Source organism: Vicugna pacos, chromosome 19 (assembly GCF_048564905.1).
Source record: "Vicugna pacos chromosome 19, VicPac4, whole genome shotgun sequence".
Lineage (NCBI taxonomy): Eukaryota > Metazoa > Chordata > Mammalia > Artiodactyla > Camelidae > Vicugna > Vicugna pacos.
The window spans coordinates 320132-442027 of NC_133005.1; the positions used below are offsets into that span (position 1 = coordinate 320132).

A 121896-nucleotide genomic window follows, 5' to 3' on the forward strand; every position below is an offset into this window, starting at 1 on the left:
CTTGACTGAATTCATTTATTACTCCTAACAGTTTTTTGGTGGTTTGATGTGGAAAACTGGAATTGGAAATACCACTGTTTCTCCCACATCCAGGTCCCAAATAGCACCCGAGACACTGGCTGCTGATGCCGTCTCCCCACAGGGCCCCTGGAAACCCTGCAGGCCCTCCGAGGGCGATGAGCAGTCTGGGGGGGCAGGGCCTCCACCTCTGAGTGTGAGGTCTTTCCTACGTTTCTGTCCTTTTACTGTCACGACTGTTTTGAAAATGAATTTATTTTCCAGTAATTTCAAATGTATAGACAATTTCCAGTAGCAGTACACAGTATTCACGTTTGCCACTTCATACAAAATACTCCAGTGTGTTTTACCCCAAAGAGGGACACTCTCCCAGGGAACCAGCACGTAACCCCATGTGAAGATTCTTTGAGTTTCTTGTAATAATCCAACCCCCAGGTCTACTTCTACCGTCACCAGCTCCCCCAGCTCTACGGAAATGTCTGTTTCTGTTCTGATCCAGTGTTGTTGTTGTTTTTCTCTTAGAACCCAGACTGAGACTTTTCCTCATATTCAAACTCTTGAGATGGATTTAAAGCACAAGAGGAGCATATGATCTTGGTGACCATTCCTGTACAGCTTCCTTCCCTTAGGATGTTGTCAGTGTTCATCCGGGTTGTAACAGACACCACGATTTCACTTTTCCCATTGTGATTATAACACGTAACACTTACACTTCAAAGGTTTTATATATCCAGTTCTGTGACATTAACTACATCTACAGAGTTATAAAAAGTATCCTCACTGCCCACCTCCCAAGTGTTTTTCATTTTCCCCAAGTGGAAATGCATCCGTTTAGCACTGACTCTTCTTAGTGCCTCACAACCACATTCTTTCTGTCTCTGAATCTGACACATCTGGATCCTTACATAAGTAGAATCATAGAACTTGTCCCTCTGTGTCTGACTGCGATCACTTAGCGTAGTAACTTCAAGGTTCATGCATATTGTAGCACGTGTCAGCACCCCCTTAGTTTTCAGGGCTGAATGATGTTCCTTTGTGTGTATAGCCCATCCAGTTTGTTCACTTTTTCATCGGTGGACACTTGGGCTGCTTCCACCTCTGTCATTGTGACTGATGTGGGGACAAGCATCGGCTCCAGCCCCTCCTTTCCAGTATTTTGAGTGAGCACCCTGAGTGGGACTGACAGCTCCCATGTGAGCTCTGGGGGAAACTTTTTGAGGTGCTGCCATATTGCTGACCCCGGTGTCTACAGTATTTTACTTTATTTGCTCCTATTGCAGAATCATGTGGCAGTCTGCGGGGGCCCTGCATTGTGCTTATTTATTTACCCACCGACGGACATTTTAATTGTTTCCACCTGTGGGCTGTTGTGAGCAGTGCTGCTGTGAATACATATGTACAAGTTTTTGCTTGAACATCTGTTTCCATTTCTGTGTTGTGTATCACTAGACGTGGAGTTGCTGAACCACGTTGTACTTGCACATTTAGCTTTTTGAGGGAATGTCAAAAAAGTGTTGTACCCATAAGCCGCACAATTTTACATTTCCACAAGCAGTGTTTAAAAATTCCATTTGCTCTATATTATTGCAAACATTCATTCTTTTTAAATTATTCTTCACTATAACAATTGTAGTGTGTTTGAAGGGGTACTGCATTATGGTGCTAATTTGCATCTCCATGACTACTGATGTTTGACATCTTTACATGTCCTTGTTGACCATTTGTGTGTCCTGTCTTGAGAAGAGTCTGCTCAAGTCCTTTGTGCATCTTAAAAATTACGTTTTCTGTGTTTTTGTTGATGAGTTTCTTGATACATTCTGGATGACGGACTCATTAGATACATAACGTCAAATGTTTTCTTCCAGTCTGCAGGCCGTCTTTCCACCTTCTGGATAGCATTTTTGACGCAATAACGTTTTTAACTTTGAGAAAATCCAGTGTATCTGTTTTCTTCTTTCTTGGCTTGTGCTTTGATGTCAGACTGAAGAAACCACATCTAAATGCAAGGACATGAAGATTCATTTCCTTAGCTTATTTTAGAGGCTGTGGAGTCGTCCCTCAGTAACCAGTTTGCTACGGTTTAGGTCTGAGATCCTAGTCAGTGGCCTGGTTTAGGGGTCAGTGTTTAGGGTTATGGTCAGGGTTGGTGGGTCAGGGTAGAGGGTGATGGTTAAAGGGTCAGGGTCATGGATTAGGGTTTAGGTGTCAGAGTTGAGGGTACAGTTGTTAGGTTTAGGTGGTTAGGGTTACAGGTTGTGGGGCTGGGGTTAGAGTTAGGGTAAGGTCTAAGCATAACCCACCCTCATTCCCTGGCTCCCTGTCCACCTCTCTGAGGCCTCCAGGATGGACAGGACTCTCCCAGGGTCACACACGAGTCAGGCAGGTGAGCTGTGTCGTCGTTTTTCTCCCCCAGTCCTCGAAGTCCTGGTCTCTGAGAGAAAGGTGGAATGTCTGTCCTTCTGACTGTTTCAAACCCAACTCAGCCTCAGTCAAGGGTTGTGAAGGGCACCAGAAGTCGTGCAGGGTTTTCCCTATGCTCCCTCCCACCTGGAAAGGGTGGTGCTGGCCCCATTCTGCTCGGAGAGGCCCAGTTTCCAGCACAGCTCTGGCACAGGGCACTCAGAAGACACGTGCGGATGCACACAGGGCTGTGTGCAGGGGCCACCTGGCCTGCAGGGAGGGGCTGACTTCTTGGGGACTCATCGGACCCTTTTGGGACTGACGAGTCGTTTGTCCCGTCTGAGTGGGCATCAGAAAATCAAGTCTCATGCAGGACAGCCCTTGACCTCTGACCATCCAGGCAGTCATCTGTGGTTCCCCAGCTCAGGCCAGCACGGGCCCTGTCAAACCCCCATGGCCAATTACTGAGCTGACCATGCTGCTGAGCAATTGAACAGTGACCTGAGCAGTACAGACAGTCCCTTGGCATGTTTACATGACCAACATCCATGTGGTTGGGAAAGGGGTCTCCTCCCCAACAGCCTCTTAGTCTGCCAAGAAGGGTACTAACCCTCCAGATGTTGAGGGTGACCTTGGCCATAACAACCATACAGCAGACCATAACCCTGCACATTTGGGGCCTTCCAGTTGTTACAAACTTTTCATACTCATTATGAACCAAAGGTATGTGAGCTACAGGCCTCACAGGGGAGGTTTCACAGGGGCTGCATGCTCTTGGAGAGACACGTGCACCCATGTGGCCTTTGGGAAGCCTGCTGCTGATGAACTCCATGGTCCTGAATAATCCTTGAGCCTCCCAGTACTTCATTCAGCAAGAATTTCCTTACCACCCTGCATTTTGTAAAGGAGAAAGGGTGGGAACATGAGCGATTTTGTTCTTTGGGACTGGGTGATTAATGTGGCCAGGTGCAGGCATGAATCCTGGGCTATCACCTTCCAGGAACAAGAATGAGGGATATGTGCTTTCCAAGGGCCCGTGGGCTACTCCGGGCCAGTCTTTGAGATGCAAGGACCTGCTGTCCGAGGCAGGAGCCTTGAGTTTGCCACCATCATTAACCTGGCTCTTTAGCAAATGGAGGAACTTCTTGCTGTCATGGGGAGACAAGAGCATTGGCTGGGCGGCTGCAGCCCTGACCCTGAGTGAACCCCTTCCTACCTAGTGCCAGGGTCTGCATGTGCAGCGGGCTGTCGGTGCTGTGCTCTGCTGCTCTCACCGAGCCGGTGTCCATCCTCCTGCCCAAGTGCGGCACCTCAGCTTTCACTAGGGAACGTCGCACCTGCTTCCAGTCCAGTTCCCGAAGGCTGACCCCACGTTCCACCCACCTCGGGGATGGGCCTGATATGATCCACGTCTAGGCAGCCCCGTTCTTCATCTTCTGCTTGCTGTGTTCCTTTCAAGCGTGAGGGTGTTACCCAAGCCAGGAAAGAAGCATTCAAAGCCGTGAGTTTTCATGGAACCCTAGGGAAGGCGATGCCATTCCCAGTGGAGCGGGCATCGTGTGGGTGTCATCCCAGAGTTGCTGGATGCCCTGGGAGGTGAGAGGCTGTGCCTGTAAATGTGGTCAGCCAAAGGCACTTAGCAGCACTGACCGTTGGAGAGGGACCAGGTCACAGTGTGAGACTGTGATCCCCTGGACCTGAAACCTCCAACCCCTCTTAAGCTTGTCTCTTGTAAGTATTAATATGTTTCTACCACTTACAATAATACGAATTTACTTGACTTGAGTAAGTGTGTCTAGTCCCTTGTCATCAGAAAAGTCCTGACACATCTCCTCAGTCACTCCTGAGACTCCCTCCGGCAGGTAGGGCGCGACTGGGGACGATGGAGACACTAGGTGGGGTCAGATCTAAGGGGGCTGCCAGACAAGTCCTTCCCTGCTTCTTCTGTGTTTCAGGAGAGGGAAACCCCAGACGGAAGCCCAGGCAAACAAGGGGAGAACTAGCAGGAAGGAAGGGTCACAGGACGTTCAGTTGGCCTGCTTGTATTTTCCACATGTTACAGAGTTCACTTTGCCTGTGTTATTAGGAAATCACCTTTTTATTCTGTATTTAGTTTGACGCAATAGCATGTTCTTATTCGACTTCCACTGTCACTTCTCATTCTAGCTTTCTACAGAATTGTCACAATTAATGGACCAATGTGGTACCTGACTATTCACTGAAATCCATATTCTACTCGGGCTCCCTTCGTTTACCTCCTTCTGTCCTAGGATCCCATCCAGGAGGCCCCAGGGCAGTGATCATCATGTCACTTTAGGGTCTCTGGGGCTTTGACACGTTCTCCCATCGTCCTTCTCTCCGCGACCTAGACGATGTGGAGGAGGAACAGTCAGGTGTTTTGCAGACTGTGCCCACATTGGGGATTACTTGGTGCTGTTCCTGTGATTGGAATGGGGCTATGGGTTTTAAGGAAGCAGGTCACAGAGATCAAGTGCTTCTCATTGCTTTATATCATGGAGACACAAATCAAGGCAACGTACCACTGCTCGCTTAACTTTGCCCTCCTGGCTGACGTAGTGATTGTCAGAGTCCTTCCACTGTGAAGTTACTTTTTCCTTCAAGTCTGTACTCTGTGAGATCACTACGTGGCACCCACACTTCAGGAGAGGGGAGTTAGCACCACCTCCTTAACGAACGGCCGAGTGTCTACATCAACTATTTGGAATTCTTCTACAGAGAAGATTTCTATTCAGCATGAAGAAGAAGGAGGAGGAGGAGGAAGAAAGAAAGAAAAGCCAAAAAAGTATGTACTTACTTATTTTGCAGTGCGGACCCCCCGCTGAGGTGGCTGCTTTGAGCCTCTGGTCACAGCCCGGCGCCGCAGTATCTGGGCGCTGAACTCGCTCCTGCCCTGGCTGTTGGGAGTTCTCTCCAGTGGCTCCTGCCTTCTTTGACAGAATTCCTTCTTGTGGGTTTTCTTTTCTTTTTCTTGGCACACATCCTGCTAAGTGCTTGTTGACCATGCATGTTTCTCGCCTGCACAAGGGCCTGTCCTAGTCCCTTCCCACTTCAAAGGCTGGGCTGTCTTCTCGTTGATGGTTTGTGAACGTCCTTGATGTATCTGTTTATATAAAACACTCCTGGCAGGTGTATCATGTGCAAATAGTCTCTGCCATCCTGAGCTGTTTTCCCTTTCTGGATAACACATTTTGACACACAAAGGTTTTTAAAATTTAGGAAGTATAATTTATCCGTTATTACATGAGTAGCACACCCTTCTCCCATCGCTTGTCTGTACCTCTCCCATCCAACGGTAGGAAACCTGGCATCCACCACCTAGCATTTACTGAATTCTTGGCTTGCTCCATTCCTGATTCCAGATGTAGCAGCTTCAGCATTGTCAGCTACCCCCACCGTGGGCAGAACTTGCGAGCCCAGCAGTTACGCGCGGTGCGTTTGCGTTTGTTCTGCAGATTCCGTCCTTTCCCGTAGCTGATTAGGTCAGGTGCCTTCTGCCCCGCCACCAAGAGTGAGTTTTTTTCATACATTTCTTCTTTTTGTACTTCCTGAATGAATTAGATTGTCACATTCTCTAGTCCATCCTGTGACACTCCAATGTCATGAAGAACTAGAGCTGAATATATGATTTACTTGTTGGGGGAAAATGCATTTAGACTAATGCTTAGTGGCAGATGTCCATGACTAAAGCATCATACAGAACATTTCCAACCCCCACCCCGTGAGCTATGCACCATCTCTATTTCACCTGTCCTGGAATGTCTCACAAATTGAGTCATGCAGAGTGCAGCCCCTGCAGACTGAACCCTGTCACGCAGCAGCACACGTGGAATGCTCACTCACAACTGTCGCATTGAGTCTTGGTTTATTCCTTTCTATTTCTGAATAGGATGCCATTGCATGTGTTGGGGAGGAAAAGTAATATTCCCCTACCCTTCCAGGTTCTTCATTGTGGATTCCCCACTTCCCCCTGAAATAGATGGCGTACATAGTCATACAGACAAATGCAAATCCGTGTAACAGCTTTCTCTCTAAACCTCAGCCATGAGTGAGTGGTACTGAGTAATACGAAATCATCTGTTTATATGAAATAGTAGGCTCTGGATTGTGCCTCTGGCACATGGAATAAGAAATACTACTTGCTTAGTGAGAGCTACAGATTTGTACTTTTTAAAGAAGAGATTCTGGGTCATATTTCCTACTGTCAGAGGTGTAGGGCTGTCACTGTTTACACTGTTTCTTCTTCCTTGAGTGTAGGACAGTTCTTTCTCCAGTGCCCTGACCGGAGACGCACGGGAGACATCTGTAAGGAGGGTGGGAGGGCGTTGAGCACTCCTAGAGCCACGCTGTTTTCCTGCAGACGAGGTTAGTGAGGCCAGAGTGGCTGTTCGAATTCTTGAGAGATTTGCGTATCCTCCTTAGTGGGAGCGCCAAGAGGCCGACCTGTGCACCCAACCTGACGATCTTGAAATCGCTTCTTTATATCAAGGAGGAGATTTCCAGTGAAGATGCTAATCAAAAATTCCTATGTCCGTACGGAGCCCTGTGTGTGCCTTTGGGATGTTCTCAAAGGCCCTTCCTGAGGCTCTGCGTGCCTTCTCTCGCCTTCAGAGCACACAGTTCCCTTTCAGCCTGGTTGTTCTTAGCAGAGAAAGCCTCACAAATACGTTGTCTCAAGCCTGGATACCAGCCATCACCTGGGCCAAGTTCTGAAAATCAGCATGAGGTCCTGAAAAAAGTCTGGCCATTTGCGCTCTTGGTGAGGATTTTCTCCAGGGGCCCATCTGGCTGATTGCATGAGGACAGAATACATGTGTGGGAGGCTTGATGGTGCAAATGGATTTTAATTTTTGCTCAGAATCTGATTTCTGTCCTTGTGTCTGTTAAGGAGGTGTTCTTTGGCTAGCTGTGCTTCTCCTTTGGTTTTCAATTTGATTATCTGAGAGGCAGCTAGGAACAAAAATAACAGCAACCAGTGTACACAGTTTCCCACAGACCATTGCACCCGCCCTCCCAGAGATGACACACAGGCCTCACCAGCCAGTGAAGATCTCGGCAGGTAACTTGACTCTGCAAGATTGGGAGAAGGTGCCACCCTGAGACTGCCCCTTCAGAAGGGAGGGACAGGAGTGGGTTCAAACCCACTGTCTTGGCATCTTACTGCATTGCTGTATGGAAAGGAGCAGGTGACTCTTGGCACTCGACACAGCTCTGTAGAGTAGGGAGAAGGCACAAAATCCGAAGATGCGCCCTTCAGAAGGGAGGGAGGGAAGGGGTGCTTGCACATAATGCCCTGGCCTGGGAGGGCACTGCCCCAGGGAGGAGGAGTAGGCAGCTCTCGGCACCTTGCACAGCTCCGCACGACTAGGAGAAGGCACGCAGCCCTAGGACTAGTTCCCCGAGGAGGGGGTGGGGGGAGCAGAGGGCTCATGTCTGTAGAGAAAATTCTATAGATCCCCAGAATGTCTAGCCAGGTTGTCTGGTGAAGGGCGTTCCCTTCCAAAGGCAGTACGTAAAGACTGGAAGGGGTGATTATTCTCCAAGTCTGCAGACAACAGCACAGGCTGAAAAGGATCACACAGAAGCAGGGAAACATGGTAACACCAAAGAAACAAAACAAAGTTTCAGTATCTGACCCCAAAGAAATCGAGATCTATGAATTTCCTGACAAAGACTTCAAAATAATCACCTTACATAAGCTCATTGAGCTATAAAAGAATGCAGATAGGCAACTAGACAAAACCATAAAAGTAATACGTGATCACAATGTGAAGTTCAACAAAGAGACAGAAATCATAAAAAATAACCAAAACGTAAATTCTGGAGCAAAGAATACAACGACTGCACCAAAAAATTCAGCAGAGAGCTTCAACAGCAGACTTGACCAAGCAGAAGAATCAGGAGACTTGAAGACTGCTTGTTTGAACTGCTCTATTCACTGCAGCAAAAGTAAAAAGGATGAATAAATCCTGCAGGACTTATAGGACACAGTCAAGAAAAACAACAGGTAACGGGGCTTCCAGAAGAAGAGAAAGAAGAAAGCTTATTTAAGGAAATAATGGCTAAATTTTCCCCAAATCAGGGGAAGGAAAATTGCTTCTAGATTTATAGATCCCAAAAGACCCCAAATAGTTTGAGTGTAATAGAGGTCTACACTGAGGCACATTAAAATTAAATTGTCAAATGTTAAAAAGAGAATTTTTAGAACAGCAGAAGCGAAATAACTCATCAAATGCAACGAAACTCCATTAAGATCATCAGCAGAATTTTTAGCAGAAACTTTGAAGGCCAGGAGAGAGTGGGATGATATATTCCAAATCCTGAAAGAAAAAAAATCTGCCAACCAAGTTTACTAGAGCTGGCAAGATTGTCCTGTGAAATGATGAGAGATACACGTTTCCAGACAAACAAAAATTGTGGGAGTTTGTTACCACTAGTCCTGCTGTGCAAGAAGTGCTAAGAGAGTTTGTCAAGACGAAACAAAAGGACTAAGCACAACACAGAAGCGTAACAAAGTATACACTTTACTGGAAGAGGTAAATAGATCAAGAAATACAGAACAGTCAAGACTGTGATGGCAGAGCACTTAGAAGTTTTAACCTAGCTGACAACTGAAAAGACGAAAGTATTAAGAAAAACTATACCTGCAATAATCAATTGATGATTACTTTAAATTTAAATGGATTAAACTCACAAGTTAAAAGAAAATGAGTTACTAAGTGAACCAAACAAGGGCTGCAACTGTACACTGTGTATGAAACTCATCTTAGCTTTAAGAATACCCAAAGTTTGAAAGTCAAGGGACAGAAAAAGATATTCATGCAAATGGTAACCACAAGAGAGCAAGGGTGGCTATACTTTTGGAGAAAAAACAGACCTTAAAAAATGCTACAGGAGATGAAAAGGATAATTGTATAAAAATAAAAGGGTTTATCTAACAGGAAGATATAATGATAATAAATATACGTGCACACATTCCATTCCTGGGTATATATCAAAAAAACTCACTAATTTGAAAAGACACATGCACCCCAATGTTTACAGCAACATTATTTACAATAGCCAAGATATGGAAGCAACCCAAGTGTCCATCAACAGATGAATAGGTTAAGGAGATGTCATATATATATATAATAAAACACTACTCAGCCGTAAAATACACAGGGATTCTGCCACGTGCAGCAGCATGGATGGACCTGGAGGGCATCGTGCTAAGCGACGTAAGTCAGACAGAGACAAGTGCTGTATGATGTCACTTATACATGAAATCTAAAAAACAAAACAAGCCAGTGAATGTAACAAAAAAGAATTAGACTCACGAATAGAGAACCAATGAGTGGTCACCAGTGGGAGGGAGGGGAAATCTGGGGGTAGGAGAGCTGGGGGAACACACTGCTGGTGGTAATACAGGCTCAAGGACGTGGTAAACAACATGGGGAACATAGTCAGAAATGTTTAGTAAATGCAAATGGAAAATATCCTTTAAAATTATATAAAATATTTTAATATAAAAGAAAGCACCCAACACCAGACCTCCCAAATACATAGCACAGACATCTGCAGACCTGACGGGGTAAACAGACAGCCATGCAGTAACAGCAGGAGGCTTGAGCGCTCCACTTCCGATAACGGATGGGGCATCCAGACAGATATCAGTAAGGAAACAGCAGAGTTGAACAGCACCATGAGCCAATGGACCAAGCAGATTACATCAAACATGCAACAGCAGCAGGACGCACTTGCTCAAGGACACGTGGATTCTCCAGGATAAATCACATTACAGACCACAAAAGAGGTCTTAACAAATTGAAGATTGAACTGTTTCCAAATGTCTTTTCTGACTGACAATTTTTTTTTACTTGAAGTAGCATTTTTTTATTTGAAAGGGAAATTCGGATGGATTGAAGATGAGATGTACAAAATGAGGCTGTTTTACTAACCATGTGCATAATCTCGGGGTAGGCACTGCTGTTCTACATGTGAAACCAGAGCCAGAAGACAGAAGGGAGATGCTTAGCTCTTCCTCTGGCAAAACAAAACCAAACAAAAACAGAAAATAAACAAAGGCCAAGAAAGGCAGCTGGAAAGACAAACCACACTGGAAAAAGGATTCCTCACGACTCAAGGTCAGAGAAAGGTTTCACACCCCTGTGGTCCAAAAACCTCTTGAAACCCAGTGTTCTACACAGAAACAGAACACACACAGGCAGTTCCAGTGAGAGGCAGTGCAGGCGGCCAGTGTGTGTTAGAGATGCTCGGCCTCTCAGGTGAGGACACTGGCAGACACACACACTGCAGGACAGCACTGGTCACCAGCACATGGGCAGCTCTTCAGCCTGGTGACAACCAGCTCTGGTGGCAATGTGAGGAGGCAAGGGTCCCAGAGGACCCCCTGGAGGGAAGGCATGAACGGACACTCCTCTCTGGGAGAGCAGGGCACAGGACGCATTCAAGTGCCACAGGTGCATCCCTTCCCCAGCTGCTGGTCCTTGGGGCTGACCCCACCAGCTCCTGCACAGCTCTCAGTGTTTTTTCTTCAGTAACATGAATTCAAAATAATCAATATGTCATTACGGGATCTTTAGAAGTGACCTGCCCTGTGCCCTAACAATCCACACACATAAATACATATACACACACACACACACACATATATATATACACACACACATTTATATACATACAAACACATACATACAGGAAAGAGACAGGCAGACTGAAACACAGAGAGGCAGAGGGAGAGAGAGAAACAGAGAGAGGCAAGACAGACAGAGAGAGAGGCACTGAGAGAGAGAGAGAGAGAATGAACACTGGAGCTGGAATGAATGGAAGTCACGCACATTTTCACAAGTCAGTCTACATGTCAGAACCCGGGCCCAATGTCCATCCACCCTGCAGAGGAGGCTGTGGGGGTCACACAAGGACGTGTGACCAGAAGGCCAACAAGCAGGGAGCCACTGTGGGGCAGCCCACCCCAGAGGCTGAGATGGGGTACTGGGCCTGGATCTGACAGGACAGAATGACCTAGGAGGTTGCATGCCCAAGCAGACGATGTCAGAGTTGTGTTTAATTTCAACCCCCGCAACAGGGAGCTGGGAAGCAGGCGGCAAGGAGAGTGACTTTCCCCAGACCCCAGGGCGGACCCCGGCCTGTATGGGGTGTGCTCTGTGCTCCGCCAGCCCTCTGTGGGGCCCTTCCTTTGCTGAGTCTGTGCGTGAGCTCCCTGTGATGCCAGCCCGTGGGGGTGACAGGTGCAGGAGGCGTTTACAGGTCTAGAGACATGATGGCTTCCCTAGGAAGCACAGACTAGAATGACCCCCATAGTGCCGATGGGGGACTGGGGAGACCCTGGGAGGCAGGTGGCTTGTCCAGGGTGACAGCACTGCTGAGTGGGGGGAGCCGAGTCTGAACCCAGCTGTGTCCTCAGAGCTGCGGCCCTGGCTGCACCCAGGCTTCCCCAGCTGTGGGGTGGGCTGGCTTGGTGTCACTGTGTGTGGACATGGCACGGGGTGGGAGGTGAGCAGTCAGCCGCCCAGAAAGGCCCTTGGGGAGCTCTGTGTAAGGAGGAAGCTTGGGTAAGGGGACCCCAGGAAGTGACCTCACTCCCTGGACAACAGAGCTCAACAGAACTTGGAACCTAGTCACCAGGCACCCCCTTTCTAGAGAAGCCCCCTCCCCAGCTCACTTGGTTGGAGACACTCAGACATGCTCTGTTGTGTCCCAATATCCTGAGGCCATGGTCTCAGGAAAGCCTGCACCGAGGGCCTTTCCAATGCTGCAGATGTTGGGGTCAGGTCTCACCCCAGACACCTTTGGCTGTTTGCCCAGAGGGACCCAAAAGTAACACAGGGAGGCCCAGGGCAGGCCTGCCCAGGCCAGGCCACCACTCGGATCCCACCCGGGTGGCCCTACGTCCCCTTCCTGGATGGTGGAGGTGGGGTGGTCATGAGGGGAGATCTGCCTCAAGCATGAGAAGGCTGAAGAGGGGTCAGAGGCCTGAGGGGCTGCTCATGTCCACAACCTAGGTCAAAGCTGGCTGGCTGGGACATGGAGAGCTGGGGCAGGGCCCTTCTGCCCGAGGTGGAGCCCAAGCCCTCTGGCTGTGTCCCTTCCCTCCTGGGTGACTACCTGGGCAGATCGAGGTCTGAGCCTGATCTGGCAGCAGAGGGTCGAGTGGGCAGAAGCAGCAGTGAAGCTGGCCAGGCAGGGTTCTGAGACCTCCAGGCCGGGCCGGATGCCGGTCACTGTCATTGCAGAGCCCCACGCCGCAGATCAGACAGGAGCTGGTGGTGGATGGGGACACCCACTCCACCCCACCGAGTGAGGGGCTGGAGCACCACACTGCCAAGGGCCAGTGCAGGATCCGAGTGAGTGTGGACACATAGGGGTGCCCAGAACCATGGCCCAGAGATGAACAGGGCAGGCCTCCTGCCCAGACACCACCCAGGCCACTCCCGGGGTCCTGCCCAGGGCTGACAGGCAGCTCAGCACACCTGGCTCCAACCTGGAGCACCATGCCCACCTCCCGGTAAGTCAGCTGGAGGACCTGGAGCCCACTGCAGCAGAACCCGAAGGTGAGAAGGGCGGGGCTGGGTGCATGTGTGTAGGTGAGGGAGGGGCGAGGGCTGGGCCACACAGGGAGTCCCCAGAGGCTGCTGTTGGGAGCAGAGCAAAGACAGGCCTCAGACCACCCATCTGGTGGAGCGCGGTCACAGAACACATCCTGTGGGCAGTTCCTGGGTGGGACTCGTCTGGAAAGTTCTGGGAAGATTTCTGTCCTTGAAAAGGCACATGGAAAGGGAAGCATGTGGGTAAATTTTTCCTCTCTCACAGCTTTAGCACTTCCACTAGACTTAAAGTTCTCTCCACTTCCAACAGATACAGATCCAGAGGAGGTAGGGGCAGGGGAAAATGCCAGAGACCCAAAATAGGAAGATTTTGATCCAGCAGGAGACCCAGAGCGAGATGAGGAAACACCACGCCAGCAAGGAGGGGCTGCGCCTGCTCCTGCAGGAGACCCAGAGCTGGGCCATATTCCACCAGCCCTGCAGGGAGACCCTGTGCCCGCACCTGCACCTCCACCTCTAGGCAACCCAGAGCCAATTCGGGCATCACCATCCCCACAGGCTGAGTTGCCCCTGCAGCCACCAGCACCGTCATCTCTGAATTCTCACCATTATCCCACACCCACACCTGAACTTTACTTCCCTTCCCCTGGCATTATTTTTGTTTGGGTTCTCTGTAATTTCCTCTTTTTCTTTTATGTTATTTATGGTGTCATCTATTTTTTATGTTTTAAGTTTACAATAAAAATTTACTTTTTCCCTTTTAAATTGTGCAATTCAGGAGCAATAAGTGCATTCACAATGCTGTGCGAGCATCACCACTGTCTAGTTTCAGACTACTTCATTCCTCCAAGTAAAACCCTGAATCTAAAGCGCACACTCCCCTTCCTCCCTCCCCGGCCCCCGACAACCCCCCAATCCCCTTTCTCTCTCTGTGTCTTTACCTCTCCTGGACGTTCCCTATCAATGAAATCATACAAAAGGCAGCTATCTGTGTCTGCCCACGTATTTTAAGTGGGGGCTGGTGCATTTGTTCCAATGTCCCTGGGGCTGTGGGCTAATCACCAAGTAACAGTGTAACTGCACAGGACCCTGTGGGGCCTTCTGGGGGCAGACCCCTCTCTCATGCCCTCTGCTGTAGCTCCTCTCTGAAGGACCCAGATGATAGTATCTCATGCTAAAACCCACCATCAAATGGAAGAAATCAACTACTGGACGATCATGGGCACACAGCCCCCAGACCTTCTGGCACCTAAGGCCATGCAGAGAATTGTGCACAGCTGGTCACCCAAGGACGCTCCCCTCTCAGCCCGCCTTTAAAATTGCTCAGCTGGAACCCTTCAGGGAGTTTGGAGTTCTGGGGGCATGAGCCACCAGATCTCCTTGCTCAGCCCAGCAATAAACCTTTCTCTGCTCCAAACGCCGACGTTTCGGTATTTTTTGGCCTCACTGTGCATCAGGCATAAAAACGGGTTCAGTAACAACAGCTTTGATATTTTATGGAACAATCATAAACAGAACCCAGATGTATCCCATGAATCCATCAAGCAGTTGTAACACATTCCCTTGCAACTAATCTGGTTTGACCCAAGTCCCCAACCTGTACACACACACTGAGAATTGTCACAGCCACGCCTACTGGTTAAGAGCGTGCCCTCCACAGCGAGACTGCAGACCTGGGTGCCATCACTTTGGGAAAGGTATTTAAACTGTGCCTGGTTTCCTCACCTGAAAAAGATGGGTGAAAAATAACTCCTTCATAGGGTCCTTGTGTGGACTGAATAAGGAAATCTTGTATAACACCGGGAACCATCTGAGGTGTACACTTAATGTTCCGTACGTGTTGGATATTACTGAAAGTGAAATCTCATTATTCCAGAGGCACAAAGAGAATGAACTTTCTGCTCCGTGTCAGTATGACGTCAGGACAGGCTGATCTTACACATACACTCTGGGTCTATTCTTAGGAAGCTGCCCATGGTTCTTTTCTTCTCTGGCAGGACTAATACTTGAAAAAAGAAAAAAGAGGAGGCCATTTCCCAGGCTTGGGAATTTCCAAGGACATTCTGAGGGTCACACCCTTTCTTAGCCCCTGGCTCTACCTCCTCCAGTCCCTTGCCCGCCCAGGAGAGGACTCTGCTTGGGAAAGGGAGGACAGCCCGGCTCCGGTGGGTGCTCCTTAGCTACTGCCTTCCTACAAGGCCTTCTCTGCTCCAGACAATGGTGGGTGTCCTTCGCTTGCGTCTGACATCTTGTGACCTGCACTGTCCCCTCTGGGGCTCAAAGCCTCAGCTCGTTCGCAGATAACCAAGCGTCTTTGTGAGGAATATTCCCGACCTTGTGCCCTCATTTAGGACATCTCCATCATTGTCCCAACATTCCTTCTCTCAGCACTTTACTCAGGCTGATGCATTCCTGGTGTAGACCAGGTCTTGTAGGGAAAAAAAAAAAGATTCAATTAGCATTTACGGAACAACTGTTCTGTCCTAGGTCCTGGCTTTACAATTATTGCCATATTTTATCCTCTTAACCAACTTGTAAGTTAGGATTGGAATCTCCATTTTGCAGAGGAAGACATAGTGTGTTAGTAAGTTGAAATAATTTTTACTTTCTGAGAAAAATACCATGCGATGTCCACATAGGAATCTATAAAAAGGTCACAAATGAACTTACTAACAAAACAGAAATAGACTCACAGACATAGAGAACAAGCTTATGGTTACCACGGGGTACAGGGGGTGGGAAGGGATAAACTGGGAATTCAAAATTTGCAACTCTTGATTGGAGTGATAGAAACGTTAGCTACCTTGATTGTGGTAGTAGTTTCATGGGCATATACATCTATCAAAATTCATCAAATTGTACATAGAAAATATGTGTAGTTTACTGTACAGGAATTGTACTATAATAAAGGTGTTAAATATTGTTTTTACTTTATGTAACATACCTGGGATCAGATGGACCAGGTTGTAGAGAAGCTGTTTTTGTGTTTTGTTTTGTTTTTATAATCAGCTTTATTGATGTATAACTTAGACATTTAACTTTTGGTTATCCTATATATAAAAATGACATCTTACTGTAGTTTGGATTTGCATTTCTTAAAATACAGGTGTGACTGACCGCCTCTAAAATGGTCAATGGCTTTATTTATTTTCCTATTCTCTGCCAAGATGATTCCTAAGGGATCAGGGGAGATAGCATTTTATGAGTCATCAGCATATACATAAATGATATTTGGGGGGATATTGGGGGGTGGTAGGTTTATTTGTTTTGTAATGGAAGCACTGAGGATTGAACCCAGGACCTCACGCGTGCTAAGCACATGCTCTACCACTGAGCTCTACCCACCCCCTTATAAATGGTAATTAAAGTCATGAAAGTGAATGGAGATTCTCTGAGGGAGTGAGTGTACTGAGGCAGCCCTGGGGCCCTCTAACACCAGAAAGTCAGGGAGATGAGGCATCAGCAAAGGAGACTATGAAGAGTAGTCAGGAGCAAAAAAAGAAAATTAAGGAAGTGTGGTGTCCTGAAAGCGAAGGAACAAAGCATATGTACAAGAAAGGGGCCAGCTAGATGGGAAGATGCTGACAGGACAAGAAGGCGAGCCCAGGGAATGGCTACTGGATTTAGCAAGCGAAGGCCCCCGGCGACTTGCCAGAGGAGTTTCAGCACAGCGCTGTGAGTGAGAGGAGTGGGTCCAACGGTGGGAGGGCGCTGCTGATGCAGAGAGAGGAGGGAAGAACTGCTGAAAAGATGTCCCTAAGTAGGAGCGGGGCATCTAGCAAACAGCTGAAGGCTCAGCCACACAGGCAGCAGGGGCGGCTCACGTAAGGCCGTCCGGCAGGGGAGGGGACAGCTGGTGACAGCTGGGCAGGTGGAGTGGGGCCTGCGAGACTCTCTCCAGGTGGTTTCTGTTTTGTCCTGTCAGCTAAGCAATGGCCCATCCTGGGAAAACCTTGAGCCCACGGGGCAAACCTCTGCCAGGACAGCTAGTGCCTGCCGAGGCCGCACGGCCCCGACTTCCAGCCCTGGCGTGTCTGCCTGCCCCTCTGTGGAAGACAAGCTCCTGACAGGGGTTTGCCTCAGCAGAACTGACCACCCTGGAAATGGAAATGACTCGTCTCTGCCCACGTCTCCTCCTTCTCGGAGTCATAAATCCCACTCCCCTGCTGGTGTCAGCCAACGTCTCCACCTTCCTGGAGCCGTAAGGCCACTATCCTCCCATGTACCAGAGCGCCTCATCTCGTTTACAGCCAGCCAGAAGGCTGTTCCCCCCGCCCTTTGCGTCCCCAGCCCCTTCGCTGATAAAAGGTCCTGCACGTTCACACTCGATGGGCATGCAGGAACCTATGCGGCCCGCTGTTGCCTACAGCAGCTCAACTATTAACCTTTTCCTTTGTTCTTAAACTTCTTGCTCTTGGTAAATTCTTTTTACCACCTGTGGCACTGGCCCCTCCGTGTGTCCCCCAGCACTCTCTTCTGAAGTCATGCAGTTGCGATGAACTTGTACATGAGGTGGGTGGGAAGGGTCTGAAAAAGACTTTCCCTAGGGCAGGGCGGAAAAGGCAGGGTGCATGCAGGGTGGAAGCAGCTGCACAGCAGCGGTGCCGTTCTGCAGAATGTGGGACAAGCAAGTGCTGTAGTTTAGTTTTCACTTGTGTGCCTTCATCAAGTCTCACAATTATTAATCTTTTATTTTGACCTTGCTTCCTGCAAGTGTGAAAACATCCTCTAGTGTCAACTCCGTCAAGCTGACCGCTTAATAACCTGAGGCCCATCTATAAGCTTGTGCATCTCACTGCCTTAAAGTGCACGGGAAAATTCACTGGTTCACAAATGTTAACTGCAACGTCCGAAAACCTGGAGACATCTCACTAGAAGAAACAACGGTCATCGGCACACTGTATCTGGCCGTCACCCCCCTGCAAGCAGCAGAGGTGGACTAGAGTACTTGTCACGCAGGGAACCCTGTCAAACACCCCAACCCCTCAAACCAGGACTGATTACACACGCAATTGCTGTGGATCCTGACTTTGGATTTGCGCCCAGGTCAATAAACTCTATGTGCACATCAAAAAAAGAGAAAGGAGGAAAATCGCTCCAATCCTATGAACTTCATGTGTCCATAAACAGTTTTATGCAATACTCATTCTGACAATTCAGGCAATTAAAAAAGTAACTCCAACCAATGCGCTCAGACTTTCGTCTAACTGCTAATCTAAACGACCAATATTGATAGACGAGCTCTGCACGTCAACAGGGTAACCAGAGAGTCCTGCTTCTGAGGAATGGACATTCGCCTATTTCCCACAGCAGCAAAGAGGTCGACTGTGATTCTGCCCCAAAACGCGGACACTGCAGTCCGCGCGGCCGGAGGCGGCCTGGTACCGCAGACACAGCTGATCCAGACCCGCCGGACGTCAGCAGCCCGGCAGTCGGCGTGCGCCGCAGGGCCGGGCAGACCTTTTCCACCAAGTTCCAGACAGCCGCTGCTTTCGGCCCTGCAGGCCCCGTGGCCTCAGTGCCGACTCTGTCACTGTGGGGCAAAGGCAGCAAGACAATCTGTCAATGAAGTGGGCCCGGGCCCCTGCAAAACTACCCGTGGACCTAAGACCTGGATCTCATTTAGTTTCCACGTGTCACGAATACGCTCCCTTTGATTTTTTCCATTACTTTAAAAGAAGTAAAAAGCCACTCAGCTCACTGACCCAACAAAACCAGGGAGCAGGCCAGGTTCGGCCTGTGCCCTCCTACACCGGGCGGGCAACCCCTGGTCCCTGGGGACGGCCGCAGCGCCACACGTCAGGGGTCGCTGGCACAGACGGTGCGGACAGGACACAAGGCCCGGCCCAGGAACCAGATTCCGCCAACGGCAGAAGGCACAGGGTCACCGGCCTCTCCAGGTGCCTCGGCCTCTGGCTGCAACCGAGTCCCCCGGGAACCGAGGCTTCAGGAAGGGCCGCCGAGGCGGACACACGTTGGTCTTCAGGCGCCGCCGCCAAACGAGGGCCTCCAGACCCGGGCTGCCCGCCTCCGGCGCCGACGCGGCTCCACACCCCGGCCGCGCGAGCTCGGCGGGCCGGGCCGCACGTTCCGAGCTCGGAACGCAACCCTCCCACGGAGGCGCGGCCTCGGGCGGACGCTCCCGCGCCGCCGGCCGCTCCGCGGGCGAGGACACCCCCACCGGGCCGGGAGGCCGCTTCTTCCGTCTCCTCCCGGGCGTCCCGGGCCCAGGAACTCGCTCTCCAGCAGCCTGGCGCCCTCCTCCCCCACGGAGGGCACAAGGAGGAAAGAGACGAGCGGGGACAGGCGCGAAGGCAGAGACCGCACTTCCGAGCACCGGCCGCACACGAGCGGCTGAGAAAACCGCTTGCACCGCGACGACGGGACGCCCCCGCGCGCCCGGAGACCGCGATGCCGGAGTCTCGCGGGAACTCGCGGCTCGCCGGCGCTCAGGTAGGGAGACGTCTCGCGGGAGTTCCCCGAAACAGCGCGGAAGGGTCGAGCGGCCTCGAGGCTCCGCCCGCGTCTCCCACGCCGGTGGGCCCGCATCGCGCCTGCGCGGGCGGCGGCCGGCGGCATGGGGCTGAGCCGGGTGCGGGCGGTCTTCTTCGACCTGGACAACACGCTCATCGACACGGCCGGGGCGAGTCGGAAGGGCATGTTGGAGGTAACGTCCCGGCTCCCGCGCCCCCTCCGGCGTACCAGGCGCCCTCGACCCCTCAGGCCCCGGCCCACTGCCCTGTTGGCTTGCTTGGCGCCGGGGCTCCTGGTTCCCGAAGGCCCTTGGTCCCGGAGGCCCTGGTTCCCCCCGGGGTGGGGGCTCTCGTCCCGGAGGCCCTGGCTCCCCCCGGGGTGGGGGCTCCCGTCCCGGAGGCCCTGGCTCCCCCCGGGGTGGGGGCTCCCGTCCCGGAGGCCCTGGTTCCCCCCGCGCGGGCGGAGCGGGGGCGGGGGCTGACGGCGCGCCCGGCGCTCGGGCGGCCGGAAGGATGTCGCTGAGCTGCCACGAGGGCAGAGTCGCCCCCGCGCACGGAGGGCGGCCGCTCCGCGAGGCCTGGCGTTCTGCCGGGACTGACCGTGGGAGGGTGGTCTTCGCTGGACCCGGGAGGCAGGCCTTTCTTCTGGTGACTCGAGTTTCCTCCGCGGGAAGCCCCCCGCTGTCCCTGCCGGGGGCGTGGCCCTCTGGAGGTTGCTGAGGGGACGCTCAGCTCCGGTCCGAGCTTCGCGGGGCTTGCTCAGCAGCGGCCTCTCCTCTGCGCCCACTGGTGCTCTTTCAGACCTCCTGTGCTCTTCGAGCCGCTAAGCCAGCCCTGCTTTCTTTCCTCTGCCTTCAGCTTCAAGGAGAAAACTGAGGGTTATCAGATCGGAAAAACCCACTCTCAGCAACTAATCCTTCCAACCCTGAGGTTTTTATCTCCCTAACCCTCAGCGTCTTCACCCTTCCTTGGTGCATTCCGCCCCTGCTGCGCGTTCAGACCTGTCCAATACTTTAAAAAGAACGCCCCCCTTGGCCCCTTCTGCTACAAGATTTTACCTCTCTTGACAGCCATGTGTTTGAAGACAAATCTGTACCCATTATCTCCATGTTTCTACTTCCTGCTTATTCACAAATCCTTTACAATGTATCTTTTGTTTTTGCCTCTGGAACGAAGTAGACTCACCGTCCTTAGGCACTTACCAAATTGCCAGAATCACTGGACGTTAGTCTGTCTGACTGGCTTCACTGAAGCATTAAACACTGTTGACCATCCCTTCCATCCCCATGCCTTTGGTGCTGACCCCAGGGGCGTCACCCTGTGCTGTCTTGCCTCCAGTATCTCTAACTGCAGACAGTACACGTTTACCTACATGTACTTGGCAGGCCGCATCCAGTGTTTTGTGATTAAATGCTTGTTTTAGTCGAATTCTTGATATAGACCAAGAGTTTAGGCATTAAAATCAGACGTTTTAGTTTGAATCACAGCTCTCATTACCTAGCTCAAAGCACCTGAACAAGTTAACCATCAAAGTCTCAAATCTTCATTATAAAATTTGAATTGTGATATTAGTCCTCAGTAACCCTGTCAACTAGGTTTAATATAATGTGTGGGAAGTACATAGTATCCAGTGTTTCAGATTTGTGCTGCCATCCGCCTTGTCACCCAGTCTGCCCCTAACCCTGACCTTGTCTTAGTTAAAACTGGGCGTGTCTGTCATTGAGACTGTTGCTGCCTTGATTCCAGGCTTATCACATCCAGTTTTTCCTCTACATTCCTACCACAGTGAAATTTCCAAAACAAAAATCAGATGGTATTCCTCCCTGGTCTTTACACCCTCCCTTATACCAGCTCTGTATTTTGTTCAGATATCTTTTAATGCACTTGTCAAAGGATGTTGCAGTTATTTTTTGCAACTGAGATGCCTACAACTAAATAGTGAGGGAAAAACTCTTAAGAGGGAAAAATTGTCTTATTCATCATGTTTGAAACATGGTAAATGTTGAATGAATGCTGGGTGGATGGTTCTCCATTTCTCCAGACTTGGTTCTGTTACCATTTCCTTTATGAATATCCTATGAAATGTGCAGAATTAACTATACGAGGATCACTTTATCACATAAGAACACAACACCCATAAATGTTGGCCTGTTCAAAAGTAACATGTCAGCTTTCCTAAATCTGAATGATTTATGAAGCAGGAAGGGGGAAAGGTCCAGCCATTGCCTGCGGCTTGGGGAGGAGTCATACAGATTGTTTATATCCGTTCTAACTTTTTAAAAAATTTTTATTTTATTGGGTTATAGTTGGTTTACAATGTGTCAAATTCCAGTGTAGGGCACAATTTTTCAGTCATACATGAACATACACATATACATTGTTGCATTCTTTTTCACTGTGAGCTACGACATCTTGTATATATTTCCCTGTGCTGTACAGTATAATCTTGTTTATCTATTCTATATATACCTGTCAGTATCTACAAATTTCAAACTCCCAGTCTGTCCCTTCCCACCTCCCTCCCCCCGGCAACCAGAAGTTTGTATTCTATGTCTATGAGTCTATTCCTGTTTTGTATTTATGTTCATTACTTTTTCTTTTCTTTTCTTTTTTTTTTTTGTTTTTTTAGATTCCACATATGAGAAATCTCATATAGTATTTTTCTTTCTCTTTTGGCTTACTTCACGTAGAATGACATTCTCCAGGGACATCCATGTTGCTGCAAATGATGTTATGTTGTCGTTTTTATGGCTGAGTAGTATTCCATTATGTAAATATACCACAACTTCTTTATCCAGTCAGCTGTTGAGGGACATTTAGTTCATTTCCATGTCTTGGCTATTGTAAATAGTGCTGCTATGATCATTGGGGCACAGGTGTCTTTTTGAATTAAGGTTCCTCTGGATATATGCCCAGGAGTGGGATTGCTGGATCAAATGATAAGTCTATTTTTAGTCTTTTGAGGAATCTCTGTACTGTTTTCCACCAACAGTGTAGGAAGGTTCTCTTTTCTCCACACCCTCTCCAGCATTTGTCATTTGTGGACTTTTGAATGATGGCCATTCTGACTGGTGTGAGGTGATACCTCATTGTAGTTTTCATTTGCTTTTCTCTGATAGTTAGCAACATTGAACATTTTTCATGTGCCCGTTGGCCGTTTGTATGTCTTCATTGGAGAATTGCTTGTTTATGTCTTCTGCCCATTTTTGGATTGGGTTGTTTGTTTTTTTTTCTAATTAAGTCATATGAGCTGTTTATATATTTTGGAGATCAAGCCCTTGTCAGTCTCATCTTTTGCAAATATTTTCTTCTATTCCATAGGTAGTTGTTTTGCTTATGGTTTCCTTTGCTGTGCAAAAGCTTGTAAGTTTAATTAGGTCCCATTTGTTTATTTTTGCTCCTATTTCTATTGCTTGAGTAGACTACCCTAGGACAGCATTGCTGAGATGTATGTGAGATAATGTTTTGTCTATGTTTTCTTCTAGGAGGTTTATTGTGTCTTGTCTTATGGTTAAGTCTTTAAGCCATTTTGAGTTTATTTTTGTGTATGGTGTGAGGGAGTATTCTAACTTCATTGATTTACATGCAGCTGTCCAATTTTCCCAACACTGTTTGCTGAAGAGACTGTCTTTATTCCATTGTATTATGTTCTTGCCTCCTTTGTCAAAGATTAATTGACCAGAAATTTGTGGGTTTGTTTCTGGGCTCTATTCTGTTCCACTGATCCATGTGCCTGTTTTTGTACCAATACCATGGATGACTGTAGCTCTGTAGTATTGTCTGAAGTCTAGGGGGGGTTATTCCTCCAGCTTCATTCTTTTTTCTTCAGTAATGCTTTGGCAGTTCTAACTTTTTTTTTTTTTTTTGATCATCTGGGAAAGTTATTTCTTTCTACCCTCTTCAGGTCTGTCTTTCAATGTCACTATTCAAGAGGAAGCCTTCTATAGAAAATTAGGAAGCCTTTTACAGAAAAGCAAAAAAGATTTCTGTGTTTTTGAGTTTACTATCTAGTGGGGATGACAGTGAACATAATAAACGTGCTTATATTTATAAGTGTATTAGAAAAAATGGAGGGGAGAAAATTAAAATTTTAAAATAGGTTGGTCAGATCAGGCCTCACTGAGTAGATGATTTTTAAATAAAGACTTGAACTAAAAATAACAAACGTCACTTGAATTGTTAGTCTGTATGCAGCCGTCATGCTTTGTGAGCATGTCTTTTTAAATTAGTGTCATTTGGAATTCAGCCACTTCATATGATAATCATATGCTATAAAATGTTACATGGTTCCCACACTAGCCCTCAAAAAGTCTTCTTAAATCACAGCTAAGCATTAGTACTGATAGGATTAACTTTAATTCTGGGTCCAGAGAGCCAGAGGTAGAAGAGTTTCCTTTTTTTGTGTTTCTACCCTTAAGTAGAGTTTTGAAGTAGAAAATGTCATCATACCTCTAACTTCGAGATCTTTTTCCTCCAGCCCCAGTTCAGATACAACCCCGTTCTCCCAGTGCAGACGTTGGGGAGTTCTCACTGTCATGTATATACTCTTGCACCTTAGGCTTTAGTTCTGTTTGAACTAATAGTAATATGTGAATGACTGATACACAATGCTCCCCCCACCAAAGATGTCACTGATACTAAAATGCTGCTTGTTATTCTAAAAGAATATGTAACTAGTCGCTGTGTGACAAAACGGCAAAGTTGGGAAACAGGTTTGAAACTTGGGGGGGGCAATATGCCATGCCTATACAAAGAGTCTCCCCTTTGAGGTGAGCCAGTCTGCTCTTTCAGAGCCCCAAGAATGTGCTTAACGAATCACCAGTTGCGGTGTACAGGCAGTGGGATCTCTGTTGGGAGTCTCATTTACTAACTAACTGAGCCAGGCCCTGTTTCAGCAAGAGTCCTGTGGAGTCCTAGAGGCCTGTGTCCTTTTATTGTGTGGCAGTAGTGTTGCTAAGGACTTTAGAGTGACCTGCAGTCATACCTCAAGAGTAGTTCAGTTGACATTGCTAGAAAAGACGGTGACATCACTATGAAGATGGAATAAGCTGAATTTGTTCATTGAAATTTAACTTTAAAAAGCAACAAGTGTCAGTGTTTTACCTTTGTCTAGAACTCCTAGGGCTGATACATTTTTCTCGGACCAGCAGGACCTTTTTTAACTCTTACATTTGCCGAGCAGCACACATAGCCTGAGAACTGTTCCTTTTACCTGTGACGTGCTTCTCATACTCTGAAGGAAGAATGTGTCTGTTCAGCTGTTCCTCTGTTCAGGAGGTGAATAGAGTGTCTGCCGTGACTAGCAGCTCATTTATTCCCTGTAGAGTTTAGGGCAACACAGTTGAACTTATTTCACTGCTTTCCTTCAGCAACAGACAATTTTTAGTCCCAGTTAAGTGTACTGCACTCATCTGCAAAGATCCAAAATCTGCTTGGCATGGTTGCCTTTCTCCAGATGTCCCCAAGACAGGGACTTCAAGTGCAGGTAGTTCCCGGAGGGTAGGATCCCAGGAAGGGGAGTGACGGAGTAAGACTGGGAAGGGAGGGAATCTCAGACAGGTTGTATTAATGAGCAGGGAACGGTATGAACAGTGGGGGACGCTGGGAGTCAGCACGCAGACATGCTTTGTGCTTTGCGTGACCCTCCCAAGAGGCATGTCCATTTCATTTTCTTTTTTTTCGAAATTTGATCCTGAAAGCTTGGAAGAAGTATTTTTTTAACATGTTTATTGTGGTATCATTCCTGTACAATAGACTACACATATTTAAAATGTACAATTTGGTGAATTTTGGTAGATGCGGTGTACACCCGCAAAACCACCACCACAATCAAGATAGCTAACATTTCCATCACTCCCCAAGAGATGCAATTTTCAAACTCCCAGTTTATCCCTTCCCACTCCCTTTACCCCTGGTAACCATAAGTTTGTTCTCTGTGACTGGAGGTACACCAGTTTCTGCCTCTAACTGGTTGAGGCCTGCTTCTAGGGCTATACTCTGGCTCCAGCCTATATGCATGGGTGCCCCTTGGCCAGATGAAGTTCTCAGGCAGAGAAGCCCAAGTCCATGCGGTATGAAGCCATGGGCACGTGTAGGGTAGCGCGTGCCAGGGAATCGGGGCAGCATCCGCTGCAGCCTCTCCAGCCTCACCTCTTAGCGTCTCCTTCACATGCCTTCCATTGTGCCTGAACTCAGCTGCCTTTCCCAGTTCACAAAATTCCAGGTTCTGTCGTTGTGCTGTTGTTATGTCTGGAATGATTCAAACCTCCTCCCATCTCCACCTTCAAGGCTCGGTAACTCCTTGGTTTAAAGGTGCCTTCTCTGCCTTCCATGCCCGACGACCCTAGGATTGCTCCTTATTTCCGCAGTTTTTCGTGTGCCTGTCAAGGCACTCAGCCCAGCATTTGCGGTGGTGATTTTCCCCACCAGATGGGGTCATGATGTCCAGTCTCCAGTGCCTGGTCCAGTAGTGCAAAGGCAAGCGTACGGCCTTGGAGGTAGGCAAGTATGTGGTTAAACCTCAGCTGGGGCCAGTTATTAACAGTCCTGACCTTCCAGTCCCTCATCTCAAAAAGGGATCTCCCTTGCAGAGTGTAGACAAGATCAGAAACAATGTATTTGAGCCTTGGGCATCCTGCTGCCAAGTTAGGGTCTTGGTAAATGCTAGGAGACAGGCCAAGGGGATAAGAACCTGCTAACAAACAACCAGGAAGGAGCTGTGCGAGCACAAAAGGGGCTGTGATAAGGGGTCCAGAGCCCGTGTGGCCAAGAGAGGGACTCAGAACTACTTGAGGTTTTTTACTCTCGAAAGCTAAGTTTGGGAGAAGCACTGGCATTAAACTGCTGAAATCACTGAACATGCTTGATTCCATTAGAGGTACACACACATGTTTTTACAAGTATAGCGTTGGGTCCCCTTTTGTATGGTGTTAACTTAGGCCTCCAAAACATAAGGAGAGGAAAGGTTAGGTGAACTAGTGGTATTTCTGGGAAGCGTCTAAGTATTAGTTGTTAAACATTTTAAAAGGGGAAAGGGTGTAGCTCAGTGGTAGAGTGTGTGCTTAGTACGCACAAGGTCGTGGGTTCAATCGTCAGTACCTGCATTAAAAAATAAATTTAAAAAAGCTACTTACCTCCTCCCAAAATAAATTTTAAAAATAAATAAAAAGAGGAGAAGGGTGGAACCTTTAGAAAAAAAAAAGGAAGTTTGAATGTTTTACTAAATATAAGTCGTTTTATTTTTATATGTTCATGACCAGAATGAAAGACAGTAGACTTAAGACAAAGACTAGAGAGGCTGAGAGATCTTCACTCTGGTAGTCTTTAAAAATAAGACCAGTTTAGGGGGAGGATGTCGCTCCTTGGTAGAGCGAGCTTAGCAGGCACGAGATCCTGGGTTCAAACCCCAATGCCTCCATTAATAAATACATACGTACCTACATACATACACAAACCTAATTACCTTCCCCCCAAAAAACAAACAAACAAAGAATTGGGGGAAAATTAAGACGAATTCCCACCAGAAATGGTATGGTAATAGAGCTTCTTTAAGACAGAGGAGTGGAGTTAAAATCTGTCTCTGCTCTGGGTTTGTAGCCTCACAGCTTCTCAGGGCATGAGTGTTAAAACATGGAGTATGCTGATGGAGTTATTTTCCCTTATTTAGGTGATAAAGCTCTTACAATCAAAATACCAGTACAAAGAAGAGGCCGAAATCATCTGTGACAAAGTTCAGGTTAAACTCAGCAAGGAGTGTTTCCATCCTTCCAATACTTGCATTACTGACCTAAGGACTTCACACTGGGAGGAAGCGATCCAGGAAACAAAAGGTGGTGCAGCCAATAGGAAATTGGCCGAAGAATGTTATTTCCTGTGGAAATCTACACGTTTACAGCATATGACACTAGCGGAAGATGTCAAAGCCATGCTCACTGAACTTCGGAAGGAAGTCCGCCTGCTTTTATTAACAAATGGAGAAAGACAGACACAGAGGGAGAAGATCGAGGCTTGTGCCTGTCAGTCCTATTTCGATGCTATTGTTGTAGGTGGAGAACAGGAAGAGGAGAAACCAGCCCCTTCCATATTTTATTACTCGTGTGATCTTCTGGGAGTCCAGCCTGGGGACTGCGTGATGGTTGGGGACACCCTAGAAACCGATATTCAAGGAGGCCTCAATGCCGGGCTGAAAGCAACGGTCTGGATAAACAGAAATGGAACAGTGCCATTGAAGTCATCCCCCATGCCGCATTATATAGTTTCTTCTGTGCTGGAATTACCTGCTCTCTTACAGAGTATAGACTGCAGAGTCAGTGTGTCAGCTTAGAGCACAGAAAGGGGCGTGCTTAGGAATTTTAGGGTCAAATTACAGAGCTTCACCTAAGAAAAGTTAAGGCATTCTATATACTATGACCCAGTTCTGGAATAATTATACTTGTCATTTAATGGCCAGCCAACCATTGACTGGTATTTATACCTGAAAATTCAGAGTGCATTAATACAAGTTACTTTTAGTGGTGTCATCCAAAAAACTTGAGGAAGTCTATTTGTTAATCTGTGGCTTGAGATTTTTTAAAAAATTATTTTATTAATCTCTTAGCATCTTGGATCCAGGAAGATACCAGGGAGGATAACTTATACATGGACACACAAATACAGATTTTATGTTTTGGCTTGAAAATGTATTTTTTTAAAAAATAGGTATTCTAAAACATATATGATAGAGATTTATTAGAGCAGTTGGATCTGGTTAATATGAAATAAATACCAAGTCACATGCAAATCCAGACATTTCATAGTGAAATGATTTTCATATTTTCTGTTTTTATAACATGCACCATATTTTTCCCTACTCTGAATGTATACCCCTCCTATGAATCTAATTTTTCTGCATTTCCTTTGCAGGGGGGTAATTTCCTATGCTGTAGACATGACCAACAAATTCCTCCGGTAAAAAAGCTGTTAAAATCAGCAGCATGGTGCTCCTTTTCCATGATACTTTCACGTCTTTCCTGAGTGAGCTTTGAGGTTCCTGTTAGTCTTTGCCTCTCATGGAACTACTGTTGCTGTCTCTCCCAGGCACGCAGTGGGATTGAGGGACTGGCCTGCTTTGCTAAGGATGAGAGCCAGCACTTGGCACCAGAAGTCTTTTCCCTTCTGTGGCTACATCGGAGGGGAATTGTTTGGTGCTGCTAATCCTGCTGCCCTACCCGTCGTCTGCTAACTGAAGAGCTCAACCACGTGATGAGAACTAGTAGAAAACTAGGTTTTGCTGCGAACCAGTTCCAGGGTGCCATTTTAACACCTCCTGGGCTTTGTTTGGTGTTAACATCCGCCTTCAATCTCCTGTTTTTCAAATTTGGGGAAATACATCATTGTTTCACAAATTCATCCAATTCAGGGTTTGCTTTGAGCCTACTAATTAATGACTCCATAGTGAGGCATCTTGCAACTAGAAAATTTTCTCAAGACCATTAGGCTAGCAAGTCTCATGATTTTACCAGCCAAACTTGGAGTAAAACTGTTAATTAAGGAAAAAAATTATGTGGGTTTTTTTTTTTTTTTTTTTTTTACTTTTGTGTAAGGAACTACCAGTGTAAAATGTTAGATTGCTAGGATACATACAGCCGTGGCTCCTTCAAGCATCCTGCCAAGAGCAGGATTCTCTGCCACTGGTGCTTACGCCTGTTGACTTCTCACTCTTCCTTTTTTAAAATGTGACTGTGCCCTTGCCTGTCCAGGGTGCTGTCACTCTGAAGCTGGATGTTTGTGAACAGGGAGTGGTTCCCATGTAGCTCTTCCTGGCGCGGTGCCTATGTGACCTCAGTTCTACCTTAGCTGGTTTAAAATTGTTAGGTAGGAGGATCGTGACAGAAGAATAGTTGTGTGCGTGATTTCTGTGGTGGATCGGAGTGTGATGCGGAGGACGCCTGCCACAGGACAAGTGTAAGCACGGCGCATCCTTAATGCTGACTGAGGAGGATCACCGGGATCACTGATCCAAGGTCACAGCTGTGGGCCGCGTTCAGAGCACCCAGGATGTCGAGCTGCCGTTCTTCCGCAGAAGTGAGCTGGGGGGAATGATATAACTGAGTTTCCTCGTCTTCAGTTTGTATTCTAGACAATGTGGTAATGCAGTATTACATTCCATTTGCACCCTTCCTTAGGGAAGAACTTTGTGATTTTCTGCCTTCTGAGTGGAATGTTACAGAAGATATTAAGAAATCTTGGAATGACCTATTATTTTCTTAATGATGTTTTTGTTTTAGAGTAATATTTCTTAAGATTAAAAAAGTGATTTAACAATGATGTTTTGTCTGTTTTTTATCTGTAGATTCCTCATAGTGGTATACTCAGAAAGCCATAAATTCTCAGTTGTCCACAGGCTCCCCCAAACACTGTACAGAGGAAGGCCTAGAGTGCACTGTACCTGGAATACTGATGGAGGTGGACGGTTTCTGATCTCATACATGTATGTACCATCTAAGATGCACAAGCATCTTAGATACAGTGGTGCCCAGGACCCAGTGGGTGTAAGTATTGTAGGAAAGACAGTTTCTTCAGGTACAGGGGTATTTGGTTTAGCTATACTCTCCCCGCCCAGGGGCAGGGATTTTTTTTTGCCAACTCCCTATGCTCATTGTCACTGCTCTGTTCTCAGCCTCTAGGACAATGCCTGGCATTAGTAGGTGCTCAGTAAATATTTATTGATTGAATACATGATGGAAGGCAATAACCTAAAGTGTCTCAACTGCGAATTGGGGTATGGCCTGACCAACCTCCCGGGGTTGTTACCGGAGGAAGATGCCAGGCCAAGACCTGTGAAGGGAGCATCACTCACACAGATCAGCGAGGTCAGCCCCAGGGTTCACTCCCTGGGGCTCTAAACTTTTCCCGAGACCCACCCCGGTCTGCGGGGACCCTGTCGGCTCTCGAGTAGCCACCCCGCACTCTTCCCACGCGGCCCCACCGGCCCCGTGCGCCCCACGGGCCCCAGGTCCCCGCCCGGCCCCGCCCATTCCGCCCCGGCCACGCCCCGACTCCCGCACGGTGGCCCCGGGTACGGCCCACCTACGCCGATTCCGCTCCGGCCCCGCCCCTGCCTTGGCCCTGCGGCCTCTGGCCCCGCCCGCCAGCCCCACCCACCACCCGGCCCCGCCCCGCAGCCCGCGCCCCAAGCAGCGCGGCGCCTGCGGACCGGGAGGAGCGCGGCGCCAGGGCCTCCAGACACAAAGAGCGGCGGCGGGACGCGGCCGGGAGGCGAGCGCCCGCCCGGCGATCTCGTCCTGTCCGCGTGCGGGCGGAACCGGAGGCGCCCCGGCCCCCAGGTGAGCGGGCGCCGAGGGTGGGCTAGTGCGGACCTGGTGCCAGGGCCCCGCGCCTCGCTCCGCCTCGGGTCTGGGGCCCGCACCCCCGAGACCCTGGGGGGCGGGGTGGGCGCGGCGGGGCCGGCGCTCCGGAGCCTCGGCTCAGCGGCCGGCGGGCGGGCGCGGGGCGCGGCCGGGCGGGCTCTGCGAGCGGCCGCTGGCGTCGTTCCTGCAGGGGACGCGCTCTGAAGGAGATTCCCACGGCGCAGGAGCTCCGGGACCTGCCGGCGTCCGTTCGCTGCGTTACGAGTTCGCTCTTGGGAAACCCGTTAGGAGCGGGGACCCGCGCTCCGAGACGGAAGGCGCGTTGCCGGCTTTGCCTGCTGTGAATAGTTTTGCAGAAGGTCCCTTCCTCCCGCCGGTGCCTCAGTCGCCGGTCCCACAAGCCCTGCCCTGGGGTTAGTGCTGGTTCCTGGGAGCGCCGCTCGCAGGATGGAAGTGAAGAAGGTCGCTCGGCTCCCTCTGCTCCCGGAGCCGTAGGCCAAGCTGTGAACAGGAGGGGGTCCGGGCGAGAGCTGCGGAGCTGGAGGGCCTGGAGGGGCGAGTGGTGCCCACGGCCCCACTGTGGGCCCTGTGGACCCGCGGCCCTGCGCTGGCACTGTCCACAGGGCGGGGCGGCTGCGAGCGACGGGGAGCTGCTCCTCAGAGGCCGCTGTGGAGACTTCCAGGTTTTCCTCATTGGACTTAAAATGCTTTTTAAAGCAGAAAATTTAAAAAGAAATAATGATGCGGGAAGGGTATAGCTCAGTGGTAGAGCACGTGCTCGGAGTCCTGGGTTCAATCCCCACTACCTCCCTTAAATACATAAATGAATAAATCTAGTTGCCTTCCCCCCCAAAATAATAAAAACTAAAAAATAATGATAGATAAAACTGCCTGTTAAACAGAAGACTGAGTCAACAGCCTCTCGGTTTTATGAACCATGTGAAAGACTTAAGTGTATATTAAAAAAAAAAAGCGAAGACAGGATAGTGGGTACCACCATGCTGTGCTGTCCCTTTTCTGTGGTTTACACGTCATCTGAGGTGGTTTAAACTATTACAAATCAAACTGGTCTATACTGGCGAATAACAGTGGGCCGTGTGTTTACCTGTAGCTCAGATTCGGTAGAAACTAGAGCACAGTCGTTTTTTGCAGAATGGTGAAATAGCAAGCCTTCTCCGAAGAACCTGAGCTTTAGATTCATTTAACATCATCCAACTACAAAGAGAACGTTTTATAGGCAGAAAGTTCTGGTTTTAACTTTTTTTCAGTTGAGGAGTTTGTGTAAACCTTGGTGGAAAACTTTTTCTCCAGCTCATATTTATTCCAGACACTGTGCTTTGCAGGGCTACTCGCAGGTGGGTGAGCTGACGTCATTGCTGGCAGCTGATGGCATGCTGTAACTGTGTCGCTGTGTCTTCTGTTCTGTGTCCTTGGTCCTTATGAACATTTGATGGTGCAAAATAGAGTAACAGAACAGTTGCACGTGTACTGTGTGTCTTCAGGGCTCAGATCCTGCCCTTCTCTGGTGTGTGGCTTTCGGTGCGGGTTAGTGGATGGTTCTGTATTTTGTTTTGGAAGATGGCACATGTGGTGTATGGGACTGGGACTGGGACATGGGAGAGAGCCCTTGGACGCGTACTTTGGATCTTGCCATGAACAGATGGTTGCTAAATATCTCTCTCCTTCCCTGGCTCAAGAGGGTCTAAAAGGAGACAAAAACTCTGGAAGTTTCAGAGGTGGAGTCAGGGGCGTGGTGTGGCTCCTGACTGGAAAGAACAGTGCCTCTAGCCTGGAAGGGTGTTTCCAGTGCCCTGGCCACTTTGCTCTGTGGTTCTGTGGTCATTTCCTAAAAGGCTAATCGGCAGTAACCCAAACTTTTTTTGTTTGTTTTTTGTTTTTTGGGGGGGTGGGTGATTGTGTGTGTTTATTTATTTTGATGGAGGGACTGGGGGTTGAACCCAGGACCTCGTGCGTGCTGGGCAGTTACTCCACCACTGAGCTATGCCCTTCCCTCTCTGACTGGACTTTCCATCTAGGCTTAGCTTAGTCCTTGGCTCCAAGTACAAATTAGGAATTCAGGCTCAAGGCCAGCAGTTTGGTTAATCACAAGCAGGAAGCTAAAACTGTGGGTCAGACTCTACCTGGAGCTGTTTGGAGGGTGGTGGTCGTGGAAGGCTTTCCTTCCCCCATCCTTGGGGACCTTGAGAGCCCAGTGAGACCTCTCCCCCAAAAGGTTCTGCTGTTGTTGTTTTTGAACCGAAGGACAAAAGAGGCTCCTGGAGCATTCTGTGTTTTTAGCCTCTTGAGGTTGGAGCTTGGATCTGGTGCTGCTGGCTGCCCCTGTCTGTGTCTCTCAACCCTGGACTGTCTGTCCTTCCTTAGACTTCGAGGGCTGATGCCTTCTTGTTTCTCAGGACTGGTGCATGGTCTCAAGTGAACCGAGCCCTGCAGTGATTCTGGGAAGCTCTGGTACGTACCAGCTTTTGTGTGTTGACAGTTATTTTGTCTTCCATGAGAGGAAACGGCACATCCATTTGTGCTGTGACACGTGCTCTTGTAACCCAGTTACCTTACTTCGTCCTGGGTTCAATCCCCAGCACCTCCATTAAAAATAAAGAAATCAATCAACAAACATAAAAACAAATCATTAAGGGAAAAATATATATATAAAAGAAGAAAAATTAAGATTTTCCATGTTGATTCAGAGGTGTGACTTACGTGGTCTATCCAGACACCCGCGGAGAGGTGCAGTGGGGATCTGGCAACCCGAATTCCATGTGAGCCATAGTGTGAATGGCTTAAGAAATTGGACTTTGCCAATATCAAGTAATGTAATGGAGCATTGCTGATGTGGAGTTTAGTTTCAGGGCACAGGAATTTCATAAATCGAAGTTGGAAATTCTTTAAAAATCAACAAGGCAGTCTGCCCAGAATCTGACGAGCAGGCTCTGATACCCCAGGGAGAGCTCACTGTATCTAGAACATCTCACCCACCTGCACTCAGGTGGCCCAAGGAGGGAGGCGCTGGGACTGTCCGTCCACGTGGCCTCCTGGCTTTCAGCTGCGTTGACAGAGGTAGACAGAACCGGACAGCAGTGGGCAGCATCACCGGTTCCCTGCTGAGGACGATGACAGGGCCTTAGACAGAGAGACTCTCCTCACGCTCTGGGGCTGCGTGTCCTGTGTGGGCGGGGAGTCAAACTGAGGACTCAGTGTCCCTGAGAGAGCAGGGAGGGCAGTGCCTTCTGCCCCAGGGGAGCAATACCTCTGTGCTGAGGGCAGCCCCAGCCTTCTAGCTCCCTGGGTGCAAGTGCCTGATTCTGTGGTCTGGCTTTGATGAGGTCACTGCTCTCTGAGGATCTGGACAAGGGTGGATGAGTTTGCCCTCTGACTGGGCCAGAAACATGGATGCCCAGTTTCTGAACCCCATAATCTACATGGAAGACCTGTTCTCACCACTGGTAGCACTCCTCAGAAAACTGCTTCAAACAGGACGCTTGCAGCGTCCTGTGTAATTCATACTTAGTCTGTCCTGCTCTCTGGCAAAAGCATAAAAGTAGGTGATGGTTCCTGCAGCGATGTGGCTTGGAAGTTAGGCAGTTCTTGATACATTTTAAATTCTTTTTGAATTTTCATTATTTCAGATTGTACACATAAAATCAGACTTTGATGTTTGTCGATTTTACTACCTAGAATTCTCCTAATTCAAATTCTCATAAAAAGTAACTGCCCTGCTGTGGACACCTCTTAACTGAGTGGTCAAAGTTCATATCCCATGGATGACTTCCTGATAAGAGGGACCACCTTGCCTGGGGTATGCCCACCAAAACCTGAACCTCACTGTGCAAAGACATGAGGCAAACTGCATTTGAACCACATTCCACAAAGTAACTGGCCTCCGTACTCTTCAGAAATTTCAGGGTCAAGATACACAAAGACAGACTGGTTGAAAGAGGACTGAAGGAACCTGACAGCTGTATACAGTGCTCGACTGTGGACTGGATTCTGCTGGTGGTGGGGTGGAGGGGTGGCTATAAAGAACATTATTGAGACTGTGGACAGAATTTGAGTGTGACTGGTGAATCGGCCCAACAGTATGGTAGCAGTGTCTCATTTCTCAAGTTTGGTCACTGTCCTGTGACTATGTCCTCGAGTGTAAATACATATGGAAGTTTTTAGGGAGAAGAGGGCACAACGTCTGAGTCTCAGTCTGAAATGGGGAAGGGGAGAGAGAATGGTAACATGGACATGCTAAATGGGGCAAAGGGGAGACAGAGTATTCGAGAATTCTTTGTGCTGCTCTTGCAGCTTCTCTATACATTTGAAATGATCTCAGAGTAAAAAGTTACAGAAACAGAGGTTCACTCTGGATTCCCTGCAGTCTGAATCCCTCCCACCAGTAAACGCTTACTGTCCTTCGTCTTTTCTGAGATGCGCTGCTTTCATTTCACAGCCACTCTGAACTGGGGTGCATCTGATCATCACTGCTGTCTTAATGTTCGTTGTTGTCAGGTTTTGACATCGGTTTTGCTTTCTGGGTAGTTTGTCTGGGAATCAGTGGCATTGTGGATTTGATGAAATAAGGTATTTTCTCTGGCTTTGTTGTCTGCAAAGAAGACAGTGCTCAAGTATCTTTGTGTGTAAGTCTTTTTAAGTCCCTCAGTTCACATCTTGCTCCAGGCCAGGTATCCAGCCGCCTTCGCTCAGTTCCACCTCCATGCCTCCCAGATATTTCAGACTCAACACATTCCAGACTGGATTTCTGTCTTCACTTCCATCCACCACCCCAAATGGCTCTTCCTGGGTTTCCTGTCTCAGGAGTGGAAACCTGCTGTTCAGCTCCAAAATATCCCCTGGGAGCCACGCAGGGAACTGCCTGTGTGTTTAACCCGTTGATCGCCACAGCACCAAATCTGGGTGAGAGCTGTTCCCTCAGGGTCGCCCCATCCACAGTGGGTGAGCGGCGCGTCCGAGGAGGTAGAGCGGGCATGTCCCAGGCTCGTCTCAGAGGGAGGCTGGCTCAAGTCTTCCTTGAAGTGTCTTTGCACTTGGAACGTGTGTGCCTCGTTTCCTCCATTTGTCAGGTGGGGGCACGTATCCCAGGCCCGTCGAGGTAACGGACAAGGCGAGTTCAGGTACTGGAAGGCTCTGAAATTCTGTGACTTGGAATAGGACAGCACTTCAAGAAGGCATTTATCCTAGAATCGCTCGAACGGCCGGTTTCCGCCAAGGGGACCCCTCTCTGAGCACACGTGGCTGCTCCGCTTCCTGAGGCCCAGCCCTTCCTCCTAGGTTTCTGTCTTGTACGGGGTGCCGTTCTGGGTGAGTGGCGGGGTGCCGTTACGCTGGATGCTGGCAGGCACCCCCAGGAGAAGGTGTCTGTAGAGCTTTCCGTGCCTGGTGTGTCTGGGCTCCTCCCCGCCCTGGGGCCGCTGGGCAGTGCTGAGTGGACACTTCTGGCCGAGTCTCAGTAGCTCTTGAACGCATGTGTGTCAGGCTGGGGCTGGCTCCGCCCAGAGCCCTGGAGTCCTCTTCAGTGCCTTTGACTCAAGGAAACTGCATCAGCACAGGAGGGTAACATTTTACTTTATTTTGTCTGGCATGGACTTCAAGCAACTGCGATAGCAAAATACTGTGATATCCCCATGGCCTGGTTTCTCCACTGGCGCGTTGTTTCGTTTCGTTTTGTTTTGTTTTATGTTGTTTTGTGTTTTAATTGATGTATAGTCTGTTACAGTGTGTCAGTTTCTGGTGTACAGCACACTGTCCCAGTCCTGCTTATACAGACATATATTCATTTTCATATTCTTTTTCATTGAAGGTTATTACAAGATACTGAATATAGTTTCCTGTGCGTTACAGAAGAAATTTGTTTTTTATCTATTTTTATATGTAGTAATTGATATTTGCAAACCTTGAACTCCCACATTTGTCCCTTCCCACCCCTCCTCTCCCGCTCCATCTGCATCTTAGGTGATCACTTTGTGGCGACTCCGAATCCACTTTTGTGGCCACTGAGCTGTTGGTGTTGAACTGACCTTCACAGCAGGCTCGTTCTTTGGGAGAAACCGAAGATAATCAGTCCGCGTTGGATTCTCTGGACTTCTAAGCATGTGTAGAGAACAGAGAAGATCAAAGCTGCGTGTGATGTGCCCTTAGGGTCTCAGCTGTGTGCCTGTAATTTAAGATAAGAAAGTTGGGACAATAATGAGCGGGAGGCTTGTTCTCAGGGTTGTCTAAATAGATTCGTAGGCTGTGTTATTTTCTCTGACTCTCTTCACTGTTGACACCAAAAAAGAACTGTTACACCCTGGTTTTGGCAGAGAAGGTTTCCTGACAGAAGGATACAAATGGGCTGGGATGCTGAGTGTTGGGCTGAAGAACTGCTTTTTGATTTGAGGGACTATTCGAGTTAATGTTCTTTCCTTATGGTTAGGTTTACTCACATGAAATTCTTGCGTAACATGGGACCTTCTGGTTTGGTTTAGAGCTAGGAGAGGCAGTTTCCCATGTATTCTGGATTTCAGATTCTTGCACTTATTCATGGGAAAATCTTTTTTTAACTGTTCAAAACTGTTTTGTGGGTTTACATGTAATTAGTAGCCATGAGGCAGGATGTAAAGGCTGGTAGTTCTAACTGTGCGGTTAGACCTCAGTATGCGTTCACTTACCAGCTCTGTGACTTTGGGCAAATTACCTAACCTCTCTGTGCCTCAGTTTCCTTGCTTGTCATGTGGGGACAATAATGGTGCCTCCCTTACAAGGCTGAATTCCGCAGTGTTCAGGAGTGTGCCCATTACAGGATGCATGCTTGAGATACTAGTTTTATATCAAATGATTATTTAGCAAAAGCAAGTGTCCTCCTGAGGGGTCAGAGGTTGAGACATCTCTCCAGCGGCTTGATTGTCCACAGAGAGTAGACCCAGGGCCTGCACAGCTGGGAGGGTGTGTTAAGAAAATCCCCTAGGGCTGTTTTTATTTTTTCCCTCAACCTTGAAGGTCACTTGACTGAAAAATAAATTGCAACAGTTGTCCCACAAAAAGAAACTATTCAGAATGGCAACGTGTGCAAACACTTCAAAAAATGATAAATGCAGGGATCTTAAAGGAAAACAGTATGTTCACAGAGGCGATATCGTTGCTGTTGAAAACGTGCAGTTCGTGTGCTGAGCTGTTCCCGCTTCTGACTCTTTACGGAGCAGTTGGGGCTTTCGGGTAAGTGCTCTGTGAAACACCACTTCAGCCTTCCTGTTTTCTTTCTTTCTGGATGTAAAACTTACCCCCTGGCTTCTTTCCTCTAGCCTGGCCACAGCCCTTTCATGTTGCTGGTGGGATGAGTGTGCGGTGGCATCTCTGGGCAGAACATCCTTCCCGCTCCGTGCGGGGGGAGTGGGAGGGTCAGCCCCGACCCCAGAGTGCCAGGCAGGTGGAAGCAGCTCACGTACAGCCTGCTGTGTTGTGGCTCTTGCCTAAGTTGTTTTAATTCAGTTTCTTTAGTGACTAGCAAGATGGTGCCTATTAACTGTTTGCTTGTTTCTGATAAGGAAAAGCTAGCTCATGCCCTTAGCTCTGCCTGCCTCCCTGGGTATCTTGCCAGCACTGTTCCTGCCATGCAGGTGTGGGGCCTGGAGCAATACCAGGGCCCCTCGGGCTGACCCTGTCTGTTCTTGGACAACTGTGGGAACAAGGAGCCCTCAGTGTAACATCCCCTTGCCTCAACACTGGGATCACAGACATTTGGGGAAAGAAAACAAGAGCATTTATATGCATTCTCTTCTGGAATTTCTGGCTTTGATAGAGAATCAAATGCTCCAGTTAGCTCACCAATGAAGTTATAGTGGCTCTGTGACCAGTGATGACATTTCCCTAACGATGTCACCCAGCAGGACCCTGTGGGGCCTTCCCAGGTCAGACCCCTCCCCCAGATCCTCTGCTGCAGCTCCTCTCTGACCGACCCAAATCATACTATCTCATGCAGATTTCCAGAGTTTTTCAGGTGCTTAAAACCACCACCAAAGGGAAGAAATTAACCGCTTGATGATGACTTGGCCCCCAGACCTTCTGGCGCCTGGCGGTTGGCTCTGTTGATGCCCTGCTCCTTCTATGTCAACCCATCAGAGAACTGTGCACAAGCTGATCACGTACCCTGCGTTCACCTTCCTCACCTGCCTGGCTTTGCTGAATCCCTTCGGGGAGTTCGGGGTTTTCTTGGGCACGAGCTACCCCATCCTCCTTGCTCGGCCTTGCCTTCAGCCTTTCTCTGCTCCAAACCCTGAATTTTCCATTTATTTGGCATCATGGTGTGGCGGCTCACGAACTTGCCTTCCGTAAAATGACAAGGTGCTGGGGCTCACACCATCAGCCTCAGGGAGGCCTCTGCTCCGCCTGCCTCCCTCTGGGCTCCAGCACCAGCTTGGCCTCTCATTTCAAACAGAGAAATGTGGGTTACTCAGCTGTTGCTCGGAATGTGTCTGCACCCACATCTTGCCTCCAGGGTGGCCTCTGGGAAGGAGGGGACCCGCCCACCTCCGTGTCCCGGGGCTGGTCCCGCCCAGGTCCCCCAGGTTCTGAGACTGAGTGCCGGGTGGGAGGGGTTGCAGTGTGCTGCTCGGAGGGCGTGAGGCCCAGCCCCGTGGGAAGGTAGTGGCGACCCTCGGAGTCAAGCTGCAGCGGGCAGTACACACCCTAGTGTTTGTGAGCCTGCAGCAGGGGATCATTTACTGAAATTCATTGTGTTTTTTCTGTTCTTCCCATTCCAACATGTACTAGACCTTAGGTGTTCCCTTGCCTCCAGGGGTCGAAGGCAGAGGTTTCAGGAAAGTGACTTCCATCCCTTTAAAAGAAAATTGCTCACACTGAACTGGGCTTACATGTGCAGGCTCGTGTACAGCTCCAGGGGCTTTAAGTCGTGCAGGTTTGTGTAACTGTCACCACTATATGTGAACATAGTTCTGTCACCAGAAACACGTGCTGCCCCCGTTTGCAGACCCCGCTTTTGCCTTTTCCGGAACGTCCCGTAAGAGAACCTCGCGGCAGGGCCTTCCCGGGCTGGCTCTTTCAGCATCGGTGTGGCGCAGAGCAGCCTTGGGAGGGTGCGCCTCCGCGGGCCCGCCCACTCACCTGTTAGGGTTGGCTCCACTTTTCTTTTTAGGAAAACATTGTTTGTTTTTTTCAATTTTCATTTAAAAATTTTTTTTAATTGAAGTATAGTCAGTTTACAATGTGTCAATTTCTGGTGTGCAGCACAACGCTTCAGTCATACTTGAACATACATACGTTCATTTTCATTTTTTTATTATAGGTTATTACAAGATACTGAATATAATTCCCTGTGCTGTACAGTAGAAACTTACTTGTCTATTTTGTATATAGTAGTGTGTACCTGCAAATCTCAGACTTCCAGTTTATCCCTTCCCACCCCCGTCCCCCGTAACCATAAGACTGTTCTCTGTGTCTGTGAGTCTGCTTCTGTTCTGTAATGAGTTCGTTGTCAGTCTCTGGGTTCCACACGTGAGTGACGTTGTCTGGTACGCGGCTTTCTCTCTCTGGCTGACTCCACTCAGAATGACGGTCTCCAGGTCCATCCACGTTGCTGCAGATGCTCCTCACAGCTTTTTGCTGAAAGCTGGACTTGACGTCCTGGGCTGTCGGAGCTGAAGTACGAAGACCTGGGGTGCGGGGCCTCGTGTTTTCTGGCCGGGGGTCAGGCTGTGTCTGCTGCTGGCTGCGGTGGCAGACGCCAGAGGCTCCGGATTCCTCAAGCGTCCTTGTGATGAGAACTGTTAGGATTTACTCTCCTAACAATCTTCACGTGTAACATGCAGCAGTTTTTGTTAATTATATTTATCATGTTGCACCAGCAATTATTTTTCCTGTGGCTGGAAGTTTGCACCTTTTGACCACGTTCATCCAGTTCCTCCTCCCTACTCCTCTGATAACCACAGCTCTGACCTCTTTCTCTGTGAACTTGCTTGTTTGTTTGGCTTGAAGTATAGCTGACCTCCCACACTGTTAGTTCCTGGTGTGCAACACAGTGATTTGATGTTTTTATACATTTCAGAATGGTCGCCTGATCAGTCCAGCTACCATCTGCCACCGTGAAGGACACTGCGTGTTACTGGCTGGATTCTCCCAGCTTGTTGCTGACCGTAGTCTCAGTATTCTACTTTAATCACTCGATTTTTGACCATGTGTCTCTGGGTGGCTGTTTTAGTGGCTACCCTAGAGGTTACAGGATTCATGCTTTATTTTTCTCTGTCTGCCTGGAAATAAGATTGTGCCACTTCAAGTCCTCGTGGAAACGACACCACCACGTCAGTTCCTTTACTTACGTGTCTTCATACATCCAGAGCTGCTCCAGGCGGTGTCACAGGTCTTACTTCCTGCCATAATACATACTGCTCGAAAGAACTCCGAAGGAGAAGAGCGGGCTCTTGTGTTTGCGTGGTTATTTGTCATTTCTGCTGCTCCTCCTCTAGCCCTGAAATTTCAGCTTTCCCTCTGGTACTGTTTCCTTAAATTTCAGAAGAATTTCTTTAGCGTTTTTTTAGGGCAGGTGCGCTGGAGAGCATCCCTGCCCGCTCAGCGTGGACGGTGCGAGGGTAAGGCTCAGCTCCGTGCCGCCTCACTGGGGAGTCCCTGAGGTGTCTGTCGTTAAATTGTCTCGTGTAAATGTCCCGGTGTACCGCAGGTGCCTGGTTTCAGCCACAGGACCTAAGACCAGGCGGCAGACCACCAGGCGCAGGCCACCGAGCCTGGACAAGTGCCATCTGATAACCACCTATGCGCCCAGGAACTCGTGCCCACCGTCAGCCGTGTGCTTCCAGGATGGCCAGGAGACAGGGAGCACTGCGTGCCAGCTTTCCCCAAACCATCAGATACTTCTCTTTCATAGCATGGAATTAAATAGGTTTCTGGGTTTTTTCACCCTCATTAAAAGAATGTCAGGCTTTAGAAGCAGGCAGGGGTCTACTCGGGAGTTCAGGCCGGCCTGTGTGCAGCCCAGCGGCGGTACCTGCAGACATGAGGAACAGCCACGTTCTCAGGGAGGCCTCGCCAGGCCACCCCGTTGAAAGCTGTGAGCCTCCCCCCGCCCCTCCTGCTCCGTTTCTCCTCGCAGCGCTTTCGCCATCCAGTGAGATGTGCTGATCTTCCAGACTGAGCGAGTTGGTCCGCTTTGCTGGTTGCAGTGTCCCATGTGCCGTGAGTGAGTGAGGCGTGGTCAGTGAAGCCGTACTGCTTTGTGGCTTGCTTTTCTTTCTTCCCTTTCACAGAGGAGCTGTGCCTGACCCCTTCTTGTGGTCTATGCAGCGGCTCCAGGCACCTCCTCCCTTGTACTGTTCCCTCTGCCGCCCCTGCCTGCTCCTGATCATCCTTCTGCTCCCGGGGTGCAGAGAGCACTGTGTTGCCTGCAGGCGGCTGGAGGGACGGGGCTGTGTCCCTCGATCCTCAGGGTGTGGCAGCACGAGCCCCCGACGTGGCTTCGTGCAGGCAAGGAGGCTTTCCGGTACGCGGCCGCCCCGCCGACTTGGTCCCAGGCCCGCTGGGGGCCACTGTATGATGGTCACTGACGTTGCCCGCAGCCGTGCAGGTCTCTGGGAGGGAACTGCTGAAAAGCTGCAGTGTTGCCAGGCCTGAGCCCCGGAGGACGGCCGAGGCTTCGGCAGCCAGCGGCCTCCCGGGGAGAGTCGGGGGCCCGGCTCGCGCCTTCGCCTCTGCTGCTGCTCGGTGCTGAGCGACAGGTGCCTTGCAGGCGTCCACGGCTATGAGGCCACGTGGGGACACGGACGAGTCCGATTTTGCTGCGTTGTGCTTGGAACACTCAAACCCCGCTTGCGTGGATCCGCCCTGCCTCGGCTGGCCGCCGGTGACTGGCCCTCGGCGCGTCTCGGAAGGGCTCCCCGTCAGTAACTGCCTGGGGTCTGGGGGACAGAGGCTTCGAGTCTAGGAGGCAGGAGTAAGGTGACTGTGCTTTGGAGAAGTGGAATGGTTTTGAATGACTCTTTGTGTTTGGAAAGGGATGTTAAGAAGGGAAAGGGCATCGGTGCAGACTGCCTTGGTCAGCTTCTCCAAGAAGACTTAAAGGAGGGTTTCAGACCTCCGGGAGAGCCGTACAGGCTCCAAGGAGACAGACAGTTAAGATGAAATGAGAGCTCAAGCGCGGCTCACCGTGCTTTGCTAGACACTGCTCGTCTGCACATCTTCCGGCAAGGCGGTCCCTGGTGCTGTTGAGCACTTCTGTTTCTTTATATCAGTTTTTATTTTTTGGATCTGATTCTGCCACCTGCCGCGAAACTGCTGTTAAAATTTCCAACTGTGATTTTTTTTGGAGAGGGGAGGTAATTATTATTTATTCATTTATTTATTTTTGGAGGAGGCACTGGGGTTGAACCCAGGACCTTATGCGTGCTAAGCGTGGGCTCCACCCCTGAGCTCCACCCTCCCCAGGACTGTTTGTGGAATCGTCTGTTTCTTTCGTTCTGTCAGTTTTTCCTTTGTGTATTTTGAGGCTCTGTTGTTAGGCAGGTGGTTGTTTATGGTACGTCTTCCTGCTGAATTATCTCTATGAAGAGTCTGCCTTTGGTCATACGCTACCTCCAGAAGTCTATCAATACGACCTCTTCAGCATTCTGGTGTTTGAAGTATGCGTGGCATGGGCTTAACCAGTTACTTTTAAAAACTAGCAGCTTTACTTTAAAAAAAAAAAAGCTTTACTTTAAAAAAATAACAGCTTTATTGAGATACTCACATACCATCAGTTCACCCATTTAACATGTACAATTCAGTGGGTTTTAGTATATTCACAGAGCTGTGCAACCAGTACCACAACAAATTTTAGAACAGTTTTATCATCTCAAAAGAATCCCACATTAGCTGTCACTCCCCAGGTCTTTCCAACACCCCACTCCCATCAGCCCTGGGCAACCACTAATTTGTTTTATGTCTCTATAGATTTGCCTGTTCTGGACATTTCATACAGATGAAATCATCATATACGTGGTCTTTTATTACCGGCTTCTTTCACTTGGCATAATGTTCTCAAGGATCATAAATGTTGTAGCATACATTAGTATTTTATCCAACAATTTTTCTAGTTTTTTTCATTTTTTGTTTGTTTTCTTAAAAAAAAGGCTTTATTTCTTTTTATAGCAGTTGTAGGTTCACAGCAAAATTGAATAGACAATACAGAGAATTCTCATATATTTTTCAACCGACACCCTCCCCCACCATCAACATCCCTCTCCACTGTGGTTAAGTTGGTGAACCTACATTGACATCATTATCACCCAGAGCCCCTAATTTACGGCGGGGTTCACTCTCTGGGTCTTACACTCTGTGGGTTTTGAAAACGTGTGGTGTCGTGTTCCTACCGTTAAGTATCATACAGAGTAGTCGCGTTGCTTTCAATCTCCTGCTCTGTTCATCTCACCCCCCCACCCCTGGCAACCACCCATCTTTTCACTGTCTCTGCAGGTTTACCTCCTCCAGAGTGTCGCGGAGTTAGAATTGCATAGCATGGGGTCTTTTTAGATTGTCTTCTTTCACTTAGTAATGTGCATTTAAAGTTCTTCCATGTCTTTTCATGGTTTGATACATCTTTTCGTGACTTTTTTCAAGGCTGACTAGTATTTCACCCCTTGGATGTACCACAGTTTATCTGTCCACCCGCTGAGGAGCATCTTGGTTCAACAGGTGTTGGCAGTTACGTCCACAGCTGCTGCAAAGATTTGTGTGCAGGTTTCTTGTGGACCGAACTTTTCCTAGTGTCTTCGGAGTTAATATTCTAGCAGCTTCACGTGTAATCCAGAGATCCTGCGAATCCTGCGAATGTATGTGTCCATCCCAGGAACTCTCCGTGGGTCCTACTATGATTACATATACTTATGTTGCACATCCAGTGAGACAGTGTTTCGATTTTTTTACTTCAGCTGTTTGTATCTTTTTCTAAGTTTAAAACTCTTTTCTCTCCTTTTACTGAGGTTCACTCTTTGGGGTGCTGTTTATTTCATCCTGGGATGTAAGCTTCCGTCTGGTGTCATTTCTCTTCAGTTAAAGATCTTCCTTTTAGCATTTGGCATTTCTCTTAGAACTGCCCTGCTGGTATTTCTCTTAGTTTGGGATTTTTTAATCCAAAATGTGTTGATTTTATCTTTGCTCATGAAGGATATTTTTGGTGTGTAAAATTATAGCTGGGCAGGGTTTTTGGTTGTTGTTTTCAACCATTTAGAGGCAAAGACCTCTAGATCCCATTGTTTCTGATGCAAAGTCGGCAGTCACTTGAATTGTCGGGTCCTCATGTGTGATGTGTTGTTTTTCTTTGGCTGTTTCCAAGATTTTCTCCTTATATTTGGTTTTAATCTGTTTGATTATGATGTATCTCGGTGTAGCTTTAGTGACATTGATCCTAAATGGGGTTTACTGAGTTTCTTGAATCTGTAAATTTGTTTTTCACCGAATTTGGGATCATCTATGCCATGTGTTCTTCAGTCTGTTTTCCTGTCTAATTCTCTCTCTTCCCCTTCCAGGATGTACGCTGGACCATTGGAAAATGTCTCTTTAGTCTCTGAAGTGAACCTTTTAAAAGTTCTCTTTTGTCTGCTCTGAAGTTTGGATGGTTTCTATTCATTTGCCTTTAAGTTCACTAACTGTTTCCTCTGTGATATTCATTCTTTTTTTTAACTTTTTTTATTGAGTTCTAGTCATTTTACAGTGTTGTGTCAAATTCCAGTGTAGAGCACAATTTTTCAGTCATACATGAACATACATATGTTCATTGTCACATGTTTTTCACTGTGAGCTGCCACAGGATCCTGTGTGTATTTCCCTGAGCTATACAGTGTAACCTTGTTTATCTATTCTACATTTTGAAATCCCAATCTGTCCCTTCCCACACCCCGCCCCATCGGCAACCACAAGTTTCTATTCTATGTCTATGAGTCTGTTTCTGTTTTGTATTTATGTTCTTTTTTTTTTTTTAGATTCTGCACATGAGTGATCTCATATGGTATTTTTCTTTCTCTTTCTGGCTTACTTCACTTAGAATGACATTCTCCAGGGACATCCATGTTGCTGCATGTCATATTCATTCTGCTGTTCATGTGAAATTTAAAATTTTGTATATTGTGGTTTTCAGTTCTCGAATTTCCGTTTAACTCTGTCTTAAGGTTTCTGTTTCTCTGCTTAGTTTTTCTAAATGTGCATTCATTAGGAGAATCTTTTCTTTTACATCCTTGAGTATAGTTGTTCTGGCAGAAGATTTAAATTTTTTTTAATTCTTTTTTTTGATTGAAGTGTAATCGATTTACAATGTTAGTTTCAGGTATACGGCAAAGTGATTCAGTCATATATATACATATATGTTTTTTTTCATATTCTTTTCCAATTACAGCTCATTACAAGAAATTGAACATAATTCCCTGTGTTATATACAGTAGGTCCTTGTTGTTTATCTGTTTCATATATAGTAATGTGTATCTATCTATTAATCCCAAACTCCTGATCTATCCCTCCCCCCACCTTTCCCCATTGGTAACCACAATTTGCTTTCTGTGTCTGTGAGTGTATTTCTGGTTTATAAATAAAATTTGGTGTTTTTTTTTAGATTCTACATTTAAGCAACATCATATGATATTTGTCTGTCTCTGACTTACTTCACTTCATATGATAATCTCTAGGTCTATCCATGTTGTAATGCAAAAAAAAAAAGGCATTATTTTAGTCTTTTTTATGGCTGAGTAGTATTCCATTGTGTATATATGCCATGTCTTCATCCAGTCATCTGTCGATGGACATTTAGGTTGCTTCCATGTCTTGGCTGTTGTAAATAGTGCTGTTGTGAACATTGGGGTGCATATGTCTTTACAAATTATAGTTTTCTCCAGATATATGCCCAGGAATAGGGTAGCTGGATCATATGGTAAGTGTATTTTTAGTTTTTTAAGGAACCTCTATACTGTCCTCCAATTTACATTCCCACCAACAGTGTAGGAGGGTTCCCTTTTCTACACAGCCTCTTCAACATTTGTGATTTGAAGACTTTTTAATGATGGCCAGACTGACTGGTGTGAGGTGATACCTCATTGTAGTTTTGATTTGCATTTCTCTGATAATTAGTGACACTGAACATTTTTTCATGTGCCTGTTGCCATCTGGATGTCTTCTTTAGAGAAATGTCTGTTTAGATCTTGTCTGGGAGAGGATTTTAATGCAGCGAATTCCAACATCTCTTCACCTTGAGGTTATTCTCTGGCTGTGGTTTCTTTTGAGAATGGCTTACTCTTTCCTGGTTCTTAATTTTTGTGAATAATTCTGGATTCTGTCCGAGACATTGTGAAGTTGTGTTGCAGAGAATGAAGTTTCTGGTATATTCCTCTGAAGAGTGTTTGTGTTTGTTTTAGTATGCAGCGCAGTTATAGTCAAACTGAAAACTCCGGCTCTTGGCAGCAGCTCAAATCTTATTTCAGTTCTCTTTTTCTCGGCTAAGCTGCTCCAAGGCTGCTCCACTGAACATGCATAGCTCGTGGGTCATCTGGAGATTTGGGTAACATTTACAGAATTTGGGGCTTTCTCTCTCTGGTGCTCTCCTTTTCAGGATTCCTCACTCATTTTTCAGTTGCAGTGGTTGCCTCAAACCCTGCAGGCTATCAGACCTGTTTTTCCTGTTGACGTTTTAGTTGGTCCGCATGGTGTGGGCTGAGCGTCCCTCAGCCTAGAAGCTGTGAGAATGGGGAACGCACCAGTGCCTGCCACTCCCATCCAGAGTCCGCTTGCTCTTTGGTGCTCTCAGGTATCCGTCTTGGGTCATTGTTTTGTGTCTTATCCAGAGTTTACAGTGTTACCCGGGGAAGGCTCAGCATGGGAGGAGCTTATTGGCCTCTGGGATTATATTTTATTTTATTTTATTTTGTTTATTTCATTTTTTTACCAAAGAACTTCTTAGTTTTATTCATAATTTCCCCCCAAAGCTCAGTATGTGTTTTATTGTTTGTATTGTTCCTGTTCATTTTTAGAAATACTGACTTTTTCCTCTCTTTTTTTAAAAACTGAAGTACAGTCAGTTACAATGTGTCAGTTTCTGGTGTAAAGCACAATGTCCCAGTCCTGCATATACAGACATACATTCATTTTCATATTCTTTTTCGTTAAAGGTTGTTACAAGATAGTGAATATAGTTCCCTGTGCTGCACAGAAGAAATTTATTTTTATCTATTTTTATGCATAGCGGTTAACATTTGCAGAAATTCCTGCTTTTCTTACGGTAGAATTTTCTAGCTGAATTCAAGTTAGAAGTTGATACTGCTGCTGAGAGGAAGGTCTTCTCTTTTTGTATACGCAGCGACACATAAAGAGAAAGCTTCTTTTTTGTCAGTGGAACCATATGAGGATGCCCTTGTGTGTGTGTAACTGAATAATTACGTAGACGTGTGATGACCTTTGGGTCTGTAGCTCTAGTCCTGGAACCAAATATATGCATGTGGTTATGAAAATCTTCAGGAACTGGATATATTCAAAGTTCTGAATGAGAAAAAGCTGCATTCGAGGCTACGCTACCCAGCAAGGCTATCCTTTAGCCTAGAGGGAGAGAGAAAGAATCTCACAGACAAGGAAAACCAAAAGGAATTCAGCAATACCAAACCTGTGCAACAGAAATGTCGAAAGGTCCGCTCTAAATAGAAAAGAAGCAGGATGCTACAGCAAGAAGAAAGCCGTAATTGGAAAGGTGACAACTACAGTCAGTTGCGATACAATAAACGTGAGTATGTAAAAGAAGTCATCAAATCATTAAAGCTGAGATGGGGGTAAGAAAATGCAGACTTTTTTTCTTTTTTTCATTCTTTTTAGGATGTGTTTGAGCTTATTTGACTATCAGTTTACAGCAAACAGATACAGTAATGGGTTAATATGCTTGGAAAACAGGGTGACCGATAATCAAAAGCATACTATGGAGTAACAAAACCTGAAAAACCCCAAGATATACAAAAGCAAATTATCAAACCACAGAAAGCTTTAAGAACTGGGAAGATATTGGCCGAAGGGTGCAAGGTTGTTTGCGCTGCTCTCCCCATGGTGTCTTCTCGAGGAGACCCGGACGGCAGGCTTTCTGGGCCAGTTTTAGAGTCTGATGTCCTTACAGGTTTTAGTCTAAATAACTACTTTGGAGGAGGAGCAAATACTATACTAATTGCTAATTAAATGAGACATTGGCTTATTTTTACATTGTTGGGATTGAAAAATCCCTTTGGTAGAAATAATAGCTTCTCAAGCCTCACTGCTGCGGCCCTCGGGGCGCGCGCTGGCAAAGTGAATACACGGTGGAAGTTCTGCAGTCTTGTGTCGCCGGAGAAGAGGGGAGGCAGGCGCGCCTTGGAGGGCTGAAGTTTGGGAAGCTTAGCCACTGTGTATGAAAAGGGGAGAGAAACAAAATCTCTTCTGTGCAGCACAGGGAACCATGTTCAGTATCTTGTAATCACCTTTAATGAAAAAGAACATGAAAACAAATATGTGTGTGTATGTGCACGGCTGGGACGTGGTGCTGTAACCAGACATCGACACACTGTAACTGACTGCACTTCAATTTTAAAAAAGTATAAGTTTTGAAAAACAAGAAAAAGCCATGAAAATAGCAAATGCACAAATGAATCCTAAAAGCTCAGAACTGCTGGAGAATGAAGCTTGATTACTAACCAGCCACCAGCTGTTTATCGCACCAAGACCTGCTTCTCTGGAAGCCGAGGGTCGTCCGTCTTCCCAGACACAGGACACACTGTCCGCAGCGGGACCCTGGCGCTGTTGGTTCTGGAGAGCAGGTCTTACCAGTTTTACGGAAGGCCCTGTGGGGAGCTGGTCCCCGTTCACCCAGCTGCTGGTGAGACCGCAGTCCTCGTGCTGGCCCTGCACACCCAGTGGGTTTCCAGGCCACAGATTAAATTCCCTCCTCACTGTGCATTAGTGAGACGCAAACCCACACCTTCCTCCGTGGCCTCCAGAGGGCTGTGTTGTCCTGCAGAGGCCGGGCCTGCCACGGCCTCGGGGCCAGTAACCTGTCTGAGGGCAGGTTTTCTCCCCCAGTGAAAACAGGGTTGTGCTTCACTTGGTAACAAACTTTCTGCTCATGTTTTTTTTTTTTTTAACATTTTTATTGTGGTGTAGTCCCTGTACAGCAAACTACACGTATTTCACATGTACAATTTGGTGAATGTTGATAGATGTGCACACCCATGAAACCAGCACCACGATCCAGACAGCTAGCATTTCCATCCCTCCCCAGGGGATGCAGTCCTGGGACTCCCAGTGTGTCCCTTCCCACCGCCTTTACCCCTGGTAACCGTGAGTTTGTTGCCTGTGCCTGCAAGTCTGTTTCTGTTTTGTAAACAAGTTCATTTGTGTCCTTTCTTTTAAATCCACACGTAAGTGCTATCATGTGGCTTTTCTCTTTCTCTGTCTGGCTCACTTCGCTTAGAATGAAGGCCTTCAGGTCCGTCCGTGTTGCTGCAGGAGGCATTGTTTTGTTCTCTTTGTGGCTGAGTTGTGCTCCATTGCATAAACGCACCGCAGCTTCTTCCTCCAGCCGTCTGCCGATGGACACTTGGGCTGTTTCCGTGTCTTGGCTGCTGTGAATGATGCTGCTGTGAACACTGGGGTGCAGGTGTCTTTCTGAGTTGTTTTCTCAGGGTACACGCCCAGGAGTGAGATTGCTCAATCACATGGTAGGTCTATTTTTAGTGTTTTAAGGAACCTCCATACTGTCCTCCGCAGTGGCTGCACCCTTAGGCTCGTATTTTTAATTAAGCTTCACAGCATTAGAGTGGGCGAGAGTCCACTCATCCCAACTTTAAAGGAATGAAGCCACAAGAAGGCACGTGCTCCTCCTTACCTGGAGCCCGGCCCCCCGGGCGGCCCTCAGCTGCGGAGTTGGCTGGGCTTCCAGATGGTTTCGACGTGCAGGCCTCTGTACATGTGTAGGATCCAAGAGAATTAAATAATTCAGCTTAGGTGGGGAGGAAACTGAAGAGGGCCTGGAGCCCTGGGGCGTTCATTATTTATAGCGCCCGCTTGGCTCTGCATGGCCGGGGCACCGGGGTCGGGGGGTGCTGGACGCTGGGGCCTGCTGGGCCGCCCCAGGCCCCACCCCCGTTCCCGGAAGGCGCTTCCAGTGCTTCTCCTCTTCCCAGGGGCCTGTGCAGGGTTCCAGGCACCAGCGTCCTCTGCCGCTGCACCCAGGCCTTAGGGAGTCTGAGCAGAGTCCACAGTCAGTGGGCCAAGGCTCCCTGCTGGGAGGGGCTGGTCGAGGCCTGCCCTTCTCTCCTGGATGTTCTGTGATGTAGGCTGACGGCTCTGCCCAGGAGGGAGGGAGTGGGGAGCTCTCCAGGGACACATTGCTAGACCCAGGACTTGAGCTGCAGGAAGGCCGGGGACCTGGGCACCTGTGTGTGGGCAGTGGCTGGTGTGGTGCGCCCGGCCCTTTGTGACTGCCCCTCCCCCAGCAGCCCAGGAAAGGAGGTGTTTCAGACCCAGTCTGGTAGACGCTGTGACCTGCCCAGAGCCCAGCCTGGCTGTGACCCCACAGTCCTGCAGGGAGGTGTGGGGAGAGGGCACCGATCACTGAGCCCTGAAGGCAGCATTGCCCACGTCTGGGGTCTTTTAGGACTGCCTTTGCCCGGCTCAGGAAGAGTCTGATGCTTTAAAATGTTATTTATTTATTTATTTATTTTTAACAAACCCGTGTGCTGAGGGCGGGCTTTCAGTAGATTGCAGCTGGGTCGGTAGCTGCTCTGGTCGGCTACGTCGGAAGGAATGTTCTCACGGAGGCCTTGGCGGGCCTCCCATGACCCCGGCAGCTGGAAGGTGGCAGTTCTCTGGGCCCCTCGCCCTGCAGTGACGTCCCGCCTGCTCTGCTGGAGTGAGGCCTTTCAGAACCCAAGGCCAGAGCAGACACAGCGCTCACCCCGCTGAGAGGACCGGCTGGAAGGATGCCCGGCCCTCCCTGCCCATCACTCCCAGTTTGCAGGACCACACGGCCCTCCCAGTAGGGAGTGCGGGTTTGGATGGGCCAGAGCTCAGGTCAGCCACCCCGCCCCCTGAGCAGGGCGTCTCCCCGCACGGGCTTGTGCCGGCCTCAGGGTCTCACCGGCGAGACGGAGCGCGGACGCAGGACGCAGCCGTGGGGGCGCTGTGCTCCTGGACTCCTGCCTGGAGCCGCTTTGGGGGGGCCTGTGAAACACCCATCTGGGCCACAGTCGGGCCGAGCTCCTGGGGTCCCGTCTCTCCTGCACCGACCCCGTCCAGGGCTGGTGCCTCCGATCGCCCTCACCTCGGCTTCCCCGTCCTCCGAGGATGCCCTGCCCACCTGCCTCCCCTGGGGACGCTGTCTGGTGCCTTCTCACAGTTCCTGTGCCGGATTTGGCTTTAAGGAGGCTTTCTTGGTTTTCGATCTTTAATGTGTTTATCCTCCTTCTTTTCCAAACGCTTCATCAGCTGTGCCAGAAAGTACCCGGGTTGTTTTCCACGTGGTCACACGACGCAGGACCTGCTGGGTGTCCAGTTGTGGCTTAGTGTGGGTTGCACTGGCCCTGCCCAGGGCTGCCCTCCCAGAACAGTGTCCGCTGCTTGCAGGGGCCCAGGCCCCCCCGTCGGTGTCTTCCTGCCTCTTGGCTAACCCCTCCTTTTGCTCAGGGCCCATCTGGTAGCTTCCAGATCAGGTGGAAAGTGTCTTCCCTCAGGAAGCGAAGGCCTGTTCAGTCTCTGACGCCCAGCCTTGCCGCTGGGGTCATGCCTGGCGCCGTGAGGGCAGGAAGGCTCTTCTTCCTGCGGACACTTTCAGGGCTTGTTTGTGTGTTTGTTCTGAAATTCCACGAGGATCCATGTGGTGTGGGTGTTTCCGTTCGTGGGCCCTCAGGATGGGCCTTCGCCATCTCTCTGCTGGAGAGAGTCCCGTGTTTCTCCGGTGACCTCCTGCCCCCTGACTGGTTCCCTCTCCTGGAGCTTGGGGATTGATTTTAATTTTTTTTTTTTAAGGAAAGAGAAAATCTGAGTAGAAGTGCCACAGAACAGAGCCAGGCAACTTCGGAAAGCAAGCCCCCAAATTTTGACTTTTTTCTTTAAATTTTTTTCTTATTTTTAAATTTTTAATTGTAAAAAACACATAGTATAAAATATACCCCTGCTTTAAAAGTTTACCCTCAATTGTTTTAAAATATACAGATCAGTGATGCTAACTATATTCACATTGTTGTGTCACAGATCTCCAGGGCTTTTTTTAATTGAAGTGCAGTCAGTTATAATGTGTCCATTTCTGGTGCACAGCATCACGTCCAGTCACGCATATACAGACATATATTCGTTTTCATTAAAGGTTATTATAAGATACTGAATATCGTTCCCTGTGCTGTGCAGAAGAAATTTGTTTTTCATCTATTTTTATACATAGTGGTTACCATTTGCAAATCCCAGATTTATCCCTTCCCAGTCCCTTACCCCCTGGAAACCATGAGTTTGTTCTCTGTGTCTGTGAGTCTGTTTCTCTTTTGTAGAAAAGTTCATTTGGTTTTCTTTAGACTCCACATACAAGAGATACCATACAATATTTTTCTTTCTCTTTCCAGCCCAGTTTACTTAGAATGACAATCTCCAGGTCCATCCATGTTGTGCAAATGGCATTATTTTATTCTTTTTTATGGCTGAGTAGTATTCCATTGTCTAAATAGACCACAACTTCTCTAGCCAGCCATCTATAAATGGACATTTGGGTGGCTTCCATGTCTTGGCTGTTGTGAATAGTGCTGCTGTGAACACTGGGGTACATATACCGTTTTGAATTATATTTTCCTCTGGATAAATGCCCAGGAGTGGGATGGCTGAATCATATGCCAAGTCTGTTTTTAGTTTTTGAGGATTCTCTATACTGTCCTCAACAGTGGCTGCACCAGTTTTCATTCCCACCAGCAGTGCAGGGGGCTCCTGTTTCTCCACAGCCTCTCCGGCATTTATCGTTTGTGTCCCGTAGTCTATCTCGTTTCATGATTGTGATGGTTTTCCTTCATCTCTCTGTGGATGTTGGTTTGTGTGTGTGTGCGTGCAGGCTGTCCCCCCTCCCCTCCCACGTGCACCACCTCCCCCATCGCTGCCTCCAGATTCCAGCAAGGTGGGGGGAGGGGGGAGCATCCGAATTCTGAGCCCCACCCAGGCTTCTGCACAACTCCAGAGACCTTCTGTGGTTCTGAGGTGTTCAGCGTGTCTAGCGGCTTGTCACTCTAGCCCCTTCCTGGGACTCTGGGGTCCCAGGGCAGCCACGTGCATCAGCACAACCCCTCCACGGTGGGGTTGCTGGTGTTCGGACCTGAGCCCAGGCCGTGTTTTCCAGGTGAAGGTGCCCTGGCAGTTTTTCCTGGCCAGTGTTTCCAGCTGGCTCAGCACCACGGTTTGTCACACGTGTCTTGACTACAGAAAGACCCACACTGTGGGGCGGGAGGAGGCGAGTCCCGTGGGGTGTACGTGATTAGGGGCAGAGCCTCCTTTCTCCCGGTATTTTGAATACATATTTGAAATCAATGGGGAAAGAGTGATTATTAAGTGGTATTAGTGCAAGCGGCTAACCATTTAGGAAAACATTAAGTTTCTATCTAAACCCATATATCAAAATAAATCATAGAGGGATTAAGAGTTATGGTGAAGCCAAGAAGTTTCTTCTGCACAGCACAGGGAACTGTATTCAGCATCCTGTAGTAACCTATAAAGAGAAAGAATATGGAAAGGAATATATGTGTGCATGTGCGTGACTGAAACACAATGCTGCACACCAGAAATTGATGTGTTATAACTGACCGTACTTCAATTTAAAAAAATTTAAAAAGAAAAAAGTTATGGTGGATAAAAAGCAAAACAATAGAGATATTAGAAAGAGAAAAAAAAAAGAGAAAGAAAACATAGCTGGACCTTATCTTGGATGGAGGTTAAGTTACTTGCACTTAGGAAGTAACGAGCCAGCAGATTGTGACTGAAAGGTCTTTTTGCCTAGCCTGTAGAAGGTGACGCCTGTCACCCCACTTTCCTGACCTGGATGGCCCGAGGCGAAGCACCCACTCTCCTGGGACAGTGTCTCAGTTTCTGGGGGTGAGGGAGAGGCGAGGAAAGGTGTGTTTCTGAGTGGCCAGGGACTCAGCTGTGCTTTGGGCAAAGCCAGGTGTGAGCGAGGTGATGGGGACCCTTGTGTGGGGGCAATGGGGACCGACCAGCAGGTTCTCTCAGGAAGGGGCTGGCTTGTCCCTGCTCCTGGGAGGACCCTCGGTGCCCTCCAGCCTTCAGCCCCGCGCCTGAGTCCTGCCCAGTTCTGGAATCGGGGCAGGTGTTTGGGCAGGTGTGCCACGTGTCCAGGGGGTCCCAGGTGGACCCGGTCAGAGAAGAAGCAGGATGTGGACTCACTAAAACATGAACCATGATCTTCGTTCTCTTTATACTTGTCTCTTTTTTCTGATGATTCTGTAATACTCTTTTATAGAACAAAGTCATCCTGGTTCTTTGAGCCACTGAAGGAGGACGGGCTCCCTGGGACACATCGCTGGCCTCTCCCTCCAAGGTGGACCTGACTTCCTCCAGCCTCACGTAAACCGAGAGGACCTGGTGCCCTTTCCCACCAGCCAGCCCCTGCCCCGACCTGGGCCACGCTGCCCGGCTCGTCGGGGCTGGGAGAGCGGCAGTAGGAGAGGCCGGCAGCCTGCGATGGGATGGCCCAGGAGGGAGAGGGCCACCACGTGTCGCAGCTCAGGGCCGTCTACAGCAGCTGCGACACCACGGGAACCGGCTTCCTGGACCGGGAGGAGCTGATCCAACTCTGCCAGAAGCTTCATCTGGAGAAGCAACTGCCCGTCCTCCTGCAAACACTTCTTGGAAACGACCACTTTGCCAGGGTGGGTACTGGACTTCATCCTCACAGAGAAAAGCACAGAGAGCATGTGGTTTTCTCCATGGGCCTCTGAGAAGGGCCAGTTGGCTAGAGATGCTCGTCCGAGGAAAGTTAGAGGCAAATGGGACAGTGTTGCTCCTTCTGTGGAACCCTGACGTTAGATTGCTTTGCGGGGAAAAGTAATTAGGTTTATTTATTTAAATTTTTTTACTTTTGGGTGGGTGGGGGAGGTTTATTTATCTAATCTTTTTTTAAGTTTAATGGAGGGACTGGGGACTGAACCCAGGACCTCGTGCATGCTGAGCACATCCTCTACCACTGAGCTACACCCTCTCCACCTAGGCGGTTTTTTTGACGCGTAGTAACTTTCCGAGGTTTTTTTCATTCTGTTTTTCCAGAAAGATGTTTGAGAGATTTCCCTGGGGCTGGAAGGTTGTATGGGCAGTGGCGCGAGGTTCACAAAACACAGGCACCTGTGGGCAGCTCACACGCCGGGTGGGTCAGAGGCAGGCAGTACCTTGAAGGCAGATTGTCTCAGAAAACTGCGCAGCGTGAAATGTGTCTGGCGGCTGGACAGAACGCTGCACGGTGCTGTTGCAGGAGCAGAGGCTCCCTGTGTTCAGAGGTGCCCCGTGAGTTTATCCAGCCCGGAGAGGAAATACACGCTCGGAGAGTTGCTTTTCTCTACGAAATTCGAGGTCGTCTGGAAGGGTGGTCTGGAGCCTGCACCACAACTTGCTTTCTTGATGGAAACGTAGGCAGCACGCCCTAGCTGTCCCTGCTTCTGAAACAAGTCCAGACGTTAACGTGCTGGTTTTAAAAACAGTGCCCGTAATCTTGGGGTTTGTCTTACCTCTGAAGGAAGAGCTCATAAAACTGTTTTCATTTTTTCCCCACAGAACTGGGTAAAACTATTTTCATTCTGAGTGAGAAAAAAATCTAGCATGCAAATATTCCTGAATTGGCTCTTGGGCAAAAATAAATGGGAAAAAATAACCCAGAGCCCCCGCTGCGGGCACTGCGGGAGAGCGTCCAGGCGAGTCCGACCTCTCACTGCCCCAGGCCCGTGTGGCCACTGTCCCTTGTGAGCCCTCCGCCCCCCCCCGTCTTTCCTCTAGTCCTGCTGCTTCTCTGTGGATGTAAGAATCAGATGTGGTGTCTGATTGTTTTGTCGTCGTCGTTTTTAACCAGTCATTTGGGGGGTGTCATTCGGGTTTTATTTAATTTGTTTATTTTAATGGAGGTGCTGAGGGCTGAACCCAGGACCTCGTGCATGGAGCTCCCCCCTCCCCCAGGTCAGATGTGCTTTCACAGACGGTGTTCTAGCCCCACTTGGTATCACCTGGGATTGCTGAGGGCTGGATGAGCAAATCAACACTCTGGTTAAAGGCAGCGTTACCCGAGCTGCTTTCCTTCGTCATTCTTGGCAGTCTGGAAATTCGAAACCGAGAATCACTCTGGGGCTCCAGCAGGCGCTGCTGATGGAGCAACCGTGTCGTTCTCGGTCAGGCTCCACTAGGTGCTTCGTGTGAGCACAAGGGTGTGTGGCCTGGAACTGCTGAGCTGCAAGCTGGCCGACTCTGCTCCATCCACAGAGGCGGAGTTCGCGCAGCCTGCGCGCGGGTGGGACTTTCAGCAGAGGTTTTAGGGGAAGCCAGTGTCGAGCCGGGAATGTCCAGACAGTTGTCACCATATTCCGGTAGACGCCAAACAGTGGAGACTTCGGGAAACTGTGAGCAAGATAAGCCCTTTATCTGAGAGAATGGGTTGGATTTTCAGCTCAAATATCACACAGTCAGTTTCTTTGTGGTACCCAACATACGTGACCACAGGTTCGTCGTTGATACAGCAATCTGGTCATAAACATGAAGAAACAGCATTACAGTATTCGAATTAACAGGGTAACTTTTTTACTGCTCTGAAGGTGTCCTTGTTTTTAATTCCTATTTCCTGTTAACGAAACTTGATATCAAGGTCTGTTTTCACACAGGAAGGTTGATGCGGCCTCAGGCTGTGACCTGTGGGGAAGTTCCGTGCGCGTTTTCTGTCGCGCGCTCTCGCTTCTTTGCTGGGGGTGAGGATCTTACCTCGAGTATGTTTTCTTAATTGAAGTCTAGTCAGTTCACAATGTTGTGTCAGTGTCCGGGGTACAGCAGGGTAGTTCAGTCGTACGTGCACACACGTGTGTTCGTTTTCATGTTCTTTTGCATCATTGGTCACTACAAGATACTGAATGTAGTTCCCTGTGCTGTACAGTGGAAATTTGTTGTTTATCTATTTTATATACAGTAGTTAGTATCTGCAAATTTTATCTCGAAATCCCAGTTTATTCCTTCCCACACCCTCCCCCCCCCGGTAATCATGTTTGTTTTCCATGTCTGTTAGTCTGTTGCTGTTTTTCAGGTGAGTTCATTTGTGTCTTCTTTTTCCGATCCCACATATGAGTGCTATCACATGGTATTTTTCTTTGTCTGGCTGACTTTACTTAGAATGATGATCCCCAGGTCCATCCATGTGGCTGCAAGTGGCGTTGTTTTATGGCTTTTATGGCTGAATAGTGTTCCATCGTGTGTGTGTGTGTATATGTATCGTTAACTTCTCTATTCAGTCATTTGTTGACGGACATTTAGGTGCTTCCATGTCTTGGCTGTTGTAAATGGTGCTGCTGTGAACAGTGGGGTGCATGTATCTTTTTGAATTAACGATCTTCTGGATACAGGCCCAGGAGTGGGATTGCTGGGTCACACGGTAAGTCTATTTTTGCTTTTTCAGGAACCTCCATACTGTCCTCCATAGTGGTTGCACTAAGCTGCATTCCCACCAACAGTGTAGGAAGGTTCCCTTTTCTTACCTCGAGTATTTTAAATTTGGCTAGAAAGGGAGTTTTCCTCTCAGTAAAATACTTGTTAACATAGCGTGACTGAAACTAACTTTAAAGTTGAAAGCGACCCTTGAGCACAGGCTCCCGCCCCTTCGTTTGTGTTGGGTCCCAGACCATGTGGGACGACGGGCTGCCGTGTTCAGTTGAACACCTGATGCTGTGGGCTGGCTGCACCCTCAGAGTGAGCTCTGAGGGGAGAGGACGCCAGAACGCCTGCAGGCACGGCCAGAGGGGCCAGGAAAAGCGGCAGCACCTGGGCCGGCAGAGCCCGCCCTGTTTGCTGGGGAGGCGTCACCGGAGACAGAAGAAACCTGGGAGGAGGTCAGGCAGAGGGCCGTGTCGTTCTGCTCCCAGTCGTCAGCAGGTACTTCTGAGCGCCCACGCCGCGCGGGGCAGCACCAGGAAGGCAGGGAGGAGAGCACGGGGTCCGTCTCTGTGAAATGAAGCCTGGGCGAGGTCACGCAATCCAGCGTCGATGCAGCAGGCGGGAGACGGGGAACAGCCTCCTCAGTGTGAGATGCCGTCAGTGCCTTCTTGTGGGGCTGTCTGCTCAGCCCTAGGAAGGAGGGAAGCGGCTTCAGGCGTTGTCTTAGTAGCAGGTCAGCAGACTCAGGCTCGCCTTCCAGGGAGGGCTACGAAAAAGGGCTGAACAAAATAGCAAAACGAAGCTTGTGAAAATGGCAAAGCGCAAACAAGTCAGCAGGAACTTAGTCTAAAAAGCCATGCTAAGCCGCATACCGAGGGCCTCAGCACACACAATCCCGCTGCCTTGAGAATATTTTCTCGTCTCATGTAGGAACTGTGAAATTGATACGTGGTCTCGGGGGGGCCCAGAGGGCCAGGGGCGCATGTGTGTAAGCCCAGGCCACCGGAGGCAGAGAAACCGAGGAGCCACCTCCCTGTGCAGGGAGGGTCCTGAGGGCGTGTCTGGGGGCGAAGATGCCGAAGCGAGCCATCTGCCTCCTGGGCCGGCGTCCTCTCGGGGCGCGCCCTCGGGCATCTGGCGGAAGCAGACGGAAGCCCCCTCTTGAGGAATTCTTATCACTAGGGCCTGTGATTGCTCCTCAGTGACAGGCAAATACAGCGGCTGAGGGCAGCAAGGCACAGGTGAGTCAGGATGAGCCGGAGCCACAGAAACGACAGGCAGCAGGAGCGGTGGCACCGACATGCGAGGCCATTGGGATTATTGGGCAAAAAATGTGAACCAACTATGGTTGCTGCGTTAGGAGAGATTTTTGAGAAAGCTTGAAAGCATCCATAAGAAAGAGGAAACTCTAAAAAGTGATAAAACAAATCTGAACAGAGAACTGAACACAACTTTAGGAGCTGAACAGATTAGACACAGCTGACGAGCATTCGTGCACCAGGCTCGCCAGTGAGAAGAGTCAGAGAAGTGAAGGCGGAGTGAGGTGGCTGGACGTCCCTTAGTTGGACTCCCAGGAGGAGAGGAGTGAATGGGGGTTTTATGAGGGGGGAGTAGTTAAGAAGCTCCCAGAACAGATTGAAGGTTCCAAGAGCCCGTGGAATTCCAAGTTGCATAAATAAAAAGATACCAACCCCAGCCATATTATTGTGAAATGGAAGGAAAACAGATCATCTTAAAAAGCAGCCGAAGATGGGCGCACAGGCTCTCTCTGGATTTTTTCCTGCAACTGCCTGTGAATCTCATACCAAAGTGAAGCATTTAATAGTTTTAGAAAGCAGCCAGGGACAAAAGGCGTGTCCTGAAAATGGACCGTAGCTGGGTGGACAGCTGGCCCCTCACGTGACAGGCTAGGTGGGCGGCGGCCCCTCATGTGACAGCAGAAGCCAGCCGCCCCGGAAAGGTGCCCCGTGTGCTCGAAGGAGATGCTGCAACCTGCACCCTGTAGGCCATAAGGAAAAGAGAGAAGGCGAATTCTGCTCAGCTTTGGGAGCACACAGAGGCAGGTGCAGCCAACAGTGTTTGCTGAGCACTTACATCGCGGCAGCGGGGAGACGCAGTAGAGGACGTGGGCAGGGCGCGCTCAGCAAGCACGTGAGTGTTGCAGGAGTCGTGCTGAGTCTGAGATGTGTACACACATGTTCCGTGCAGGTCAGACTTAAGAGGTGAGGCTGAACCATCCTGTTGAGGGGTGCATGCAAATGGGGCATAAAGCAGGGATGTTGTCACTGCAGAAGTCAGACTGGGGCAGGGGCTTCACCCGGGAAGGAAGCACGGGGGAGGCCCGTCCGTGCTGGCAGCGCCCTCCTCCGTGGACGGGTGGCGAGGGCCTGGCTGTTTCTTTGTGTTAGTGTTTGTGGTCACCAGGTGCCTCTTCTCTGCACTGTTCTCTAACTGGGTTGCTCTAGGTACTTTTACGGAGGCTTTTGTTTGTTTTTAATTAAAGTAGTCTTTATCACACAATACAGCTAAGTGCCACGTTTTCCTGGCTTTTTTAATTGAAGTGTAGTCAGTCTGCAATGTTGTGTCAGTTTCCGGTGACCAGCAGAGCAGTTCGGCCACGCATACACGTACATACATTCGTTTTCATGCTCTTTTTCATTATAGGTTACTACAGGATGCTGAATATAGCTCCCTGTGCTGCACAGAAGAAACCTGTTGTCTGTCTATCTTATGCATAGTTGTTAGCATCTGCACATCTCAGACTCCCAGTTTAACCCCTCCTGCGCCCTCCCCCCGGTGACGTGAGTTTGTTTTCTGTGTCTGCTTATGGGTCTGTTCTTGTTTTGTAAAAAAGTTTGTCTTTTTTTCAGATTCCACGTGGAAGTGATATCATACGGTTTTTCTCTTTCTCTTTCTGGCTTACTTCTCTTGAAGTGATGATCTCCAGGTCCATCCATGTTGCTGCAGTGGCATTATTGTACTCTTTTTATGGCTGAGTAGTATTCCATTGTATAAATACACCACATCGTTTTTGTCCAGTCATGTCGGTGGACATTCAGGCTGTCTCCATGTCTTGGTTGTTGTAAATAGTGCTGCTGTGAACATTGAGGTGTGTGTCTTTTCAAATTAAAGTCACTTTTATGGAGTTTTATTAGCATTTTTGGTGATGGATTTATGGTTCACTTTTACTTTCCTTATTATACCTTCAGTTTTTTTAAATGCTAAGTGAGTATTTGACAAGATGACTGTTTCAGTGCCGAAGGCAACGTAAGATCTTCCCCCGGGGAAAAAGCAGAAGGCCAGAGTGTCACGTCTGTGACCTGCAGAAAGCGGTGTTGACCTCTCTTCTCAAAATCACAGGTTAACTTTGAGGAGTTTAAGGACGGTTTCGTGGCAGTGTTGTCATCACAGGCTGGTGTCGGCTCCTTGGACGAAGACAGTGGGTCTTTGGAATCAGGTAAGAGGCTTTCCTGGTCTCCTTTTTGGTTCTTCCCGTGATTCATCTGTGATTTCTGGGATTTAAAATCCTCACTGAAGGACAGCAGACCTGTCACTGCCAAGCAGTGTGGGCTGGGACCAGCGTTCAGGTTTTTCTGTCTTTTGCTTCTTTATTTGTAAAATAGTGAGGGGAAGACTCCTGTTTTCCGCGGCCCTGCGTGCAGCCCTCTGAACACACTGGCGCCTCTGGGCACGAGAGACCTGCTAGTTCTTCCCTCCCTGTGCCGTTCTGTGTGCCGGCTGGTGTCCTGCAATTCCGCTCAACTCTGACACCGTCTGCTGGGGACGGCGTCAGACCCCACAGGGCAAGGACTTAGTTCCCGGGACTGCTCCCTCTCAGACGTCAGTCACGAGTGCAGGTGTCGCCTGTGCTTCTGACTGGCGCCTCCTCAGGCTCAGTTCCTTTGCTGGAGCAGCTCACAGGACTCAGGGAGACCTGTTCGCCTCCCGGAACCCTGGTTTATCGCACAAGGACACGACGCAGGGACACTGGATGCAGGGAAGGGGCTCTGGGCTCCCTTGCTCCACAGGCCCCGCTCCTGTCTCCACGATTTCACCAGCCCGGAAGCCCTTGGACAGTCCTTTTTTGGGGTCTTTCGGAGGCGTCATCAAAAGCACTGACTGACCAAATGATTGGCGATCAGTGACTGAATCCCAGCCTCTCCCCTCTCTGCAGGTCAGGGCGGGGCTGAAAGTGTCCCCCCTCTGATCACAAGGGTGGCTCCCCTGGCAGCCAGCCCACCCGGGGGTGTGGCCCCAAAAGGCGCCTGTTAACATAAACTCAGGTGTGGTTGCTCTACTACTTTGGGGATTCCAAGGGTTTTAGGAGCTGTGCCAGGGGAGGAGACCAAATCATGTTTGTTACGTCACAGTGTCACAAACGTCAGCTGACACTGTGTGCTGTAGCAAGGTGGGCATGGGGGCGGTCCCGGCTGTGTGCTGCCCCCCAGCACAGGGTGCTGACCAGATGGGGTGGGCATGGGGGCGGTCCCGGCTGTGTGCTGCCCCCCAGCACAGGGTGCTGACCAGATGGGGTGGACATGGGGGCGGTCCCAGCTGTGTGCTGCCCCCCAGCACAGGGTGCTGACCAGATGGGGTGGGAGTGGGGGTGGTCTCGGCTCCTCGAGTGTCAGGACGCAGAGTGAAGGGTCGCAGGTCCTTCCCTCCCCTCCAGGCAGGCGTGTGAGGAGGGAGCGCTTCCCCTCTGCCCTGCGGGAGGTGCCGGTTGCTCCAGGATCCTGGGCCGATCCTTGGTCTGGAGCCTGTGACGTCTCGGGTACCGGGGATATCGCATGGGAGCTTTGTGTGCCACGCTTGCAGCTTCCTGTGCGTTTCGTGTCAATGCCAGCGAGCCCTCCTAGAAGTCCCATGGGTTATCATACCTGTTACTCAGACACGCACCTGCCCCTACCCCCAGGGCTGAAGTCCGCCTTCCCACCACCTCCTGCTGGAGCCAGTGAGGGCCCTGATGTTGGGGGAGGAGTCAGCCCGCCAGCCGCGCCGGGGGTCTGGGGGTCAGGGATCACTGGTTGCCTACCTCACACTTCTCCTCCTCGAGGTGGGAAGCAGGCCACTTGGGAGACTTGGAGTGTGATCGCGTGGCTGTGGATGTGGGTGTGAACCTGCTGAGAAAGGTCGCACCTGTTCCAGGGCCCCCCACTCCGTGCGGGACGTGTGTGCGTCTGTGGGACGTGTCCTCAGTTCCTCCAAAGACAGGAGAAGCTGTTTTATTCCAGAGATTTTTTTAAAAATTTAAGCATTGTCAGTTTACAGCCTTGTGTCAATTTCTGGTGTACAGTATAGCAGTTCATACGTATACATACATATATTCCTTTTCACATTCTTTTTCGTCATAGATTACTGCAAGATACTGAATATAGATCCCTGTGCTGTATGGTAGAAACTCGATGTTTATCTGTTTTATACATAGTAGTTACTATTTGCCAATCTCGAACTCCCAGTTTATCCTTTCCCTCCTGATAAGCATAAGCTTTTTTTCTGTGTCTGTGAGTCTGTTTCTATTTTGTAAATAAGTTCATTGTGTCTCTTTTTTTAGATTCCACACATGAGTGCTATCATATGGTGTTTTTCCTTCTCCTTCTGGGTTACTTCACTTAGAATGACAATCTCCAGGTCCATCCATGTTAACTAACGCAAATGGCATTACTGTATTCTTTTTTATGGCTGAGTAGTATTCCATTGTGTGTGCGTGTGTGCACGCACACACACACCACATCTTCCTTCTCCAGTCATCTGTCAGTGGCCGTTTAGGTTGTTTCTGTCTCTTGGCTGTTGTAAATACTGCTGCAGAAGAAGCTATTTTAGGACTGGTGCTTTTTCACACTGATTCTGGTTTTGTTCTGTGTTGTTTTTGTCGTCTTTCCGATTCCAGCACTTTCCTCAATCATGTGGTCTCAGGCCCGCTTGGGGCAGGGCTCTCGTGGTTAGAGGCAGGGCACCCGCCAGCCGGGCTGTCTGGGTGGCATTGAGGGACCAGCCATGGCTCCACACTTCCCACGAGGCTGTGGCTCTGTGCTCTGTGGCTGCTGGTCTGACCGGCCACGCTGACACTCACTTCTGGAGAAGCCTTTCTCCCTGTTGGAGCTGGGGAGGTGATGCTTTTGGGGGAATATTCTGAAACAGCCATGTGTTTTCTGTTCATCTGAGAAAAGTGCTGACCAGCTGAAACGATGCAGAAAGGGCCCCCTTGGGGGCGGGTGGGGGAGTCCGGACATGGGCCCGGGGATCCCTGGAGGGGAGGGGAGAGCAGGATCAAGCTGGGTGGGGCGGACACGGGGCTGGTTCACGAGCTCCAGGTGTGCGCCAGCAGCTGAGCCTAGGGGGCCTGCCCACTTCTCTGCACCTGGTTTCCCAAGCGTGCCACTCTGCCCACCCCCCGACAGGACTTTCCTCTTCCTGCACCTCCTGGTGGAAGGAGGGTTCTTCCCCCACGTTAACCAGCCCGCAGCCCCTCTGCACGCAGAAACCGGGACCAGGCGGGGAGCCCGTGTGCTGGCGCCTCCCTCCCCCGTGCGCAGGGTCGCTCAGTCTCCCGCTCCGCTCCCCACCCCGCTGGCAACCTGAGCACTCACACTTCTCCAGCCGTCCCATGAGAGCTTGCAGGGCCAGGCCCATGGTAACCTCCGAGGGTCCTGGGGCCATAGGCCTTCTGCCTTAAGTGGCTGCTGCCCCGTGAGACTCGGCATCTTCTCCCCAAACTCCTCCCTTGTCCCCAGTTTCTGCCGGTCACTGGTCTCACTGTTCTCCGTGTCCGCCTCCTCCGTGATGGCCCCAGGGTCAGGGGCTGTGGAGGAGGGAAGTGAGGTGGTCACTTGGCCGTAGGGGTGCGCCAGTTGTGGGACACAGTCCTCGGTTTTCTTGGCCTGGCCTCACTTCCTGGGGCCCGTCCCTTTCTTCTCCGACCGGCCCATTCTGGTTGCTGCCCTCGGAACCGGAGTCCTGTCCTGGCCCCTGCCCGGGCCGCCCTCCCCAGTCTCTCCGGCCACCCAGATCCCCCACAGAGTCGGCGACATCTCTCCGCCTGCCAGGTCCTGGCCGCTCTGAGCGGATGTGGGCAGGTGAGGAGGGAAGAAGGAAGTGGAAGAGGTTTATTAGGGTTTAAGGGATCTGCATGAATCCCAGACTAAAGCCCCCGCCTGCCTCTGCTCCAGGCTTCGTGAAGACCCACGCGGAGCCTGAGCCTCCCTGGCTGTGCGGAGGTCCCTGCCTGCGGCGTCTGGCCCAGAGGGGTCCTGTCGTGACTGGGCTGGGAAGTGACCGTCTGGGCTCTGGAACAGGATGTTGCTGGATTATTGGAGCGTTTTTTTCTTTGGATAAAAAGCTGGATTTTTGGATTAGTCTTTTATTACATAACAAAAGCAAAATATGGGGGTATCAGTGGTAGAGCGCGTGCATGAGGTCCTGGGTTCAATCCCCAGTGCCTCCATTAAAAAAAAAAAAAGGCAAAACATACTTGGAACAGTTTGAACAGCACCTAGCATTTAGGACAGAAAGCCCTCCCAGCCTGGCCTTCCCCGCCAGCCTGCTGGTGGCCGTTCCCTGCGTCCTGCGCGTGAGAGCCGCACTCAGCACTGGGATCTGCACCCGCGTGCCTGGGCCCAGAGGCTGTTTTTAAGAGCCCCACAGACCTCCCGTTTTCTTCCCAGCTCCCCCCTGTGCTGTCCCACCGAAGTACGTGAGCGGCTCTAAGAGGTACGGCCGTTGGAGTCGGCCCGAGCCCTGCAACCTTGCTGGTAGGGCCAAGTGTGTCCTGGAGCAGCCGGCCAGGCCCAGCGCCAGGAGCCATTTCTGCTGCTCTGCGTCCCTGGAAAGTGTGGAGGTAGGTCCTCCCCCTTCCCCTCTCCATCCCTGCCGAGGCTCCCCAGTGTGGAAATTACATGTCTTAGTCGCTGCTCACCTGCCCCCCTAAAGAGATGCAGGAAGATGGGAGGGGGCAGCTCAGTGCCAGAGGCCCTTTGGGAAACAGGTTCCACTGTGTTCCTGGGTCTCACTGTCTACAGGGAAACTGGCCTCCTTCAGACACAGGGCCGTGAAGATTCCCCTGTTCACCCTGCAGCCTCCCCCGGCACTACCAGGAGGGGAAGGTTAACCAGCCGAGGGTAGAAAAATCTGGTGGTGGGGAGGGTGCAGCTCAGTGGTGGAGCACCTGCTTAGCATGCACGAGGTCCTGGATTCAATCCCAGGACCTCTGTTAAAAAATAAATAAAAATAATAAACCTAGTAACCTCCCCTGCCAAAAACAAAAGAAAACAACAACAAAGGAAAATCCAAAAAAAGAGCAAAGCAGGTATGCCACGCCCAGGGCCCCTGCCTCCAGTACTTGGAGTGACCCTGGCCCACCCTCTACAACTTGGCCGGCTGGTGCCAGCCGCCCCGGGGGCCCCAGGTTCCCGAGCTGCCCACTGTGGAGGGTCATCGGTGGGGCAGATCCACACCTTATGGGTTAATCGTGGCCCACTGGACCTGTTTTCAGGGTTACAGAAGGTTCCTGGCTTCCCCCCAACCTGTGGTGTCATCCTTGTCAGATGGGGCTCTCCAGGAACTTACCTTTAATAGGACGGCTCTGGCCCTCAAATTAATTGTTTGTATCTTCAGCGTTCATTGAGGCAAAACAAACAGATGTGTATTTAAATCCTGGAGTCCCTTCTCCCAGGGACCCTCTGCACCTGGGTGACATCAGCAGATCCCTGGCCTTTGCCTCTTTGTTCCCTTTTTAAATTTGGCCCCAAGGATGGGGAGTCTCAGTGCGTCTGTGCCATCTCTGTGGTGCCATTCTGCTTCTTGAATAAACTGGGAATTCGAAAGTTGCACCTCTTGGGGAGAGATGGAAATGCTTCCTGTCTTGGTGGTGGTGGTGGTTGCATGGGTGTGTGCATCTGTCAACATTCATCAGAGTGTACACCTGAAATATGTGCAGCTAACTGCACAGGAGCCACACCACAATAAAGGTGTTAAAAATACGATCTTTGATCCCCAGAACTAGGACCTGGGGGGGTGCTTTTGGGGTTGTCAGCAGGTTGGATGCATTGGAAAAAGGGCATACACACCCTGCCGCAGGTCCCTACCCCCGGTTCAGCGCTGGCTGTAAGTGCTGAGTGCTGGTCAAGCCAGCATTCCTTCCAGAATCAGAAGTGGACTTGAGCTTTGGGGTCCACTGACCAGTCACAGAAACATGGGATTTCACTGGAGTCTTGGCAGCCCAGCCCTTGGGCACAAAGGCCTCAGCTGCTCACCTCCTGTCCCCAGAGCACCTAGGGGTCAGAGACCTGCTCTCTTGCCTGCTGCCGACTGAGATGGGTGTTGAGGGGCTGGCCCGAGAGCCTGTCCTGTGATGGAATTTGGAGCAGACTGGGAGTGTGCGGGGGGAGCACCTGCCTGTGTTCTCACAGAGTTGCTGATGGTTTTGGTTCCTATCAAGGCGTCAGGTGCCCGTGTCCAGGCCGCGGCGTGTGGCCTGGAGACAGACCTGGTCTACGCAGGCCTCAGCTGGGAGCCCTGCGGGCTGGCCTCCTTCCCCAGTCAGCCCCACAGACGGTTCTCCTGGTTCCCGGTGCCCCATCCTCTGGGGACGCACATCCTCTTTCTGTCTTTCTGCAGAGTCTCAAGTCTGATGAAGAAGCCGAAAGTGCGAAGGAGCCTCAGAATGAGGTGTTTGAAGCTCAAGGTGAAGCCTGGCTTTGTGCTCAGTGTCCCCATCTGAACAGTGCTGGGCTCCTGGTCTGGGGTCACCGGCCAGGAAAATTTCCTGGAAAGGGCCCAGTGCGGGCGGGGACCCTGGTGGTCCCTTCTCCTGGGGGGCCCAGTGCCAAGGCCCCTGCAGTCAGACCTTCGGGCGGGGCTGCTGACTAAGAGAGCAGTTTCAGGGTTTGCAGGGACCGGCCAGACCCCAGCTCCTTCCTGATGTGCCGGGCCGAGTGCAGCCCCTCCCTGCCCCACGAGGCCCTGTCTGCACCCTGAGTGGAGTGTGGGACGTGGTTCTGGTCCTGGGAGGTCACTCACCGAGAGATTTTGAGGCTCTCTGCCCAGAGCAGATTGGAGTTCTTCCCATCTAAGTGAGAACTGCCACTCACGTGTCAAACCTCACAGGACTCATTCACCTCCTCTGCCGGCCCTGGGAAGCAAAGCCTGGTCTCAGAAGTGCTTTTCCATTTTTGTGTAGAACTTTGAGACATTCTAAGCTGGAGGGGACCTCGGAGGTGGCCCACCCCCAGCATCGCTCATGAGCGCACGGGCCAGGCCTTCTGTGGGGAGGCGCTTCTGAGCGTTAGTTGGGTTATCAAAGTGACGCCAAGGTAGCTTCCCCACCCAGGGCCCCAGCCCCCAGGCCGAGGGCCCAGTCCGATGGCGTGTGAGTGGCCCTCTTCCATGCTGGGCTGGGCGGCATGGACGGGGCGTGGAGGGAGTCGGCGCCTGCACGGGGAGCTCCTCGTGGGTACTCGTGGGCACCCCGAGGTCTGGCCTCCTCCACAAGGTGCTTCTCTGGCAAAGCTTCAGAAACCTCGGTGAGCCACCCGGCTAAGGTGGACCAGTTGAGACACCTGGCCACCTGTCACCTAGACCCACTGGTGAGTCTTTGCATCCCGAGACCCCTGTGCCTCCTGGTGTGAGGTGGGGTGGAGCGCACAGCCTGCCCGGGGGTGTTGTTGCCGGAAGAAGAGAAAGCAGATAACACTGGGCCCGAGTCCAGACTGGCTTTGACGCTAAAGCTCAGGTTCACAGGAGACGCTAGGGCTGGAGGGCACGAGGGGCAGACTCACAGCGCCTGGGGGCGTCCTGCAGAACAGCTGGTCCAGTTTCTCAGACAGAGCAGGAGAGGTGCTTAAACGACTGGGAGAAATAGTGGCCACGTGTGCAGTGAGGACCCAGACCAGCCCCCGCAGGAAGGCCGGGTGAGGGGTGGGCAGTCACTGCTGATTTGCAGGGGAGATGTAGCTTGGGGTCCACGCTTCTCAGCGGTCGCCCGATAGACACGGGGGCGGCGTGACAGCTGGGGTTTGCTTTCAGACCCTCGGGCAGCACCAGGCCGGGTGGATGGAGCTGGGGCTCCTGGCGGCCCGAGGGGCAGGGCCGCTGGCCTCTGCTGGGCTGTGCTCTTTACTTCGGGTGGGTTTGAAAAGTTTCTGAAAATTAATTTCTAAGGCTGCTCTTTTAAGTCCAACCAGCAGCAGTGCATCTGGTGTGGCTTTCGTAGCTCCCTTCAGAAACCCTCCCCATGCGCTGCAGCTTTCCCCCGTTTCATTGTGCGTGTGTGCGCCCAGCGAGGTTGGAAGAGCTGTGCTGTGAGCGCCGTGTCCCCACCACCTAGATTCCTCCTTTGAAGCTTGACTCTCCCCTGTGTCCATCTGCCCATCCCGTGTCCATCCGTCAGTCTGTCTGATTTCAGGATAAGTTACAGCAGTGGTGTGTTTCCCGTTTCAGGTCAGCTGCCGGCCTGGTGTTCTGAGGTCTCCGGGAGTCCCCGAAAGTCTGGCAGCCCCTCCCTCGACACCCCCGAGAGCCGAGTCCGGGACATCTGGGAAGCGCTGGGTGTCGGCCGCAGCGGCCACCTCACCGAGCAGGAGCTGGCCGTGGTCTGCCAGAGCGTCGGCCTCCAGGGACTGGGGAAGGAGGTGAGGGGCTGGACGCCGGCCCTGGAGGGCTGCGTCTTTGTGGTGGTCGTGGTTGATGCTGGGCCAGGGAAACCCCTTCACCCTCAGACACTGATTCACTTGTTACTTTCTGGCCTGAAACCCTGTGATGACTCCCCGGGCTGGTGTCGAAGGCCCGCCTCTGGCCACGTGTGGCCCTGGCCCCCTTCACACAGGACCGTCCTCTGCCTGGAGCATGCCTCCCCTTCCTGCGAGGCCCAGGTCTGCTGCCCAGCCCGGGGTGCTGCCTGCAGAGCCTGGCTGCTCCCTGGCGGCTGTCCTCGCCCCTTCCCCCGCAGGGGCCGAGGGAGCAGGGCGGGCAGTGTGGTGGGGCACTGCCCACCTTGTTGACCCTGAACTGCTCCATACGAACCTGTCCGCACCACCCAGGGAGTCCCGGCCTGGCAGAAAGCTCGGGGCCCCTTGCAGTGGGGTGGCAGCTGACCAGGTGTGTGGATGGACAGGCTAGAGCGCGGAGGCCAGGGTGGTCCAGATAGTGTGTCTGGACAGGCCAGCAGGCCGCCTGCTTGGGGAGGGTGGGCCTGGGCGGGGCTGGCGGGGCTGCTGGGGGCGGGGGGCTCTGAGCAGGTGCCTGGGGGCTTTTGCCTAGGAACTTGAGGACCTGTTCAGCAAGCTGGACCGAGACGGGGATGGCAGAGTGAGCCTGGAGGAGTTCCAGCTTGGCCTGTGTGAGCACCGTCCCCCTGCACTTCCGGAATCTTCTTCTCCTGTCAATCTGAGTGGCTCCTGGTCTCGTTACCAGGTAAAACGGGACAGTTAACTCTCGGGCCCCGGAATGGCTGCTGTCATTCTCCAGCCTTCAGCATCTGCCGCTGGCCTGACCCCTCTGCATGGTCAGCACAGCGGGCCCAGGGTCGGCTGGGAAACGTACACACGCGTGTTTGGTGAGAGGCCATGCGGCCTGGGGCTGAGCTGTGTGTCACTGGGGAGCTACTTGCCTTCTCTGAGCCTCAGGCCCCTCATCTGTAAGGTGGCCACCCCTCCTAGGGGTCTAATGAGGCTTCCCGGGCAGCTCCTCGCTGTGTCTCGGTGTGGGGGTCCTTGCGTTCCAGCAGGAGCACCCCTCACCTCCGTGGGGGTGCAGCGAGGGCGGAGTCACTGACGGGTCCGTGCCCCGCGCCCCGGGCCATGTTCCTGAATTTTATCCTGCCCGATGCCAGCTGGAGGAGAGCAGGTTTCGGTGCTCACTACACGTGATTTTGTTCAGTGCGTGTGGTCTTTCTGGGTCCCAGGAGTCAGCCCCCCCTCCCACGGGGACGGTTGCCCTGGGGGTCCTGTGTCTGGAACAGTGACATTGCTGCTCCCTGCTGGGCCGGCGCATTGGAGAATCAGGTTTCAGCGCCTGAAGTCCGTGAGACGGGAGGAACCAGAGCCCTGAGGGGAGGTGTCAGGTCATGTGAGGGCAGCCCCGAGTCGCGCCAGAGGCCCGTGGGGCGGCCTCCTCCTGCGTGCAGCGGCCCCTGTTCTGTGTCCAGTTCGGAGGCACCACTGGGGGAGGGGCTGACACCTGCCTGCCCAGGAGGCTGCGCTGTGGCGTCCTGTGCGTGTGGACTCCGGTGTGGCTGCAGGGGGCTCAGAGAGGAAGGGCTGCTGTCCTGGTGTGGCCTCGACAGCAGGCACACGTCTGAAAGGCCCTGTCCTCCCGGGGAGACCCCGCAGGGAGGGTGGCCTCGCCCTGTGGTTCCCGCAGCACCTCGGCCTTGCTGTCAGCTTTCTGGCTGAGGGACTTTTTGCCTTTGTCTTAAAACTGCTTGGAAAGGACACAAATGAACTTATCTACAAAGCAGAAACAGACTCACAGACACAGAACAAACTTACTGTTTCCAGGGGGTAAAGGGTGGGAAGGGACAAATCGGGAGTTTGAAATTCGCAACTCTTGAGGGGGTGGGAATGTGAGCTGTCTTGACTGTGGGTGTTTATATCTCTCAAAATTCATCAGGTTGTACGTCTGAAATATGTATAGTTTACTGTACAGGAACCATACCACGATAAAGTTGCTAAAAAATTAAAACTCCCTGAGACTCAGCCACGAGCCTCATGTTCCTGAACCCCAGGAGATGTGCCCTCCGCTCCGGCCGTCCTGCCCCTTCTGAAGCCCACCTCGGGTTTCTTTCGCAGTCTGGCTTTCCTACGACTCTTGGTCTGCAGGGACAGGTGGGGAGGCTGTGACTGGTTCAGGAGGAGATTAACTCGGGGCCCTGCAGGCACTGGAGCGTCCACTGCATGGCCTCATGTGGCTGGCGCTGAGCCCTGGGCTCGAGGCCGCCACTGCAGAGCCCGTGATCCCGGCCGACCGTGTGGGTGCCGTGTCCCCTTGAGCAGGAAACAGGGCTGTTCTTGGGCCTCGGTGAGACCGCGCCGGCCAGGCACGGGCGGTGAGGTCTGGGAGGCTGTGAGATGAGGCCCTCGCAAGCTCACAGCGGCTCTGTCCCCATGTGCAGGTCCCAGAGGAGGGCGAAGGCCAGACCACAACGTCGTCCCTGGTGTCCGTGTGCTCCGGCCCGCGCCTGTTCTGCAGCGTGGATGACGGCTCGGGCTTTGCCTCCCCGGAGCAGATTGTCGCCCTGTGGGCCCAGGAGGGGGTTCACAACGGCAGGGAGGTCTTACAGGTGTGGACCGGTCTCCCGCGGCTGCCCCAGCAGCGGTATCCAGGCGTGGGGGGCCACTGCCCACAGGGGAGGCTGGACGGAGCTCCCGCAGACACAGGCCGCGTGCAGGGCAGGCCGATCGTGACCCCTTTTTTCTTTATTTTCTGATACTGAAATACAGCGAATCTTAACTAAAACAGAATAAGTAAAAACTAGAGAAAAACCATAGCTTGAAACAAATCCATTTGAAAGTAGGCTCCAGCGTCGCAGGCACTTACCCCGGAGCAGATCTGCACCCCGGAGGAGGGAAGGAAGCCCCCCGGGACCGCGCTGGTCGTGGTCACAGAGGTCTGAGCGCTCCCGCTGGTTAGGGACGGGCCCGAGGGGAGCCGGGCCCTGCCCGGCCCGCTGACCTGTCCGCCCTGCGCTCTCCCAGGCCTCCCGCCGCTGGTCGGGCCCAGGAGGCCTGTGCTCTGCCCGGCCAGTCCTGTCCCCAGGGCTTTGGAGGGGCCTCCGCTCAGCTGGCAAGTCAGGTGTCCGCGGGGCGGGCGCAGCAAGGGAGGGGCGCTAGGACCTGTGTGGCGAGCTGGGCAGGTCAGCTGAGTTCCCAATTTCACTTCCTGCTGTGAACAAAAGCCTAGAAACTAAGCTAAGCGAGAGAGCCTGCCTCCCTCGCTCCCAGGTTCCGGGGTGGGGGCGGCTGAGGGCCTGGTGGATGTCCTGAGGGCTCTTCCCAGCACAGAAGGAAGCGTGTGCTTAGAAGTTCTCGTTCCGGGAGCTTCTGCACAGTTAGGGTCGCACTGTGTCCCTCTGTTGCTCTCATGCTGTCAAAGAACAGTTCCTTCTCTTTAGCCACTTGGAATTTCCTATTGCTCAGGGTTTGATTCTATTTAACTGAGAGGCAGCGATGTCACTGGACCTCCTCAGCACCCCAGGGCCAGGAAAGGCCCCCAGCGTGTGACTGTATGTGCCCCTCACGCAGCCCCAAGTGTCTGTCCCCCGACATGGAGGGTGGCTCCCTGGTCCGGGTGCCCCAGCACAACAGGTCCGTTACTGCTCACCTGTGACACTGATTGAACTGTGGGCCACCAGCAGCACACCTGCCTGAAAGAGGCCTGTCCCTCGGGTCGGAAGCCCTCGGCCTGGACGTGACCTCTCCCGGGTGCCCGGGGGAGCGCAGCCCTGACCCTCCTCAACACAGCATGCTGATTGTGCCATAGACACCCGCGGCGTTTCTGTCTCACGCATTTTCTGTGGGTCAGGAGTTGGGTGGTCCTCGCCCAGGGTCTCCAGGAGCCCACCCTGCGGTCTTGCAGAGGCCTGACGGATGGGGCGGGGGTCTCGCTGTGGGCACGTGCCACCCAGCCAGGGCTGGATGAGCCCCTCCCAGCCGGCACTGGCCTCCCCGGAGCCCTGTCCAGGAGGCCAAGGGGGACTCCTGCCTCCCACACCACTGCCTATCACTGTCCTGGGGGTTTTGCAGGCCTGTGCTGGTCACACACGGATGTGACTGCCGGGACGCGCGGGGCCTTTCTTGATCGGGACGCTGCTGCAGGGACCTGTTTCTGCCTGGAGGCCTCGCTGCTGGAAAGGCAGCCCTTGCATTATGGCTTCAGCGTCTGGGTTGCTCCACGTGCTTCAGGGACATGGGGAACGTGGAGATTCAAGTCTCCTCCTCACAAGCTAAAGGAAGGTCACCCCGTTCTTTCCCTCCTGTGCGCCCGCCCCGCCGTGTGTCTGTGACTCCTGGCCGCGAGCACCCGTCCCTGAAGAGCAGGCGTGGCCAAAGTGTTCTCCGGGGGGCCCCCGGGGGGCAGCGCTCCCGTGTCCTCCTCTCTTCCTTACTGTGGTGAAGTCCATGTGACACGGTTTTTCTGTTCTCTCAACTCTTCCGAATCCCGGGGTGGGGCAGTGCCGCTCTCTGGAGGCTGGGTGGTGCTCAGCTGGTAGGTCGTGTTCCACAGACAGAGCCGGTCCGTTCTGTGACTGTGCGTGTAGTTCGGAGACATGTTGGTCAGGAGTCTTTGTGTCCGGAATGCCACAAACCCAACTCCAGTGGGCAGAGGGAAGGACATTAGGGGCTCACCTGCGTGGTCAGTCCGAGGAGGAGGACGTTGGTCTCAGGGACCCTCCTCCAGCCCCCACACCAGTGTCCAGAGGCCTCTGCTTGGGACATGCGCCTTCTGTGTCTGTCACTTTGTCCAGGGACGGGGGCTGTGTCCAGCCTGGGTCACACCCACCCTGAGAGTTGGCAGGGACAGAGAGGACCCCCGTGTGGACGGTCGGGAGAAGGGCTACGCCCAGGAGGCAGAGACTTTGCAGACAGGAAAGGGCAGGCCTGGGACAGTGTGGACCGGTCCTGACTGTCCTTAGGGAGCCCGGAAGGGTCTACACCCGCCTACCCCATGGGCCTTGCTGTTTCCAGAGCCTCGACTTCAGTGTGGACGAGAAGGTGAACCTTTTGGAGCTGACGTGGGCCCTGGAGAACGAGCTCATGATGGTGGATGGAGCCGCTCAGCAGGCGGCCTTGGCCTGTTACCGCCAGGAGCTGAGCTTCTGCCAGTAAGAGCCCCAGGTGGGGGTGTGGGGTGCCGCTGGCCAGGCCGGCCTCCTTGCCCACCCCAAAGGGCCAGTCCCGGGGCGGGGGCCCTGCGCCCTTTCCCGCCTGCTCTCCTGTAGGCGGCTCTCGCGGTGGGGCCGCCCACTGGACCAGTCCCGTGGCTGCTGATCAGTTTGTGGCCACAGAACTTGGGGGTCACCAGCCAACCCCCAGACTTGGTGAGAAACTTAGAAATCCCATCAGGGTCCTTTCTGAGTCCCTTCTCACAAAGTTCCAAGGGGAGGGGTTTGCATTGGACAGTAACCTTGCTGCCTGGTGCCGCCCCGCCTGCAGGGAAGCCGTCCCGGTGGCTGGGCTCCCGGGTGGGTGGCTGGCCAGGAAGGAGCGGGTGCTTCCGTGCGGCCACTGGGCCGAGTACACGTTCCGTGTTCTTTGGGTTTGGCTCTGGTTGAGCTGACTGTTCAGGCCGTCGTCTGCTCAGCAGATTGGCATAACGTTTGGTTTTGTGCTTTATTGATGTCCCGAAGTTACAGGAACGCTTGGCGGAAAAGCGCAGTCCCCACCCCCAGGGTTTTGGGTCTCGTTAGGTGCCGCCAGATGAGCGTCCTGAGGGCAGCAGCCCTGCACACGTGGGGAGAAATACTGTGCCCAGGGTGGGGGCGTAGCTCAGTGCATCTTCAGAGGGAGAAGTAGCCACCAGAGAAGCTGGTGCCAGAGATGGTTTGCACGGAGCTCGAGTGGGGTCCTGCGTGACCAGACAGGGCCAGGGACACCCCAGGAATCGCTTCTGCTCCAGGTGGCCCCCCTGCCACGCACCTGGATGCCAGGCTGCAGGTGGCAGGGCAGTGGCCAGGCAGGATCATGGCTGGCCAGCCCTGTCCCCTGAAGGCAGCCAGTCCCTGTTCTGTGCTGAGGGTCCCTGGGGCCGGAGGGGAGAGGGAGCTGGGATAAATCCTTACCTGTCCTCCAGAGGCGTCTGGAGGTGTGGCACACCGCAGGGCTCCAGGCTCAGACCTCCTGGTTCAGAAACCTGCTAGAAACTCCTTGGCACGGCAGTTGGCCTCACTCCGTGTGTCCGTCTATGAAGCGGGTGCAGTGCCTGTGGGAACCGCCCTGGGAGGAGGTTGGTCAGAGCCCAGCGCCCGTGAGGCCAGCTGTGTGCGCTCCTGCAGACGGGCTTGCTGGGCCCAAAGCCGTGTCCCCTTCGACCCCGGCTCCTTCCTGCAGGGGCCAGGTGGAGCAGATGGCCAGGGAGCGAGACAAGGCCAGGCAGGACCTGGAGAGAGCGGAGAAAAGGAACCTGGACTTTGTGAAGGAGATGGACGACTACCACGCCGCCCTGGAGCAGCTCGCGGAGCAGAAGATCAAGTAGGTCCCGCGGGGCCCCGGCCCTGCTCTGCGGCTGCTCCCTGGCCAGAGCGGGCGGGGGGCGTGGCCACCACCGGCTGAGGTCCTCCTGTCTGGTCTCGGCCGAGCCAGTGGAAGCCTAGAGGGTGCACTTGGCCGAGGTCCTTGGAGAGAAGAGGGTGCGCTCTCAGGGGCAGTCTTGCCCTCACACGGGAGTGCGGCTTCTGGCCGTGTGTCTGCTGGCCTCTCTGCTCTGCTCCGTCTGTCGGGGTGGGTCCCACCAGAGCTGCGTCTTCTGTACATGGCTGTGATCAGTGAGACAGGTGGACGCTTTGAGAGAGGCCCAGGGAATGGCCTTGCCTCCTGTCGGCTCTGCAGAAAGGAGCCCAGAGCCCGAAACTGCTGACGGAGGGCCTCGCCCACGCAGAGGGCTGAGCGGGCTCCTGGTGAGTCAGCGGGCTGGTGGCGGACGGACCAAAGGAAAGGCTTTCTGACCTTCTTTTCCAGGGACACAAAACCACTTCACTGGTTCATTAGCCAAAACATTTGAGGAAGTCCAGCCTCTGCGGTCTCCCAGGCTACAGCTGGGAGGGGGCCTTTCTCACCCTGAGGGGTATGCTCCCCCCAACAGAGCTCGGAGGCTGGTCCCTTTCTGGAAGCTCTGGTCACCAGAGGGTCCCCTTAAGGACAGCTAAGGATGCTGCAGTAACTGTCCTGACTCAGGGTGTCCGTCCTCCTCAGTGCTGGCAAGGGGGTGGCAGGAGCTCGAACCTGGACATTGGGCCCCCAGGCAGGTTCCCCCTGCGACGGGGGCATTTGCTCAGGTGAAGCCTCAGCAGCCTATTGGTGAGGTGTGTGGGTGTCACAGTGTGATGTGACAGGGTCCCAGGCCCTGGAGGGCTTCCCCCTGCCCAGTGTGCCTGCGGGCTCTGAAGCATGGCCTGAGCAGAGGGGCTGCAGCAGAGGTGCTGGGGGGCGCTGTCCGTGGGGTTTAGTGGGCAGAGCCACCGGGCACCCTGGCCGTGCAGCCGGGGTCTTGGCCTCTGGGAAGAGGCTTCTGGCTTGCGAAACTGCTCTCTTGCCGTAGGGATCCTGTTACAGGCCAGGCACTGCCTGACCGAGACCCCAAATAGGCCTTTCCATTCCTGTTTTTCAGCCAAGGACACTGAGGCTTGGAGCAGTGTAGTAACTGCCCACAGTCACTCAGCTGGCAATGCCCCTCCCTCCTCTCTGGAAATGAACCCCCATGTGAGCAGGGCTGGGGGACAGAGAGCTCGTCACTTTTGGGGGTCATCTGGAGTCTGACCCACATCCTAGGTCAGCAGCTCTGCTCCCCCACGACCTGTGACTTCAGGGACCCTCCTGGGGCCAACACCTTCCCATGTGTCACAGGCCTGGGGTGGTGCCTCGTGTCCGAGTTCCCAAAGGCCGGAGTCTCCCTTTCCTTCCGGGGGCTGGGAAGGCAGGACGCAGCAGCCAAGACCCTGGTCTGGGCACTAGCCAGACTCCACACTGCCTGTGAGCCACGTGGAGACGGGAGTGTGAGAGTTGGGGTCTGGGCACCAAGGGCTGTGAGTGTGGGAGCAAGTGTGCGGGTGCGTGTGGGTGTGAGGTGTGCGTGGGCGTGCACACACACACCTGCACATGCACTGCCACCAGCTCCCACACCGCCTCACAGTAACTTTCAGGGAAGCTAAAAATTAAGACTCTGCACCAAACTTTAAAAAATGTTCCCAGTCAAACCTGAGGTAACAAGCGCTGTGAGGCGTGCCTGCCCGCCCAGCGCCCGGGCCCACCCTTGGGCAGGTGGTGGGCGGCGTTAACCACAGGGGCGCTGTGGCTGGGAAATACCAGGTTTGTCCTGCTCTGCTGCCCGGCAGGGCCCCCCCCCCCGCCCCGCCCAGGAACCAGGCGCGGCTCTCGCAGCTCCGCTCGCTCGCGGGGGTGCCATCCTCAGTCTCCGGCTGCGCGGAGCGGACTGTGAGGCCGCTCAGGGTTCCCGGGGACGCTGTCAGTGGAGGTCGGGGCAGGGGCTGTGTTGTGGTTCCTGTGGCTGCGCTCAGCCCCGTCCCTGCCGTGGACGGGGCCCCCCCGGGCCCTGGGGTGAGGCCTGGGCAGGCGGGGTGCACGGGCTCCTGGCTTGAGGCGGCCCGACCTGCGCGCCGCCCTTCCTCTGCATCCAGCGCGGCCGCCTCCCCGCGCCCGTGTGCTGCGTGCTTTCAGTCCGAGGAGCTGAGACTAATTTGCTTTGGTCTCGACTGGTCGACCTGCCTCTCCCAGCCGCCCAGTAGAGGCCGGGTCAGAGAACCCAGAAAGGGGCTTGAAGGCTGTATCTCAGTCTCAGAGAACCTGGCCTGGGGACACACGAAGCCTGAGGGCCGGGCAGGCGCTGGGATTTTGCCCTGTGAGCAAAGGGCGTTGTCGGTACATTTCCAGAGACTGTTTTTATGGCTGCGTTAGGCGTTTCTCGTTCGAAGGTAATAGATGATACGTGTTCATTGTAGACAATTTAGAAAACACAAGGAAAAGGAAGAGGAAAAGCAGAGGTCGTCGTTCCTGACGCTGTCTGTGCGCCCCGGCTTCTCTCTGCCGTGCTCGTGGTTATTTACAGAGCGGTGTCGTGTTCGCAGACTTGCTGCCGGCCCCGGAGCACCTCTGTGTGGGTCTGCTGCGTTTTCCTGACCCTTTGCCTTGGCTGGATGTTTGCTGGATCTTTAAAAAATGTATGAAGAGTGGAGTGATGTGATCAAACTTGTATTTTTAAAATTTTAAAAAAAGATTTAGTATTCTATTTCTTTTTTTTCTTTTTTCCTTTTTTTGGTGTGAGATAAATAGGTTTCCTTATTTATTTTTTCTTAGAGGAGGTGCTGGGGATGGAATACAGGACCTCGTGCCTGCTAAGCATGTGCTCCACCACTTGAGCTACACCCTCCCCTCCTCAAACTTGTATTTTTAAAACTGGCACCAAGATGTTAGATTAATCACATCCGTCCAGCTGTCTCCCTACGGGACAGCTCCCCCGCCCCGCTGTGTTCTTTCCCTGAAGCTCTGAGGTGAGGTGGACGCAGGACCAGCCGCGTGTTTCTTCCGCAGAGTTGTTGATGCGGACAAGCTCTGCGGAAGTAAGAGTCTCAGTCGTCTTCAGTCTAGACAGACTGGGCTTGAGAAACCCCGTTAAGCAACCATTTTAGTGGTAAAATGAAGAACTGGCACTGTTTTTCCGCTGCTGGACTGTTCTTGCAAAGGATTCCTGCAGAATCCAAGGGAAGCGCCCCCACCTTTTCCTCTGGTTGCTTTGGGATTCACCGTCTACAGGTTTTCTGTTGTCTGTGTCCTTGTGATGGAGGCTTACTTGTGTGTGCGTTTGGTCACCAAACGCTGCCTTTTTTATGTTTTTGATTGTGTGCAGGAGGTGGAAAGGCCGAGGGGAATCAGAGGGCATCTGCTACCCCTGCTCCAGAGGCAGCAGGGATGCACAGGCTCCCCTTGTCTTGCGGGGTCACACCCACCAGCCCTGGTGGGATTTAAGCAGGGCCCCAAGCCCCTGTGGCCGGTGCTGCGACAGGAGACTCGGGGAGGGGAGGGTTGGGGGTGGCCCCTCGGGCCCCGACATGACTGCCGTGTGCCTTCCAGACACCTGGAGCAGGGGTGCAGGGGGAGGCTGAGCCTGCTGCGGTCCGAGCTGGAGGTGGAGCGCGAGCTCTTCTGGGAGCAGGCCCACCGGCAGGGGGCTGCGCTGGAGGAGGACCTGCGGAGGCTGCGGGCCGAGGAAGCTGGCCTCCGCGAGAAGCTGACCCTGGCCCTGAAGGTAGGGGAGGGGTGACGGGCCAGAGGGGGGCCTCCTGCCCGAAAGGAGGAGGCGAGGTTCCGGGTCAAGGACCTAACCCTCCCCAGAGCCTTACGTGGGCATTCCGGGGTTGGGAAGGGACAGCGGCAGGTCTCTCTGTCAACACACACATGCGCGCGTGCGTACACACACACACGCACTGACACACACACACGCACAGACACACACACACACATAACCACACACAGACATACACACAGACACACACACAGACACTCACAGACACACATACAGACACACAACAGAGAGACAGACACACACACACAGACACACACACACATACAGACACACAACAGACACAGACACACACACACACACACACATACAGACACACACATACAGACACACACACACAGAGGCAGACACACACACATACCGGAGGACCCCCTTCTCAGCCTAACAGAAAGACTCCTGCCTTTCCCCGGAGAGACATCACCCCCCACCAGCTGTGGGGGCAGCAGGACAGGGGCCGAGGGGCTCCCGCACCGAGGTCAGGGAGGGTTAGTGCGCCCCTGGGGACTAGGGCACCCGTGGGGTCAGCAGAGACCAAAGCACATTGCCCCACCCCCTGCCTGGAGCCCTGGCCTGTGGCAAACGTGGCCCTCTGGGCCGTGAAGAGCATCCCACGACTGTCACGCTCCCTGCGTTTGCACCCAGTGAGATGTCCCCGGCCCCCCAGCCTCCGCCTTCCTTCTCCTTTCCTAACTCAGGGCTGCAGGTTCTGCCCACACCCACCTGCCTCCTGCGCCTCTGTCCCCCAGCCCCCAAGTCTGCAGACACTGCCTTCCTCCTGGTGGACACCGGGGCTGTCACGGTGCAGCTTCAGAGCCGTCTTTAAAAATGGCACAGAAGGGACTGCCACCAGCCTTTCCTCGTGCCGCTCACGACCATCCTGGGCTCGGGCTGTGGGGGAGGTTGAGGCGGTGGGACAGGGAGGAGTGTTGCCAAGGGCTCCGTGGGGTCTGAACAGGCCACCTGACTTGTTCTGGCCCCGAGTCCCCCTGGAGCCCTGCTCCTCTGTCAGAGGGGGCAGACCTGTGACAGCCCCTCCTGCGCTCCCACAGCTGGCAAACCACTGGCCTGTGTCTTATAGGAAAACAGTCGGTTGCAGAAGGAGATTGTTGAAGTCGTAGGGAAGCTCTCAGAGTCAGAGAAGCTGGTCCTGAAGCTGCAGAACGATCTGGAGTTTGTGTTGAAGGACAAGGTGAGTCCTCTTGCTGATTCCAAGTCTTCAGAGAGGAGCCCGGGTGCTGGGCAAGGGGTGTCAGTGTCTTAGCAAAGAATGCACAGGTGACAGGATTTTTTCCTGCTAAAATTCTAGAATGCAGAGAAAATCAAGACAACTTTCCAGGTTTTCCTCCTCTTCAGGCAGTGCCGGTGATGCCCTGCACATGGGCCCTTTAGTGACAAAGGCCTGGGCCAGTGGCAGAGTCTCAGTGGTGGGGGCACGGGGAGAGGTTGGAAGCCCCCTGCCATCCCCATGTGGGGAGGAGGGGAGGGCAGGTGCAGGGCTCGGCAGGGGCAGCCCAGCAAGAAGGCAGCCCAGGCTCCAGGTGGGCGCGAGGCCACCTTCCATGAGTCTGGACCATCCTTCTGCCCTGAGACCTTTCAAACAAGGGGAGAGGAGGAGGGATGGGCGGCTGTCTCCGGAGGTGCTGAGCCGGGGTAGGGGGAGTGTGAGAGGTAACTGCGCACCTGCTGCCAGCCTCAGGTCCTAGCCCTCGTCTTCCTGCGTGTGTCTTGCTTTCAGCTGGAGCCACAGAGCACGGAGCTCCTGGCCCAGGAGGAGCGGTTCTCAGAGGTCCTGAAGGAGCACGAACTCAAGTGCCGGGTATGTGCCCCGCCCCCCCGGGGGGCATCAGGGTCTGCCCCCCTCCCACCTCCTGGTCCAGCCCAGGCCTGCCAGAGCAACCCCACAGGAGTGGCCACAGCCAGCCTTCTGCCCCCGGGGTCCTCCAAGCCTCTGCTCTGAAGGGAGGGCCAGGACCCGCCTGCCCAGCACCCGTGCCCAGCTCCCGCCAGGCTGCCCGGCTCCCGGGCTGGCACTAACCCCAACCCTAAGGGCCCCTCTGTTTCCGGGCAGCATGGAGGGCTTCATCTTGTCTCCCGTGCGTGGCTGTTGGCATTTCCTGGGCCAGACCTGCCAGTGTGTGCCGTGCAGAGTGGGGCGCAGGTGGCGGGGCCCGAGGCGTAGAAACGCGGCCCAGCCCGCTACCCTCTCAAGATCACTGAGGAGCCAGCGTAGACAACGTCGCTGCTTGGTGTTAAGGGTGTGGCGGCAACTTGATTCTTAGTGATTTCCCTCCCCACTAACACAAGCCCTGTGTTTCTGCACGCGACGCTTTGGCCGCACCAGAGGATAAAGGTGAGCTCGTGCTTGGTGTGCAGTGTGGCGTGACCCCGGCCCCCTGCCCTCCAAGCCCCAAGTCCCAGGTGCCCCGCAGCCCTGCGTGTGTCAGCTGTCCGCCTCCTCGGGAGCCCGGCTGGCGTGTGGTTTGCGGCTGGGGGCTGTGGTGCCTCGGGGTCGTGCCGCTCAACCGCCGGAGGGAGCTGGCCTTCCTGCTGGGTTTTCTCTCCACGTTGGGCACCTGGAACCAGCCACCCATTCGTATGTTACTTTACTGCACAAGCGTAACCTTCCTTCTTTAAGAACTGCAACTCATCCACTTCTGGTTCTTGACTTTTTTTGGAACATCAGCAAAATATTTTACATTTCGGGACTCGGCTGCTTATTTTGAAATTTGTTCTATTTGGGGGGATATTTTTGGCTGTTTTGAACTAACATTTAGAGCATTAAAAAAGCTTTTTAATTGAAAATAATTTCTAACACATGAAGTCACAAAGGTGAAACTAGCTCGAGTAACACTTGAGGGCCTCCGCCCAGGTTCCCAGCTGTTCACGTTGGCCCCGTGCACTCAGTGTGTGCACGTGTGTGTGGACGTGCACACGCGGTTGTTTTTGAGCACCTGAGGTGACCCATGTGCACCGGGGCCCTGTGCCCCCAGGCCAGCCCACGCGTTTCCTGAGCACAGGCTGACCCTACAGCTTCGCAGGGCTGGTCAGGTGACCAGAGTCGACGTTAAATGTTCAGGTGTCTTGCTGACTTCTTGGTGAGCCTTTGATGGTGCGGCTTATTTACACCAAGAAGTGAGCGAAAGCTACAAAGCTGGGCTTCTCCTCCTGGAGAACCGCCCCCCAGTACCTCCTGCTTAGCGGTGGACGCCTGGTCAGGTCTCCCCCCACGGATGCAGCGCCGCGCCCTGCGGACGCGGCGTGTCGACGCTGGTTCGCCTCTCAGGGCTCCCCTCCCCTCCAGGGCAGGATCCAGCCCAGGACCAGGTGTTGCCGAGGCTGCTGTGTCTGTTTAACGTCCTTTAATCTGAAGCTTCGTCTTCGCCCGTTCCGGGCGGCGGTAGAAAGAACACTGTAGGCTGGGGAGCTTATTAACCGCAGAGATGTAGTTCGCGCGCTTCTAGACGCGGGTGGGTCCGAGGTCAAGGAGCCTGCAGACGCTGTGTCTGCAGGGCTCTGTTCGGGGTTGCAGGTGGCTGGCTGTCCTCTCACTGTGTCCTCGCGTGGAGGGGCGAGGGGCCTGTGAACCTGTGTTACAAGAGCACTGACCCCCATCATGGGGGCTCCACCCTTATGACCGCATCACCCCCCAAAGCCCCACCTCCCGACACCATCGCGCTGGGGCTCGGGATTCGACACATGGATCTGGGGGACACATTCAGCCCGGCGCACGTTCCCTCAGCCTGCCTTTGCCCTCGACATGGACATTTTCAAAGAATACAGCTCCCCCCCGTTTTTAATAGAAGCGTTCATTTTGCTTTTCTGATACTCCCTTTGGGTTGAAGTTGTCCTTCTCAGCTGCACAGCGGAGGTGAGGTCAGTTCTGACCACCTGCCCTCGGCATGGCCTCCTGGCCCCGCTGGACAGCTGCTGGGTTTCCTCCTCTGCAGCTGATGAGCGGTCGGTGGGGAGACACTCGAAGGCCACATGCACGTCCTGCCCTTTGTGAGAGGTTTCCCTGGGTTTGGGGCCAGTCAGTGCTTCTTGCCCACTCTGGCTGAAGGGTGGTTTTCCAGCTCCAGCATCTGCTCTGTCGGCTGGCGCTTGTCACCTGCCGTCAGCCGGCGGTGTCCCACCCGTCTGCTGTTGGTCTAGCCCCTGGGCCCCATCGCCCCCTTTGTAATTGGTTACTATGCCCGACACTTTGGGGCCCCCATCACCCCCTTTGTAATTGGCTACTGTGTCAGACATCTTGGGGCCCCCACCGCCCCCTTTGTAGTTGGCTACTGTGTCCGACACCTTGGGGCCCCCGCCGCCCCCTTTGTAGTTGGCTACTGTGTCCGACACCTTGGGGCCCCCGCCGCCCCCTTTGTAGTTGGCTACTGTGTCCGACACCTTGGGGCCCCCGCCGCCCCCTTTGTAGTTGGCTACTGTGTCCGACACCTTGGGGCCCCCGCCGCCCCCTTTGTAGTTGGCTACTGTGTCCGACACCTTGGGGCCCCCGCCGCCCCCTTTGTAGTTGGCTACTGTGTCCGACACCTTGGGGCCCCCGCCGCCCCCTTTGTAGTTGGCTACTGTGTCCGACACCTTGGCGCCCCCACCGCCCCCTTTGTAGTTGGCTACTGTGTCCGACACTTTGGGGCCCTGGTTGTGTGGGGTCTGTCCAGTGGGGCATCTTCCGGCCGGCAGCCCTGACCTCGTGACATGTGACTGTCGAGTCTTGTTCAGTCAGTTACGAACTTTCCAGCGTAACGACTGCCCTGGAAACAGCCCTTTCTCCGCGGAGCCCGGCTCCTGACAGGAAGGAACGGCTCAGACACGGGGGTCCGGGCGCGTCGCCAGTCTCCAGAGTGGAGGCTGCGTGAGCCTCCCTGCCGAGCATCACCCATCTTTCCGAGTTGCCGCTTCCCGCTTCCCTTGTGAGGGGGGTCCTGCTGGCTCGGGACCTGTGCTCCCGTTGTTGCTGGGTTCTCTCCCTATTCAACTGTCAGTTTAGCTTTTGTTTGTTTGCTTGTTTGTTTGGGGGTTTGGGGGGTAATTAGGTTTATTTATTTTTTTGTATTTTATTTAATGGAGGTACTGGGGCTCGAACCCATGACCTCGTACCTGCTAAGCACACATGCATGCTAGAACCCCCACTTCCACCACGGTTTTATCTCTTTTTTTTTTCCATTTCAACTGTCAGTCTCAGTTTTCTGGACGAGGCTGCCTTTGGTAAAAGGGGCTGTAAGATGTTGGTTGCATCCTTCTTAGAGGTCCTCTGTGGTTTCGTGTTTTTGCCCCGTCTTGGGCAGACACCCTCATGGAGTGACTCGTCCCTGGTCAGAAACCATAAATGCAGATTTTTCTTTTCTGCATTTCCACCCATTGTAACCTGGATGAGTGTGTCCCCCAGAGCCACATGCTGAAGCCTGTTCTTCAACATGACAGTGTTAGGAGGGGGGCCCCAGAGAGCGCCCCCATCCCTTCCACCAAATGAGGACACAGGAGAAGGCTGTGAACTGGGAAGCTCCCACCAGACACTGATTCCAAGGGCACCTCAATCGTGGACGTCCAGCCTCCAGAACTGTCAGAACTCAATTTCTTTTGCTTATAAGCCCCCACCTTTGGTATTTTTGTTTTAGCATCCTGAACGGACCAAGACACGCACCAGCCCCTCCACTGCCGGTGTCTGGGCGGTCCGCCCCTCTGTGTGTGCTGCCTCAGCGTGGCCTGTCTCCCCAGACAGCCTGCCAGGCCGCTCCACCTTCCTCTCCAGTGTTTTCCAAGCGGCTGTTGAAATCCGCCCCCCTCCCCACCCCGGCTTTCTTCCTGAGCTCGCTCCTCCCGCTAACGAGAAGAGAAGCTTCAGCAGGTCCAGACCCTTGGCGCTGCAGCGTGGGCAGTGGGTTTGCTGCCTTGCTGGCTAGCAGGGTGACACCCTGCCCCTGTGACTGCCCTCTGCACCCACAGGCACCCCAGATTCACGTGCAGAACAAGCACCTGGCTCCCCAGCCCTGCCAGCCGCCCCGTGTGGCTGGAGGCACCCAGGGCTGGGGCCCAGGTCGGCACACATCGCCCGGCGGACTAGAACTGGCCGCGCTCCCACGTGTGTCCTGGGAGCCGCAGCGCCTGCGCCCAGCGAAGAGCCTGCTTTCTCCTGAATTTGCAGGACGTATATGTGCTCTCAAAATACCCGTTTAGGGGCAAAAAGAACCCCCAAGGGGGCAGGGCATTGGGTGGAAATGGCTCTGCAGATACTTCCTGCTAGGTCAGCACTGTCCCATAAAAATACCAGTCGGGCGTGTGATTTCGAGTTTTCCAGTAGTCACATCTCACAGGTGAGAAGAAGCAGGTGACGCCAGTTTTAGTAACATTTCACTGACGTCAGTGTATCTGTGGTGCCATCATTTCAGTATCAAATCTGTATGAACACATTCTAAGTGAGATATCTTACCTCCCTTTTGGGAATCGGGTCTTTAAAGTCAGCGTCGAGTTTTGCTATGGCATGCCTCGAGCTGGCCTGACCACCCCAGAGGCACTCAGTGGCCAGCGTGGCGACACTGCGGGGCCAGGGGAGCAGGGTGAGTGCTCCGCCCTGCAGGCCTGCCCTCTCCTGCAGGCTGGAGGAGGCACAGGGATCCCAGTAAATCTGTGCTGCTTCTAAGGTCTGCAGGGCCTGTACCTTCTCCCCACGGCCTCGGGCTGCCGAGGAAAGGCTCCTCCAGGGGGAACCACGGTGACAGGCCAGGCACGGGCCTCCGGGAAGTGCAGGAAGATGAGGTTTATTTAACAAGAGCCGCCTGGAAGGAAACTCAAAGATCTGAGAGATGGGCCCTCGTGGGTGGCTGGTTTGGGCTCCCTGAGAGCGCATGTCCCAGAAGGAGAAGCCAGTGGCGGCTGCATGCCCTGTACCATCTTCCAGGTGGGGTGGGCGCAGACTGCCAGCCTGGGGATGTGGGGACAGGGACCCACAGCAGACGTGGCAGGGCACAGACAGGTGGTGCCGGCTGTGGGACCACCTGGGAAACTGGGCCTTTAAAAGTCAGGTGACCGAGTGTGCTGGTTCAGGTGTATTTCATCCATGATTGGACCAGTTACACTTGTCACAAACAAGACCCTTTTAAGCTTTCATGCCCCCAAATCCCCCTTCCCCTTACATGCGTGCTCACCTAGCCACCACCCTTCTGTTGACACGGTTGTGTTTCTTTGTGGCCTTTGGTCTGAAGCACTCGCTGTCCGCTTTGGTGGCCAGTGACTGCAGAACCCGTTGCAGACTCACCGCCAGCTGTGGCCAGAACCAGGGCAGACCCGGTGTAGCTGCCTCCCACCCGGGTCGTAGCACCGCCGTGCGTTTCAACAAGGCACCAGTGCTTTCAGCTGCTGATGGTTCTCTGTATTTTCTGCGTTTCTCACTTTCCCTGAGCTCCTTTTCCTGAGCCCCCCATGCCCCGGTGGTGGAAGGTGTGCTGGGTATAAGCAGTCAGGAGACGGCCCTGCTTCTCTGTCGCTCACCAAGTAGTCAGGTGCCTGGGTGCAGTTACAGCTGTCCTGGAGGCCAGGGGGCAGCCCTGCCTGCCCTGCTGAGCTGGGGGCCATGCTGCTCCCCTGGCACCGTCTCCACACCGCGCTCCTGGGGTCGAAGGCCGCAGCAGCTGGAGGCGGTGTCTGGCTCTGCCCACAGGATCTGCAGGACCAGAACGACGAGCTGCAGGCCGCACTGGAAGGCCTGCGGGCGCAGCTGCCCCTGAGCAGGCCCAGCCAGCCCCACGCACAGCCAGACGGCCAGCTGTCCCCTGGACACAGCCCAGCAGGTGGGAGCTGGGTGCTGGAAGGCGGTGGGTCAGTGCTCCTGCCCGGGGAGGGGGAGGTGGCAGCGGCTGGTGGGCCAGCTTGAACCGCCTACCTGAGACCGGGGTTTTTGCAGAACCCAGAGCCCCAAGGGAGGTGGACGAGGGTGACAGAAGTGGTGAAGGGCATAATGACCTTGCCATGACCTCAGGGCAGATGTGTCCCAGGGAGCTGTCCAGGAGTGAGCGTGGGGGTTGGGACCGGACCCCGTGGTGTCCGGGGCAGGACGTAAGCGGAAGTGTCCTCTCATCTGCAGGCCTCATTGCATTTGTGGGCCAGTCCGCTCCAGTGAGTCTAGGAACGGAGATAATGTTGGAGCAGGTGAAGGAACGCTACCTGGACCTCGAGGTCCAGCTGGAGGCCAAGGTCAGGGGGACTGAGGGAGGCCGAGGGGTCGGGAGCCGCCAGGCACTCCTCTGCCCCACAGTAAGCGCGCGGGGCCAAGGTTTACAGGAAGTGGAAGAGAGGCAGGGCAGGGGAAGAACGCCGGACCGTGGGAAGGGGCAGGGTCACGTGTACCCGCGTGTCTCGAGGGGCCAGACCGCCCTGCTCCTTGTGCCGTGGGGGGCGCTGCTCCCAGCTGTGTCTCAGCTGGAGCTCCCCGGGTTGCCCTGCATGGGGCGCTCCAGTGCCCCCCTGGCCGAGTCTGCCCCTTGGATGAATGTGTCTCCCGCTCTGTTACTCGGCTGTGGTGGGTTTTTTGCGGGGAGAGTGTCCAGGACTTGTCGGTGTCCCGGGGCAGCGAGGCAGGGCCACCTGGATGCCTCAGCCAGAAGCTCCTCTGTGGCCTTTCCCGCTGGGCCTCCTGCCAGCCTCGTGGAGGCGCTGTCCACCCTCGCCCCCTCCTGCTGTCTGCCAGGCACCGGCCCCACTCCACCCCTAGCCTCCTTTCTGCACCTGCTGGGCCTGCCCGTGGGGCCCAGTGAAGGTTCTGGGAGGGAGGTGATGGAAGCCTGCGGCCACCTGGCCATGGGGAGCCTTTCACAGCCCTCAGGGCCCCACCCCCCACCGGCTCGGACCCTTGCTGGCAGCCTGGTGCCGGAAGGCAGATCCCTTCTAGGGCCCCCGGCTGAGGTCCTCATACTCTCTTCTCAGGTGAGCTCCTACGAAAGGGAAGTGGAGGTGATGAGAAGGGGCTTTGCGGAGCAGAGACAGGAACTGGAGCAGGCCTTCCAGCTGGAGCGCAGCATGCTGCAGGGCCAGAAGGCCGAGCTGGCCAGCCTGCATGCGGACTCGCAGGCGGTCATCCGTGGCCTGCGGGCCGGGCTGCAGAGGAGGGCAGAGCTGGAGCAGCGGCTGACGCAGGACAGGGACCAGCTGCAGGACGCGCTGCGGCGGCTCAGGTCCGGGGACCCCGTCCTCTCGGGTGCCGTGTCAGGGTTTCTTAAGAGCCAGACTTTGAAATTGGACTTGGGAAACTGCTAAGAGTCACGTTACCTGTTAGCCAGCGGTTCTGTCGGTGCAGATAGGTGAGCTCCGCAGGAACAGGCTATTTTACAGGACTTGTTCTTTACTTTAAAAATTCATGGTAACTAGAGCATAGTCCCTGAAGCACTTGACTTTATAGAATTTGAACAAACTGTTTTTACCTCCCATGGCCGACTCGGCTGGTAGTGAACAGGTGACACTGTCAGGGCCGACTCAGGGTGGGGAGGTGGCCCAGAGATGTTGGTCTGTGCAGCTAGGCCCCCCTCCCCGGCCCGGGGGCTCAGCCTGGCACACGCTCTGTCTCAGGAGGCCGGAATTCTGGAAGGCTTTGCCAGCTCACGGAGTGTGGCCTGGGAGAGGTCACGGCAGGGCTCAGGTGTGTGACACGGTTCATGCTCTGTGCACCGTGTCCTTTGGCCCCATTAACTCCCACCCCACACATCTGTGAGGTCCCCACTTCCTGTGGAGACGAAGGTTCCATGAGGCGTTCTGTCACTTGTCAAGGCAGGTGACGCTGGTTCACAGCAGACGTGGGTGGGCCCTGCTCAGGCACCAGCCCCTGTTGGCCAGGTGACCAGGCCAAGTTACTTCACTTAAAACAAAAGGTTACGTGGGATTTACAATAAACCAAAAGGAATAAATGTCCACGCACCTCCCAGCTCAAGGTAGAAAATGTTAGCATAGCTGGAGGCCCCTGGGCTCCATCCCCAGACTGCCTCACTGCTCCCGAGGGGCCTGGACTGTTTACCACCATCTAGGCATTGTGTTATGTCCCTGCCTCTGGCGTGGCGTCCCTGACCATGTGGGACCTTGATCATGCATCCTGCCTCCTGGATTTCCCACCCATGAAGGGGCCGGGGGCTGGGCAGAGCACAGGTGAAGCGGGGGGTGGGACGCAGAGCACAGGTGAAGCGGGGGGGTGGGCAGAGCACAGGCGACCATGTGGACGTGCCTTGCCGTCATGGCTGTGGCAAACGTGCTGTGCCTTCAGTTGTCATCTCGCTTTAATGTCCTTTAATCTAGAAAATGAATCAGTCTTTTTTTAATGAATTTTTTTGGTCATTGAACATTGACTTTTTTGTCATAAAACTGATCACTGTAACCATTTTTAAGTGTATATATAAGGCGGTGGCTTTACTCCTTCACAGTGTTGTGCAGCCATCACCACTGTCCACTTCCAGAACTTTCTCATCATCCCAGGCTCTGCACCTGCTCAGTGATCATTTTTGCTGGCATCTTGTTGTGGGTTTAGCATCACTTTGGTAAGAAATACCGGTCCTGTGGTGTCTTTGGCTCTGGTATCAGAGAACGAATTAGCAGGTGTCCCCTTGCTCAGGTTTGGAAGGAGCTGGAGGAGGATGGCCTCTCTCTGCAGGTGTCAGAGGGGTTCCCCCGGGAAGCCAGCAGCCCGGTCCTGTTGCTGCAAGTCAGCCCCCTTACTGGTCACAGGCCGGCTCGGGTGGCCTGTTTCCTCGGGGGCAGTTTTGGTGGCTTGTGTTTCTGGGGGTTGGACACGGACTTTCTTAAGAACCTCCGCCAGGCGTTCTGCCGGGTGGGCCTGGTCTTGGACGCTGGGGTCGGTGCCTTCTGATGGGACCATCTTTCCTGTGGTGGTCGCCTTTCAAGGTCCTTCAGTGAAACGCTCTTGGAGCAAATGCCCTCAGGTTTTGCTGACGTGAAACTGTCTCAGGTTCTCCCCTGTTTCCGAAGGACGGTCTCCCGAGGAGCGCAGGGCTAGATTAGCAGTTGAAGGGCTGCCCTCTGCCCTTTGACCGGGGCCGTCTGCTCCGTGAGCGCACACCAGTTTCCCAGCACTGCTGGAATGAATTGCCACCAAGTCAGCGGCTTGAAACCTCACCGTTGATGATTTTGCCGCGTGGGGCCTGGAGCTCAGGCTCGCTATCGCAGAGCCTGCCTGCCGGAGCTTCTGGAGGAGGGTCTGGTCTGCAGGTGCCGACAGCTCAGTCTGGCCCTGCCTCCTTTAAAGCCAGCAGGGACTGGTCGGTCCTCCTCAGGCCCCATCACCGACCCTGACTCTCCTGCCTCATCCTCTCACATCCACCGTGGCCACCGGGCCGTGCAGGGTGCTCTCCCTGCCTGAGGTCCAGTAAGCCGCGGCCTTAGCTCCACCTGCTCTGCAGCGTCACAGCGCGTTCGTGGGTCCTGGGCTGGGGCACCGTGATTCTGCACCTGCAGTAGGAGACCTGCGTCCTGTCCTCTGCTGCTTTTAAGTTCTCATTCTTCTGTGGCTTGTCTTTGGGGAGTTTAAGTGTGTATTTCTTTCTTTTTGAACCTTCTATTAAAGTGTTGCGGACACAAGAAAATGCACACATGTGCAGTTGGAAGAACTGTGGACAGGTGGGACACATCTGTGTCCCCAGCACCCAGAACCAGTCCCCAGAGGTCACTGACACCAGTCAGGACAGCAGCAACCCCGGGGGGCTTTGGGGAGCCCCCGTCTCATTCTGGGTGCTGCTGTACCGAAGACGAACCGCTGGGTCTCAGGGCCCGGGGCGGTTTCCTTTTTTCTTACCCTGCGTAGAAGACGCTGTGCCTTCTGCGTGTGTAGGTCTGTGTCCTGGGAAGACCTCTCGGCCACTATTCAGGACACACTGCCTCTGCCCTCACTGTCCTCTCCAGTTAGATGGTGACCTCGGGGCTTTTCACTTCTCCTCCGCTTCTTAACCCCTCTTTCCTGTCTGCATCACATTCTAGGTGCTTTTGCACATCTCTGTGTTCCAGCTCAGTAATTGTTTCTTCAGCGGTGTCTACTCTGCCAGTGTTTTTTATATTTACGTAGACATTCCCCCCGCCCCCCAGAAATCCTTTTTGGTTCTTTCTGATCATTTTTGATTGCTTCTTGTTGCTTGTTCATCTTTTATTTCCATCTTTTATTCAAGTAGACATTTCATAACATTTACCTTTAGTTTGTGTCTGAATTCCAATATCTGAGGTTTCTGTGGGGTCTAATCCTATTGTTCTGGCTTCTTCTGATTCCCATAGGTGGTCCTTTTCCACGTATGTTGTGGTGATCTTTGCTTGTGAGCTCACGTTTGCATGATGTTGGTCTCTGGGAATCCTGGGAGCTGTAGGAGTTTGCTCCCCGCAGAAAGGATGTGTTTTGCTTTTACCAAGAGTTGGGAGCCTATTAATCTGGGACCACATTAACCTCTCCCAGGGAACTGGCCCCACACAGGTGGCCACAGTGTGGTTTCTCCACACTGTTGGTGGCAGTGTTGACGCAGGTGCTGGCCTCAGGGTGACCCCATCTCTGTGTTGCTTAATGCTCCTGGCTTTGGTTTCAGCTTCCAGATTTTGTTCTGTTTGGGGGCCCCGGGAGGTCTCCACTGCCTTCTGTGAGGACACACACTGTATGATCAGCTTCACACAGGCTCTGGTGGTTTGGTAAGTGTGGGGAGACGGGGTGGGGTTCTGCCAGCTTACCTGAGGTCCAGGAAACTGGAGGCAGAACCTCTGCCACCCACACCCACACAGACCTGCCTTGAGACAGTTTGTTTTCCATCCTGGAGCCGGAATAACAGCTCAAAACACAGACCTCATTTGTGTCACTCCCCAGTTTGAAGCCCTTTGCTGCTTTTAAAATGCCATGGACTTCTGTGTCTTCGTTTTTCTCTTTAGTCCCTCATGAGAAAAAAACCCGAAGTTGCACATATGCTTACGAAGGAGATACTTACGCTTGGTATTGTAAGAATAATACAGAAACTGAACACGAGATCATGTGGCTCTGACTCCTTTTAAATTGAAAACATTAAATAAGCTAATGCCAAGTAGAGACCTCGTAGGGGCAGAGATGTCTGCAAGACGGGGTGGGTTCCCTGGGCGGCAGGCGTGGGTTCTGAGCTGCCCCGAGACTTCGTCTGTCCCACGGTGGTGGGGTTACCGTGCTGGAGACTCAGCACCCACAGGATCGAGGGCTCCAGGCAGACCTAGTCCCACGGCTGCTGCCGAATTGCTTCTCCCGCTGAAGATTCCACGAGGCTTCAGGTCTCCCTTGTCACCTGACCTGGGCATCTTCCCAGGCTCCTCCTGCGCTGACCCCTGGGTGCAGGGTGGGGGCGCTCTACCCCGGGAGCTGGCACTCCGACTCTTGGCACCTTAGCTCTGTGCTAGGGTCCCTGGGGGGCAACCCGCCTCGCAGCGACCTGAGGACTCTGCCCAGTGTCTCGTGTTGGGCCTGCTGTGGGTGCACTCACATCCCAGCTGAGGGTATAAGATGCAGGAGCAGGCCAGCTGTGACACAGAGCCAAGTGCCAAATGCTTCAGCGAGCTGTTGACTGTGTGACCACCGTAGAAGCTAGGAAGATCTTGTTGTTGGGAGGTGCAAACCGTCACAGGTTGGCCCAGGATATAGGAAAGGAAAGGAAAGGGTGCCCTGGGCCCTCGTCGGGAGGGGCTGCGACTGCCTGGGGACCAGCCCTGGGTGGAGTGCCCACTCTCCTGTCTTGTTTACGTTTCTCCTGCAGAATCGAGTTGAATAAGCTTTCTGAAGAAAACGCGCTTTTGAAGGAGGAGCGGGGAAGGGTCCAGCAAGAGCTGGAAGCCGCAGAAAGGGCAGAAGGGGCACAGAGGTGAGGCCGGCTCAGCGCCCCGCCCAGGCCGGCTGCGCCTGCTCATTGTGAAGCAGGCTCCGAAGGCCTGTTTGTCGGGAGGGGACTTGTTCACGGGTGTCCTGCATGCTGCCCTCCAAGCGGCCATGGCCGGTGCGCAAGGGCTCGGACCTCCTTGCAGGTGTTGGCAGCCACCTTCCCGCCCGAGCCCCTGGTCTCAGAAGCGGGAGTTCGGGAGCGTGTGGGCTGCAGCCTGGCCAGCCCGCCAGGTGCAGGCACTTCTCCTCTGCAGAAGCCCCCCCCGCCCCGTTCTGTGTGGGGGTCGGGGTGGGGCAGCCTGCCCGGCAAGGGGCCCTGTGTGTTCTTGTCCTGACAATGGTTTCAGCTGACCTTCTCTCTGGGGTGCGTTCCGGGGGTGTGGATTTCAGTGAGTCAGAGTCAGGGGTGGGGGGGTGCGGGCCCAAGCGCTGAGGCAGGAGAGGCTTGTGTGGGTGGTGGGGGAGGCGCGGAATGCCTGTGGGTGGATTTCTGCCTGCATTCTCAGAGCCCAGCCAAGGATGGTTGGTTTGGTCTTTTTTTTTTTTTTAATTTCAAGGTGAACTCAGCTCTAAAATGCTGAGGACGCAGTGCTGATTTGATAAAACTGGGTGGTGGTTAACGGGCTGACCCTGGAGCAGGTGGGTAACGGGTGGTCGCTGTCACATCACAGTCGTTCTGAAGGGTTCCTTCCCTGCAGAAACCGTTTTCCCCTCAGTTTGCTGCGGGGGCCCCTTTGACAGCAGACAGCGGCAGCTGTAAGGCTGGGGTGCTCTTCACTTACTCAGCTGGGCGTCAGTACCGTGTGGGGCTGAGGGTGTCGGGGAGGGTGTCGGTTCTCACACTCTGGAAGCCTTCCCCAGGGTCTGAGGCCTGGGACCCGACTGGACCAGCCGCACACAGCCGTAGCCCAGGCCAGTGACAGAGCCGTGGCTGCAGGTCCAGGAGCAGGGTACAAATCCAAGCCACCACGGTGACAGTGAGTGAAGACTGGGGAAAAAAAACTGGCTGCTCAGTGATACTGTTGACTTTGCTTCTTCAACAGGAAGGAAATCGAGGTTTTACGGAGAGACAAGGAGAAGGCCTGCTCCGAGGCGGAGGAGCTCAGCACACAGGTCGAGCCCCGACACCTGGCACGAGGCTGATGCCACCCTCCCTTCTCCATTATTTTGCAATAATCTTCAACCACCAAAAGGACACACACAACCTTCTTCTGAAAGAGCAGAGTGGGCCGGAGCCGGGGGAGGGGGCCCCGGGTGGCAGGCTGCTCGCCGGACACCCTCTGTGACGCACCCTCTGTGCCAGCCGCCTGGGCCTGCGGGCCTGACGTTTCCAAGCAGAGGCTTGGAATATGAGGGATTAGAAGAAAGTAACTTACATGTTCGTCCCAGGAGTGAAAGGAAGATCCCATTTCTTGCTGTTACGGAAATCAGACTCCAAGGACGGAGGGCTGGGGTCGATACTGGAAACCAGCTCTGGTCTTCACGATGACGTGACAGTAACACCGCCAGGCGCTCCGCTGTGGCGGGAGCACCTCCCACTCCCGACCTGGTCCTGGGGTTCCTGGGGCGGGGCGGGACGGGGGGGGCCAGTCAATAGAAGGAAGGAGGCGGGTGCTTCCCTGGGGAGGAAGCCAAGGCGGGACGGCGTGGTTTCTGTGATGTGTGAACGACACACGGCTGGAAATGACAGGCGCTGGCGTCAGCCCGCAGGGCCGTGACCCCACGGTCACCACCAGCATTTCAGCAAAGTAGGCGATTTCGCAGCGCCCCCCACCCCGGGACCCCTGGAGCCGGGGTGCGAAGCATGTGTTTCATGACACTGATCAGGAGATTTGAAGAAATTCACATGCCTCAGGTTTAACTAGGGGTTTTCCCTCAAATTGCTTAAAATAACGTTAGAAACAAAAGGGAGAAATAAGAACCACGCCAGTGCTCCAGAGCAGGGGCTGGGTGTTGACGGTGTCTGCTTCTCCTGGGGCGGTCCGGGGCCCCTCACTCGGAGGACCCTGAGTGCCTCACCCATTGGTTGCCAGGAGCAGCCCCCGAGCCCACCCAGCTGTGACAGCCAAAAATATCTGGAGACGTTGCCAGGTGTCCCCACAGAAGCAAGAACCACTGGCTGAGAAGCCCTGGGATGATCTGAAGTCAGCTGCTGGACAGAAAGAAAAACGACTTTTCATCCGTGTTCTCACCCTTTCTGCTCTAGAGTCAGAGATGCAAGGATGAACTGTCCCAGCTCAACCTGAGGGTCCTGCAGCTGGGAGAGGAGGCCTCTACCCACCAGGCCCAAAACAAGAAGAATCACGTCACCATTCAGCTGTTGACGCAGAGACTGGAAGAGGCAGCGCGCCAGGAGGGGCTGCAGGTGCGTGGCTGGCGGGGCAGAGGAGTGGGCAGGCTGGTCTGAAGCAGTTTGGAAACAGACCTGAGTGCTTGGAGGTAAAGCGAGGGACCCACCAAGCAAGCCCCGAAGATACGAGGCCTTTAGCAGCTTTTGCAAGCCTGGCATCTAGAAAAAGGAGCAGAAAGGAATTAAATCCTGGTGATGGGAGAGTAAGTTGGTGCAACCTCCCCGGGGGGCAGTCTGGCAGAATGCACACAAAGAGCATCGGGGACTTGGCCGAGCTTGGTGGGAAGGCCTGGCAGGAGCACCTTCGTGGCTGTGGGGTTTACAACAGCACGACCGTTGGAGGCAGCTTCGCTGTCAGTGGCACTGAGCAAGGCAGCCAGTTTCAGTGCAGCCGTTAAAAACCATGTTTTCGAACAATGTTTCACGCTTGAGAGTCACAGGGAACTGGCCCTGAATCAAGGCCAACGGTTTGCTGAAGCTGTTGGTTTCGAGCAGGAGCCTAAGGAAGTGCCTTTTTCATGGTCTGTTGGCCTTTTCAGAACTGTGGAAATGTTAATGGGCAGTTCATTAGAAAGAAGCATTTGAGGCACTGGTGACAGATGTGGCTGATACTTACTTGGAGCCGATTAATTCTGGGATCGTAAAATTTAGAGATCTCCAATTTACCTTGTTCATTAGAACTGGAATACTGTTAAATCCAATTGCGACCAAAAAAATTGCTGTGGGTTTTCCACAGAAAGAGCAGGATGATACCAACTGTGAGCTTCCTTTGAATGTTCTCCTGCTGTGCGGGACAGTTTAGACTCCATTCAGATTGGAGGCTTACGTTTACCTCTGGGCCGTGGACGTTTCCGAGGTGTTCACTGGATGGTGAAAGTGCATCTGCATCATGGTCCTTGATCGAGGAAGTTACTTTCGCAGTAAAGTGCTTGTTAAATACTAAAAATGGATAAATAAAATAACAGGGCAAGCGCAGCTTACCGTGACTCAGCAGAAGTGTGTGCGCAGAGGAAGGGCCACGCGAGACAGCACAGCGTCCTTGGGCTGCTGCAATCATGGGTGGCGTAAATTTCGTAATTTTTGCTTTTGTATCACATTGCTAAGGTAACTCTGAGACTTGTGAAACTGATTTTTTAAAAACAGGGTGACCAAATCCAAAAACTTGGTCTTCAACTTGAACACGTGACTCGGGAATGCCAGCGCCTGAGACAGGTGCAGTCACAGCTGAGAGAGGCCCTTGAAGAAAGCCGGGATCAGGTGGGTGTGCGCGGGGGTCCTGGCCCGCGAGGGTCAGCTGGCCTTGGACATGGCCTGGCCGAGACTTGGGAGCCCGGGGCCTTGTGGGGCTGGCTGGGCAGCAGTCCAGGGCCGAGTCAGGCCTAGCCCAGGGTCAGGCTGACCTCGGCTGAGCCAGGCGGACAGCTGTGCCTGGTTTACTCCTGAGGGAAGGCGGTCATGGCTGGCCTCTGGGGGTGCCCTGTACGGATGGAGGAGCTGGGGGACAAGGCGAGTTGCCTCTGAGGTCCAGGCCCCCCCAGGCCCCGAGCAGCGCACCCAGCTGGTGTCCCGCCCTGTCTCCTGCCCCATTTGTGCAGCGCTCACCAGGTTCAGCAGGTGCAGAGACAGGGAGGCTGGGAGCTTGCAGTCTGGGACAGACGCAGGCCGAGGAGGGACAGCGGGTGCTGACGGCGTGAGGTGCAGGGACAGAAGAGGGTGGGGAGTGGGGTGCTTGAGCAGGAGGGGAGAAGGAAGTGACAGTGCAGACTCAGACGTGGGCTGGGCTGGGAGGGCCAGGGCGCTGCCCCAGCGAAAGGGCCCAGGGAGAGGGTCTCGAACCTGCGTGGCTCCCCAACTGGCCCCTGGTCCAACCGCTGGACTTGGTCGTGGTCGCCTGGCAAGAGAGGTCACTTCCCAGATGGCCCAGGCTATGGAGGGGTCAGCGTGGGCGTGGACCCCGGGGCTGGGCTCTGTGGGCTCCGCCCTCCTGCTAGGGCGAGCAGGCCTTTCCCCGGGTGCCTCTGCGTCTGGGGGCTCCCTTCTCTACTTTGAGTGTGAAAGGGACCTTGAGAAATTGCCTGAGTAGTTTGAGCCCTTTGGGGCTGAGGAGCGAGATCCCCCTGCTGCCAGAGGTGTCCGTGCTTGACGCACGGCCCGTCACAGGCAGGCAGTGCTGGATGTGGACGGTCAGTCCACTGTGCCGTCAGCTTCCTCCTCTCTGGGTGATCTGGAAGAGGATCCCCCAAAACACACATGGAGGAAAATATGGAGAAGGGAAGTAAGGAGCTTCCAGGGCAGCGAGGGGCCCCTGGAGTCAGGGCGGGCCCAGGCCTACCTCCCAAGGGACGGGAGGAGCTGCCGTCTGAGACCAGCTGCCACGCCCAGCACCGAAACAGGAGGCCCTGGCTTCCTGGTGGTGGTGGCCCCACTGCCCTTTCGGGATGTTCTGCCCTCTAATGTGACAGTGGAGCAGGCTCCCCAGTGCGAGCCCAGCCTCCCTGCACATCTCCGTCCACAAAGAGGGGGCTTGAGTGGCACCGAGTTGGGTGGGTTCAGGCCTCACGCCGGGCAGACAGCGGCCTCCCCCGGAGGAGTGTGTGGTTGGGGGCCGGCCTCAGAGCAGAGGTGGCTGTAGAAGGTGGTGGGGCCTGGGCAGCACGTGCAAAGAAAGGAGCACTTCTGGGACGGGTCGGGGCTGACACAGCACTCAGTGCCATGAGCACCTGGGCTGGGCTGGGCTCCGGCCAGAGTGACTATCAAGTGACCATCCGAAGTGCGATAGGAGGAAGCCACGTTTGGTGGAGGTGTGTTTTAGAACTGCCCTCCCCAGTTTTCTCATCCCAGAGAGGAGGGTAGCTGCCCTGCTGGACACGGCATGTGCAGGTGCATCTCTGGGGGCCCGTCCTGGAGGACCCCTGGCCTGGGGCGGCCCCTCAGACACGCAGTGGCAGAACATTGAGGGCAGTTCTGTGTGTTCTGGGTGGAGCCTCCGGAGTCCATGTGCTGCACGTGGTGTTTAGACCTGGCCCCCCAGGTGCTTAGTAAGTGGAAGTGACCAGGCTCTGTGCGGCTGGTTACAGCTTCTGGCCACAGGGAGCTGGTGCCTGCTCCCAAGCTCCTGCCACTCTGTGTCACTGCCTCCAGGACCCCAGCTGCAGCGAAGTCTCAGGAGCACAAACTCCCAAGAGGAAGGCTGCACCTGTGGCTGGTGTAGGTCCCAGTGTGAAAGGAGTTAGACCCCAGTGAAGTACCCAACAGGGAGAAGGGCAGGGTCCGGCGTGTTTTCCTGGCTCCAGATGTGCCAGCTGAGCAGTTTGCCTGTGAGAGTTCAGACAAAGGGGCTCTGCGGGAGATGCAGGGACGCAGGAGTGAGGGGGCCTTCCTTGCCGTCCCGTCTTGGGGAGCTGTAGGGGGAGCGCTCAGTGGCCACCCCGAACCGCTGCGCCTTCTCCCCGGGCAGCTGCACGGAGCCATGCTGAGGCTGCGCCGGGCCCGGGAGCACTCACAGCAGCTGGTGCCTCGGGGCCACGTGGTGGAGCTGCAGCAGCTGCTGGACAGGGAGCAGCAGGCAGCTCTGCGGCCCCACGCCGAGGGGAGGCGACTGGAGACGCAGCAGGTGAGTGGGATGTGGGCCTGAGAGCGGTGGGGAGGGTGAGGCTGGAGCTCTGGTCTCAGCCAGAAGCTGCCCAGGAGCCAAGGGGAAGGTGCCCAACAGCGCCCCTGCTCCCTGAGGACCCAGTTTTCACTGTGAACTGGGGGTGGGCGGGGGTTGAGGCGCCGTCTCTGGCCTCGCCATGTCTGCAGTCGGCCACCTGGCTGAATGTTAACGTTAGGGCCACAACCTGCTTCCAGGCCAGGCCTGGGTGGCCCGAGAGTGCAGACAAGTCCAAGGACCCTGCAGCGGGTTTAAGGTAGCAAGGGTGGGGGGCGGGGGAGACCCGAGATCAAGCGAAGTGACAGCACTGTGCCAGGCGCTGCGCTAGATGCCTTTAGATGCAGCCGGACAGGGGCTCGGAGTGCACACGGCAGGGTGGGGTCCTGGCTCTGCCACCACAGTTACCTCACCTCTGTGCTCTAGGTTCTGTAAAATTCTGAGGGCGGAGGAGCCCACCTCAGAGCACTCCCCAGAGGCATCAGTGAGCTGGGGCCTGGGGAAGCCGAGTGAAGGGCTGGGGACACTGGCAGTCCTAGAAGTTCCTGGAGGGTTGGGGGGCCCTTCCTCAGGAAGGGACTAGAGTAGAGGAGACTGGAAAGGTGGGTGAAATCCGACGTTTGTAAGCTCAGGTTCTGAGAACCTTTCTCACTATGTGAAAACATTAAGCTGCAGAGACAGTTAAACAGAGAGGTACTGACGGAACAAAGACACTGAGTCAGAAATCCTTTGGGAAGACTGACTTGTTTGGGGAAGCTCAGTCTGGAGTCACACAGGTTGAAAATCCTAGGACAAAGCAGTCTGCTGGCGCCTCGAACCACAGAGGAGTGCGGTTCTGGGCTCGGGAGACACTGCTGACGGTTCTGCTCCGGACGGGTTTACCCGCCCACCCGGCTAGCTTCCGCTCTAAAGTACGCAAGCCAGAGGTGATTCTTCCTCAGATGTCAGTGTTGGTCTCAAACCTCCCCTCATGCAGGAAGCTCACGAGAACCAGCTGAGAGCCACAGAAGAGCGGGGGGCCCAGGTGGAGGTGATTCTGAGGAACGTGGAGCTGCTCCTGCAGGAGAAAGTGAGTGAGCTGAAGGTGCAGGTGAGTGCGACACGGCCCGAAGCGTCCCTGCTCCCGGGTGTCTCCCGGCCGATCCAGGCAGAGCCTCCAGTCACAGACCCCTTGAGAACCTCTCGTTCCCCTGGAGCCAGAGGGAGGGGAGGCCACAACCATCCAACAAGAGCTCTGGTGCCACAGGAGTGAGAAACAGGGGTCTGCAGAAACCCCCCGTCACAGAGCCATCACGTGTGGCCATCTGAGGCGCCTGGAGCTGCAGGCCCCCAGTCAGGCCACTCTGCGGGCTGCCCCCACCTGTGCGGCCCCTCTCCAGCTGGCACTGGCGCCCCCTGTCTGTCTCCGGGTCCGCACCTCCCCTCCCAGCTGCCAGGCTGTCAGTGACCCCCCGGCCACCACTCTTGGCACAGCCTCACCTGCCTCCTCTCACCTGGCAAAACCCCAGCCCGGCGTACATCCCATGGACGGCTGCACACGGAGGGCGTCAGGTGCCACCCACAGCCCAGCCGTCCCCCTCAGCAGGGCCCTCCTCCTGTCTCTGACCTCCAGCTCCTCTCCCCTCGCCTCTCAGCTGAGGCTCCTGCTTGTGTCAGTGGAGGACCAGACTTGTGCCAAGAGTGCGTGCTGGTGCCACCTCCCTCCCCGGGGCCCCAGTGCCTCCTTGGCGCTCCCTCTGCAGCCCGGGTCCTGCTAGGTCTCTGCTCCTCTTCACAGAGGGACCTTCAGAGCTGTCTGTGCTCACCTGCCTGCCCGCCCAGGTGCAAAGCCTTGGCGTCATGGTGGACCCCCTCCCAGGGTGACCCCTTCCCACAGGGTGACCATCTTCGCCTGCAGCACACATACAGAGCCCTCCACCTCCCGCCCGTTCCCACCACCCCTACCCCCCATCTTCTGGGTCCTAAACTTAGTCCTTCTTTGCCCCTTTGGTCTGCTCTCAGGAGCAGCAGTCCTTTTCAAATGTGACGGAGGTGCTGGCCATCCTCTGCTCAGAACCGTCCAGTCTTGCTCAGAGTAAAAGGCAGTTTTTACAGTGGCCTTCAAGGTTCTGTAGGATCTAGTCCCCTCCGCTGGCACCCTGCCCGGCCACAGGCCGCCTGGTCCTTCCTGTCACCGCACGTGTGCCAGCCTCTGCCTGGACTGTTTCCACCGGACAGCCTCAGCAGCTCCCCCTGCAACCTCCTCAGACCTGTCACCCAGTCTCCGCCATGTCCCCTCCTGGGCATTCTCTCAGCACGTGCTGCATGCGGGCTTGTTTCTGGTCTGTCTCCGTGAGCCGGGCGGTTGCTAGGGCAGTGCCGAGCCAGGGGGCTGCTCAGTACTGCCTGTTGGGTGGGTGGACTCAGCGCTGACTCACAAAGCCCAAGACGCCCGTGCCTCTGCGCCCCGACTCGGTGGCCCTGCACGCCCATCACCAACACCCCATGGCAGCTGAGTGCGTGGTGACCGGCTCGCGCGCCTCAGTGCATCCGGGTGGCGCGATGGGCCTGCAGAGCACACAGACGTGGACAAGATGTCTGGGCACTCCTGATGATTTCCTTGTTTTATGTTGCCCAGAACAGTCCTTTTTGAGGCCAGTGGATCTTGGGCTTTTTGTCTTCATTTTTTGGTAGAATCAATTCGTACAAAGTTGGCCTAGTTCACCAGATTCTGAATTTCCTCTCACGCTATGATAACTAAAAACTGTCATTACATCCCATGTTTGTTTCCAATCTGTAAAACCCCAACACCATGGTCTGAACAAACGTGCACGATGAGGAGGGGCCAGCTGGTCGCATGGCATTTCTGCGCTAGACTCACAAGTACGGTGTGGCTTTCTCCCCTCTCCAGTTTGAAAAGAACACGAAGTCTGACCTGCTGCTCAAGGACCTTTACGTGGAAAATGCTCACCTGATGAAAGCACTTCAGGTCACTGAAGAGAAGCAACGGGGTGCCGAAAGAAAAACCCGGTTCCTGGAGGAAAAAGTTAGAGCGCTCAACAAACTCATCAGTAAGGTGGCGTCAGCGTCCCTCTCTGTGTAAGGACGGCTTTTGCTCCTGGAAGTCATTTCGGAGGAACATCCTTTAAAAGTAAGCCCCTTGATGGCTTGCTGGCCGTGCACCCCTGGACGGGTGAGGACTGTGGTTCCTCGTTTGCCACAGACATTCAACGAAGGTCTGCTGGGCCAGATGCGGGGAAAACACGCTGGAAGAGACCACGTGCTTTTAGGGGTCACGGGTAATTTCCATTTCCAGCTCCGTCAGGTAGAAGTGCTGATGCTGCTGTTCCCAGTGAGGCCGACTGTGGGCTCCCAGCAAGGCGGACGGTGCAGTGAAGCCACGTCAGTGCTACACTGCTGACCCCGGCTAAAGAGACTGAGGGCAGCGGCAGCGCCCTGTGCAGTCTGAGCGTCACTGCTCAGCTTCAGCCATCAGCATCCTTGAGGGCGGCTCCATGGAGGCTCCAGAAGGGCAGTGGGAGTGGAGGAGGGGAAGGCCTTTCCTCAGGGCCTGCTCCCCGGGGGAGGTGCGGACAGTGCGGAGTTTAGGGCTGAGGACTCAGGGAGGGTGGTGTCTGTTGTGGATGCAATCTTATCCTCAGTGACAGGTCGTCACACTGGAAAGTGTATTATATGCTTAAAAAAAAGGTATAGTTTTATATGCAAAAATATACATAAATTATGGTCATTTGGTTTATCATAAGAAGCTACTGTAATATGAAGTCACTGTATTTGTAATAAAGTCCTTTTCTCTTAAAACTGATTAAACTTCTAGGTATTTTTTTAATTAAACAGCCATATGCCCACCAACTAGATGTATGAAAAACATTCTCCTACAAGATTTAGACAGAAGTGCAGACCCTACCCACTGTCCTGAAGCTGCGGTGCCTCCTCCTGTCTGTCGGTCACTTACTGTACAGGCTGAATGAGAACAGCCCTAAAGCACTGGATGGAAGGGAAGAGCAGATTCTGGAGAGGATAACACCAAGTGGGTTCTTCTAAATTAGGATTCAAGACTAGAATGAGATCTGGAAAATCCCCAAATAGTTGCAAACGGATATTACCCACCAAACAAAGAAAATTACAACAAGTTTCAAACTGACTGAAAATGAAAACATACCAAAATGTGTAGGGTGGAGCAAAAGCAGCACTTAGGGGAAAATTCATAGCACTAAACAACTGGGCTATAAAAGAAAGGCTTCAAATCAGTGACCTCAGCTTCTACCTTAAATAAGCAGAAAAGGAGCAAATTAAACCCAAAATCAGTAGGAGGAAGGAAACAGGACAGTCACTACCGCCGTCAAGCAGCAGAACAGGGTGGGCAAGCGCGGCCCCACGGCCTGTTCTGCGCATAGCAGTGCTCGGCGCGGCAAACCACTCACTCACGTCCTGTGAAGAAAAGGTACTGGAGCAGCCAGGTATCCCCCATGTAGCCCCCACCGAATGACCCTGGTCAACACCTCGCACCATATACCAAACTTGACTCAAAATGGGTCATGGACTTAAGTGTAAGACCTAAAACTATAACACTTCTAGATGAAGGGAAAAAAGTTTTGTGACCTTGGACTGGGAAAAGATTTCTTAGATATGACACCAAAAGCATAAATAAAACAAATGAATAAATTTATCAAAACTAAAATGTCTGCTCTTCAAAAGATTCTGTTAAGAAAAAGAACAGACAAGCCACAAACTGGGAGAAAACCTTTGCAAAGCGTGATCTCCTAAAGAACTTACATCCAGAATGTATAAAGAACTCCTGAAACTCAACAAGAAAACAACCTAATTTTTCAACAAATGGACAAAGATCTGGACATGTTCACCAAATAAAGATATACATTCCAAATAATCACATGTAAAGATACTCAACATCTTGGTCACCAGGGAAATGCAAATTAAAATCTCAGTGAGCTAGCACCTTACAGCTATTAGAACGGGTAAAATCAGAAAGGGTAATCCTGCCAAGTCCTGTGGAGCACACGAAGGAACTAGAACTCGTACAGCGCTGACGTGAATACGAAATGCACAGCCATCTCGGGGCAGCATGCCAGTTTCTTAAGTTAAAATCACACCTACAACATGACCCATCCATTTTACTTCTAGTTATTTGCCCCAAAGGAAAGGAAATACGTGTCCATAAAAGACTTGAACATGTGTGCAACAGCCCCAAACTGGAAACGTTCTGTGAGCAAAGGGGGTGGGGGGAGCGACTCCTTCATCTCTGGTGGTAGGAGAAATTACAATTCCTACATCTGTGCCATCAGAATTAAAATTCTCCCCCACACAAAGCTGTATGTACAGCGAACGACGCATGCACAAGGCTACTGACCCAGCTGTGTCTGTAACAGCGAAAGGGCGCAAACTGTCCAAGCGCCGTCGGCAGGGAAGCAGACCCTCTCAGAAGTGCGGGCGCCTCTTCGTCTGCGGAGGCTGCCGCTACAAAACAGACTGTGTGGCTTCACAACAGAAATCCACTTCCTTGGAATCCTGGAGGCTGAATCCAAGGTCACAGTGTTGGCAAGTTTGTTTTTCTGAGGCCTCTGTCCTGGGCTTGCCGACGGCTGCCTTCTTGCGGTTACATTTTTACTACATGAAAACGTTAAGTGTTTTTTTGTGAAGTTATAAAACAATAAATTCAGCTCATCCTAAAATGCTATGAACTGTGAAAAGCAATAAATCATCTGAAATCTACATCTCCATTCTCTACATCCCAAAAGATTAATACATCTTCGTTACAGATAACCTTTTTTAGCTATACGACCAAGAGAAAAAAGGGAAAACAGATACATATTAGGAATGACCTGTGTACAGAAAAGGAAAAAATACCTTAATACACTGCAAAATATAGAATAAATATTTATAGAATAAAATATTTTAAAAACACGATTAACTACAATTTACTTTAAAAAGCAAAAAGTTTGACCACAAACTAAGGAAAATAAAAAAAATTCATCTCTCTCCAGAAAGATTCATACTCAGGTGGTTCCATAGGTATTCATGCTATCTTAAAACTCACATTTCTATTAAAGGTAGACAAGAAAGCGAGCTCTCCTAAGGACACCAGCAAGCGATGCCTGGCCCTGGGGGCCTCCCGAGCCTGGGCACCTCTGGCTGCAGTAATCACAGGCTGTGGCAGAAACAGTGCGAGTACAGCACCAGGCCTGGCCGTTCAGAAAACCAGCAGCTCCCACATCCACCTCCCAGCTCCGCAGGGGCCCCAGGTGCCATGTGAGGCCCAGCCGCTTGCTGGAGAACCACGTGGAGACCCCACTCGGACACGGGAAGCTGAGCCCTCCCAGCCAGACCGCCGTCTGAATGTGACCGCCTCAGGGGCCCCACGCAAGATCTGCAGAGCCTCCCAGCTGAACCTCGTCAACTCACAGAACTGGGAGAGTTACCAAAGTGGTGTGGCTTTAAAGCCACTATGTTTGGATTTTTTTTTCGTAGGAACAGATAACTGCAAACACTGACAAAGCGTAGACACATACATGAACACGTACACGTTCGCCTCTTCCCAAACACTATAAGCCAGCATCAGCCACAGCCGCAACCTTCCCAGAAAGTCAGTCAGTCACACCTTGCATTTCCTCGAATGGCTAACACGCCGTGGCCAAGAGCAGTGTTACAAGTGGAATGCAAGACAGTTCAACAATAAAATTCTTTACATACAATTTGTAACTTCAGGGAATTAAGTGAGAAACCATCTATGATGACTCAAGTTCCAAAAGTGCACCTGGGAAAACCCTGCTTGTTAATTACCCCGGTTCATTTTGTTACGGTGCTGAATTTATTTGGGGGCTTCAGGTGGCACTGAGGGAGGCCACAGGTTTTAGTATTTTTCCTGGAGAAGCATGGGACAGAAACATTAGAAGCCTGGCATTTCAATCAAGTCAGGTAGAAGGTAAGCTTCCAGCTGTGAGCTGCAGAAGGCAACCACTTCCTGAAAGTTCAAGAGAACAAGATCAATGTGAGAAGAGACATGAGCTTACATAAATACGAGAAGATGGCCAAACCATCGTAATGCGCGGTTTTGTACGTATCAGCCGAAAACTAGTCAGAAAATACCACACAAGAAGGACTCCGCGGGGAGGTTCTAGCTCAGTGGTCGGGTGCCTGCTTCGCATGCACAGGGTCCCAGGTTCGATCCCCAGTACCTCCACTAAATAAATAAACCTAGTCACCCCCCCACATTTTTTTAAAAAAGGGATTCCATTCACACTAGAAACAAACACTAGAAATACGTGGGGAAACACTTAAAAAGAAATGCAGTTACGCTTTACACACGTGACTAGTTAACAGTGGATACCCTGGATGGTGGCATTCAGTAGGTGGAAGGGGAACTTGCTTCATTTTCTACATTACAGGGCTATGTTTTCCTTTTTAACTGTGCATATATTACCTCTTTAAGAAAAAAATCATATAAGATAGATGTTTAAAATTCTAGCCACAATTCTAGAGAGCCAGCCAACGTAAATCAATAAAACCCACAAAATGTTAACTTTTCAACTAGCGCACATTCATCTCAAATAAGGCCTGTACTTACTGTTTCACTTGGGACTGAACAGGAGAGCGCATCACGTCAGCTCAGGAACGAGGCTGGGCTGGCGGCGTGGCAACGCCTGCACTGCGGTCCGTCCTCACGCCGACTCGAGGACTCCAGGCTCACAATGGGTCGAGGGCCGCCTATTGACCTGAGCACGTGCACTCGCGTACCCTGAGAACGTGCAACCCACAGCCTCGGCAGACTCTCTCCACAGGTGGACTTGAGCACCATGTTGGCCAGAAACAGTCTCCTATGTAAGAGTGAAGCTGCACAGCCTGTGCCAGGTACCGGGCTTATCTGGACTTTGTACTTGATTGCCTCTGAGATTACTGGGCTGGTTATGGAGGAGACTGGCAGCGAAAGGCCACTGACCACCACTGTCCAGTTCCTATCACTCACAGAACATCGGGCAATGAGAACTGCCCTCCACCCAGCTGACCAGCTCTTCACGTGACTTTATGGTGAGTGTGACTCGGTGGAGGGGGGAACCACTCGAACTCCCTTTTCTAGCCTCAATTTCTATTCCCCTTTCCAGCCACACCAGCCACCAGTGCAGGAAATGGGAAAAATCCACTGTGTCCTTCCTTCCCAAATAGCCAGACAATACGTTAGTCTGTCATTAAACAATCAATACACTGAAAATCTTAGACCATCACCTCCCCTGACCATGTGACCTGGAAACAGGAGCTGCAGGGACCCCGGCTGGTACAGGGAGCACGACCAGGAGCCACACAAGGCACACCCTGTCTCCCTACACAGCCAGCTGAGACCCTTCCCCACTGCTGAGAAGAGATCCACATGTAACATGTTTACTTTCATTACACAAAAACACACTGTGGTATTTATTCTGGGAACTGCAAGGATGTAATTACAGATTCAGCTTACTACACAAAGAGGAGGATCCTGTACAACAGAAACCCAACTTTCCACCTTGTGAGGACAGAGTGAGAAGGTGGACCCAGGAAGCACCCTCTGTAGGCACCAAATCTGCCAGAGCCTCGATCCTGGACTCCTGGCCACTGGGCCTGTGGACCGCAGGGTGGGGGACGTAGGGTCTCTAGAGGGCAAGAATTCAAACTCTGAATTGAGAAATGATGCTTCACAATGGAAGCACATGACAAATCCAAAAACAGGTTCACCATGGAAGGTTAGGGGATTCTATTCAGAAATTAAATAAAAGAGAAATCGGAAAGAACAAACTGTATTCTTCCACCAATCATGCCTGGTTATCTTAAAGAATGTAAGTATTAAAACCAAAGAGAGGTGGGCCGAGGGGAGGTGGAGAGGGGAGAGGAGCAGCATCCTTGGTCGGGTCCAGCCCCACACCAGCGGGGGCCTGGCAGCAGCTCGGGTCACGACAGCACGTGCTCCAGGACGCCCTGTCTAATCAGCTGTTCACACTTCCACCGGGGCAGAAAGTGCTGAGGGAAGGAGGGGAGAAGGAAGGAAGGAGAAGAGTTTTAAATTACATCCTGCATCATTAAAAAGCAGCATTTCATATACATTTCAAACATTCCCGCAGCCCAACAGTGAAGTTACTCCAATGTCTGCTGAAAAGAGGGGGCTCTGAATTCCCGACCAGAAGCATGCTCACCACCCTGACAAGAGCAGAAGAATGTGCGGAGGGGGATGTTTCCCATCATGTGGGTGGTCTACACTCTTGATTCCACAGAAACTGGTTTCAGGTGTGCTCAGACATTTCAGAAGCCCCTTACATCAACTACCATAAATTATGCTTCTAAAATGTTTTTCCGGCTTTTTTCCTTAATTCATTTGTCCGTTCATTCACTGGGGAGGGGTGGTTTACTTCCACACCGTGGAGGCGCCAGGGACTGAACCCAGGACCACTTGCAAGCTAAGCACACGCTCTACCACTGAGCTATCCCTTGCCGCTTTCCTGTTTTTCTACGGCGATACTGAGACAAAGTTTCAGCAAGAGGAAGGCTGCGGCACGGTCCACACAGAAACAGCAGTGTCCAGCAGGGCAGCAGGCGGAGGAGGGACCGGCCGGGTTCCGGCCGCCCCAGCCCGCCCAGGCTCTCCCCGCTGAGGAGTCAGTGTCCTAGCACGTCGGGTGGGAGGGCTGGCCAGAGCCTGGGAAGAAGTGCAGCCGCAAGACGGCGTCTGGGATGAAGAGCACTTCTCAGAGCCTGCTTCATGAGGCTGGCTTTGTTCCTGTGAGCCAGAGTGTCACACTGGGTCCTCCAGACACAGCTACTACGAGAGCATTAACTCACACTTTCTACTCAGCAGTACCCTACTTCTAAGAGGATGCTTGGGAGGGAAATTTTTGCCGTTAACAACTAAAGATTTTAGGACACCCTGAAAACCTGTCTTTAAAAAACTCAACCTTTGTTTTAGGAAACTATTTAAAGTTCCAAGGGTACTAGCAAAATAAGAGACCCGCTCACCCTCAGGGAAACGAGCCGAGAACCACCCAACTGGAAGCATTCTTTGGCTTCAACGTCAGGGACGAGGGGTCAGTAGATGACACCCGTCTGACAGCAAGGTGGCAGGTAACAGAGGAAAGTGGTCTTCACCAGGCCATCTTCCCTCCTATGCTAGTGTGACTACAGAAAGTTGAGACAGGGAAAAATAAAATAGCTCACGCGATTCATCTAACGTGAACTTGAAGATTTCTAAGGAAACAATAAATGCACTGAGATTCTTTCTAAGGAAAAATTGAGGGTAGGTTACAACGTCACTTCAGTCTTTCCCTATTAAGCTGTTATGTTTATGTATTAAATGCTTAGAAACTTTTGATCCATATCACTGCTTGCTAAAGAACTAGCATTTAAAATGTGAAGAAGTATAAACTAAAAACAAGTGCTTAGCACCTTTTTAATAAATAATAATTTGAAGGAGCTAAATGCAACAAATAGCCTGTTAACTAGAGTGAGACCCACTGTGGTAATTTCGCAGGAAAATGCTCGGTATTAAATTCAAGCAAAACCCAAGCAAATTGCAGCTGACACTCGAACATGGGTTTGAACTGCACGGCTCCACTTACATGTGTCATATATAACCTGTGCTTTCATTTTACAGATCTTTAAATTAACAAGTCTGTGTTCAATCAGAGATCATAATATGTGGAATCAAAAGAACTAGGGTTTGGGTCCTGACTCTACCCCGACTGTCCCGGCTTCCTGCCCTCAGGTGAGCCGTCTATCAGTTCCTTTGTTTTTGAGGCAGAAATGGCAGTGCTCGGATTTCTGACCGTGTGGGGCTGGGGGGTTGGCTGGCACCCTAAACCCCACACGTCGTTCAAGAGTCAGCTGTGATTAACCGTTTCTTACTATCTGCAACAATGGCTTTAAGTCTTTATGTTTAGGAAAAGGACAAAACAGAGCATCTTAAATTAAACATACTATGACACAAATGATCACCCCAAGGAGACAGTTGTTTGCTACCGACTCTAACATTTCGATCATTCAACACTCTTAAACTATCCTAAGACAGTGAATACCTGGCTGTTTTTCTTTAAAAGGACGGAAGTACCATCATCAACTTCAAATTCCCCATAGTCTTTCAGACACCGCACCTGAAAGGAAAAATTGATGTTTTACCTCAACTATTTAACAAGCAGCGACCACAAAGTGGATGGGGACTGTGTGTGCACCCGCAGGGAGGGCATGGGGCTGTCTCCTGTTTCTTCTCTGGGTACTGGGACTGGTTCTCCCTGCTGTGGTATTCGTGGTTCCAACCGCCCTGCTCTGATGGGGAGGAAGCAAAATGGCCAATTTCTGAATATGTGGACATCAGCGCTGGCAGTAAGGAAACCCAGGTTGCTGCCAGAGAGAGACAACATCACTGGATTCTCATCCCTCTGCAAATCCTGAAAAACCAAAGCAGCTGAAATACATGTCTACAAAGAGAAGAGAATGTTTCCCACTTGCTCCAACGTCCTCTCCCAGATCCCTCCCATAAAACACCAGTGTCTGAGGATGGGATGTAAGGCAGCAACATTTCTGTTTTGAAGACTCTTCCACTCTCCGTCACCACGCGGACGCTTGCTTAGCAGGGCTCTGGGAGAGAACGGAGGCAGACTCGTGTTACACAATCAGGAGAGGCTCTTTTTTTCCCCTTTTTTAAATGGAGGCTCTGGGGACTGAAACCAGGACCTGCTGCCTGCTGAGCACGCGTTCTACCTCTGACCTGTCCCCTCCCCCGGAAGGCTCTTAGCTGAAGGTGGGAGGGGTGAGGCAGCCTGATGACCTCTGAGACCGCAAGGAAGGAACCTCGACAGGGCCCCAGAGGTCTGGGACCTGGCCCAGCTCCAGGAGCCGCCCCAGCGAAGCGGGAGGACGCATTCCTCTGCCTGAGAGTCCGAGCCCCAGCATCAGTGTGGTATGAGCACAGCCAACCCCGTCTCAGTCCCCTACGTTTCCCGGATGATCTCATGCCCTGTGATTGCTCTGCCAATCCCAAAGGCATTCTGACTTAGCTTGAGCGACACTATTTTAGAAAAATCCCCCCCTCCACTACCACCATTTTGCTTCTTTAAATAGATTTTTATTGTGGAAAATCTCAACCACATTCAAAGGTAAAATGACTAATAAAACCCCACGACCCATCAGCTTCAACAATCACCAACACGTCACCAGTCTGGTTCCCTCACCACTTCTGGGGAGCTCTGATGCACATCCTAGACGTCATTTCATTTAATTAATAAATATTTTGGTACCTATTTCTACAAAATAAGGTTCTTCTTCAAAAAAAAAAAAAAAGCCCTCAACACCATTATCACATCTTAGTAAGTAGTAATTTTTAAATATCATGAAAACCCTGGTTGGTATCCAAATTCTCCCATTCATCTCATAATGTTTTTAAAGTTGCCACATTAAAATCACTCAAACAAGAGTTGCACGTTGCATGTTTCTGACGCCTCCAAGTCCATTTTCATCTGCAGGGTTCTCCCCCTTGGCGATTTATCTGTTAAATAAACTGGGCAGTCTGTCTGGTAGTTTCCCACAAACTAGATTTTGTTGTGGATTCCTGTGGGGTCATGTAACATGTTCCTCCATCCCAGAATCTCCTTTAAAGTGGAAGTTAGGTACAGGGGCTGGATCAGATCAGGCTTAGCTTCCAGGCAAACGGTGTCCTGATGTCACGAAGCACAAAGTGTCTGGAGTCTCTTTGGATGCTGAGACTGACCAGTGGGTCTGCGCACCACTCCCGCCCACCCACACCCCCATGATTTAAGAGCTCTTCCACCTCCTGGTGTAGCAGCTATTTGCCTGTGTTAGGGCTACAAAACGGCCTTCATCTCATCCTTTCCTTCCTGCTCCTTTCATTAGCTGGAATTCTTCTACAAAAAGAAATTTCTCTTGCAAACAGTCTGGCTTCCCTGAGACTGAATCTGCGCAGTAAAGGAGGGTGGAGGCTTCTCTCCATTCTTTTATTCACCACTTTTCAAAATGAGGTGCCTCTTTTGTATTCTCCAAGGGGCCCCAAAGAGGTTTCGGTGTTAAAATTGTTACTGTTGCTGTTTGGTGGTGTTATCATTCTTGCTCCTTATGTAACTGAAGTGCTACGATTCACTGCCATCAGTCATCCTGCGGCTCAGTTTGCTTCCCCAGGGAACGCCAGCCCCTCTGAGCCCGCTCCCGAGCCTGGGCAGCCCTCCCCGTGGAGCCCATGATGCCCTCTTTGCTTTCCATGCTCAGCTGGTACACTTCCTACCTATTCAAGACCTGGAATGGGCCATTTTCCCCAGGAGTCCTGGCTTCCTTTCACGGGGGAAATGGTACTTGGACCCCAGGAAGCGGATGCTCATGCGGGGCTGGTCACAGCTCCCAAGCCTCCTCAGTGGGCAGCGCTAAGAAACACTTCTTTGAAAGAGATGATTCAACGGGAGTCCACGCTGTTACCGTTTTGCTCTATTCCTCAATTCATACACTGTTTACAAATAACAGTAACAATACTGTTACTACTACTACCACGACTACTGCTGTAACTGGAGACAGGGTAAGAGCTCTCTGCACTTCTTCCCACCCTTAGAATACACCCATTAGGGAAACACAGTCAATTTTATGTGCTTTAAAGTAACATATTTACACAGTTCCAAAGTTAAAACTGTTAGAACAGGTCCAGTCAGAAAGTTTCATCTACTCCGTCCTATTCTTCCTGCCCCTACAGGTGGCATTTTTGGTTTGGGTTTATGTTGTTTGTGTGTGTGCTTTGCTTTTTGTGCTTCTCAGGTAACCTATTTTTCACAAATTGAAGGTTTGTGGCAGCCTTGCATTATCAGATGACAGTATCTTTTAGCAATAAAGTATGTTCATTGTTTTTTAGACACACTGCTGCTGCACATTTAATAGACCACGATGTAGTGTACACACAACTTTTACATGCACTGGGAAACCAAAGACTTTGTGTGACTTGCTTTACCGCATGTTGGCTTTACTGTGGGTCTGAAATCAAATCTGCGATATCTCCAAGGTGTGCCTGCACGGCTACTACATGCCCACATCCCGCTTCTCCTCAGACAAGCCAGCAGAGTCTATGCGTTAAAGAAAACCCGTTTACAAAGGGACAGTTACCTCTATGTATAGGCTTTTGGGAGGCTTCATATCCTGTGTGATGTCCAAACCTTCCTCTCCTCCCAGGGATCTCATGTAAGTAGCAAGGGACTTTTTGTAGTGATTGAACCACTCCATCTGAAAACATAAAGGTGGCCATTTGATAAAGTTATAAGAAAACAGACTTGCAGAAACTGTACATCATCCTTTCAAAAACAGCACACTCCCCACAGGGATCGTTACTGCAACTACCATTCATCTAAACTACAAATATTACCGACTGCCTGCCGTGAACCAGGCACTGGCCTGGGGTCTTAGGAAGCATCATTTATCAAAGTGAACAAAAACCTGTTCTCACAGAACTTGCATCCCAGCATACTTAATCGCAGACCTAAGGAACTTTCCAACAAAACCTGAACTCTGAAAAATACACCATTTCAGAATTATGATCTCTGCAAACTCTGTTAAACTCCATACTGATGTTTTCTCTGAAACTATGAAACAATGTAGAGAAAACACCCAAATGTCCATCAACCGATGAAGGGATAAGACGTGTACAACCCCACAATGGGATTATCCAACCCAAAGTCTGAAAGGACTTCCAGTGCGCAATTACTACGTGGATGGACCTTGAAAACACGCCGGGTAAAAGACATGAAAGGCCACATACTGCGCAATTCCACTCATATGGAAAATCCAACCTAGGCAAATCTATGGAGAAAGTAGGTTAGTGGTTTCCAGGGGCAGGGAAGCAGAGAGAGAACATGTTCTGGACAGGGTGTTGACAGGCGCACATCTCTCTCAAGATACTTTAACAGGGTGACTTCATGGTATGTAAATTGTATCTCAGTATATTGGTTCTTTTCTTATAATTGTTGAGAGACATCAAAGAAGACCTAAATATCTGGAAGGGTATCCCACACTCATGGACTGCATGAGTCAGTCTCATATTAATGTCAACTGACCTACAGGTTCAATTCAATCTCAATCAAAACGTCAACTTTTTAAAAAATGAAACTTGACAAATTGAGTCTAAAATTTGCATGGAAATGCAAAAGGCCAAAAACAGTTGAGACACTTGAAAAAGAGGAATAAGAAGGGAATACTGACTCAAGACTTATAAAATTAGGAGAGTTAAAACAGCGTGGAGCCAGCGCAAGGACAAGCAGAAGTCTCCCATCCAAATCCAGACACGCTGATGCTCAATTTATGACAAAAGTGGCACTGTGCGCGGAGCAGGGGGAAAAGAGGGGCTTTTCAAGAAACGGTGCCATCTCAGTCCCCATGTTGAAAACGCTACCCAACTCTCCCATCAAACACAAGAATCAGTCCCCGCACTGTAGGCCTCTTTGGGGCTGGTAAGCAAGCTAACTCCTGGAAGGCTCTGCGGAAGACATCCTCATAGCCTGCATCGGGAATGTGTGTGCATGCGCGGACACACCCATCCCTCCCTCAGGGTCAACCATTTGCCAAAATGACTCGAGCCCTGGAAAGCAATCCACTTAAAAGTCATGGTTTTACTGCATTTAAAGGGACACTGGTCAGAACCAGCCAAAGGCAGAGACACACGGGGGAGATCTGGGAGGGTCCTCCCACTGTAGACTCAGGATACAATACCCTCCTGGCACATGGACGTGTTGTCAACCAGGGACGCTCACAGCTCTGGGGTGTCATTACATCTGCACGACGGACCAGCTCACAGGTGACTGAGGGTCTACGTCCAGCTCCCCTCTCCTCTCCGGTGGTTGGGCTGATATCAAGAGGCTAAAAGCCTGAGGGGATGGTGGGAACCCCTGAATTTGTAGCCAGTTGGCCAGAAGGGAGGGTGGCCCTGGGAACCCCCAAACTTACAACTGGTGTCTAAGGTTGAGGGCAGTCTCACCCTGTGAAGTCTGCTCTCACTCTAGGAAGCTGGTGTCTGAAGACACTGCAGCCCTGTAACAGGTAAGCACTTTGGCCCTCACTTTGCAGACGAGGAGATTTAGACACAGGGAGAGACTGAATCACCTGCCCAAGATGTGACTGTGGCAGAGCCAAGGTCTGAATCCAAGTTTGCATGACTCTGTGTCCTTAAATACTGAGCCAGCTCTGTGCCTCAGTGACTGGATTCATCATAGATATTCACGTTGACAAGGAAAGTATGTACACACATAATTTATGAAAATCTCTAAATAACGATGCCAGTGATTTTAATCCTACTGATGATCCCTAATAAGTCATAGCAGAGTTTTCCACATAGCATTTAGAATCACTCCTGCCATTCTCATCACAGCACACAGTAAATACAGACCAAAACTGCAGAAAAACAAATATTAAGACAAGAAGAGAAATACCATAAATACTGTTATAGAACAATGCCAGAATCTCAGTGTTTTCCAAATTCATAAACTTGAACAGTGCTAACTTACTTCTTCAGCAGACATGTGAAATCGTAAATCACTTGGCAAGACACTGCCATATTCCCACCTGAGCGCTCTAATCCGAAGCAATCGGTCGTACCTAGGGCATTAACAAGGTATTAGAGGGTGTAACAGAAGGGTATCAGAAGTTGCTTTGATCAGGAGAGACCCAAGACTCACAACAATGAAATGTAACACGTGGACCTCATGAGGCTCCTGAGGCAAACCAGCCACTGTCGGGAGACACCTTTGGGACAACTGGGAGGACAGGGACACAGACTGGACAGACACAGTGACAGCGTGTTCGATTCTCTCGCTCTGAGAATGGTACAGCGGCCACATGACAAAAGGTACCAAAGGTCCTTATTTCTTAGAGGTGCATACTAAAGTATTCAGTGGTCAAATGCCACAATGCTCTGTAGTGGTTTAGCAGACAAACAAAACAAGATGAAGCAACTATAGCAAAATGTCAGGACTGTTAAACCTAACATTTTGGTTATGATGGCTCCATGAGGGTTTCATGTTATTCCCTAATATTATGAATCCTGCAGTTTTTCATAATAAAAAGTTGAACGGAGGAAAAAGAATTTAGCATGCTTATAAAGGAGAGACAAATCTAAGAATGTTGGTTATCCATCTGAAATGACTAATTAGGAAACCACAGGGGAACCCCTTGCAGCTCCCTGCCACCCCAGAGGCACTCACAGGTAGGCTAGAGCGCAGCGCTGATTTCTCAGCAAAGAGCAGTGTCGAAACCTGATGGTCGGTATCAGGTCACTTCGGCCGCCTGACTTTGCTTCGTTCCTGGTAAAACATTTAGGGAGGAAAAGAAAGTCTACTTCAGAATAAGCCTTTTCAAAGCCAACAGCTGACTGCATGCTTGTTTTTATCCATTTATGTTAACAGTTAATGTACCCAAATACTCCACAGCAGAGTTTTGCTAATACATTAAAAGATAAAAAGCCCAAAAGCTTATCTGCCTAGAATCACACCCCCCGGGGTTTTGCTTAGACATGTGGTACTCCGCATTTGGCACAGTTACTCTCCACTGCCTCCAAAAGACAGACATCATGTTTCCTCACTTTGGGGAATGTCTTTATCACACGGGGATAAGAGACAGACCCAATACCAAGTCGTATCGTCAAATGACAAATATTTATTGAACATCTACGATGTGCCAAGCACTATTTGAACCCCCAGAAATACAGCAGCTTAACACAAATCCCTCCAGGCCTGTATGGTAAGGGTATGATCAGGCTCACAGAGAATTTAAAAAAAAAAAATCATTATCTAAAGACTAATGTAAGATTATCTGATTTCAATACCTTATTTCTTAAGTTGTTTTAAAATATCAGTCTTATCAACTTACACATCAGATTGGTTTTGTTCGTATAAAGCTTTCATCTCCTCCAGAACTTGCCTGAGTCCATCCTCCTAGAACATACAAAATTATATTGATAAGTTAATTCCCACACCAAGTTTGTAGTAATATTCTGTCTATAATATCTATTGAATTCCATTCAATGGAATGTTATTCAGCCATAAAAAGAAATGAAGGACTGATACAGGCATCAATATGGTTCAACCTTGAAAACAATATGCTGAGTGAAATAAGCCAGACACAAAAGGACAGATATTGTATGATTCCACTTATCTGAAATGTCTAGAACAGGCAAACCCACAGAGACAAAGCAGACTAGAGGTTATCAGGGGCGGAGGGGAGAGAGGAATGGGGAATTCCTGCTTAAGGATTAAGAAAAAGTTCTGGAAATCAGGGTGGTTGTACAACGTGAATATAATTAATGCCACTGAATTGTACTGAAAAATGGTTAAAATGGCAAATTTTAAGTTATGTATATTTTACCACCAAAAAAAAAGGAGTAAGTTACTGACAAGATATACACTTAACATACTGATTAAGGATAATCTTGAATACACTGTTCTGAGAAAAGAAGTCAGACAGGAGTACACGCAGTGTGCTTCCAAGTGGCCCTGTATGGAAAAGTGTGCAATTCCTGGCATGCTGAATCCAGAAGAACATAAAAAAGACAAATATAATCTGCAGCACAGAAAGAAAATCCGTGGTTGCCCAAGGCTGCAGGTGGGAGGCAGCTAACAGCTACAAGGGAGAAAAGGGAATCCTTATAGTGACAGAAACCTTGATTTGGGTGCTGATAATAAGGACTGTATACATTTGTCAAAACTTAAAGGTCTGTTAAAATGTGTATTTTATTGTACATAAATTATACAATAAAACTGATGACAAAAAAAATCAAGTCATACAGAAGCAACAATGCATGACAGAAGTATGTAAATAATTTATTACTTATTAGAAAATGGTCTTAAAAGGTTACTACCAAAAAAAAAAAAAAAGGAACAGTGGTTTGGCTTATACTGCAAGAACTGAAAACAGAAAGGTCAGAGGAGTTTTTCTACTATCCATTTATGGGCAAAATTTTTTAAAAATTTCCCTTGGAAGGATAAAAATATTAGAACTATAAAACTCGTAAGTGTTACACAATTGGTCTGTCCAAAAATCAAATACAAGCGACCCACCTATTTTAGAGCCAAAATATACACATTAGCAAAAATGCCTGGACACTACTGGTATAATTACAAAATCAACTACTTAACATGCTCAGTTTTAAGAAAAGTCATTCCTGATGAAAAATGTAAGCATAACTTCTACCTTCTATCAGCTGGTCAAAAAGAGATCACAGAAAAGTCTGATTTATTAGAATTTAGTTAAACACTCCTTTTATCACAAATATTATTTTAAGGAATAGTTGAAACTCTTGCACAATTAGTAGGCTTGCAGGGATCCAAAGACAAGTGTGAAATAATTTTGTAAAAATACACACAAGCTTTCAGATTTAGGTTTTTTAATCTATGGAGGGAACTGCATTATTCTGTGCTCTCATCTCTGGGCCATAAGCCTTTGGGAGTCCAAGATAATTTCCCTACAAACTCACTTAAACTATTACCAGTTCTACACATAGAAAGTGGGTAATCATTCCAACTGACTGCAAGGTAAGTCTCCTCCACCAACTAAGACCTAGAAGAGTGACTTTACAACTTCTAAGTCCACCCCAGACCCCCAAAGTGGCAAACCAACATTTACTGTAAAATTTGAGTGGAAAAGAGGGCTGGACTGTCTAAGAGCCAGCACATGTCCGGCAGTCTCTGTCTTTGGGCTGGTTTCCTCAACTGTACCAGGACCCCCAAAAGGCCCAGACCCACGGAACCCAGTGGAGCCACATTTGAGAGCCCCTACACCTCTGAATTTCAGAATCTCCACTGAAATGCTCTCTTTTCACTTTTAATGAGGTAACTGTCCTGAGGTTGAAAGAACAACAGACTGGAACACTGGAAACCTGTGTTCAAGCTGAGGCTCTGTCTCCAATTCGCTGCAAGTTCAGACAAGCCCCTTAATTCGGTCCCTAACTTCCTCGGCTCAGTTTCGTCATCTGTCAAATGGCCTCACTGTCACACTAGGTGCCTTTTAATGTTCTAAACAAAACTCGCTTTCCCCAAAGCACTCTTCCTGCTGACCTCCTATGTTGTTTACTCTGCTACCTGAGATAGAAGCCTCCCGAGATGCAGATTCGGACCCGACACATCTCTAAGCTGGTCTATCATAACTACCAAGAATCATTCTTTCCTCTCCCCGATCCACTTCCCAAAGTGCTGCCACAGTTATCGTCAAAACACAACAAATTACTCAGTCACTCCTGCGCCTAAAATGCCTTGTGAGTGACAGCACATCCCCTGGACCCAGAGCCCAGGTTGTGGTCCTTCCCTAGCGGGCGGAGGGTGTCCACACGGCCCGTCCGCGGCTGGCATGCGGTCACCGCCTCTTCCAGGCGCGGCTCTGACGCCCCAGCTACTCCGGTTCACACCTCCCCGGTGTAACTCAGCACCTGCGCCCACGACCCGTCTCCAGGCCTCTCCGGCCGCCCGAGCCCGCGCGAGCTCAGGGGCCGCCCTCCGAGGGGGACAGCGGCACGAGCGCAGGGGCGGGGCTCACCCCCGGCCGCCCCGCCGCTGGAGCGCCCCGGGCCAGGCCCGCCCGCCCACCCATGCGCAAGGCAGGAAGCCCCAGGGCCGCTGCACGCCCCGCGCGCGGGAAGCTGCCGAAACCCAGCTGGGCCCGCGCGCCTGGCCCCGGCATCGGCGCCGCGCCCCGGCCGGTGTCCGGCTCCGCGGAGAACCATGGGCAAGCCCGCCGTCCCGCTCCCGGCCGCGCAGCCCCGAGGGAAGCCGCCCTGGGCAGACGCCCGCCCGAGCCCGCCTCACGTTGAAGGCCGGCAGCCGCCCCTCGGCCGCGCGGTGCAGCTCGCGGACCAGCTCCATGGCCTTCTCGCAGAGCATGGCGGCAGCGCCGGCCCTGCGGACCGCCCGCTGTCGGCACACAGCCGCAGCTCGGCCCACGACCACCGCTCTCCGGCCGGCTGGCCGACCGCGCCTCCACCCCGCTTTGGCGCCAACACGCGCGGCCAATAGCAGCGCGCTGCGGGTCCTCGGCTACGGCGGCGGCCAGGGGACATTTGCCTCCGCTGCTCAGTCGCAGCGCCCCAGGGAAACCTACACGGGAGCAGTCGCGGACCTCAGTCCCGCCCCCGGTCCCACTCCCTGGTTCCGCCCCCAGTCCCACCTCAGGCCGAGTGGAGGCTGAGCCCCAGGCTGTCGCGCAGCACAACTCGGGGTGAACACACCACCCCTTTTCCGTTGGAGTCATTCATTCTCGTTTAGGTCAACAGCGGTGCGCACGCTGGGGTGGAGAAGACAGGCTCGGAAAGGCGTGCGCTGCTGTTAGGACCCGGCGTAGCGTCCGTCCGGTTTTGCAGGGTGGGTTTTTTATGTGATAGTAAAGGAAAAACAATATCATTGGGTATCTCCTGTGTGCTAGGGGCGGTGACATACTCCGGGTAATTCTCACGATTATCCCTTCACTGGTTATTAAGACGCTTGGTGCTGATTAAGCAACAGAAGGTGGAAAACTTGTCCAAGGTCACGCAGTTTTGAAGTGACAGACCCTGCATTT

General features: G+C 52.1%; 3 protein-coding genes and 1 non-coding gene across 7 annotated transcripts; 3 read left to right on the top strand and 1 right to left on the bottom strand.

The window, feature by feature from the left end:
* The first annotated feature begins 19496 nt into the window (after positions 1-19496).
* Positions 19497-29782, top strand: NANP (N-acetylneuraminic acid phosphatase). The gene is made up of 2 exons (XM_072943618.1): positions 19497-19671; positions 27144-29782. The coding sequence occupies exons 1-2, from the start codon at positions 19582-19584 to the stop codon at positions 27798-27800; spliced, it is 747 nt and encodes a 248-aa protein (XP_072799719.1). The 5' UTR covers positions 19497-19581; the 3' UTR covers positions 27801-29782.
* Positions 29783-30654: 872 nt separating this feature from the next.
* Positions 30655-104155, top strand: NINL (ninein like). 4 transcript variants are annotated; one of them, XM_072943652.1, is made up of 24 exons: positions 30655-30801; positions 47499-47611; positions 55319-55727; positions 61831-61927; positions 66135-66307; positions 68086-68152; positions 69907-70097; positions 70726-70878; positions 72578-72745; positions 75150-75286; positions 76512-76652; positions 80265-80439; positions 81572-81682; positions 82229-82309; positions 88154-88283; positions 88577-88686; positions 89416-89663; positions 94233-94337; positions 95398-95467; positions 96561-96719; positions 97848-97961; positions 100162-100317; positions 101330-101443; positions 103244-104155. In XM_072943652.1, exons 3-24 carry the CDS (start codon positions 55545-55547, stop codon positions 103433-103435), a joined length of 3075 nt encoding a protein of 1024 aa, XP_072799753.1. In that variant the 5' UTR covers positions 30655-30801; positions 47499-47611; positions 55319-55544; the 3' UTR covers positions 103436-104155. The 4 variants fall into 4 exon arrangements, with proteins under 4 accessions (XP_072799753.1, XP_072799752.1, XP_072799754.1 ...); XM_072943651.1 differs by lacking the exon at positions 47499-47611; XM_072943653.1 differs by lacking the exon at positions 47499-47611 and having other exon boundaries at positions 101330-101422.
* LOC116278445 (small nucleolar RNA SNORA2/SNORA34 family) lies at positions 97149-97287 on the top strand. The gene has a single exon (XR_004187766.1). It is a non-coding gene; the product is annotated as a small nucleolar RNA SNORA2/SNORA34 family (small nucleolar RNA).
* Positions 104156-108740: 4585 nt separating the features above from the next.
* On the bottom strand, positions 108741-121352 carry GINS1 (GINS complex subunit 1). Its single transcript, XM_072943687.1, has 7 exons — positions 121149-121352; positions 118222-118286; positions 117558-117656; positions 116862-116952; positions 114475-114591; positions 111399-111473; positions 108741-109353 (listed from the first exon to the last, which is right to left on the bottom strand). Exons 1-7 carry the CDS (start codon positions 121221-121223, stop codon positions 109285-109287), a joined length of 591 nt encoding a protein of 196 aa, XP_072799788.1. The 5' UTR covers positions 121224-121352; the 3' UTR covers positions 108741-109284.
* Positions 121353-121896: the final 544 nt, after the last annotated feature.

Bases quoted from the DNA above. Each gene is read 5' to 3' on its own strand.
- NANP (XM_072943618.1), top strand. From the start codon at position 19,582: ATGGGGCTGAGCCGGGTGCGGGCGGTCTTCTTCGACCTGGACAACACG. The intron at 19,672-27,143 runs GTAACGTCCCGG...TCCCTTATTTAG, and splicing joins GTCGGAAGGGCATGTTGGAG to GTGATAAAGCTCTTACAATC.
- NINL (XM_072943652.1), top strand. From the start codon at position 55,545: ATGGCCCAGGAGGGAGAGGGCCACCACGTGTCGCAGCTCAGGGCCGTC. The intron at 76,653-80,264 runs GTAGGTCCCGCG...TGTGCCTTCCAG, and splicing joins CTCGCGGAGCAGAAGATCAA to ACACCTGGAGCAGGGGTGCA. The intron at 97,962-100,161 runs GTGGGTGTGCGC...CTCCCCGGGCAG, and splicing joins TTGAAGAAAGCCGGGATCAG to CTGCACGGAGCCATGCTGAG.
- GINS1 (XM_072943687.1), bottom strand. From the start codon at position 121,223: ATGCTCTGCGAGAAGGCCATGGAGCTGGTCCGCGAGCTGCACCGCGCG. The intron at 117,657-118,221 runs GTAAGTTGATAA...ATGTTTTACCAG, and splicing joins GAACAAAACCAATCTGATGT to GAACGAAGCAAAGTCAGGCG. The intron at 109,354-111,398 runs GTATTCACTGTC...TCCTTCCCTCAG, and splicing joins TTTTAAAGAAAAACAGCCAG to CACTTTCTGCCCCGGTGGAA.